Source organism: Salmo salar, chromosome ssa20 (genome assembly GCF_905237065.1).
Source record: "Salmo salar chromosome ssa20, Ssal_v3.1, whole genome shotgun sequence".
Classification (NCBI taxonomy): Eukaryota; Metazoa; Chordata; class Actinopteri; order Salmoniformes; family Salmonidae; genus Salmo; species Salmo salar.
Window position 1 is genome coordinate 8591786 of NC_059461.1, and position 124882 is coordinate 8716667.

The window sequence follows — 124882 nt, forward strand, 5'->3', positions numbered from 1 at the left end:
GGTGTAGCAGTTTTAAGAGGTGCATTTAAAGGGAAGGTCATCAGTAGTAAGAATCACCACTCTGGATGTTGGTTAATTTTAACAGTGAATTTCAACAGTGAAATGTTTTTATTAGGGAATATTTATGCATCCAACAACAAACAAAACAACAGGATAGTATTTCAAGAATTTGGTGGATTTCAGCATATCAAAATGATCTTAAGTGGAGATTTTAATTCTGTATCTAATGTGATGATTGACAGATATCCCCCTCCTAACAGATCCATCATTATTAATCCTGAGTTTAATAATCTATGTCTTGGTCTTGGATTAGGCGATATTTGGAGATCTAAATATCCTGATAAAAAGGACTTCACTTGGAGTAACAAGGACATGTCCTGACAGTCAAGAATTGACTTCTGGTTGATTTCTAATTCATTAGATAACATTGTAATCAAGGTATCCAATGAAACATCAATTCTTATGGATCATAAAGTTATATTCTTATCTTTAAATATTAAGGGGTCTGAAGTTAATAAACCCGAATCAGAGTTATTGGAAACTCAATAGTAGACTGTTGGAAGATGATAATTTCAAGATGGATGCCAAAGATATTATACAAGAAATTTGGAGGAAAGCCCAACTATTTAAGTCTAGATGGGAAATATTGGGAATTAAGGATTTATGAAATAAGACAAACAGCCATGAAGAGAGGTAAAGAAATTGCCGAACTTAAAATACTGAGGGAAGATAAACTTGTTAAGGAAATACTTTCTCTAATCTCTATGGAGGACCTTGATGAAGAAGGAAACGGTCAGTTATTTTCTTTACAACTAGAAATGGACCGAATGTATGAAGAGAGAGCAAAAGGGGCAAAAGAACGAGATGGTTGGAGGAAGGTGAAGAAAACACAAAAAACGTTTACAATTTTAGGGGGGGGAAAAGAATAATCGGGATTTAGCTCTATTCATAGGCCTAATTTATTTATATTAATGAAATAAATAAATAAATATAAATATATATATATTTAAAGAGAACACATTTTCAGGGAATGTAACAAGGAATAAGGAATGCCTTACTAGTGAATTCTATAAATATTTTCAGGAGGATATTGTTTAATTTATATTTAATATGTTTTTAAGTAGGGGTCCTGCTTGTTTCTATGACACAAGGCCTCATCATGTAATCCGCAAACCAAGCAAAGATCCTATGATTTTAGAAAATTGGAGACCAATCACATTAATGAACAATGATGGAAAGCTCCTTGCATACATTTTTGCAGAAAGACTTAAAAAAGGTCAAAACCAAATCATTGATGATACCCAGTCTGGTTTTACGAAGGGCAGATATATATGTAATAATATTTTACTGGTATTGGACGCGATAGTTTTATTTTTTTGTAGACTTTTACAAGGCTTTTGATACAGTTGAACATTATTTTCTTTTTGAGACTTCGATTTTTTGGTTTTGGTCAATATTTTCAAAGTGTAATTAAGACGCTTTACAAAAATAGTAACAGCTCTGTTAAATTATCCCATGGGACTTCAGAGATTTGACATTAGACGTGGAATTAAACAAGGATGCCCAATTTCTCCTTTCTTATTTTTATTGGTCACACAAGTTATGGCACTTCATATCAATAAGGACAGTTTTAGGGGTATTCAGGTACAAGATAAAGAGATAAAATGTTCACAATTGGCTGACGACACCACCATTTTTTTAAAGATCCCAATGAAGTCAGGAAAGCTATTGAGTGCATTAATGCCTTCTCACATGTACCTGAATATTAGGAAATTAGAATTATTTGTGTTGGAAAGATGTGACTTAAACTCAGTATGTAATATCCTGATGTGATCAAAAGATGTGATCACATATCTTGGAATTAAAGATCAGAAAGAAAGGGCCAACTTAAATGTCTCTCCTATTGTAGAGAAAATTGGAAAGAGATTTAACTCCTGATTATTAAGAGATCTTTCTTTATCTGGACATGTACTTTTGTCAAAATCTGAAGGTCTATCCAGATTAGATTATACCTCCAATTGCCTTGGAAATTCCTCTGTCAAGTAACTAAAATGGTTGATACTGAATTATTTAACTTCATATGGAGGAATAAACCTCATTATTTAAGAAAAACGGTAATATGTAGCACCCAAGTGAGGGAGGGTTGAATGCTCTGGATTTTAAAACCTCTAATATAATCTTTAAGATCAAATATATACAAAACTATTTCAAAAATAAGGATTGCATTTTGAATATAATCCATCATTTAATATTCCAACAGATTGGTGGTCTAGAATTCTTACTCAAATGCAACTTTGATGTGGGTAAGATCCCTATTAATCTTGCTAACTTTCATAAACAAATACTTCTAAGTGGGAACCTTATGTCCAAACATAATTTTTCCCCACATAGATATACAATCTGGAATAATAAAAGACATAAAATACAAAAACAAGTCTTTGTTTTTCCAGAACTGGTTTGACAACAGCATTATCTGGGTTAAACAATTATTGAATAATGATGGACAATTATATGATTGTTTATTTTTCATGGAAGATTCTTTATCTATAAAATGAAGTGGGCGGAGAAAAAACCCCTCTTCACATTATTTAAGACAGAATTTAAATATTATTTAGAAATTAATAAAAACAAAAAAGCAATACGCACCATAAAACTTTTTTACAAATTGAAAATGTATCTCGATATGTACTCTTGTTTGTATATTTCTGTTTTGTATTTGTTTTGTTGATAATAATAATAATAAATACATTGAAGCTTGTTCCAGTGTTCTAGTCATGAATGAAGCAGGTAGAGTAGGTACCTTGTGGTTATGTGAAATTACAATATTTCTTGCAATATCGACACAATTTTGATTCATGATTAATACGATGACAGTTTGGAGTGGACCACAAACCAACACTACCATCACATTGGGTCTGGACTGCGAGGGACCGCCGCCTCTGACAAACCAATCTGCCCCTATCACATCCATCGTCCATAACAAACAGGGCTGGCAGGGGTATTCAGGGTGTGCAACTTTTATTTTATTTTAAATAAATAAAATACAATTTAAGCAAAGATTGGATCTTTACAGAAAACGTGTTGTGATTGGAGCTCTGGATTTGCTATGCTGCATTTTTTTAACAGAAATTGCAGAGATGTGCTTCAGATTAAATATGTTTTCTTTTCCATGCCTTGTAGCCTACTACTGAATATGGTGCAAATGTATGCTCAGATATGTCACCATGTGAAGAAGCACAATGATTTTCGATGCCTGAACAGGTAAAATAATTTGGGCACTGGACATTGATCATGAGTTAGATTTAGTACATTTTTGATCAGACATATGATGATGAATATTACATATCATGTAAGGATATCTATTGAAATTGGAGAAATACGGATCCATAAATGATCAGTTTCATGAAGTGCCCTGGGGGGAGGATCATATCCCCCCTTCTCTCTCCCTCCACAGTTTATGGCAGTCGTAGAACTCTGCTTCTGGGTCTGGGTCACATAACTGTATCTCCTAAAGTGTACATTTCCCAGCTGTCAGGTTGACATCTGAATATTGCGAAACATATGTGATTAAACATGAAAGTATTTGTGAAAAGATGTAATGTGATGTTAACCTTCTAAATGGGAGTATGGATTTTCATATAAAGATTAACTAGTCAGTGGCCACACCCCCGTAAGCCCAGACATCACATTGGGCATCATAGAACTGCCCCTTTTTCCACAGAGTATAAAACCCACTTCATACAAAATGTACATTAAGTCAGAGAACGCCGGGACAGAGTCCCCACATTGGAACGGCTACAATTCTATAGGCCACGGAGACCATACAGCTGTAGTTTTGGCTACATGGCTAGAAATGGTTAAACTCTTGAGACTATCGATTCACTACAGAATAAGAGCAAATCTTAGACGTTTAATTACTAGTCTGCAGCTAGAAATTACATAAATCTAGAATGAGTATACCGACAACCGCCGAAGCATATATTCTATGAGAACATTTCTGAATGGTACTCTGAAGAATCCATTCTAACCACCTACAACCATGAAGGACATTGTGACTTCTGGGGAAGTTAACCAGAGACTCTCTGATGAACTGACTCTCCAGCAGACGGACAGGCGATTCCAACAAAGACGACAACAATGACATACGGGCGTAAATATATACATTGCAAGTATTCTCTAATGAGCGGTCATTCATGTGCAAAGGATTAGCATTTCAATGAATATAATTATACTATGTGTAGTGAATCCATTTTGTCTTTCTCGCTCTTTCTCAGTCCCCACCCCATTCCTTTGTCTACCAAGCCGTCATATTGGCTTCGTCCGCTAGGGACTTTCCTATCATTGTTAGCAACCAATATCTACTGTTTGTTTGTTATGTATTTCTGTAATTATTTAGTTAGTTAGTAAATAAATAATTAAGCCAATTTGTATATTGCTGATTCGTTATGGAAACTAGGATTCGTGCAGATAACCAATAATTTTACAACATTTAGAATGAGACTAACGAAGGCAACAATTAATAATCATTATAGAAGACTAATTGATTTGTATTCGGGAAATTATAAATCTAACTCTAAACATTTTCCCGTGGTGCCCCAACTTCCTAGTTAATTAATGTTAACATGATTAGTTTAATCACGTTATTATTAAACCTAGAGAATTGATTTGATCATATACAGTCTTCACATTTAATGATAGTCCAGACACGACATCAGGTAATGACTACAGATATGATACATTTCTGAAAGTATATGGATTCGTTCATGCCCAAGTATAAACACTTAGATATGTCAGCATGTTGACACATACCCTTTCTGAAAATATTCAACAAATATGTAAGCGGGTGCACTTGCATCAGGGGCATATCTTGAAGGCATCTCACCCCAGATATCTCCCTGGACTCATACAGTAGCATGTAGATTTCTGCGGTCCGGGTTGCATGTATGAATCTGTCCAATTACGAGGAATATACTAGCTCCGTATATTAAATTAAGAACGTGTGTCTGGAGCATGTCTACTCCTTATATCGAATAAAATGTCAGATATCCGCATATACTGTAGATAAAGATATCCCCTGATATTTACCCTTTTCGCCCAGTGCTTTGTTTCAGAGAGAGACTGAGAGGGGGGGCAAAACTCCTCCTGGCATCTCTAATGTACCCCTGTCACTGCTGACACATGCATTATGCCACGGAAAACTAAGTGGGATCCTTTGGCCCTCTGGACCCCCTTAAGGCCCTTAAGGCCCTAAGCCTGGCATTTTCTATCCAGACAAGAGTCTTGTTTTGGGCCTGAGCACTCAGTGATAGATAACCCATTGTTCTCCAGGCCCTGGGCTGCCTTGAGAAGAGCACAGGGGAAGTTTTTGTATTCCTTGATACGACTCCCCCTGTGTTCATGACTCAAGGTGCTTCCTCTCCGTGGGCAACAGTGCCAGCGTTGCCCTAGCAACAACCTCACATGGGTCGCAGAGGTAAGCAAGCCCAGCATTGGTATGAATCTGAGTTGGCCGAGTAAGTTAGTGAGTGAGTGAGTGAGTGAGTGAGTGAGTGAGTGAGTGAGTGAGTGAGTGAGTGACAAAGAGAGAGAGACAGTGAGAGACAGACAGAGAGAGAGACAGAGAAAGAGAGAGAACGATAAGACAGTGAACCATGTAGGATATAGGGCCTAAATTTATCTGCTTTTGCACAGGCAGGCTAAGATAAATAATCTGGAAAAAAATATTTTGTAGTTTACAGTCATGTAATCTCTGCCAAACCACATTAAACGTTTTAACAGTGCTTCCATGCTGGGAATAGTGCAGGTCTGGGAACAGTGAAAGTCTACGCAAGGTCTCAACAAAACATCTGGAGCAGAATTGAAGTGAACTTTGCAAAATGTAGAGCGAAACAACTTTGTGATGAAAATGAACAGGAAAGTAGTTTATTGTGGTGTAGAGCCTGGAAGAACCACTTCCACAGCACCACAGGCCCAGCCAGACCAAACTGGCACATTTCAAAAAGAGAGACATCCTTCCTTCCTTGACATTCCCACTGATTAGAGATGGTAGGATTGGTGAATGCAATAGGATTGTACTAACCTTACTCTCACTCATCCATTCACTTATAGATCATTTATAACTTTCAGGAAGGAAGGAATGAAGGATGCATTTTTATATTGGAACGGGGCCCATGGCTCTCTATGCTCCGTAGCAGCAGCACGATCCAGGCTCAGACCCAAGCCCTGCCACATCCTCCGGGTGGCTGCCTGGCACTGTGATAGAGTGGGTGGATGGCTGGGTCTGGGTGTGCCCATCACACAACATCACATGATCCAACCACTTCCTGAACCAAAGCATAGCTGCTGGTGGTCATGGTGGTCAGGTGGGCAGTCTCTGAAATGAAACCGTAGGACTGAGTTTTTACTCTTAGCATTCCATTTCTCTCCCTCTATGCACATTGTCTTTCGCTGCCGCAGCAAAACAACATAGGCTGAATAGCATGCAGTTAGGATGGAGTTTTGTGCGGGGTGATTGAAAAGGCAGATGTCAACTCCCACAGAGAGAGGAGCTGAACTAAAGGGAATATAACATGTGTGGCGCACACAGACACACGCATATGGAAAACCAGATAGGCTGCCATCCGTGCTGATTCAGCAGTAGACCCCCATACTGTCAGGTAGGGTCAGGACAATACCAGTATCACGATACTCGTTAGTATCGTGGCAAGGAAACAAAACACAAAGCAGATTTAAACAAACATCATTATGTTGTCATCCAGAGTAACATATTTATTTTCCAAGCTATAGCAAACAATATTTTACACACAGCAAGTTTTAAAGGACCAAAGAGTTTGGTCTGCTTCATGTTTTTATTTTTTCTATGGAAAAAAATAGTGATGCTGGTATCGTCACAGCCCTACTCTCAGGGCATGGTAGCAGTCAGACTTACTGTAGATCCATCCATCAATAACCCGAGAGAGATAGCAACCAGGAAGACCCACAGGAATACTGCTATACTGGATTTAGCAGATGTGCAAATACCCATTCAGGAACGCTCACAGCAGGTCATACCATCCAATAAAAGGACAACGACCCTAAGCACACAGCCAATTGAACCCATGAGTGGCTTCGGGACAAGTCTCTGAATGTCATTGAGTGGACCAGCCAGAGCCCGGACATGAACCCGATCGAACATCTCTGGAGAGACCTGAAAATAGCTGTGCAGCAACGCTCCCCATCCAACCTGACAGAGTATGAGAGGATCTGCAGAGATGAGAGAAACTCCCCAAATAAATGTGTGCCAAGCATGTAGCGTCATGCCCAAGAAGAGTCAAGGCTGTAATCGCTACCAAAGGTGCTTCAACAAAGTCATGTGTAAAGGGTCTAAATACTTATGTAAATGTAATTTCAGTTTTATATTTTCAATACATTTGTAAACATTTCTAAAAAACAGTTTTTGCTCTGTCATTATGGCATATTGTGTGTAGATTGATGAGGTAAAAAATCAATATAATACATTTTAGAATAAGACTGTAGCGTAACAAAATGTGGAAAAAGTCAAGGGGTCTGAATACTTTACAAATGCGCTGTATATACAGTACCAGTCAAAGTTTGGCCACACCTACTCATTCAAGGGTTTCTCTTTATTTTCACTATTTTCTGAGAAATGAAGGCTATTCCATGCGAGAAATTGCCAAGACACTGAAGATCTCGTACAACGCTGTGTACTACTCCCTTCACAGAACATCGCAAACTGGCTCTAACCAGAATAGAAAGAGGATTGGGAGAGCCCGGTGCACAACTGAGCAACCATAATAGTGAAGACATCAAAACTATGAAATAACACATATGGAATCATGTAGTAACCAAAAAAGTGTTAAACAAATCAAAATATACTTTAGATTCTTCAAAGTAGCGACCCTTTGCCTTGATGACAACTTTGCACACTCTTGGAATTCTCTCAACCAGCTGCACCTGGAATGCTTTTCCAACAGTCTTGAAGGAGTTCCACATATGCTGAGCACTTGTTGGCTGCTTTTCCTTCCCTCTACTGTCAAACTCATCCCAAGCCATCTCAATTGGGTTGAGGTCGGGTGATTGTGGAGGCCAGGTCATCTGATGCAGCACTCCATCACTCTCCTTCTTGGTCAAATAGCCCTTACACAGCCTGGAGGTGTATTGGGTCATTGTCCTGTTGAAAAACTAATTATGTTCCCACTAAGCGCAATCCAGAAGCAGAATGCTGTGGTAGCCATGCTGGTAAAGTGTGCCTTGAATTCTAAATAAATCACTGTGTCACCAGCAAAGCACCCCATACCATAACACCTCCTCCATGCTTCATGGTGGGTACCACACTTGCGGAGATCATCCGTTCACCTTCTCTGCATCTCACAAAGACACGGCGGTTGGAACCAAAAATCTCAAATTTGGACTTATCAGACCAAAGGATAGATTTACACCGGTCTAATATCCCTTGCTCATGTTTCTTGGCCCAAGCAAGTCTCTTGTTATTATTGGTGTCTTTTAGTAGTGGTTTCTTTGCAGCAATTTGCCCATGAAGGCCTGATTCACATAGTCTCCTCTGAACAGTTGATGTTGAGATGTGTCTGTTACTTGAACTCTGTGAAGCATTTATTTGGGCTGCAATTTCTGAGGCTGGTAACTCGAATGAACTTATCCTCTGCAGCGGATATAACTCTGGGTCTTCCTTTCCTGTGGAGGTCCTCATGAGAGCCAGTTTCATCATAGCGCTTGATGGTTTTTGTGACTGCTCTTGAAGAAACTTTCAAAGTTCTTGAAATTTTCCCAGATTGACTGACCTTCATGTCTTAAACTAATGATAGACTGTTGTTTCTCTTTGCTTATTTGAGCTGTTCTTGCCATTATATAGATTTGATCTTTTACCAAATAGGGCTATCTTCTGTAGACCACCCCTACCTTGTCGCAACATAACTGATTGGCTCAAACGCATTAAGAAGGAAAGAAATTCCACACATTAACTTTTAGCAAGGCACACCTGTTAATTGAAATGCATTCCAGGTGACTACCTCATGAAGCTGGTTGAGAGAATGCCAAGAGTGTGCAAAGCTTAACACTTTTTTGGTTACTACATGATTCCATATGTGTTATTTCATAGTTTTGATGTCTTCACTATTATTCTACAATGTTGAAAATACTAAAAAGTAAGAAAAACCCTGGAATAAGTAGGTGTCCAAACTTTTTACTGGTAGTGTATATGAAAATATATGTGGGTTTTTGGTTTCGGAATTACAAGGCACAAAGCAATAATTCTTAAAAACTTACCTAAATAATTTCTCCAAAACCAAATATAATTGTTGATATTAGTTGGCAGGGGTCTTTACTTCAACAATAGTGTTTTGATTTTAAGTTCCTCGGCGTACACATCACAGACAGCGTGGTGAAGAAGGCGCAACAGCGCCTCTTCAACCTCAGGATGCTGAAGAAATTTGGCTTGTCACCTAAAACACTCACAAACTTTTACAGATGCACAATCGAGAGCATCCTGTCAGGCTGTATCACCGCCTGGTACGGCAACTGCACCGCCCACAACCGCAAGGCTCTCCAGAGGGTAGTGAGGTCTGCACAACGCATCATCGGGGGCAAACTACCTGCCCTTCAGGACACCTACACCACCCGATGTCACAGGAAGGCCAAAAAGATAATCAAGGACATCAACCACCCGAGCCACTGCCTGTTCACCCTGCTATCATCCAGAAGGCGAGGTCAGTACAGGTGCATCAAAGCTGGGACCGAGAGACTGAAAAACAGCTTCTATCTCAAGGCCATCAGACTGTTAAACAGCCATCACTAACATAGAGAGGCTGCTGCCAACATACAGACTCAAATCTCTGGCCACTTTAATAAATGGACTTAATAAATGTATCACTAGTCACTTTAAATAACGGCACTTTAATAATGTTTACATATCCTACATTACTCATCTCATATGTATATACTGTATTCTATTCCATCTACTGCATCTTGCCTATGCCGCACGGCCATCGCTCATCCATATATTTATATGTACATATTCTTATTCACCCCTTTACATTTGTGTGTATAAGGTAGTTGTTGTGAATTTGTTAGATTACTTGTTCGATATTACTGCATTGTCAGAACTAGAAGCACAAGCATTTCGCTACACTCACATTAACATCTGCTAACCATTTGATGTATTTCTAATACCCTTTAAGACTTTTTCTGGTGGATGTTTTCTAAGACCCCTTTTCCATCTTTTTGACCAGAAATCAAATTGATTACTTATGCCTTATTTGTAAGATGGAAAATGGTTGAAAAATGTATCTCTGCCTTCATTTCCACAAAATACAGACTCTTAGCTTTCATTTGACATCCAATTTGATATGTTCCTATGGACTTCATGTTGGTGCTCATGGGTCCTTATCAAGGAAATGACCCAGGGCAAGTAACAAATCAATACAATCATCGTGTGCCGCTCGTGCCATTTATTAGACTTCCTGTGATATGAACTATAAACAACCACACCAGAGAGAGAAAGAGAGAGAGAGATATCAATTCTCTGAACTATAGCATCATTAAGATTCCCTCAAGTATCCTTTTTACATGTCAGAGTCTGCACTGCTACACCCACATTGTCTGGTATGACTACACATGGCATGGCATTTTAACTTCATTGACCTTATTTTCAACATTTCAGCACCAAGCCTGACAAAGATTTGATGTGACACATTCAAACACCCGTGAAACCAGAGCAAGTTACTGGTAGCCCATGCCAAGAGTCCAAAAATAAATCACATATGATGGAACTGCTTAGCTCACCCACAAACAGTATGTGTGTGAGAGATACTTTCCATCAAAACACTGGTAATAACGTAGACTGTGTGTAAACATAATGAAGAGGTCAGAATGAAACCCTTTTAAGCCTGTCTGCTCCCCAAATAACATTGGATAATTGAGTACAGATGTTGTAATGGACTGAACAGTTAGAGCCTTTTTAAATTGTTTACATTTTAGTCATTTAGCAGACAGTCTTATCCAGAGGAATTTACAGTAGTGAGTGCATACATTTTCAATATTTTCTTCCCATACTGGTCCCTCCGTGGGAATCAAACCCACAACCCTGGTGTTGCAAGCAACATTCTCTACCAACTGAGCCACACGGGACCACTTAATGCGAGCCTCTACAGCTGACCATAATGGATTGTAAAAAACCTATAATGCAGATTAATAAATGCTTGCATTGTAGTCAGAAGCTAGATTTCCACACAAGTGGCGACAGATTTTCATGCGAATACTCTAAAAACCGAAAATCTGAATTTCCCATCAGTGGTGTTTACACCAAATGGACTGGCGGATAAAAATCTGGTCTTGGCACATCCGCTCTAGCCAACAGCTCATGGATACAGTGCTAGTAGGCTGGGCAGGGTAGGCTAGTCTAAATTACGAGATCATTATGGATAAGAGCGAGAATATCTGTATTTGTCAAACGGCAGTCAAGCATCGATGATCATGTCACTGGAAAAAGACCCTCCATATTTATTGGAAAGGCGCATCAAGATCACCATGCACTAGTGGGAGTCGTAGTGGGAGGACCACACGAACCATCTCATAGCGTGACTACAAGTTTAGGCCTACTTCGATATGATGGTTATTATATCAATATTTACGCACAAAGGCTTTTCCACCACAATTTCGAGAATAATACATCTTACCACACAAAAATATCCCACCATGTCAAACGAACAAATTATCTGTTGGCATTTATAAAATTGTACAGAAACTTCCTGCTCCCATCACAGCTGTCATTTATTTTTATACAGTATGACTTTGGGATGGAAATGTGGTTAGTGGGTATGATTGACAAAAACCTCTACTTGAAAAACTCAGTGAAAGTTTGACAATAGCCAGGTTTTCAGCCAATTGGCAACAGATTTTATTGCGTATATTTAAAAAAAAATTGCATAAAGAAAATTTGCGCATTTCCCCACCAGTGTTGTGTTTCCACCAAACGGACTTGTTGTGTATAAAAAAATCACTAAGATATAATGTAGTGCACACAAAAATATATTTTTTCGCTTAAGTTTTCATGTACCAAATAAAAACCTAAAGTTCAATGTGTTTCCATCGCATTTTCACCTCTACTGGTAGTTTTTGCCCCAAAACTAGCCAACAGCTGGCAGATACAATGCAGGAAGGCTGTTGGCTAGTCTACATGATGACATTATTATGGATAGACTAAGAGAGTGAGAATATTTGTATTTGTCCAATGGCAGTCAAGCATTTATTGGAAAGGAGCATCAAGATCATTGTGCACTTTCATCACCCTGTGAAGTTCAAAAGTTATTTCATCTGTAGCCTTATAAACAGCATGGTTTCCGAGTCTTAGTGGGAGGACCACACACCATACCATCACGTGACTCCAAGTTTACTTCGATACGATGGTTATTATATCAAAAAAATTCTGATAAAGGGCAAGCGTTTCAACCGCCACCTTTTGCATAATTAATTTTACAGACAAAAAAATCCCACCATTTTTTATACGATAATACTTGACACCAGAGAAGACAATTTTGTTTTTCATGATTATTGCCTTATTTCTCTTACAGCATATTGGATGACTCTCATTCATATTCCATTCACCCAGTTCAATGCAACAGCGATAGGTTTAGGCATGATACTCAAATTTTCCCCATACCTATCATGAGGTTGCTACCACGAAGCCTATGTCTGAAAGTTTACAACGTAGGTGCACAAATGTCGAGAAACAAATTTGATGCGACAGACAGTGACACATGGAAAGACGTGACATTCAATACCGCCTTGCACACTCTTGCCTGCATCTAGCTGATATAGCATGTAATCATTAGCACAACAGTTGCAAACAAGAGTTTCTATTGGACAAATTCAGGTATGTTTATCCCCGTTTTGTTCTGTTTGCTTCCGTTTAAGAAATGTTTATCAACAGAATCGTCGGAATGACTACACCCCTGATCACGCAGGCTGAATTGGTGCAAAGAAACCACTACTAAAGAACACCAATTAGAAGAAGAGACTTACTTGGGCCAAGAAACCTGGTGGAAATCTGTCCTTTGGTCTGATGAGTCCAAATTTGAGATTTTTGGTTCCAACCGCCGTGTCTTTGTGAGACGCAGAGTAGGTGAATGGATGATCGCATGTGTGGTTCCCACCATGAAGCATAGAGGAGGTGATGTGATGGTATGGGGGTACTTTGCTGGTGACACTGTCTGTGATTTATTTAGAATTCAAGGCACACTTAACCAGCCTGGCTACCACAGCATTCTGCAGCGATACGCCATCCCATCTGGTTCGAGCTTAGTGGGACAATCTTTTTTTTTTTTTCAACAGGACAATGCCCCAAAACACACTTCCAGGCTGTGTAAGGGCTATTTGACCAAGAAGGAGAGGGATGGAGTGCTGCATCAGATAACCTGGCCTCCACAATCACCCAACCTCAACCCAATTGAGATGGTTTGGGATGAGTTGGACCGCAGAGTGAGGAGAAAGCAGCCAACGAGCACTCAGCATATGTGGGAACTCCTTCAAGACTGTTGGAAAAGGATTCCAGGTGAAGCTGGTTGAGAGAATGTCAAGAGTGTGCAAAGCGGTCATCAAGGCAAAGGGTGGCTATTTTTAAGAATTTCAAATATATTTTTATTTGTTTAACCTGTTAGGGCTAGGGGGCAGTATTGACACGGCTGGATAAAAAAACGTACCGATTTAATCTGGTTACTACTCCTGCCCAGTAACTAGAATATGCATATAATTATTGGCTTTGGATAGAAAACACCCTAAAGTTTCTAAAACTGTTTGAATGGTGTCTGTGAGTATAACAGAACTCCTATGGCAGGCCAAAACCTAAGAAGATTTCAAGCAGGAAGTGGCCTGTCTGAGAAGTAGTGTTTCATCTTGGCTCTTTTTATTGAAGACTCAGGATCTGTGCAATAACGTGACACTTCCTACGTCTTCCATAGGGTCTCAGAGCCCGGGAAAAAGTTGAACGATATCGAGGCAGGCTCTGGCTGAAACACTTTATCGCTTTTGGCAAGTGGCCACTCAGAGTACTATGGGCTTAGGCGCATGCCCGCTTCGACCGAATGCTTTCTTTTCCTTTGTCTGTTTATCTAAACGCAGATTCCCGGTCGGAATATTATCGCTTTTTTATGAGAAAAATGGCATAAAAATTGATTTTAAACAGCGGGTTGACATGCTTCGAAGTACGGTAATGGAATATTTAGAATTCTTTTGTCACGAATTGCGCCATGCTCGTCACCCTTATTTAGCCTTTAGGATAGTGTCTAGAACGCACGAACAAAACGCCGCTGTTTGGATATAACGATGGATTATTTTGGACCAAACCAACATTTGTTATTGAAGTAGAAGTCCTGGGAGTGCATTCTGACGAAGACAACAAAGGTAATAACATTTTTCTTATAGTAAATCTGACTTTGATGAGTGCTAAACCTGCTGGGTGTCTAAATAGCTAGCCCTGTGATGCCGGGCTATCTACTGAGAATATTGCAAAATGTGCTTTCACCGAAAAGCTATTTTAAAATCGGACATATCGAGTGCATAGAGGAGTTCTGTATCTATAATTCTTAAAATAATTGTTATGCTTTTTGTGAACGTTTATCGTGAGTAATTTAGTAAATTCACCGGCAGTGTTCGGTGGGAATGCTAGTCACATGCTAGTCACATGCTAATGTAAAAAGCTGGTTTTTGATATAAATATGAACTTGATTGAACAAAACATGCATGCATTGTATAACATAATGTCCTAGGGTTGTCATCTGATGAAGATCATCAAAGGTTAGTGCTACATTTAGCTGTGGTTTGGGTTTATGTGACATTATATGCTAGCTTGAAAAATGGGTGTCTGATTATTTCTGGCTGGGTATTCTGCTGACATAATCTAATGTTTTGCTTTCGTTGTAAAGCCTTTTTGAAATCGGACAGTGTGGTTAGATTAACGAGAGTCTTATCTTTAAAATGGTGTAAAATAGTCATATTTTTTAAAAATTGAAGTAATAGCATATCTAAGGATTTGAATAACGCGCCACAGGATTCAACAGGCTGTTGAGTAGGTGGGACAGCCCAGAGAGGTTAACACTTTTTTGGTTACTACATGATTCCATATGTGTTATTTCATAGTTTTGATGTCTTCACTATTATGGTTGCTCAGTTGTGCACCGGGCTCTCTCAATCCTCTTTCTATTCTGGTTAGAGCCAGTTTGCGCTGTTCTGTGATGGGAGTAGTACACAGCATTGTACGAGATCTTCAGTTTCTTGGCAATTTCTCGCATGGAATAGCCTTCATTTCTCAGAACAAGAATAGACTGACAAGTTTCAATAGAACGGTCTTTGTTTATGGCCATTTTGAGCCTGTAATCGAACCCACATTTACATTTTACATTTAAGTCATTTAGCAGACGCTCTTATCCAGAGCGACTTACAAATTGGTGCATTCACCTTATGATATCCAGTGGAACAACCACTTTACAATAGTGCATCTAAATCTTTTAGGGGGGGGGGGGATTAGAAGGATTACTTTATCCTATCCTAGGTATTCCTTAAAGAGGTGGGGTTTCAGGTGTCTCCGGAAGGTGGTGATTGACTCCGCTGTCCTGGCGTCGTGAGGGAGCTTGTTCCACCATAGGGGTGCCAGAGCAGCGAACAGTTTTGACTGGGCTGAGCGGGAACTGTGCTTCTTTAGACTCATCTAGTCTAAAGAAGGCTAGTTTTATTGCTTCTTTAATCATAACTACAGTTTTCCGCTGTGCTAACATAATTGCAAAAGGGTTTCTAATAATCAATTAGCCTTTTAAAATTATAAATATGGATTAGCTAACAACGTGCCTTTGGATCACAGCAGTGATGGTTGCTGATAATGGGCCTCTGTACGCCTATGTAGATATTCCATTAAAAAAAAAATATATATTAAATCAGGCGTTTCCAGCTACAATAGTCATTTACAACATTAACAATGTCTACACTGTACTTCTGATCAATTTGATGTTATTTAATAGACAAAAAATGTTGCTTTTCTTTAAAAAACAAGGACATTTCTAAGTGACCCCAAACTTTTGAACGGTGGTGTACCTGTACACAGTGTTCCCTCAAATATTTTGGGGAACTGAGCAAATTGTAGGTCTTGTGAGCAAAAACTTGAACGTTGTGAGAATTTTGTACAACTTCCAGCGCGTGTTTACAGTGAACACAGGCTGTACCCTTACAGTTTTAGACAGTAGCCAACAGGTTATTGTTGCTATTTGTGACCAACTGCCTCGATTTGGTCTTATGTAGCAACATTTGAAATTGTTTTTTTACATTGGATAAAAGTAGAGACTCTGAGATAGAAAATGGGATATCACACACAGCAGTTGAGGATCAATGGTAAAGTAAATATGCTTTGAAAGCTGATAAACTTGTAACCCCACTTTTGAGAAAATGGCCCTTGAATGTTTTAGTACCTCGACTGGAGAGCTCTTCTTTGTCTACACCCATTCAGCATCGTGCACACCCTCTTAAGCCTTAGCCCCACCCAACTCTTTAAGGATTTACATGTGAGGCCATGCGCTAAACAAAGTGAGTAGTTTAGTAAACAACCAAAGATTTCAAGACTAAAAGTGGTAAAAGTATTAGTCTACAATAAGGAAAAACTCCAGGTAAAAATACACTTTGTCTTTGGCCTAGTTCCTAATCTGACTTTGGCGCAGGTCATGTTGTTCTTCACATTACCTTTGCTGGTAAACACACAGTATATCAAATAAAATCTGTTTATTTGTCACATGCACAGGATACAGAAGGTGTAAACGGTACAGTGAAATGGTTACTTGCATAGTAGCAATATCAAAAACAAATATTTTATCATTATTAGATTACTCTTACCCAACACACTTGTCTAAATTGATGGGTCATGTGAAGGAAATGCTATAAGCACCCACTAGCCACATCTAGCTAAGTGGATGGGTCACTATTGTCTAGACATGTACACATGTTTATGAAATACAATAGATGACTGTAATCACCCCTAAACACCTGGCTAACTTGATGGGTCTCTGATGAAGTGACCCAGATGGGTAATCTGATGAAGTGGAGTCTTTTGTTTAGACATGTAGCTAGCTAGCTAAACAATGAACCGGAATAATCCCAACTCATACTACTACCAATACAAACATTGCCATAGTTGTATTATGAATCTGCAGGTAGCTAAAGCTAACCAACTAGGTTCAATGTTAGCTAGCTAACATTAGGCTATAACTAGCAATGCAAGTGAATTTCTGATTTGAATAATATTACTACACAGGTCATACACTTAACGTTAGCTAGCGAGCCAGCAAGCTAACGTACGCCAGCTATCTAACAGTACGCTTTAACTTGCAATGACAACGACTTTCTGACAAAATTATAAATGTATTATATCTGAAAATGTAACCAGACTCTTACCCGTATACATGGATGAACGCATCACGGCCGAATGAAACCAATCCAAACTCATCTCCCGGCATATCCAGCCCATCCATTATCTCAGCCAATCATGGCTAGCGGCAAGATTCATGTCTTTTTCCATGGTTTGTAATTTAACAATTTTATTTGTATTTATGGATGGAATACAAGTCTGTTATTAACCTCTCTAGGGTAGGTGGCACCAAATCGTCCCACCTACGTAACAGCCAGTGTAATCCCGTGGCGCGTTATTCAAAAACCTCAAAAATGCAAAAACGTCAATTTTTTTTAACATATGACTATTTTACACCATTTTAAAGACAAGACTCTCGTTAATCTAACCACACTGTCCGATTTCAAAAAGGCTTTACAACGAAAGCAAAACATTAGATTATGTCAGCAGAGTACCCAGCCAGAAATAATCAGACACCCATTTTTCAAGCTAGCATATAATGTCACATAAACCCAAACCACAGCTAAATGCAGGACTAACCTTTGATGATCTTCATCAGATGACAACCCTAGGACATTATGTTATACAATACATGCATGTTTGGTTCAATCAAGTTCATATTTATATCAAAAACCAGCTTTTTACATTAGCATGTGACTAGCATGTGACTAGCATTCCCACCGAACACTGCCGGTGAATTTACTAAATTACTCACGATAAACGTTCACAAAAAGCATAACAATTATTTTAAGAATTATTGATACAGAACTCCTCTATGCACTCGATATGTCCGATTTTAAAATAGCTTTTCGGTGAAAGCACATTTTGCAATATTCTCAGTAGATAGCCCGGCATCACAGGGCTAGCTATTTAGACACCCAGCAAGTTTAGCACTCATCAAAGTCAGATTTACTATAAGAAAAATGTTATTACCTTTGCTGTCTTCGTCAGAATGCACTCCCAGGACTTCTACTTCAATAACAAATGTTGGTTTGGTTCAAAATAATCCATAGTTATATCCAAACAGCGGCGTTTTGTTCGTGCGTTCAAGACACTATCCAAAAGGGTAAATAAGGGTGACGAGCATGGCGCAATTCGTGACAAAAAAATTCTAAATATTCCATTACCGTACTTCGAAGCATGTCAACCGCTGTTTAAAATCAATTTTTATGCCATTTTTCTCATAAAAAAAACGATAATATTCCGACCGGGAATCTGCGTTTAGGTAAACAGACGAAAGAAAATAAAGCATGGGGTCGACTCGGGCACGCGCCTAAGCCCATAGTACTCTGATCGGCCACTTGCCAAAAGCGATAAAGTGTTTCAGCCAGAGGCTGCCTCGATATCGTTCAGCTTTTTCCCGGGCTCTGAGAGCCTATGGGAGCCGTAGGAAGTGTCACGTTAGAGCAAAGATCCTCAGTCTTCAATAAAAAAGAGCCAAGATGAAACACAACTTGTCAGACAGGCCACTTCCTGCATGGAATCTTCTCAGGTTTTGGCCTGCCATTTGAGTTCTGTTATACTCACAGACACCATTCAAACAGTTTTAGAAACTTTAGGGTGTTTTCTATCCAAAGCCAGTAATTATATGCATATTCTAGTTACTGGGCAGGAGTAGTAACCAGATTCAATCGGGTACGTTTTTTATCCGGCCGTGTCAATACTGCCCCCTAGCCCTAACAGTTTAAGGCACATGAAAGTCTACGTTCCAGAAGGCATTTCTGCAAAAAAACACATTTAGTAAAAATGTACGTTCAAATGCCTCCTCACCTGTGACGTAGTGACATGCGATGTACACCTAGTTTCCTGATACAAGTAACATTTGAGCATAATGTAAGCCTACCAACAAACCAATGAAGCAAATCACATAACATTTTCAAGTGGAAATAGCTTTTGATTTCTATGATATAGCCTACAGTAGCCTATATTTGGTGTTCAAAGTAGGCATACATTGCATGAGACTTTTAAAATGTTTTTACATGATGAAGGGCTTGACATTAATTATTTTTTACTTGGTCTGTAACACCATGGGCCAAATAGGTGACTGTAAATTGCATTGTACTTTACAAAATAAAATGAATTATTATTACCAAATAGAGAATTAGACAATGTAGGCTACCCCTCAACCTATTAGCTTATTTGCATATTCAAGTCTGTCTCAAAATACAACACTGTCCCTTTAACTTTTTCACGTGTGAGTTCCAAATATCTCTGTCACCCCAGCATGAGTTGTTTTATGCACATGATGTCAGAAGGCACTCACTTTTCAAAATGTGATTGTTATGCAATAGTACAGTTAACACGCGCTGCCTGCTAATTATCTATAAGCAGGTTCAACTTGTCAATTTCAAATGATTTTTTAACAAGTTTTATTTTCTATCAACAGTTTGAATTGAGGTGTGTTCCACCTCATTAATTCACATTGAAGTATCTCATTTCACTGTTGTGGACAATTTATGTTTAGGCTTCACTGAGCCAGACAAACTTCTCTTTTTGAGAAGAGCCAAATCACTTTCCCAGTGTTTCTGCAGAACTGGCACATTTTCTGGCTGGCGCTCGCATTGCCTTCATTGTTGTTTACCTTACAAATAATAACTTGGGACATGTGTGAATTCCTATTAAAGTAAGTGCCTTATTTTCTGTATATCGTGTTGTCGTTTCCACTGTAGCATACAGTATACATGTATGATAATGTATTTACAGTTTTATTCAAATGTTTTCAAGTTTTGGTGACAAATAATGCATTCCGATTATAGCTTAGTGGACACCTATGATGTGTGTAAAATACTTTTTGGAAGGTTGTACTGATTATGATGAGCTAATGCTAAGCTATTTGCCAGCTATGTGTGGCGCCATGTTTGTTGACATTGTACAATGCATTCTGGGTGTCACATTTACATTACATTTAAGTCATTTAGCAGACGCTCTTATCCAGAGCGACTTACAAATTGGTGCATTCACCTTATGATATCCAGTGGAACAACCACTTTACAATAGTGCATCTAAATCTTTTAAGGGGGGGGGGTTAGAAGGATTACTTTATCCTATCCTAGGTATTCCTTAAAGAGGTGGGGTTTCAGGTGTCTCCGGAAGGTGGTGATTGACTCCGCTGTCCTGGCGTCGTGAGGGAGCTTGTTCCACCATTGGGGTGCCAGAGCAGCGAACAGTTTTGACGTAAACATCTGTCAGACCAAAGATGTTATAATGAGGTGAAGGAATGGTTCTCTCATCTTTCAAGTAAACTTCTGGAAGTGAATGATCATAGACGTCACACCCCCTTCAACATGCAAACTGTAAACAGACCAAACTCATATTGTCATCTTTGGTTGACGTGAAAAAACAAACATGGTGGTGCGCACAAACTACCCATTGGCAGATTACTTTCGATATTTAGAAAGTGTTTTACTCAATTATTTAGATCACTGGTGAGGTCACCTGTGATGTGATGCATTGTAAATAGTAGCTAATCATATTATGGTTTCTGTCAGCCAAGAGTTAGCTAAATATTACCGCTTGTGTTAGGTCACTCTTTCCTCAGTTAGCACTAGGACTAATGTAGCCTACATTTTCCAGTTTGGATGATTGTGTTATGCTGTCGCTATTTCTGTGAATGTCTGAACATACAGCTTGAAATGTAGCCTACATGTTTTGTGCTCTTGTAGAATGCAAAAACTCCCCATTGCTGACCTATACTTATCTATAACTGGGCTAATAACACATTAACTAGAAAAGAATATCAACAAATGTTCACACGCGCTGCTCTGATCTGAAAAGCGCATTCCCTACGGATGATTGAAAGACCGCTCATGGGCTACCCCTGCCAATAGAATTCTACTCCATTGCCCTCTGCCTACAACAAAATCACAGACTCAATCTTGCAACATCTGAGTTGTTTTGTTTAGTAGCATTGGAAAGGGGCTGATTAAATGTTGATCCTATCACAGAAAAAACATTGATCTATACAGTGCAAACTAATGAGGTGAACTCAGTGAAGTTCAATTTCTTGCATCTCTACGCAATCTGGAATTTCTTCTGTGCAGCAGTCCTGGTGGAGGGGCATTCACTTTTAAGTGAAGGAAGGGAGGTAGGGGGAGAGGGAGTTTCTTCAACCAAACCAATCTACACCCATCTATCCTCTCTCTCCCCCCACATCTCTCCATACAAGTGCCATCTGTCAACTTTCACAAAAAACAACTATTTAAACATTTAATTAAAATGATTTAATCAAATGAGCAGTTGAACAAAAGTGAGAAAATGTAGGATGCCAACAACAAAGCAATTTCCCCTAATGTATCCTGGAGAGAAGGAGAGAGAGAGCATGGGGCAGTTCAAATTGAAGGATGGTCTCAGCTGACGTCCAAGCATTCTGATATGTTCTGTAAAGTTGTACCTCAAACAGACATGCAGGTGCCATCAACCAGCCTACATACCATCTGTGAGAGAACTGTGAGGATGGTCAAGACAGAGAGAGAATAATTACTATTGAGCATTCCATTTAAAAATAGTGTAAAACTGTTCTAGAGTCATATTGTTTCAGCACTGTAGGGTACAGCAGGGTTAGAGAGACATGTTGACTTATAGTCATGGAGACAGGCTTATTGCTTCTCATCATGGTGTTGTAGGAGGCAGTAGTGCAGGACCTTGAGAGCATGATGTCCACTGGATAGGGAATGACAACTGTGTGAATGGTCCTCTGAGTGAGTGAGTGAGTGAGTGAGTGAGTGAGTGAGTGAGTGAAAGAGAGGAATGAGTATCAGACTGGCTCCGTATCACTGCTCATCAGCCCCACATACATCCTGAGAAGTAAGCCAATTGTCATACATTTCAGTGAGCAGGAAAGGATGTTTGAAGTATACCCATACCAATAAAAACATACTGTATTGGCGTACTGTACATGAAATTCATGATGATCTGCTCAGATACCATACTGTGCCCTTCCCCTGTGGGAAAATTCCACACACACACACACACACACACACACACACACACACACACACACACACACACACACACACACACTAAAGCTTAACTGGATATTGTTGCATGTGTTAGCAATAGCTAAGTTAGCTATGCAAAGTGACAGATAGTAACTGCAGGTCATTATTAATCAGTCAATAAGCACCATCAGCCAGCCAGAAGGTCTAGCTAAGTTAGCTACAGAAAGTAATGGAGAAATCTCACCTTTCTTCAGCTGGTAGCTCTGACCAGGCAGCTTCATCTTGTAGCATGTTGCGGGACTAACTTACTTCCACTAGCTAACATGACTATAGCCAGTAGCCAGGTAGGGCAAGCTAACCAGCCAGCCTGCTAGCTAATCAGCAGCCAGCTTGCTAGCTAGCCAGTAGCAGCCAGCCAGCTAGCTAGTGCAAGCGAACTTCGTTCAGTTGTTGAGTTTATTCTATTAGCATGCTAATTTCATGATAAGGTCTACAATCTACATCTAAGCTAACATGAGTATTTTTTTATCTTCCTGTCACACTCACAGTCTAATCCATTGTTTGTGCTGCCAACCTAGGCTGTAAACATCTCCCTCCTAAGCCCTGTGAATATTCTATGAGCTTCCAGGTATGAACAAAACAAAAAACGAAAATGGAAAATTTGAATAAAATGTGTTATTTGTTTGTTATTCCATGTCCAATTTTAACACAATAAATGAGAAAACAAGTTGATGTCCGATTATCGTTTTTTCAAATTCAGAAACCCAAAACGAAAATCTAGCCATTTTCCATTTTGTCTTCTGAATCAAATAACCAATGACAGGAAGATACACGGACCCCCTACCATTAAATTGTTGCACATTTCAATGAAAGAGAAATACACTAGCCATTAGCGGATAGAATGTATTACGGATTTGGGGACAACTTTGTACCTGCCATTGCCCAGCACAACACGTTTCTCATTGTGATTGCAGCGCAATCATAGTGCGGATACAGAGCGCAACGACCAATGAAAGTAAACAAAACCCTGTGTTCGTCCTCGATAAGAATAACCTCAATTTACCTGTAACGTGTCCAAGAAAATACTCCGTCTGAACTTCCCTCGCCGTATCTCCATTTCAAGGGCTGAACCACGGGCAATCGTGGCTCTTGTTGTTTGAGTTCGGCAAAACATTGCAAGCTTGCGGGTTATAATCAAAAGACCTCTTGCTGTTTGAAACGTCCTATTGGTAGGTATGCGCTGGTGTGAAGATCCTTTTGAAAGTAGCTTATCCAGGTGCGCAACTACATCAACATTTCTCGAAAGGACACAATTATGTTTAGGCTACTCTCAACTATTTTTCAACTGCAAATAACAAACTTTTCATAGAGGAATACTTACAGACTCCCTGCATCATTTACAGAAAGCTCTAAATTCCCTGGTGTGCCCACTCACTGTGTGTGACTCTGTCGTGCCCGACATAATTTTTCGACTATCCCAGTTGAGACCTCTACCGGTGATGTCTTGTTTAGCACTGCATGTAGGCAGGGATTCTGCCTTGTGCTGCTGGACACGGTTTCCCGATAGAGATGGAACTAATGCTTACGAGTGTTTTAAAAATCTATAGGGTCGACATTAAACAATAAAACAATCCACATCAAAATCCTTCTGTTTAAGTTAGAGATAGCCTATACAAAAAACAAAGACCCGAGTCTCAATCCACCACATCCACCTATGTAACATCTGCTGTGGAAAGTGGCAGAGATACAGTCCTGGGCCCCACAGGACTGTATCTCTGCCACTTTCCAAAAGGGGAGACATTCTCCATTTTGCTTTATAAGGTAGCCGGTACCGGTATTCAAAATAAAAAAAAAAATATATATCGATTTCTTGAGCTTTCTTAAATCTTCTAGATATGGGACAGACACTTCAAAACATTATACTGTCTGATTTGCTATTTATGAATGCGCTATTAAATGCTTTTCTATGAGCTATAGCAGTAAAGGCCAAATTAAATATATATATATATATATATTCTTTGGCGGATACCTACATGGGGTCCTAAACTTCAAAATCAAATAGGAAAATGATCCATGGTATGACCAACTTAAAACAATTCCATATGTTAGCTTAGTTAGTAGACCCCCCCACACCCCAATGGCTGAAGATGTAATATGCGTTTTCCAAAACACAACGCAGAGACAACGTACACTAAGTGCGTCGTTGAGGCACGTGTCAATGATGACGTGTCAATGCTCTCAGATCAGCTTTCTCCATTAAAATCTTACCTTAACATTATAATTATTCCACAATACTGATGACGGATCAGCTCCTAGAAAGATATTAGCACCTATGGCTGCAAATATTGAGGGGGGCTTATTCTATTGATAACCCAATAATAATGTACTAAATCAAGATTTGGCACCGGGGTGTATTTATTACCGAAAATGTTTACCGTTTTAGAACCAAACAGAAGAAAATAGAGCAAACGGAACGAAACTGTGAGGGACCTACCTACATTTATCCAAGAGAAACTCTCTTTTGCAACATAATTGGCATCATGATTACACCCCTTTTCTGGCTAAGTTCTGGTTAAGTTACAAAGCAGACCAACACAGACACTAAGCATTGCAAAGACAATGTAGGCTACTGTAGGCTACTGTAGCCTGCCCAAGTTTACTGTACAGCCTAGTCTACTGTGGAAAAATTACGTCAGTCTACTGTTGGTGCTTCTGCTGATTCTGGTGACAAACTATTCATAGGCAAAAGAGAAGAGGACAAGTAGTATGAGGAGGAGATTCAGGGGGTAAATTCAGGTAAGTAGGTGTCATGGACCAGATGGGGCAAATAAGATGCTGTCTGGATAAGTGTATATCTCATATCACATCAGACAGAGAGGAAAGCACAGGAACGAAGGGGGGGGGTTTTGGGAATCAAAGAACTGAAAAAGAGTGTGAACCTCTACCTTCACTCTTTTCCCCTCACCAGAATTGGTTGTGCCGAATTGAGGCTGATGGTTGTTTAGCAACCGTTGTTGCTGTGTAAGTAGGGTAGGGATGGCAGGGATCATGACCGTAGGGGCACCAGCCTGGGTTCCATGGTTGAGAGGCCATAGGGGGGCTGGTGGCAAGGAGCTAAGTGTAATTTACAACCACCTGTAATGGCCAATAAAGCTCAAGGAATGTGTATCAGAAACCCTTAATGCCCCCTGGTCATATGGACTGTACTAAGACCTGCTGTGAATGGAATCTGAAAGGTCAAAGGACGTCTTGGTCTCGCTTAAAAATACTGTTATCGCTGGTATTAGGTCCTCAGTCCTCATTCTTCGAATGATGGCTTTTAGTTCTTAACAATACATAAGCAAAATATGCCTTACTGTTGATGTGTTTTGATGTCTTTTTTCTGTTAATTCACAAACAGATTGTCTGAACCATAAAGAGCCTTGTTAACTGAAGTCTGCCTGCCTGCCAGTCATAAAAGCTAAATTAGGCCTCTGATTAAAATACAGTTGAAGTTTCGGAAGTTTCATCACATTCACAGTGGGTCAGAAGTTTACATACACTCAATTAATATTTGGTAGCATTGCCTTTAAATTGTTTAACTTGGGTCAAACGTTTTGGGTAGCCTCCCACAAGCTTCCCACAATAAGTTGGGTGAATATTAGCCCATTCCTCCTGACAGAGCTGGTGTAAGTGAGTCCGGTTTGTAGGCCTGCCTGCTCGCACACACACTTTTTCAGTTCTGCCCACAAATTTTCTATAGGATTGAGGTCAGGGCTTTGTGATGGCCACTCCAATACCTTGACTTTGTTGTCCTTAAGCTATTTTGCCATAACTTTGGAAGTATGATTGGGGTCATTGTCCATTTGGAAGACCCATTTGCAACCAAGCTTTAACTTCCTGACTGATGTCTTGAGATGTTGCTTCAGTATATCCACATCATATCCACATCATATCCACATCATCCTCATGATGCCATCTATTTTGTGAAGTACACCAGTCCCTCCTGCAGCAAAGCACCCCCACAACATGATGCTGCCACCCCCGTGCTTCACGGTTGGAATGGTGCTCTTCGGCTTGCAAGCCTCCCCCTTTTTCCTCCAAACATAACGATGGTCATTATGGCCAAACAGTTCTATTTTTCTTTCATCAGACCAGAGGACATTTCACCCAAAACTATGATCTTTGTCCCCATGTGCAGTTGCAAACCGTCTGGCTTTTTTATGGCGGTTTTGGAGCAGTGGTTTCTTCCTTGCTGAGCAGCATTTCAGGTTATGTCGATATAGGACACGTTTTACTGTGGATATAGATACCTTTGTACCTGTTTCCTCCAGCATCTTCACAAGGTCCTTTGCTGTTGTTCTGGGATTGATTTTCACTTTTCGCACCAAAGTACGTTCATCTCTAGGAGACAGAACGCGTCTCCTTCCTGAGCGGTATGACGGCGGCGTGGTCCCATGGTGTTTATACGTGCATACTATTGTTTGTACAGATGAACGCGATACCTTCAGGCGTATGGAAATTGCTCCCAAGGATGAACCAGACTTGTGGAGGTCTACAATTATTTTCTGAGGTCTTGGCTGATTTCTTTTGATTTTCCCATGATGTCAAGCAAAGAGGCACTGAGTTTGAAGGTAGGCCTTGAAATACATCCACAGGTACACCTCCTATTGACTCAAATGATGTCAATTAGCCTATCAGAAGCTTCTAAAGGCATGACATCATTTTCTGGAATTTTCCAAGCTGTTTAAAGGCACAGTCAACTTAGTGTATGTAAACTTCTGACCCACTGGAATTGTGATACAGTGAATTATAAGTGAAATAATCTGTCTGTAAACAATTGTTGGAAAAATGACTTGTCATGCACAAAGTAGATATCCTAACCGACTTGCCAAAACTAGAGTTTGTTGACAAGAAATTTGTGGAGTGGTTGAAAAACAAGTTTCAATGACTCCAACCTAAGTGTATGTAAACTTCCAACTTCAACTGTACATTTACTTTGGGAGGAACATTTGTCTAGATCTTTCATGAGTGTCTATGTCTGGCTTTCTAATGATGATGAATGTATTATGCCATGGTCTTCATGTACCCCCTGCCACCCAGTCTCTCTCAATTCAGAGCAGGATGTAGCCTCAACAGCACTGGTGAATAGATGACTCAAAGAGAGAGAAAGACAATAATTGAACAGTTTTGAACAACTGTATTTCTTTCAAAATGAAGGAGAAGCAAGAGAGAAATAAATATAGAGAGTGATTGTCTTTTTTTCCACTTTCACTTACTTAGCTATCAATTGCAGCTAGCTAGTTTAGCCTACTCAAACACCCTGCTCAAACAGAGGGATGATATGTTAGCTGGCTGGCTATAACTATCCAACACAACACTGGAACTCTTCCAAGTTAAGGTAGGCTTTTGGTTTGACTATTAGATATGCTGACTATGACGTTACTTTAGGTAATTTGGTGACAATGATGCGGTTTGGCTTGGAAAGTTTTTTTTTCGCATGGTCACATACAGCTGGTGTGTTGTGCATTGAAGTCCACAAGCGAAGGGGAGAGGTGAGATGAGGAGAATGCATGGATGCGAGAAGGAATACAATGTGGCTGTTTGTTTACGCGTGATCAGGGGTGTATTCATTCTGCCAATTCTGTTGAAAAACTTTTCTTAAAATGGAAGCAAACAGAACAAAACGGGGATAAACATACTTAAATTTGTCCAATAGAAACTCTAATTTGCAACTGTTGACAAGAGTGTCACTGTCTGTCACCTCGAATTTGTGCAAGGCGGCATTGAATGTCACTGTCTGTCCATGTGTCACTGTCTCTCGACCTTTGTGCACCTACATCGTAAACTTTCATTCATAGGCTAGGTTGTAGCAACCTCATGATGGGTGTAGGGAAAATTTGAGTATCATGTAGTAGCCTAAATCTATCGATGTTACATTGAACTGGGTGAATGGAATATAAATGACAGTAATCCAATATGCTGTAAAAGAAATAAGGCCATGCTCATGAAAAAAAATAGTCCTTCCTCATCTTAAACAGCACTGACCGCTACTGATCGACAAAACATTAAAGGGAAATATATACCTAGTCAGTTGCACATCTGAATGCATTCAACCGAAATGTGTCTTCCATATTTAACCCACTCCTCCAAATCAGCATTAACTCAGCACCTGGATTAAAAACTATTATTTAATACGTACAGAGGGATCTGTTAGTAGAAATATAAATATAATTATTGTTTGGATAACCTTATTTACAATTATGTATTGATTTTTATCTTACATTTTTTTCATTCTTTATGCGATGTGCACTGCAGAGAATACCGGAGAAGAATTATCACAATATTTGTTCATGTGTCAATTAATCCCTTAAGGGATGGTTTACCAACTGGTGATTTGACACGAAAATAAAATGTAATTCATTCATTCATATTTACCTCCGCCTTCCTAGTCAGCTAGCTAGACACCAGACTGTTTTCTTTTCCTAAAGTTAACTGGCTAGCTACTGTAACTTATTGAAGCTTTCTATTTGTGTGTAGCTTGCGCTTCAATGGCATCCCTCAAGATTTAATTTTATCTTTCCAAGCAGGCGAAGTACTATGAAGGCACTAGAGGTCAACCGATTAATCGGCATTAATTAGGGCCGATTTCAAGTTTTCATAACAATCAGTAATCAGCATTTTTGGACGCCGATTATGGCCGATTACATTGCATTCCACGAGGAAACTGCGTGGCAGGCTGACCACCTGTTACGCAAGTGCAGCAACGAGCCAAGGTAAGTTGCTAGCTAGCAATAAACTTATCATATAAACAACAATCAATCTTCACATAATCACTAGTTAACTACACATGGTTGATGATATTACTAGGTTAACTAGGTTTTCCTGCGTTGCATATAATCAATGTGGTGCCTGTTAATTTATCATCGAATCACAGCCTACTTCGCCAAACGGGGGATGATTTAACAAAAGCGCATTCGCGAAAAAAAGCACAATCGTTGTACAAATGTACCGAACCATAAACATCAATGCCTTTCTTAAAATCAATACACAGAAGTATTTTTTTTAAACCTGCATATTTAGTTAAACGAAATTCATGTTAGCAGGCAATATTAACTAGGGAAATTGTGTCACTTCTCTTGCGTTCATTGCACGCAGAGTCAGGGTATATGCAACAGTTTGGGCCGCCTGGCTCGTTGCAAACTAATTTGCCAGAATTGTAGATAATTATGACATAACATTGAAGGTTGTGCAATGTAACAGCAATATTTAGACTTAGGGTTGCCACCCGTTCGATAAAATACGGAACGGTTCCGTATTTCACTGAAAGAATACATTTTTTCTTTTTTCGAAATGATAGTTTACAAAATGTCAGTGATAGAACACCTACAAAAAGACAATCACATAGCTGTGAGCAAAGCCTAGAGAACAGCTGGGGCATGATGGCATAGTCTAAAATAGGAGACAATAGTCCTCTCTCATCTTAACCACAGAATCTCTCCCTCTCACACACACACACAAGTGAGTAGAAAAAACATCCACATGGCCTCCAGAGGGGAAATATTAGAGCTAGCATATTGCACTTACTATAATGACATGGCTTTTTATGTACTACTACAGTATGTAGTACTATATGCGTATACTGTACATGCCCTTTATATTTTGACTTCAATTTATTGTGGATCAGTCCTTTGGGACATAACTAGAGAAGTAATTACCCTTTAATGATGTGAAAAGATTTATGAATATCAAGGTATAAAGAGGATAAAGCAAAATAGAAATTAAACGTTTGCGTTACGTCTAAGCCCAGCAGACGTTACAGTACCATTACATTAAAAAAATATATTGTTCTCTTGATATGAACCAAAAATCCAACAATGTACAACCTCCAACCGAAGTGTATACCCTGCAAAGGGATATCAAAATGAACTTAGCCTAGACATCAGTAGATCTGAAATGAATGGATACTGGGAATTTGGTGAAAACGCCATCAAAGGGCTAGGTGGAACTGTGGCCATATTGCTTATACAATCCTTTCATTTTTACACAAGTGTCTTGGAGATAGGGCTGGCGCAATGGGTTGTTGATTTGGGATATGTCTTATGGTATAACGTATTGTGGTCGAATATTTCAGGCCTAAACCTCTTCCCCTCGTGGTAGAGATAGTGCCAGGGCAGAGGGACTACGTTTGGCCTCCCCCCAGCCCAAGGTCTTTGTAATCCTATTTTGGCATTGATGTTCTACTAGGGGTGCATTCATTAGTGCACACCGTAGCAGTTTTGCAACAGAAGATGTTTCCAATGAAAACTGCTTTCTTATTGGGCAGATTCAGGTAGGTCCCTCCCAGTTTCATCCCGTTTGCTGCCTAGTGAGTACACCGCAGCTTTGGAAGCTTCTCTCATCAGGGAGCAAAGAGGACAGTTGTGAAACAAAGAGATGGATATGAGTGTCTTATTAGATTATGGTCGGTATATGTTTGTGAGATGTTGCTGGCCAACATTGAAAACAGGTTGCAAAACATCACTCATAAATTGACCTTTAGTTGATCAATTGACATGATAGAATGAGGTCATGCTTTAATGTAAGCAGGAACTTTGAAACAATTGTTGTAACATTACTTCTTCAGTGTGTACCGGACTACCCTGCCATCTACTGGGGAAGAACTGTTACTGTGGCAGGTAACCTAGTGGTTAGAGCGTTGAACTAGTAATCAAAAGGTTGCAAGATCAAATCCCCGAGCTGACAAGGTATAAATCTGTCGTTCTCCCTCTGAACAAGGCAGTTAACCCACTGTTCCTATGCAGTCATTGAAAATAAGAATTTGTTCTTAACTGACTTGCCTAGTTAAATATAGGTCAAATAAAACTACATCAAGGTGATTGTACCAAAGCTGATCTATCATATTGACAAGATAGTCGAGCGCCAACTCTAACAATGGAAAAACATGTCCTCAAAGATGGAAGCAGGAGGGAGGAGGCGAGATCAAGGCCATTCTAGCCAATGAGAGGAAATACAGGCACAACTAAGTTGATTTTCTCAAAGTTAACAGAATGCCACGTACATCTGCTTATATCAGTACATTTGTAACAGCCTTAGGATAACAAAACTTATATTCGATCAAATACGCCTCACGTAATTTGATACTCTCTCATAAACCTCCATATAAAAAGGGCGTGATCTCACGTGGACAATTTTTTAGGTCAATTCAGCTCGCTTTGCCTCTTCCTCTCTGATTGTACGATCTCGCAAGCCCTGTATATCAATGCCCTCAATAAATATAAAGTATGAAACGTCGTAACTTTCCATGTGCGAGATCAACTAATTGAATATTCACATGTATTAAAGAAAATAAACGTAACATAACAGCAAATTGTGAGCTAAGAGCCTTTATTTGGGTTTATTTACAAAGAATACAAAACTTAACCCTGAAACACATGGAGGCTTTGAAACAAGAGTTCATTCACACATGTTACAATTCATTCACAGCACTCCAGTCCTCTGCATCTGGGATGGAGACAAACACCTAGGACCCGCAGCAGAACACAAAGGTAATTATTTTTGTGTTTTTTTTTGGTGGCGGGATGAACACAAACGTTTTGAAGATATTAGTTGGCGGTTTGTCTGAAATGGCAAGATAATTATAATTATATTCTTTCCACAAAGTGGCAATCGAAACATCGGAGGCTCATGCAAGTCAGTCAAGAAAGAATTCAATGGAATCCTTCCCGAGCAGGTAATGGCTACAACATAATAATAAAAAAAAACCCCACTAAAGTAAGTCAGTTTAGTAAACTACTAAAAACTGCTATTTATAATTTATTTACCAGGTAAGGACGAAGTCCCCTTTTTCACTTGTGGTGAGCCTTCTTTCCAGCAGCTTCTTTGCGGCCTTGCTTTAACCCCTGTAACGGAAAAGAAAAGAAGCAACTTAGACACAGACTTCCTTTTGCATCGAAAAACCCGTTTACGCCTGGTATTGAACTAAAAATATATGACCGATCAATCTTAACGTGATGCAGATTCGTCAAGTTTTAATGTCACATGCACGTACAATGAAATGCTTTTCTTGCAAGCTTTAACCCCAACAATGCAGTAATGAACAACAATGCAATACTAAAAATAACAAAAAAAGGTAGAACAGAAACAAACCAGAGATTTAAAATAAGAACAGAACGTTTATCCATGTAGATGCCGCTATGCGTATTAGATAGTGAATTATTCAACTTAACCATCAGTAATAAGCAATTCCCTGTCTCATCTACAGCGTGCAAGACATGACGCGCATGGCGTGTAACTGTACCAGGTAGTATCCGGTGTGGTATCCACTCATGTACCAGGCGATCAGCATACTTCCCAAGGCCTCGTCGTCCTCTCCGTCTGGACTCATGGGGGGAGGGGGAGGGATCATCTGACAAAGAGACAAAACAACCATGTTCAGACTGGTGCATCTTTCAGACCGCTGCATGACGAAATGTACCAGCGACACTGCTCAATAGAATAGAGTCTGATCTCTACGGGCAACATTTCAAATGCCAGAGAATATTTCTGTGCTCTAGAATCTACCTTACCGGTGGCCCAGAGGGCATCATGGGAGGCCATCCCGGAGGGGCAGGCCCGGAGGCCCCAGGTCGTCTAGAGTCTCCCTGTAGACAGAACAACACTCTTCAACATGCACACTCCATTGTCAAATAAAGGATTTATTCCATCCACACATACAAGATGTCATGTTTCAAATGCCACCTCTGCCTGTTAAGCAACTTCCAAATGAAAGTTAAAGCAAAAGTTCACCAAAATGTGTTGGTGCTTTTCGTATGTTGAGAAGTAACGCACGGATGAATAGTGACTGACAACCTACAATTAGGGTCTACTTACCATTCTGAAGCCAGGCATGGGAGGGGGACCTAGGGGAAAGCCAGGGAAACCTGGACCCCACATCGGAGGTACTTTGGGGGATTTGGATTTGGGTTTAGAGCGTGGCGCGTGACTGTGAGGGTGTGGGACGGACGACCTGTCGCTCTCCTTTGTAGAAGACTCTGCTTCTTTAACCTGCATTACAGAAAGAGAAATAAGAACCCTCCAAAAAATGTCCCCATTCAAAAGTAATTGAAGTCTGACTTCTATGCCTAAATCACTTCTCTCCAATCTGTGAATGGAAACTGAGTGTCCCGTGTCCACCAGCCTGACTGCTGAGTTCACCATTCTATTTCACTTCACGTGCAGTAAAACAGAATGGTGAATGCAGCGATCAGGCTAGTTCCACCAGGCTAACCGTCCATTCTCATCAGTGGTTAGAAAACCAATCATACACTTAGGATCATCTTCACAAACATCCTTAACGTACCTTGTTGGGGGCTTCCTCCTCTACCTCGGAGCTCTCAGTCAGAAGGTCTCGGAGGTTCTGCTCCTCCTCGTTCCCATAGTCTGTGAACACAACTACACAGGTGCCCCTTTTCTCGTCTATGGAGGCGATGGTGGCAGCGTAAAGCTTGCCGTCTTCAGACCAGTAGGCACAGCAGGGCTCGCCGACTCTCCACTGCAACACAATAATTGTTGTACACCTGTTAGGTTAGACCCCTTTCATTTAACAGTATTTGTATTATTGCGCAGTACCTACCTCTTTATCGGAAGGAGCACTACTTCTCTTTCTGCTGCGGTTCTTTTTGTGGTTTTTCCGTTTCTTTCCAGGGTTGTCTTTCTTTGAGATTGTCGTGTCCTCCTCACCCTTCAGGGCAGTCTGACAGTCAGGACCAATGGTTAAAAACGTAGAAAAAAATGTGAGCATGACGTCAGAGGGATAACAGAACATTTTCAAGGATACTTTTCTGAGATGCTACTTCTAGGAGACATGTTTGCCTACTATAATGCACAAACTGTAGCTGTAATGGCACGATACTGATGTTTCTCAACCTAATCATCAATCCATATGGAGGAAAATAAGAACACAGTCAACAGAATGCTATAATAACACTGTAGAGGCACCTTAAATGATGCAACTGCTTTGTCGTAGGCCTTTATTAGCGCAGTGTCATCCCAAATGTCAGAATCATCACTCTAGGAGAAAAATACAATTAGACCAATCAATCAAATCATCTGAGAAACTTAAAGAGTAAGAGCGTTATTTATAATAAGGGTTACATGGAGAAAACTGTTGTGGGTTCGCAGACTACCGTGGACAACAGTAGGGGTGGAAAGATCTCCTTTATAGTAAAAGCATTGCATGAATCTATCATTGTATTTTCCATCGTATTTGCAGGTCCGAGAAAAATGTGCCTTTTATAAACAGTTCATGCAATTATTCTCCATCATTTTACATATTCGCAGAATCGTTTTTAATACCACACCAATGACTGAAATTACAGGCTAAGAATGGACAGAGATATAGGCTTGCGTGTTCATCTTATATTTCTCCAATGCCAAATCAGTGTGTTTCGTTTACAATGAAACTGTCCCTGTTTGCAAATAATTAAATTTGGGGTGGCATTAAGAATCTGAGTATGGTATTTTCAAAAGTTAGGCCTACCAACACAGAGTAGGCCTATCAACACAGAACAATGTCAACTTTAACTGCTGGCTACTCCTTTTCCATGACTTAACCCAACGAGAGAAGGTGTCAAGTGTTTCCCTAAAAGCTGTCTTTAATCAATTGATAGCGAACGAATGAAATGTCTTCCCAAGCAAAGCCTATTTTTAGTTTCCTCGGCTAGAAAAGGTTGCATCTCAGCCTCTGAATGTCAAAAAAACAAAACAATGATATTCCCATATGCATCAGAGTCACGTCTTTCCCCGGCTGGTCTCATACACTAGATGTAACACAGTTCATGTAAATCAGGGATACTCAAACTAGAGTGATATGTTACGGTTGGTGTGGTTACATAAGTTACAAGTTTCCTTCATGTAAAATACACCCAAACCCACTCATTCCTTTAATTTAGGGTGTTGAATAACACTAATATGTGAGAACAATATTTTTGTCTGAACAAACGTTTCAATTTGACATTATAATATGGTTGGTAGCGAAACCGAAAATCGTTGTGGAAATCTGTTGCATCTCAAGTCGACTACAAAATCTACAATGCAATGCTCTCTCTATGGGCATGTAACGTAGCTAATTACACTACCTATTTCTTAAATAGGAAGAAATAGGCTCCAACACAAAGCCCTCTTGTTGTTAGTAAAGTCTAATTAAAATGAAGACGGTTGAAATAAATTTAGCCTACTCGAATTTGCTTACTTTCAGCACCATAAACTGTCCATTTCAGATTGATTGTGCCGCAATGCTGTTTGAAGTTTCAGCACCACAACGTAAGTTACTTACACCTGGCTTATTGTGAGGTCATTAACTCAGAAAAATACATCATGGGTAATAAACATATTGGTTTTAATACAAATCTATTATAGTAGTAGCAAGCTATCAAAGTTGACCTCCGGTCCTCCATCTCAAACTGAACAGAACATAGATAGTGCATAGGCCTAATGAATTTTTTTTGGGGGGGAAGAAACCTTTGACTCTCCTCCTGAATTGCCACCATATAGGACTATACTGCACAGTCATGAGTTAGGCAGCACACAAAAAGTTTCTGATCAGCAAGAGCAGATTGGAATATCAGGATTGGAATATCCATAGCAGTGTAATGCAGCCCAGTTGTCTTTACACCATCCCAGCAGCTATTTTATAAATATAATTTGGCGCTGTGCTTCATCCGAGCATGCACTTCGTAGCCTATAGATAATTTAATTGAGACCACACTAAATAGCCTACTTGATATCGCGCCCCGCGGAGAATCAGAGATGAGGGGCAGCATCTGGCATACATCGATACTCATTCTAAAACACTGAGAAATATTGAAATTTAATAAATTATAAATTACATGACCCTCCCCTTGACTGAAACTGAAAAAGCATGACCCTACCCCATTTTCCTCCAGGTAACCATTCTGTACATTTCGATCCATCCCTTACATTATGCTTTCTAATTGCTAGCCAATATTCCATCTAGTTTGCTCAATATCCATAGCTGTATAATAAATGTGTCATAACTAGATGGTCAAGCTAACTAGCAGGTAATTGCTAGATAGTAAAACATACCAATGCTATGTGACCTTCCTGGTTCCCGGTAACTACATTTGGAATTGGCCATCAGTCTTTTTAGTGCCTGACGCTGGCATATCAACTGGCAATCTGACTTGTTACCACTAACACCAAAGATTATGAAGATTAACCCTACATCTGTGCTGCTAACACTAAAACTCCGGTGCTATACCGAGTAGCTCGCTATCTATCTAGCTAGGTGGCTAACTTCGTTGGTATCTAGCGAATCTGCAACCATTAGCTTAAATTCAACAATAGCTACTAGTTAGCAAGCCAATCAAGCAGCTATCTAATTACTGAGTAACTATATAAATGATAACTTACTTGTCCAGCTCCACGAGCAAAAAGCATATCTTTACACCCATTTGCCATGAATACGCAGAAAAGTGGCTGCTCTCACAGCTTTGATTGTTGGGTTTTTACTGAAGCGAAGCAACGTGCGTCGCTGACGTTCCTAAATAATGATGACGTTGAAAAGCTGCGACAAAATTGTTGGCACGTTGGCTTGGCAACGAACTGAAGTCCCTCTGTCTACGAACACTTCTGTTTACATTTGCTGGCAAGTCGTGATTTGTCGGCTAAAAAAAATGATAGATCCAGCGGTGCTCAGGTTGTCTTGGCTGCGCCCAGCTATGCGTCTATACTAAAAAAATGACATTCTTAAACCTTCCCTGTATCTATGTTTGTCCTCTGTTGATGCGCGCCTTTGTTTTCTGAAATCCATACTTTTTAATAAAACGTTAATCAATTACAACCGCTGACAGTTTCCCTGTTGATATTAAACTACTGTAAGTCGCTCTGGATAAGAGCGTCTGCTAAATGACTAAGATGTAAGATGTAAGATGTAAACAGGGATATGTGCGTTCACGCTGCGTTGCCATCTTAGAGCAACAGCAATTAGGAAATAGTCGATGGTTGTATTTGATTAACGTTTTATATATATATATATATATATATATAGTGTATTTCAGCATTTAAGAAAGGCACACAACAACAGAGGAAAAAACATGTTTTAAGTATTGACGCATAGCGAGTCAGAAGTTCATTTAAAAAACTAGTCGAGGTACTTGGCTTGGTGTATGCTTACTATAGTTTGATCATGTTGCTTGAAATGTATATGTTATTTTGTTCTTGTTGTGTTCCAATTAAGACTCTTAAAATTGAGAAGAGCATCTCAGACGGTGCTACTGACTTTGAGGCTATTTCAGAAAAGGGCAAGCAAAGCCACTCTGGATCCACAGTGCCTGAAAGCTGTTACACAGCAGTGTTGTAATCTTCATTGCATTTTCTTTCAGAATTTAAACACACAGAGGGGTATCTTCAAACAAATCATACTCCAGTGAGTTGACTAACTATTCTAATCTAATGTGTATAATTGTACTACAAACATACATGGCTATGGGTGATTACAACAGCCTTGTTTTTTTCTCTTTACTGCTGATTGGAATGACTGCAACACACTTCAACACATAACGCGCTTCATCTTAACCTCAGATATTACCATTTTGTCTCATTGTACAGGGTCAGTGTGGAGGGATGAAATCTATAGTGCCTTTTCGTAATGTAGAACTTATGTCTGAATACCTAATATGTTATTTATCGCATAGCCTTGTTTATTTAGCAGTGACCATGCAAGTGGCATATTGTAAAAAGTTAGTTTATGTAGATGTTCACACAAATATGTTACTTGATCCAACATGTACTCAAACATAAAGTATAAAACCTGATTTTTTGCAAATTTGACTACTACTATCTGAAAAACATTATGCACTTGACCCAAAACATGGTGACAGTTGATGTGAAGTGAACAGAAGCTGTATTTAAAGGTTCTCCACCTGTCATTTGTGTGTCCACCTTAGTAATGCCAGATTACTATTTGGTTAGGTGCACTATGGTAGTTATTAGTTATCAGGGTAATTTGTGTGCTGCAGAGTTAGTCTGGCCAAAGATGGATTTTTCATAAGACAATTTCAGCTTACTAAACAGTGTTTTATCAGGGAATGATCTCACAATTCCTGTATAGTGAAACGGTCTTCAAACAGCATGCTAAGATAGCGCCCAATCACACTTTATTGCATCCGTTAAAACATTTCTTATGTGCGATGATTCATAGTCACACTTTAATCAAATTAGGCTATAACTTTTAGGCCTAATGAAGGGCTTCAAAACACCTTTATAGGTTTAGCAAATCATTATAGGCAAACATCATGTGGCATAAAGTCTGACAAGTCCTTGTTGGTTTTATGTAGAGTCACATGTTAAAATTGTTTTCACAGACTAGGGATAACTCTCCTTGTTTTTACAAAGCCTTGTATAGGTACTGAAGTTAGGGCCATTGTACAGTAGGGGGCAATATTATAGATACAAATCACTGATTTGAGAAAGCTAGAAATGTATAGGGAAACATTACCTACAGTTGAAGTCGGAAGTTTACATACACATAGGTTGGAGTCATTAAATCTCGTTTTTCAACCACTCCACAAATTTCTTGTTAACAAACTATAGTTTTGGCAAGTCGGTTAGGACATCTACTTTGTGCGTGATACAAGTAATTTGTACAACAATTGTTTACAGACAGATTATTTCACTTAAAATTCACTGTATCACAATTCCAGTGGGTCAGAAGTTTACATACACTAAGTTGACTGTGCCTTTAAACAGCTTGGAAAGTTCCAGAAAAGATGTCATGGTTTTAGAAGCCTCTGATAGGCTAATTGGCATCATTTGAGTCAATTGGAGGTGTACCTGTGGATGTATTTCAAGGCCTACCTTCAAACTCAGTGCCTCATTGCTTGACATCATGGGAAAATCAAAAGAAATCAGCCAAGACCTCAGAAAAAATTATTGTAGACCTCCACAAGTCTGGTTCATCCTTGGGAGCAATTTCCAAACGCCTGAAGGTACCACGTTCATCTGTACAAACAATAGTAAGTATAAACACCATGGGACCACTCAGCCGTCATACCGCTCAGGAAGGAGACACATTCTGTCTCCTAGAGATGAACGTACTTTGGTGCGAAAAGTGCAAATCAATCCCGGAACAACAGCAAAGGACCTTGTGAAGATGCTAGAGGAAACAGGTGCAAAAGTATCTATATCCACAATAAAACGAGTCCTATATCGACATAACCTGAAAGGCCGCTCAGCAAGGAAGAAGCCACTGCTCCAAAACCGTCACAAAAAAGCCAGACTACGGTTTGCAACTGCACATGGGGACAAAGATTGTACTTTTTGGAGAAATGTCCTCTGGTCTGATGAAACAAAAATAGAATTGTTTAGCCATAATGACATCACTATGTTTGGAGGAAGAAGGGGGACGCTTGCAAGCCAAAGAACACCATTCAAACCATGAAGCACGGAGGTGGCAGCATCATGTTGTGGGGTGCTTTGCTGCAGGATGTACTGGTGCATTTCACAAAATGGATGGCATCAGGAGGAAAGGAAAATTATGTGGATATATTGAAGCAACATCTCAAGACATTAGTCAGGAAGTTAAAGCTTGGTCGCAAATGGGTCTTCCAAATGGACAATGACCCCAAGCATACTTCAAAAGTTGTGGGAAAATGGCTTAAGGACAACAAAGTCAAGGTATTGGAGTGGCCATCACAAAGCCCTGACCTCAATCCTATAGAAAATGTGTGGGCAGAACTGAAAAAGTGTGTGCGAGCAAGGAAGCCTACAAACCTGACTCAGTTACACCAGCTCTGTCAGGAGGAATGGGCTAAAATTCACCGAACTTATTGTGGGAAGCTTGTGGAAGGCTATCCGAAACGTTTGACCCAAGGTAAACAATTTAAAGGCAATGCTACCAAATACTAATTGAGTGTATGTAAACTTCTGACCCACTGGGAATGTGATGAAAGAAATAAAAGCTGAAATAAATCATTCTCTCTACTATTATTCTGACATTTCACATTCTTAAAAAAAGTGGTGATCCTAACTGACCTAAGACAGGGAATTTTTACTAGGATTAATGTCAGGAATTGTGAAATGTATTTGGCTAAGTTGTATGTAAACTTACAACTTCAACTGTACATATATGCAATCACACAACAAAACCTCCTTCAGGAGGAGGCTTCTGATCGGAACCAGAAATCCATGAGTTCAACGTTTTATAGCCTTGTTATTCAAGTTGCTGATGTGAACTGGTAACCGGTACTCTGGTAACCGGGACTGTCCCGGGACCACTCTTCACGTTTCCCAGAAAAATAAAATGACAAGACCTGGGAAATTACAACATTTCCCTCCAATGTCGCACGAATGCAAATCCACAACATGTTCAGCACTGCCGGACTGCACACGAGACCTGAATGCAGTTTAGAGTTCTCATCAGAACTGAAAGTTCTATCTCGGTCCAAGCCTGGTCCTGATCTGACATAACAGACATTGAATGAGCCTGAATCCTAAAAAAGGACAGATTTCTAGATCACTAGGCTATATTGATTTAAACTGGTGTTGAGAACATGGCAGCGGAGGCGGGCAGCATAGGCGAGAAGGTAAACTCACCTTAGTTATGATCAACTAAATTATGAAAATATTGGAATAAAGTAGGCTGATGCAATTGAAGTCATGTGTCAAATTCTTGCTTATACTGAAACACCCAAAGTCATAGGCTATCCAACTGTTATACTAATTTAAAGCAATAGTCTTGTGTGGTCACCTAGGTTATCATTTCTGGGACAGTGCCATCGCGTCGTGCTCCTTTGAGACAAGCATGGTGGACTCCTATAGATAAATCAATCAATGTCAGATTTATGTTTTCACTCGATCTTTGTTTGTATTGTTGCTAACAATTAGGCTGGAAAATGTTAGCTAAATTGAGGTGAATGCTAATGATCTTTATTCTAGTTTGCTCATACACTTCATGGCCAAATTTATGTGGACACCCATTGAAATGAATGGATTCAGCTATTTTTGCCACACACCTGTTGCTGACAGGTGTATAAAAGCGAGCACATAGCCACGCAATCTCCATAGACACACATTGGCAGTACAATGGCCTGTACTGAAGAACTCAGTGACTTTCAACGTGGCACCGTCATTGGATGCCACCTTTCCAACAAGTCAGTTTATTACATTTCTGGCCTGCTAGAGCTTCCCCGGTTAACTGTAAGTGCTATATTTGTGAAGTGGAAATGTCTAGGAGCAACAACGGCTTAGCTGAGACAAGCTCACAGAACGGGACTGCTGAGTGATGAAGCGCATAGCGCGTAAAAATCGTCTGTCCTCGATTGCATTACTCACTACCGAGTGAGCACAATAACTGTTTGTCGGGAGCTTCATGAAATAGGTTTCCATGGCCAAGCAGCCTCACACAAGCCTAAGATCACCATGCGCAATGTCAAACGTCGGCTGGAGTGGTGTAAAGCTCCCCGCCATTGGAATCTGGAGCAGTGGAAACAAGTTTTCTGGAGTGATGAATCACACGTCACCATCTGGTAGTCCGATGGATGAATCTAGGTTTGGCTGATGCCAGGAGAATGCTACCTGCACGAATGCATAGTGCCAACTGTAAAGTTTGGTGGAGGATGAATAAAGGTTTGGGGCTGTTTTTCATGGTTCGGGCTAGGCCCCTTACTTCCAGTGAAGGGAAATTTAACGCTACAGCATACAATGACATTCAAGACGATTCTGTGCTTCCAACTTTGTGGCAACAGTTTGGGGAAGGCCCTTTCCTGTTTCAGCATGACAATGCCCCCATGCACAAAGCGAGGTCCATACAGAAATGTTTTTTTGAGATCGGTGTGGAAGAACTTGACTGGCTGCACAGAGGCCTGACCTCAACCCCATCGAACACCTTTGAGATTAATTGGAATGCCGCATGTGAGCTAGGCCTAATCGCCCAACATCAGTGCCCAACCTCACTAATGCTCTTGTGGCTGAATTGAATTAAATCCCAGCAGCAAAGTTCCAACATCTAGTGGAAAGCCTTCCCAGAAGAGTGGATGCTGTTATAGCAGCAGAGCAGGGACCAACTACATATTAATGCCCATGATTTTGGAATGAGATGTTCGACAAGCAGGTGTCCACATACTTTTGGACATGTAGTATATATTAGCTGATCAAAACATTTTGCTATTATGTTATACAAGTCTCTTTGCACTTCACTTGTATAGTAGCCTGTCCCACTCCCGACCGAAAGCCTGTGACTTGTCTGATAATCAGTCAATGTGATTTTGTTACACTGAATCTGTCTATATATTTGGTTAATTGATTTCTGTCTGGACAAGTGGAAGTGGTTGCTCACTTATTCTTTTGCTCATCTATCACTGATTAGAAACATTTACCATGCAATTATGTAGCCTAAATCAACTGTAGCCTATTATTTATCTATTGACTCACGTAGTAGCTTTATAGCCTTATATACAGTAGAGCCTAGGATATTTTCCTTTTGTTCCTAGCCCACTCAAATCCAGAAAATTCCTAACTTTATTCTGTAATCCATAGGTTGCATTATCAAAGCACGTCTCATCTACGCATGTGATAATACGGTTATAACATTTCCCCCGCTTCTCTGCGCTGTCTCGTATTGCTGCCCATATGAGAGCTTCGGTAGAGAATTCAATATTTTTTTTAAAGAGTTCGTCCCCGTTAAGATACCTTGATATTTAAACAATTTCCTCTCTTCATCTCATCGTTATTCATGAGCTGATCTGCTATCTGTATAATCATTAACTAGATTTTGCCAAATAGGAGATAATCTGTCATTCGTTGGAGGTTATCTAGCAAGCTTAGCAATTTTGGTCATTTGACTTTTGTTTGACTGCCATTACAAAGTTTATATGGAGACAGTAAAATGCCACTCTTAAATGTGCAGTTTTGTCACACAACCAATGCCAGACGTCTCAAATTTTGACAGAGTGCTCAATTGGCATGCTGACTGCAGGAATGTCCAACAGAGCTGTTGCCAGAGAATTTAATGTTAATTTCTCTACCATAAGCCACCTCCAACATTGGTTTAGAGAATTTGGCAGTACATCCAACCAGCACCACAACCGCAGACCACGAGTTACCATGCCAGCCCAGGACCTCTACATCCGGCTTCTTCCCCTGCGGGATCGCCTGAGACCAGTCACCTGGACAACTGATGAAACTGAGGCGTATTTCTGTAATAAAGCCCTTTTGTGGGCAAAAGCTCATTCTGATTGGCTGGGCCTGGCTCCGAAGTGGGTGGCCCTATGCCCTCTCAGGCCCACCCATGGCTGATGTAAAATCCATAGATTAGGGCCTAATTATTTTATTTAAATTGACTGATTTCCTTAAATGACCTGTAACTCAGTAAAATCGTTGAAATTGTTGCATGTTGCGTTTATATTTTGGTTCAGTATAAATATCAGTTTCCGAGCTGTAAAATCTTTACATAGTGGTGCAGCCATGTCGCAAATGAGACGCAGCAACAATTTTATTTGGGGAGAATCCTGGAATTTTAGTGACCATATCTTGGATATCTTGGAATCCTGGAATTTTAGTGACCATATCTTGGTATTAAATGCTTCAAATGAGCACAACTGATTTTTTTGCGGTATTTCCAGGGACTTTCGGGATAAATATGAATTATTCCCGGTATTGAAAATATGAATCCCTAATGTGAACCACAAAGGTTTAGAATTCAGCCCAACAAGATGAAATTGTTAGTATGAGGTTGCTGTCCATGACGCCAAGTTACGTGAACGAAAGCATTAAAAAGTGCTCTTTTTTATTTATTAAAGTGTTGATTTCCACCCATCATCCATATGTTCAACCCGTGACATTTAACACTTCTGTGACCTTCCTAACAATTTCTCGCTCTCAACGATTCAGAGAAAAAGAGATGAGTAGATATAGTTGAATATTAAGGTCGCCATCCCTGCATCATTTACGACAAAGATTAGTGAGGGAGAGTACATATGAAGCCATTTACAGTCTTACACAGAGGCAGAGACAGCATGTGTACAAGCAGTGCACAGAATCTTGGAACATAACGGCTTCAAACGTAAAGCTCAGCATTCTACTACTTGCTTTCCTGAAGAAAACCATCCATGCAGACCAAGAATTCAATGAGATTGTGGCGGAATTCAATGAGATTATTCCCGTTTCACTGGCGACTTATTTCCACTGATTGATTTTCAAGTACAAAACTAAAGAAAGCATGTGGCTGTGGAACATTTCTAAAGCTTCATCTGAGAATTTCGTGCTGGCTGCTGGTTTAAAGGGTCGACTAAAATGATCTACCAGGAGAATACAGATCCATAATCTCACTCGATCAGACTCTGGGTGGTACAAGCTTGAGTGCAGGGGACCTAGTTGATCGTTGCAGCACACAATACCGCTCACCGTTTGCAGAGCTTTAAACTATAAACCACTACTGCATGTTCATACAGGAGAGACATTAAACCTGCAGTGTAAGGGTGCAAGGGGTGGGGACAACATGACAGTTTGATAGTACCAGGTAGGTTTTTGGCAAATGGGCAGATCCCGGCAAACCTTAAGGAGGACGTAGGTAGCCGGGTGCAGCTGGCTAAGAAAAGCACCTCTCTCCACATCCCTAACCTTACCATAGACGACTTTGCGTTTACAGTTGCCTGGTATGGGAGGGACAGATTTGTGTTTACAGATGTGTTAGGGAACTCCTCCCTATTTATTTCCTCATTGATGCTCAACCACACAGGGCATTATGAGTGTCGTGTGAATAGAGTCATTTATGACAGTAACAGAGGTGAGTTCAACCAAGGTTCGCAAACATTTGGGAACCTTTTCCCTCTGTTGAACCCACCACAGTTCAAAGGTTAGATTATGTTCTGTTGGTCTGCCCCAAGTCTGAGCCCATCACAAATTTATTATCAGACTGAGAAAAAGCTCGCTCCCATCTGGAACTCTAATCCTACTGAGTCTGACAGGGTTGTGTGGTACAGACTGACTGCTCAGGTGGATGGCGTCATTTTGGATACAGAATATGGACTAATAATGCCTAAGGATTTGGATGGCCGAATGAGTGTGTCTCACCCTCACTTCTCTGGTCCTGTGAGGAAAGTTTAAAGGTGTAAATTGATCAATAATCAAGTAAATGTCCACTGTGTGGACTGTACATTAACCTCACTCAAACATGTGAGGCTAATGTACAGTATGTTACCTGGTAAAAGACAACTCTGCAAAATGATTTATATGTACATAGCCATTATATTTCTCAGAATATAAAAAAACACAATTTATCATGAAGATGTGCAAGTGTTTTACGTTTAAAAATGGTACAAAGCTGATTATTATGGGGAGAAAAAACATGGATGTTTTTGTTCAGCTCTATTAAATGAAATTAGAATTCTTGTTCCAACATCACTTCTAGGTTTCTGTGATTACAAAGTAACTTGTAGTAGTGTTTTCCTGTTGGTTGTTTAAAAAAAACAAAAAACAATATGATATGCATTATGTAAAGTTACTTTCTGCTTCACGTTTCATGCTTTGTATGCTGTTTTCATGAATAAAGATATATACCTTGAAAATAGTATTTGTATTTTAATGTAGGAACAAAAACTAATGAGACCTGTAATATATATGAGCTTTAGTTTAAAAGTATTATGACTTTGTAAATGGCATAGGCTACTATTTGTAAATGTGGAGTAAATGCAAGGAACACAAACACTTGTAGAATGACAAAGCAAAATAAACCAAATGCATGTCACTATACATTCTTATGTACAAGAGAAGTGCATTAAGACTTAATGACTTTAAAAAGCTCTCACTTCAAAGAGACAGTTTGATTTACAAGTAGCGGTTTTTCATTTATGTGAAATTAGCACAATGCTATCAATTAGTATCAGATATAGGAATAACATGCTGCTTGGATAAAAAAAAATAGGCGTAAATAAAACAGATTATGCACACGTAAAATAACACCAATACAGAAACAAGAAAGACAGTCCCTTACTTTTCAGTTCAAGATCATGGAAAACGCTGTTAAATGTACCAAGGGAATGACACATCCACACAGACAGTATGCTAATAGTAACAACAATCATCAGAATATTAGGTTGTAATAAGAGGGACTCATTGAGCCTGCAGACATCCCATCTGGTGGTCCCTCTCTTTCCCAGTCCTCCTTCTTGTGGAGTGAAGGAAGGGGGGGGGGGGATCTTGCTAGTCCACAACTGTGTGTTTCTGCCAGTGGTTAGAACAGGAGACACTGGCTTCCCCCACAAAACAGCCGAGTCGGAAGGGGATAAAAATTATCGCATGGAATCCAATGGAAGTTGTCCAATGTGTCTATTGAAGTTAAGGCATCTATGTATGCAGCATGTATACTATGGTGGTTTCACTGTAGGGGAATGAGTGTTCAGTCCCTGAGTGTGTGTTCGTGTGTGTGTGTGTCTGTGTAGTGTGTGTGTGTGTGTGTGTGTGTGTCTAGATGGTCTCCACGTAATTGGCTGGGAAGAGTCCCAGGCGTCCATCTTTACTGAAGCCCCGCCACCAGGCCTTGTCCACCGTTTCCACAGCACTTATGATGTCCCCTGGCTCAAAGGAGATCTCTGATTCATCCTCTGAAAAAAAGAGAAAGCAAGGTTTAACACACTCAGAGAGCATCATAGAGCGGATAGGTGTGCATGTGGTCCATGGTATGAGTTACACCGGGAACTGACCTGCTTGGTAGTCATAGAGAGCTCGAACACACATCTGTCTGTCTGGTGAAATCTGAAAGAAACAGAAAAAAGGCTACAAATGGCCCCTGTCTGAGGAAAATGTCATTTTTCCTATTGTAGAGCCCTCTCTTGGTTCTCATCGACATGGCATTCATATTAAATGAGTCATTCTTCAATCCCGTTCCTGGACTAGATTTGAAGCACAGTAGTAAATATGATGGCATAGCAGGGGACAGAGGCCATATTACTTTGTTGGTTGTGTTACATTCCGTACCTCTTTTCCATTCTCTGAAATCTCCTGGTCCTCATTCTCTTCAACAAAGTCCTCCTCAATTTCATCATCGAAACAAACAGCCAACTCTGGAGTATCTCGGTCCCTTTCAGGTGGACTCGTGGATCGTTCTGGAAAAGAGGAATCATGAGAGGGGTTGGATTCTCATTCCCTACTAAACAAGCAAGTGTGTAGTAGGGAATAAGCATTAAAAGTCGTGCTATAAATTCTCAGACAACCCAAAGATTCCTTGATGCCCTTCCAGACTCCCTCTGCCTACCCAAGGACGTCAGAGGACAAAAATCAGTTAACCACCTAACCGAGGAACTCACTTTAACCTTGCGCAATACCCTAGACGCAGTTGCACCCCTAAAAACTAAAAACATTTGTCATAAGAAACTAGCTCCCTGGTATACAGAAAATACACGAGCTCTGAAGCAAGCTTCCAGAAAATTGGAACGGAAATGGTGCCACACCAAACTGGAAGTCTTCCGACTAGCTTGGAAAGACAGTACCGTGCAGTATCAAAGAGCCCTCACTGTTGCTCGATCATCCTATTTTTCCAACTTAATTGAGGAAAATAAGAACAATCTGAAATTGATTTGATACTGTCGCAAAGTTAACTAAAAAGCAGCATTCCCCAGGAGAGGATGGCTCTCACTTCAGCAGTGATGAATTCATGAACTTCTTTGAGGAAAAGATCATGATCATTAGAAAGCAAATTACGGACTCCTCTTTAAATCTACGTATTCCTCCAAAGCTCCGTTGTCCTGAGTCTGCACAACCCTGCCAGGACCTAGTATCAAGGGAGACACTAAAGTGTTTTAGTACTATATCTCTTGACACAATGATGAAAATAATCATGGCCTCTAAACCTTCAAGCTGCATACTGGACCCTATTCCAACTAAACTACTGAAAGAGCTGCTTTCTGTGCTTGGCCCTCCTATGTTGAACATAATAAAGGGCTCTCTATCCACCGGATGTGTACCAAACTCACTTAAAGTGGCAGTAATAAAGCCTCTCTTGAAAAAGCCAAATCTTGACCCAGAAATTATAAAAAACTATCTGCCTATATCGAATCTTCCATTCCTCTCAAAAATGTTAGAAAAAGCTGTTGCGCAGCAACTCACTGCCTTCCTGAAGACAAACAATGTACACGAAACGCTTCAGTCAGGTTTTAGACACCCATCATAGCACTGAGACTGCACTTGTGAAGGTGGTAAATGACCTTTTAATGACGTCAGACCGAGGCTCTGCATCTGTCCTCGTGCTCCTAGATCTTAGTGCCGCTTTTGATACCATCGATCACCACATTCTTTTGGAGAGATTGGAAACCCAAATTGGTCTACATGGACAAGTTCTGGCCTGGTTTAGGTCTTATCTGTCGGAAATATATCAGTTTGTCTCTGTGAATGGTTTGTCCTCTGACAAATCAACTGTAAATTTCGGTGTTCCTTAAGGTTCCGTTTTAGGACCACTATTGTTTTCACTATATATTTTACCTCTTGGGGATGTCATTCGAAAACATAATGTTCAATTTCACTGCTATGCGGATGACACACAGCTGTACATTTCAATGACACATGGTGAAGCCCCAAAATTGCCCTCGCTAGAAGCCTGTGTCTCAGACATAAGGAAGTGGATGGCTGCAAACTTTCTACTCTTAAACTCGGACAAAACAGAGATGCTTGTTCTAGGTCCCAAGAAACAAAGAGATCTTCTGTTGAATCTGACAATTAATCTGGATGGTTGTACAGTCGTCTCAAATAAAACTGAAGGACCTCGGCGTTACTCTGGACCCTGATCTCTCTTTTGAAGAACATATCAAGACTGTTTCAAGGACAGCTTTTTTCCATCTACGTAACATTGCAAAAATCAGAAACTTTCTGTCCAAAAATGACAGAAAAATTAATCCATGCCTTTGTTACTTCTAGGTTGGACTACAGCAATGCTTTACTTTCCGGCTACGCGGATAAAGCACTAAATAACCTTCAGTTAGTGCTAAATACGGCTGCTAGAATCCTGACTAGAACCCAAAAATTTGATCATATTACTCCAGTGCTAGCCTCCCTACACTGGCTTCCTGTTAAGGCAAGGGCTGATTTCAAGGTTTTACTGCTAAACCTACAAAGCATTACATGGGCTTGCTCCTACCTATCTTTCCGATTTGGTCCTGCCGTACATACCTACAAGTACGCTACGGTCACAAGACGCGGGCCTCCTAATTGTTCCTAGAATTTCTAAGCAAACAGCTGGAGGCAGGGCTTTCTCCTATAGAGCTCCATTTTTATGGAATAGTCTGCCTACCCATGTGAGAGACGCAGACTCAGTCTCAACCTTTAAGTCTTTACTGAAGACATATCTCTTCAGTAGGTCCTATGATTAAGTGTAGTCTGGCCCAGGGGTGTGAAGGTGAACGGAAAGGCTGGAGCAACGAACCGCCCTTGCTGTCTCTGCCTGGCCGGTTTCCCCTCTTTCCACTGGGATTCTCTGCCTCTACCCCTTTTACGGGGGCTGAGTCACTGGCTTACTGGTGTTCTTCCATGCCGTCCCTGGGAGGGGTGCGTCACTTGAGTGTGTTGAGTCACTGACGTGGTCTTCCTGTCTGGGTTGGCGCCCCCCCTTGGGCTGTGCCGTGACGGAGATCTTTGTGGGCTATACTCGGCCTTGTCCCGGGATGGTATGTTGGTGGTTGGAGATATCCCTCCAGTGGTGTGGAGGCTGTGCTTTGGCAAAGTGGGTGGGATTATATCCTACCTGTTTGGCCCTGTCCGGGGGTTTCTTCGGATGGGGCCACAGTGTCTCCTGACCCCTCCTGTCTCAGCCTCCAGTATTTATGCTGCAGTAGTTTATGTGTCGGGGGGCTAGGGTCAGTCTGTCACATCTGGAGTATTTATCTTGTCTTTTCCGGTGTCCTGTGTGAATTTAAATATGCTCTCTCTAATTCTCTCTTTCTCTTTCTTTCTCTCTCTCGGAGGACCTGAGCCCTAGGACCATGCCTCAGGACTACCTGGCTTGATGACTCCTTGCTGTCCCCAGTTCACCTGGCCATGCTGCTGCTCCAGTTCCAACTGTTCTGCCTGTATCTATGGAACCCTGACCTGTTCACCGGACGTGCTACCTGTCCCAGACCTGTTGTCCCAGACCTATTCACCGGACGTGCTACCTGTCCCAGACCTGCTGTTTTCAACTCTCTAGAGACAGCAGGAGCGGTAGAGATAATCTCAAAGATCGGCTATGAAAAAGCCAACTGACACTTACTCTTGTGTTATTGACTTGTTGCACCCTCGACAACTACTATGATTATTATTATTTGACAATACTGGTCATTTATGAACATTTGAACATCTAGGCCATGTGCTGTTATAATCTCCACCCGGCACAGCCAGAAGAGGACTGGCCACCCCTCATAGCCTGGTTCCTCTCTAGGTTTCTTCCTAGGTTTTGGCCTTTCTAGGGAGTTTTTCCTAGCCACCGTGCTTCTACACCTGCATTGCTTGCTGTTTGGGGTTTTAGGCTGGGTTTCTGTACAGCACTTTGTGATATCAGCTGATGTAAGAAGGGCTATATAAATACATTTGATTTGTAGTATTTCAAACCCCTTCATGATCTTAAAAATCCATGAGGAAGAGGATTTCTGAAAAAGGATAGGAAATCGTAACATAGCATACCGGTATGTCTATTGTACCTTATCTCATCAATATAAAGGTTCATTCAGTTTGAGAGCAACTTGGGCAATGTAGGCTAGCGTAGAGTAGAGATAACTAAATGGGTGAGCGGGGTTACATACCTGTACCATTGTGTTCCACCAACTCCCCCTCATCTCTCACCCCATTGGTGGATGGGACCACAACCTCTTGTGTGATTGGCTGAAGAATAACCTCTGCATCTGAACATAACAAGACATTGGTTAGATTGTGTTAGTTGTGTCAGACAACCTTTGCACCACCTTCTTATACATACAACTCCTCACTCTTCTTCTCGTTTAATTGCTGTATTTTACCTTTTTTGAATTTGTATAAATCGGACAGGCCTGTACAAGATACAAAACAAAGTACTTCACCTGTGACAGCTGGCTCCTCATCCTCTTCTGAAAGCTCCACCAGAACTGGCTTAGCAGAGGCCTGGCTGTCATCTGATTGGTCCTCCTTCTCTTGTTCCTCTGCCACAGGCTCCTGCACTGATAAAGAGTCTGAATCTGATGCTGAGCCCTCCTCTCCCTCCTCCATGTTTAGGCTTGGCTCTGTATTCTCAACACTGGGCTCAGGGTCTGCCTGTTCTTCCTCATCTTCCTCTTCCTCCACCAGTACGGCTTGTACGGCTGTGTACTGCTCTGGATTGGAGATAATGAACCATTGTGGTTTTAAGTACAGTCATGCCAAACTGAGAACACAATCTATAACGGCTTGACAGACACCATTGGTCATTCTACAGTAGGCTGTGTGTATGATGAGGACCTACCTGTTGGCTGCAGTGGACTCTCTGGCAGGGGGACAGTGGGAGGCTGTGGTGCTGGGGCAGGCTCCAGGGAGACTAGTGGAGAGGGGGAGCACTTAGACTGGGACTGGGGAGGGGTATCTGGGGGAGATGGTGGCAGGACCTGGGCCAGGTGCTGGTTCTCTGGAATGGTGGGGGTCAGGGTGGCTAGGAGGCCTGGAGAGGCTGGGGGGGCAGAGGGCTGGGTTGGGGGCTGAGACTGGGGGCTGGTTGATGGGAGGGTAGGCCGGGCTGAGACAGCAGGGGCGGAGTGGAGGGGTGATGTGGAAGGGGACACCAGGGAGGCACGGGGGCTCTGGGGAGAGGTGATTGGGCGGAAGCTGGTGCTGGGTGGAGACATAGTGCGGTGGAAGGGGGAGGAGGGGACACGGGAGAAGGGTGAAACCAATGTTGGACTGCGGGGGGAGGTCGGAGTGGGGCCATCCCATTTCCCAAAGATGAATGCTGTGTCGGTCAGGCTGCGCTGGTATCGCCTTAATGGAGGTTTGCCTTTGTGGAGAGAGAGAGGGAGGGAAGAAAGACCAAAATTAAGAAATGCACTGCAACAAGACAGATAATGGTTGTTTAGGTTCATGCACGATTGACTGGGACTGGCTTCATAATCACACACTGCGTAGACGAGCCACACCTTGGTTTGCCAATGCTTATGAACAAACAGACACACAGACACAGATACAGACACACTGTGAATTTACCTGTACGGGGGGAGCCGGGGCTGGATGGGCTTTGGGACGATGATGATGACAGCTGTCTGAAGAACTCTCTGGGGTTCATGGAGCGCTGTGACACCAGCACCGCTGCCTCCTAAAGGTAGGAAGAGGAATCATACCACACTATGTTCTACTGAATGATGTAAAGGAAACTACAGCCAGGTCTCAATAGTCTAAAGATATCTCCTCTCCTCCTTCTCCTCCTTTCCTTCATCTGCACTGGTGTGAAAGAAGTGGACAGGATCCCATGATAGGCCATATTCCTTTTGACCTATCCTGTGTTTTCAGATCAGTGCAGATGAAGGGCAGGAGACAAGGAGAGGAAGCCACTTCAGAGCGTTGGGATACACCATGTGACATGAACAAGAGGTGAGGTGTTTAGGGAAGAGTAGGAAGGGAGTTTATTTGGATTAGAGAGTTCAGTAAGAGAGACACTCACTGCTGCTTTCTCGATGGACTCGCTGCGTTTCAAGCGAGCTCTCATGTCCTCCTCATGCTCTCTCTGCTGCAGCTCCTGTCACACACCAACAGAGAGGTCAGAGGTCAGACACACACAGACACAGAGTTCAGAGTAAAGAAACACGCAAAAACACAGAGTTCAGAAGTCAGAAACACCTAGAGTTCGAGCCGCCCAATAACTTTCTCACTCATTCTTTCTCTCACCCATCTTGATTTCTCCTGCTTCCTCACTTCTGCCTCCAGCTGGGCCTGCATTCTCCTGGGAGATACAGAGATGTCAGAAACCTCATGGGATATTAGCCTTAAGTAGCCTTTACTTTGACAACCCATTAAAATACCTGATAGTGACACAAGAGAATACCCTTGAGTCAGAGATTGTGTTAGTAAGTCTTGAGTCAGTGTGTGTGTGTGTGTGTGTGCGCGCCCAACGTCCTGACCTCTGCTCTTCGATCATCTGTAGTTTCTCGTTCATTTTCCTCTCCCTCTCGTCAGCCTCTTTCCGTTCCTTCAACACTCTCTCTTTCTCCCAACGGCGTCTGTCCTCCACTGCCCGCTTCCTCTCTTCCTCCTTCCTCTCTTCCTCCTCACGCTGAGAGAGAGAGAGAGAGAGAGAGAGAGAGAGAGAGAGAGAGAGAACACAATAGATGAAGACTTATTACAGTTGACAATACGAACATTAAAGATGTGAAGTGATGTGAACATTAAACTACTTTTCTCCTGTTGCATTGACGAATTACTAGAAAACTGTCTAAAGCTATGAGGGTAACTGTGACTATGTTTCTGTGTAGGCTACCTCTGCACGTGCCCAGAAGGAGTCTCTGTTGGCCCGTCTCATCTCCATGGCAGCGTTAGTCTTCCTGTAGTTAGTGCCCTATCAACAGAGATAGGAAGACACAGTTTGTAACTTATGCTATTGGTTGTTTTAACTCATAATTGATAAAGTATGAAACAAATTCAAAACATACAGTAAGTATATATTAAGTACAATGCATGATAGAGATTAAATCTGAGAGAATCTAAACGCGTGGGACCCTCCTCCATGTAAAAGCACAGTTCCGGGTTTTGTCCAGGTGTTAGCACCCCCTCCTATGGACAGAGATGGTATTGCAGGAGGAGCACTCACCACTGTCTCCTCCTTGTCCTTGGACCGACAGCTTCTTCTGACTTGCTCTGTCTGGGGGCGGACTTTACTGAGCTCAGCGCCTATCTTCTCCTCTGTGACATCCTCAGTACTCTCAGCACTGATAAACACATGAGCCTCCTGAGAGAGAGAGAGAGAGAGAGAGAGAGAGAGAGAGAGAGAGAGAGAGAGAGAGAGAGAGAGAGAGAGAGAGAGAGAGAGAGAGAGAGAGAGAGAGAGAGAGAGAGAGAGAGAGAGAGAAGAGGAGTAAGAGAGGTGAACTACAATAGGGACCTGCTGCAGACAGCTGATGTCAGGTATATAAGGCTGTGACAGGTTGGTTGCTGTTAATCTTTGTCACACAGTGCCCTGACACTTGCTCCAAAGCGTGTACGCGTTACAGATTAATGAAGGGACCCAAGCTGAGGTCCTGAACATCCTTTCAGTTTTTTAGGTTAACATTCCAAGGAAGGACTTCAGATGTTCACTAAATTGGTGCATTTTTGGCCTGCACACCACAACTTTGCCACAGACACTTTCCAGAACTTTTGGGAACAAGAATGTCATTTTTATTGGCTGCTATGATCTACGGTATCATAACGGGTGAAACTTCAAACTCCAATATAATTCTGCTACAGCATTCCAAACTAGGGAAAGAGAAGGGGATATTGTCCCTCCTTTTTCATGTACCCACTGACAATGTGAATACATATGTGCACAGACGCACAAACACCCAAACTCGTGCGCACACACAGGCACACACTCTCTCTCTCTCTCTGAAAGTAGTTCTTTGAAAGCTTTTCCCCTCAGTGGTTCCTCTTGGCTGTGGCCTTTGGGCTGTAGCTAAACTATACAGTTATGTAACAGCTTGTATCTAGTATCTGGCTTACGATAGAGAAGACAGGAAGGAATCTATCGGTTTGGAAGAGATAGATGGGGGGGGGTAGAAACAGGAAAGAGTGTGTAGGGGGGAGGAACGGAGAATTCACAGAGAGCACAAGGAAAGTGAAATGAGGTGAGGGGAGAGTGGAGAGAGCAGATAGGATGTAGAGATTAACAACGACAAACGACCACAGAACAGTACACTGTGTTCCACTGCTAAACTGTCACTGTACTGATACGCCTGTGTGTGTGTACGTGGGTACGTGTGTGTGTGTGTTGCAGCCGATTCTGTGTGTGTGTGTGTGTGTGTGTTGAGAAATATTAAACACCCTCACAGGCCCAGCCCCAACTCTAAATCACACACACACGCGCACACAGTGCGAGGTGCCCCTGAGGGAGGATGGAGGGAGTTGTGGATGGTGAAGAGGGTGTAAATGATCTCCTCCGTTTCTCCTAACTGTCTGTTATTATGCCTCAGACGATAGGCCTCTCCCTAATACTGTCTAACAGGGCTAAGAGCATGCTCATTAACCTTACACACACACAGCTGCTACTCCTCTTTTCCGTCCTCTCCCACCCACCCCCGTCCTTTCCTCTTTCATAGACGTCTCCTATCCTTCCATTCTTACTCCTCCCCTCTATCCTCACCTGTACTTTCCTCCTCCTGTCTTGTTCCCTTCATTCTCGTCTTCTCCTGAATCCCCCCGGAACTCCTTCCACTGACGCGTCATTTAGCTGACGCTCTTATCCAGAGCGACTTACAGGAGCAATTATAGTGAAGTGTCTTGCTCAAGGGCACATCGGCAGATTTTTCAACTAGTCGGCTTGGGGATTTTAACCAGCGACCTTTCGGTTACTGGCACAAGGCCTACTGGTGTGTACGACATGATAGAATGTACACAGTCCACAATGCAGACTTCCTGCTCAATACTAATCAATTACTGTCGTCGAGCAACAATGAGCCCATTTGCAAAAGACTCCCGCGCTTAGCTTCGGCATCACCAACTGATACAATAATATTGTTTCACATTAGGATACACATCCAGACACCGCTGGTGATTCGCCGTCTCTCACACAGCCCTCTGTTGCTAGTTGAGACTTGCAGAGGTAGATGGAGAGAAAGAGAAAAAGAGAGAAAGACCAGAGAATAGAAGAAGTGCCACGGGGCATTCTGACTCTGTCGAAGCACGTCCTAATCCTGACTATTAATTCTGAGGTTTTTGGACAACAAACAATAACCGAGTTCTCATTGCTCACTCGATCATTAATCCTTCATCGACACAAGGATTATTACTAAGCTTCAACACAGAGCAGGATCAGGCTTGCTGGAGGTCCTGCAGTGTCTATGCATATTGACTGCACTCGTGCCATTTCCACCACACCACACATGGGAAATAAGACAGAACGAGGCCTAAACTCACCAAAGCAGGAGGTTACGTGAGTTTTGTACTTATCAAGTGCCGCAGTACCACTATGTGACACAGGTCTCATGTGGTTTTAGAGACCCTACAAAGGCGATAAGAGAGAATAGGTTGACAAATATGTAGCATAAATGAGAGGTGGAAAGCCTATGTCTCCCAGAACGGAGTCATCAAATATAGAGGACAGCAGGACTGCAATGTGAAGGGCTGTAAAATGCCACACAGATGCTTTCGTATTTTCTTATCGCTTTGGTGCAATTTTCACAAGTATGTGGTCAATTTTCACAACTTAGTACAAAACTCAAAAGATGATCGTCAAAAAGGCAGTTGGCACATTTTCAATTGACTAAGAGCAACACAAAATGGCACAGTCACTTTTTCACCAAACCTAATCAGCGTTTCATCTATTTGTATGGCAGATAGCCTAGCGTTTAGAACATTGGGCCAGTAACTAGAAGGTTACTGGATTGAATACCCGAGCCGACAAGGTGCGTAATCTGTTAATGTGCCCTTGAGCAAGACACTTAACCCTAATTTGCTCCAGGGGTGCCGTACTACTATGGCGGACCCTGTAAAACAACACATTTCACTGCACCCATCGGGTGCATGTGGCGGTCATAACATTTTGTTGGCTGGTTATTGTCATGCAAAAGTCTGCAAGTCTCCTAGAAATTGACCGCCAATTAATAAAAAAAACATATCTCCAATCCTCCACATATACAAGACACTGATGCGCGCCTTTGGAACATCTGCATTTTAAAAAGTATAATACATTAATTTAAAATATCATCACAATAAATGAATTATGTATTTTAGTCAGGTCTAAAGAAACATTATGATATGAAGAAAATATGAGTTGGCCTTTTTTAGGCCTGTTATCTGGCTATGCTCCATGACATAGGCTGTAGGCTTCTTCATTTAGCTTACAAGATATGCTTATAAATCCCATGCCATTATTTTACTTTATATGATTTTATAGTAAGAAGAATATGTACTGGACAAAAATATAAACGCAACATGTAATGTGAAATAAAAGATCCCAGAAATGTTCCATATGTACTAAAAGCTTAAATCTCTAAAATGTTGTGCACAAATGTGTTTACATCACTGTTAGTGAGCATTTCTCCTTTACCAAGATAATCCATCCACCTGACAGGTGTGGCATATCAAGAAGCTGATTAAACAGCATGATCATTACACAGGTGCACCTTGTGCTGGGACAATAAAAGGCCACTCTAAAATGTGCAGTTTCGTCACACAACACAATGCCATATATGTCTCAAGTTTTTGGGGAGCGTGCAATTGGCATGCTGACTGCAGAAATGTCCACCAGAGCTGTTGCCAGAGAATTGAATATTAATTTCTCCACCAACATCATTTTAGAGAATTTGGCAGTTTGTCCAACCAGCCTCACAATTGTAACCATGCCAGCCCAAGACCTCCACATCCAGCTTCTTCACCTGTGGGATTGTCTAAAACCAGCCACCCAGAAAGCTGATGAAACTGAGGAGTATTTCTGTCTGTAATAAAACCCTTTTGTGGGGAAAACTCATTCTGATTGGCTGGGCCTGGCTCCCCAGTGGGTGGGCCTACCTCCCAGTGGGTGTGCATGTTGCATTTATATTTTTGTTCAGTATAATTTAACTTAGCTGAAAAAAATTACAATTATATTTTTCCCATTATGGAGCGAGTGCGCATATGAAGTGTCTATGTTGAGCGTACAAGTGATCAATTGAAACAGGTCCTATATGCTAGATGTAGAGTTATTTGGCAACTTTAATTGTGAATAATACAAACCTTAGAATGTCTTCGAAAACCAAACATATATCGGCTGCATGGTGCGACTATAGGCTATTGATGATTTGAGAAAGTAGCCTTGGGCTCCACAGTTATTCTCTCATTAAGTGAACATATATTCACCCATAAGAACAGTGGCAGGGGAAAAAAATACATGTAATCTGTATGCACTGGAATAGTGAATGGAGGCGTGCTTTCCCACCCGTTTTGTAGGCTACTTCGCTTTTATAGCTGAGCTGTGCTTAACATGAGCAGCTGAGAAATACATATAAGAACACGTATTTCACCCCAAGCATGAACCACTGTTTAAGGAGCATGCTCTCGCTGCCGCCAGGTGATATCCCGCCCAAACTGTTTGCCATGGGCTCTCCAACCTTGTTCATGCAGCTACCCAGTGCTTAATTTGGGAAGCTAAGTGAAATCTGTTCGGGAACATCGATAGTAACACGTTTTTTCGACGAAATATATTTCACTAAACTGTTGCCAGCCCGTCTGCACGCACGAGAAAGGAATAAAGTAGAGAGGAGGAGATGGAAACGCATGATGGTGACATATTCTGTATAGCTAAAGGTAATGTGTCAACTAATTAAATATGAAAATATAAAACATGACCTATTGCTAGGCTATTCAAAATAAAATGCACACATTTTTGGCTAACTAAACCAATCAATTAAACAACAGCATCGCCTAGGGCTATATGTTCTCCCCGGGACTCATGGATATACATTTCGAAGGGTACAGTAGCATAAGGTAACCAGTCCATCCAGTATGCATAATAATACAGTCCACACTCAAAGGCGATTATTAAAATGTGTTTAATTTTGGAGTATAGGCTAGACCTATTAAGTACCAAAGACAATCTTAAATCAGTTTTATGTGTAATATGCAGTAGGCTGTGTATTGTATAACAGCACAATCATAATTTTAATTCCGTTTTATTATAAACCTATGCATAAACTCTAATATTCATGTGGGTGTTTTGAATTAATCATCACCCTCGAAAGCTATTGTGTTACGCTTTGAAACAACATCCACAACAACCATGTTTTACACTGTTTATCTTCTTTCTTGGTTACAACATTACCTTTTGACTGGTACTGTATATATACACAGGGGTGGAAATCCCGGGGGGGACACGACCCCCCCATCCTGGGAAAAATATGATTTGTCCCCCCCAATATATCACTGAAACATAACTATGTAATTTAAATAATATTAAGAATACGCAATGAAAGCAATTGTGCTGATTATAGACACTTAATAGCGCGTTTTTAAGTTTCAAAAGATTGCGACCCCCCCCACCCTTTGCCTCACAATGGTTTGATCCACTGCCAGTTCCTTAGCTTGCTAGGTAACAGAGGGGTGGTATCCACTGTCTGAAAGGCACTCAATGAACATAACTGACGTGAGGTTAATCCAGTCAATCGCGCACACACACTAGCTGAATATGCAGAGCTAGCGGGCAAATATTAACTATTAAGCTAGCTAGTACCTATTCCATTTATGTGGCCTCGTCAAAGATGGAATCTTTTCTATCGTCAATTTATTCCAAGATCAGCATGCAGATGATGTAAGTTAGTGCTTCAAAGACCTTGTGATAAGGTTAGCGATAAACTGAAGTCCAAACTGAACAGAACTACACTCTCTTCTACCATTGTCTTAAATATATTTAATGGTCTCGTTGCAAAAGCTAAATTGTCGCAAGGGAACTTTCATTTATTTATTTTATTTCACCTTTATTTAACCCGGGTAGCAAAGATTATAGCAAACACCACTGAAACGGAATTGGTGCTCGCTAGCTTTGCAAATTCAGCTATTGTTGGAAGCCAGCCAATATGAAACAAACTATTAAAATTACAAAAGGTTGCAGCATATGTTGTGTAAATGGTGAACTCATACAGCTGTCAACTCTTGTCATTTTAATCCATTTCACATTTGCTAGCTACCTTTTAGATCGAAGCCCAAATAGAATGATAAAAGATAAGATGATAGAAGCCCATCTCCTACTGTAAATAACCTACACACTGTGTGTGTGTGTAGCCAGCCAGCCAGGTAGAAAAATGGCAGAAAAATAAAAGACGGACATCAGAGTATTTTTCAGTACACCAAAACGCAAAGTAAGAACCCTAGTAGCCTAATATCTCAAAGACTAGTTGATAAAATGTTCATAAGAAAGAAATTAAATTCTAATGGAAATGTTTCACAATGATGTCATTAGGCAGAGCAGGCAACAGATGGCACACAGACAGCAGCGTTGGGGACAGATATGCAGGGACAGACTGGCAGAGACAGGGAGTCTCAGGTAAGTTTGTTGAGTCTTTGTTTGGCAACATGAAAGGTTCTCAATTTTTTTGACTTGTAAAATAGGAACATAATTGGAAAATGCCATGGATACCCCCACTCTCAACTTAAACTGGTGACTGAACTAAGATTTGTTAACCTCTCTAGGGTCGGCGGGACGAAATCGTCCCACCTACTCAACAGCCAGTTGAATCCCGTGGCGCGTTATTCAAATACCTTAGAAATGCTATTACTTCAATTTCTCAAACATATGACTATTTTACACCATTTTAAAGACAAGACTCTCGTTAATCTAACCACACTGTCCAATTTCAAAAAGGCTTTACAACGAAAGCAAAACATTAGATTATGTCAGCAGAGTACCCAGCCAGAAATAATCAGACACCCATTTTTCAAGCTAGCATATAATGTCACATAAACCCAAACCACAGCTAAATGCAACCTTTGATGATCTTCATCAGATGACAACCCTAGGACATTATGTTATACAATACATGCATGTTTTGTTCAATCAAGTTCATATTTATATAAAAAACCAGCTTTTTACATTAGCATGTAACGTTCAGAACTAGCATACCCCCCGCAAACTTCCGGTGAATTTACTAAATTACTCACGATAAACTTTCACAAAAAACATAACCATTATTTTAAGAATTATAGATACAGAACTCCTCTATGCACTCGCTATGTCCGATTTTAAAATAGCTTTTCGGTGAAAGCACATTTTGCAATATTCTCAGTAGATAGCCCGGCATCACAGGGCTAGCTATTTAGACACCCACCAAGTTTAGCACTCACCAAAATCAGATTTACTATAAGAAAAATGTTATTACCTTTGCTGTCTTCGTCAGAATGCACTCCCAGGACTTCTACTTCAATAACAAATGTTGGTTTGGTTCAAAATAATCCATAGTTATGTTCAAATATCCTCTGTTTTGTTCGTGCGCTAAAGACACTATCCGAATGGTAAAGAAGGGTGACGCGCACGACGCATTTCGTGACCAAAAAATTCTAAATATTCCATTACCGTACTTCGAAGCATGTCAACCGCTGTTTAAAATCAATTTTTATGCAATTTTTCTCGTAAAAAAGCGATAATATTCCGCCAGGGAATCTGTGTTTACGTTCAAAGACGATAGAAAATAAAAACATGGGGTCGACTCGTGCACGCGCCTCAGCCCATTGTCCTCTGATAGAGCACTTGCCAAAAGCGCTAATGTGTTTCAGCCTGGGGCTGGAATTACATCATTCAGCTTTTTCCCGCCTTCTGAGAGCCTATGGGAGCCGTAGGAAGTGTCACGTTACAGCAAAGATCCTCAGTCTTCAATAAACAGAGTCAAGAAGCTCAAGGAATGGTCAGACAGGCCACTTCCTGTAAGGAATCTTCTCAGGTTTTTGCCTGCCATATGAGTTCTGTTATACTCACAGACACCATTCAAACAGTTTTAGAAACTTTAGGGTGTTTTCTATCCAAAGCCAATAATTATATGCATATTCTAGTTACTGGGCAGGAGTAGTAACCAGATTAAATCGGGTACGTTTTTTATCCGGCCGTGCAAATACTGCCCCCTATCCCCAACAGGTTAAAGGCAATGGTATTGCTGTTGTGATTAGTTGTGTAGTTTTGGGTACCGGTAGTTAGGAGTACGGCAAACACCTTATTTCTTTGGTTCCTCAATATACATTTACCATATTACAATGTAGGCTATGTGTTACAGCACTACCTTTGGTGTCCCCCTCAGGAATTGCTCGAGAAAATTTCATGTAATTGTCCCCTCCAAAGTTGATATCAGATTTCCGCCCCTGTATATACACATGTTTCACATTGCAATACATGTTTCACATTGCAATACATGTTCATATGAAGTGATTGCCTTTCACAATGCTCACAGTACTTTTAAAAGACATTTTACTATTACTTAATCCGACTGCTCTTAAACCTTTTACGGCTAGGGGTTCCGCAAGTGGAACGTTTCGACAACATCCGGTGAAATGGCAGAGCGCGAAATTCAAAATAAATTATTCTAAATATTTAACTTTCATACATTCACAAGTGCAATACACCAAATTAAAGTTTAACTTCTTGTTAATCTAGCCACCGTGTCAGATTTCAAAAAGGCTTTACGGCGAAGGCAAACCATGCTATTATCTGAGTACAGCACCCCATCAAACAAACACATGACAATCATAATTCAACCCGCCAGGCGCGACACAAAACTCAGAAATAACGATATAATTCATGCCTTACCTTTGAAGATCTTCTTCTGTTGGCACTCCAATATGTCCCATAAACATCATAAATGGTCCTTTTGTTCGATAAATTCCGTCATTATATCTCCAAAATGTCAATTTATTTGGCGCGTTTGAATCAGAAAAACACTGGTTCCAACTCGCGCAATATGACTACAAAATATCTAATAAGTTACCTGTAATCTTGATCCAAACATTTCAAACAACTTTCCTAATACAACTTTAGGTCTTTTTTAACGTAAATAATCGATAAAATTTAAGACGGGATAAACTGTGTTCAATACCAGACGAAAACAAAGTTGAGCGAGTTTTCAGGTCGCACGCCCCAACCACAACAGTACACTAGACTCGATCCTCGTTCTGAACAGCCATACTTCTTCATTACTCAAAAGATAAACATCAACCAATTTCTAAAGACTGTTGATATCCAGTGGAAGCGATAGGAACTGCAAGCAAGTGCCTTAGAAATCTAGATCCACATAGAAAAGCCATTGAAAACACTGTCACCTCAACAACAACAAAACATTCCTGGATGGTTTGTCCTCGGGGTTTCGCCTGCCAAATAAGTTCTGTTATACTCACAGACATTATTGTAACAGTTTTAGAAACTTTAGAGTGTTTTCTATCCAAATCTAACAATTATATGCATATCCTAGCTTCTGGGCCTGAGTAGCAGGCAGTTTACTTTGGGCACGCTTTTCATCCAAAATTCTGAATGCTGCCCCCTATCCTAAAAAAGTTAATTGGCGATCACTAAAACGTTTGGTAAACCTATAGATTAGACATGTAAACCGGTTTGTCTAGTACAGATTTGGAGAACTACATTTTGAAAATGTATGTCTGTAATGTAAAAACATAAAGTATATATCCTTGAATGTACTACTATGATGATGACTAATATGATTTAAAAAAATCTGACATTGACAATGTTAGAGCTGTACTGTATGTAACAAATCAAATCTCAATGTATTGGTCGTGTACAACGATTAGCAGATGGTACAGCAGGTGTAGCGAAATGCTTGTGTTTCTAGCTCCTTACAGTGCAGTAATACAATACCAATACAATACCAATAAGCAAATATTCCAGAAGGTCCAAACCAATAAATAAATACACTCCTATTAAACATGGATCCAAAATGAAGTTTCTGGGGTCACACTGCTTTACTTAAATGTCATTGGCCAATACAGCACTGTAATACCGTAATATATGCCATTTATGTAACAGTCCACACATTTTGTATGTGTTTCCAATGAGGATAGAACCCACAACTCTGGTGTTACTAGTGCCATGTTCTTATGAACTCAGCCACGTACAGGACCACTACAATACATAAGTACAATGCAATACTATTGTCAAGCCCTGACCTTAGAGAGCCTTTTATATTCTCTATTTTGTTAGGTCAGGGTGTGACTTGGGTGGGCAAATCTATGTTTATATTTCTTTGTTGGCCTAGTATGGTTCCCAATCAGAGGCAGCTGTTTATCGTTGTCTCTGATTGGAGATCATACTTAGGCAGCCCTTTTTCTCACCTGAGATTGTGGGATCTTGTTTTTGTATAGCTGCTCTGAAGCCTGCATAATGTTACGTTCGGTTATGTATTTTGTTGGTGTTCATCTAATAAAAGAAAGATGTACGCTTACCACGCTGCACCTTGGTCTCATTCTTCCCTCAACAAACGTAACAACTATAAAATACAATACACAATTAATTCACCACATACTTGTGAAAATAGCACCAAAGCAATAATAAAAAATTGTAATATGACATTTATGCAGTCAAAATGCCATTTCTGACTGTAAGTGAGTGTGTGTGTGTGCATGGGTGCGTGTAGCATACATGTGTGTATGTGTGTGTTTGGTTAGGGATCCTTCTCCTCCCACACTTCAGAGGGGTATTCCTACACAAATATGTGGGTTCAGACCGTCGACTACAGTGTCTCACCATCAGTATTTTATCAAGGAATAACCCACAGTGCAACTCAGGGGCCAAGAACACATATAGAAACACACACATTCATATTACGTAATAAACACACACAAACACACAGTCTTGTATATCTGAGACTGGGGGTCAGAGGTTCCTGGCCAAATACCTAATTGAGTGTAAAAAAAAAAAAGACTAACATCAAACAATCCAGGGATGCTTCTGGAGTTGACCGGGTGATGCCTTAATATGGAAACTAGTTAAAATGGGGTCTGACTATAGGCTGAATGGACGACCCATAAACTTCTCTGCAGTTAGATGGAAATGTTAAATAAACACTGTTTTAGGGGCACACATGGAGGGACACAGCAGACAGAGCTGCCAGCATCTGGCCACTTAACACACACTGTGCACACGCACACACGCAGACACCACACACGCATACACATGCGCTCACACACACACACACCCACACAGCCACACACACACACTCTCCTTCTTCACCCTGTATTCCCCCATTCCTTTCTCTGTTTCCTGCGAGGCTCTGTCACCACTTAGTAAATGGTTGTTTGTGTCGTGCCTGTCGGTGGCCCATCTCCCCATCTTAGTGGCACCAGGAACAATAGGGTTAGGAAGAGTGGACCCCAGCCTGGGTATGGGCCCAGCCCACAACTGGACCAGACCAACCTATGCAGTAGGAAGTGCTCTGAGGACAGGAAGACGTACAACAATGGAAGGTAAACTACTGTGTGTAAATATAGAGCATGTGTGTGTGTGTATCTATGTTTGTATGTGTGAGAGACTGAGAGAAGTTGTGTGTGTGGGGGAGGGTTTTGTGTGTGTGCCTGCTGGTGCGTATTTACTGATGTATGCGTTTGCACATAATGCACGTGCTGGTGTGGGTTTGATGCGTGTGTGTGTGTGTGTGTTTCTAAGTGTGTGTGACAATACGACTATTCATTCCCTCGGGCCTGGTCAGGCGAGTTCCACCCTTCCCACACTAGCATCACCAACTCTCTGTATGGTCTTGACAGTTACTACTGGAGCCCGTTTGTCCATTATTCATCGTTAGAGAAACAGAGTGAAGAGACAAAACAGCCACCCGCGGAGAGCAACATTCCACAACGGTACCGACACGGGATTGTAGGAGATGGATCGAGAAAGTGAGTGAAAAAGAGAAATATTTATCATGCCTCTCCTGAGCGCTATCAAATGCTGCAGCTGCAATCAGGTCACTCAAACTGGCTGCACGACCAACAGACAAACTGGTAGCGCATGGCAGGGGTAGGAGTGGTGTGGTACCGTACCTTGAAGAAGGCCTTGATAGCGGGCACATGGCTGGCACATTCCGTCCTGCGGTATTCATCCACGTTTGGCCCGACCTGGAGACAAACGCAGGAAACACACAGGGGGTGTTAAGCTCTTTTTAACACAAGCCTCTGTTCACTATAAGAAAGTCTAGTTTCAGTCTTTTGTCATTAGGTACTGCATGTACACCAGCTGACAATGTTAGAGAGTTAGCCTAAAGTTATTAGCACGTTACATATCTTATAATTAAGGTACACTGACATTTTTTTGAGGTACAGTATGTTTCACAATTTTCAGATTTGTGTGCGTGTGTTTGTGTGTGTTTTGCTGCCTGACTGGTTACAGATGTACCCCTGACCCCCACCACAACATTCCACAAGGTCGCCATAGAGACGGGACCAGCGAAGCACATTGTGAACATTCTAAGCGTATGCTCCCCTGCTCGTGTGTGTGTGTGTGTGTGTGTGTGTGTGTGCTCATCGGTCAAAATATTTGGTATCAGTCAGAAGGTAGGCCTGGCGTCCCGAGTCCGCAAGTTCACTGACATCACACACATTGACCCCTAACCAACGGACCAATCAAAACACATCCAACAGTAGCTAGAACCAGTGGGAGACGACAGCTTGAAACAGCTTGCCTATAATCTCTGATACAGGGTCAGATATTTTTCCATCCTCCTAATGGTTAAGCTTAGGTTTGAGGGTAGAGAATCTGATCCTAGATCTGTGGTTATGGGCAACTTCTACCTCAAGCATCATGTCATTGGAGTTCATCAGGTAACATATTGTATGGCATATCCATACGACTGTATGAGAGGGCCATGCTGTAATGGATGACACTCACCCAGCAGATCATGGCGACCCGAGGGCCTCCTGTCTCGGCTGAGCCAGCCCTGCAGAGCCCATACAAAGGCTTGGCTATGTGGAACTTCCCTGACAACTCCACCACTCCACCCGCTGTAGGACAGGGAGGAGAGAGAGAGAAAGACAGAGAGGAGAGAGAGAGCTTAAGAAACACCACCAACTTTCCGTCTTTATCATTTAAAGGGGAAAAAGTCACAAAAAACAATGAAGTGGAAAGTTAGAACTGTCCAGTTAGATTTAGAGTCGTTTTATGTCATTTCATGACACCTAACATCTCACATTGTTCTGAAATGGATTCTGTAGTGAGAAACAGGTAAGATTGGCATTCCTGAAACATTATTTATTGAAATGTAATTTGATCTCAGATAAATTAAGCTAATTGATTGCACCCAAATTGGCGATTTTAATTTATAGGATTCAAATAATAATCAATAAATATATTACCCAGCATCCAATTTGGACCAAAATTCTTGATGAGTAAGCCACCCACGGACTCCCCACACCCCATGCCAATCCCACCCCAACAACATATACATTACATTTACGTCATTTAGCAGAGGATCTTATCCAGAGCGAATTACAATATACAGTATCAGTTATCTATGTTTGAAGCTGTGGCTTGGAGTATTGCTTCTCCATACTATGTCATGTATTCCCTGTGAATCTGGTGATGTTTTTCCCCCCTTGTTCAGAGAAACGTGTAATTGATGTCCCTTGCATTATCTACCATAAAGTAATGTGAAACTACCAGGTTCTGACAACTAGACACCGCTGTTCCTGCTATACCGCCACACTCTTTTATAAATGTTGCCCGGTGTCATGAGTTTATTAAATAGATCACAACATTTCCTTTGCAACTTTGGATAGAAAATCAATAGATTTGGCTCACAATTAAAAAATAAATTGTGTGGTCATCCTCACAATTCAAGCCAACCAGTTGTTAGGGTGGGATTGGCATGGGGTGTGGGGGGTCTGTTGGTGGCTATTGACACATTCTTGGGTATTCCTTGTCTTACTCATTGTAAGGAAGAAGTTTGGTCCAAATCGCATTTTGGGTACTATATTTATTGTCTGAATCCTAAAAATGTAAATGGCCAATTTGGATGCAATCAATTAGCTTAATTTCTCAGATATCAAATTATATTTCACCAAAATAATGTTTCAGGAATGCTAATCGTATCTGTTACTAACTATAGGTGGAACTACCCTTTACCTCCAGAGTCAGCCAGTTTGAGGTTGTTGGTGACCCCATCGTAGGTAAATAGAGCCCTGTGGAGAGATAGAGAAAGACAGCTTAGGGACAGGAGCACAAACACACTACATCATCACAACCATGGATCCAGCGATTCAGTGAGCCAGCATTTGGTTTGTTACAGCTTAGCACTAGTAACGTGTGGCAGGTAGCCTAGCGGTTAAGAGCATTGTGCCAGTAACAGAACGGTCGCTGGTTTAAATCCCTGAGCCGACTACGTGAAAAATATGTTGATGTGCCCTTGAGCAAGGCACTTAACCCTAGCTGCCGAGTTGCGCAGGTTTCTAAGGCACTGCATCCAGTGGTGTAAAGTACTTAAGAAAAAATACTTTAAAGTACTACTTAAGTCGTTTTTTTTGGAGTATCTGTACTTTACTTTACTATTTATATTTTTGACTACTTGTACTTATACTACACTACATTCTTTAATAAAATACTGGTGCCACCTGGTTTGCTTAATATAAGGAATTTGAAATGATTTATACTTTTACTTTTGATTCTTAAATATATTTTAAACCAAATACTTTTAGACTTTTACTCAAGTAGATTTTTACTAGGTGACTTTTACTTTAACTTGAGTCATTTTCTATTAAGGTATCTTGACTTTTACTCAAGTATGACATTTGGGTACTTCTTCCACCACTGACTGCATCTCAGTGCTAGAGGTGTCATTACAGACCCTGGTTCGATTCCAGGCTGTATCACAACCGGCCGTGATTGGGAGTCCAATAGGGCGGCACACAATTGGCCCAGCGTTGTCCGGTTTAGGGTTGGGCCGGGGTAGGCCGTCATTGTAAACAAGAATTTGTTCATAACTGACTTGCCTAGTTAAATAAAAGTAAATAAAAACAAAACAAGCAGTTTGAAAAAAGTTGCTAAATATATCTAGTGCAATTGCTAACCAGTGTTAGCGCAATGACTGGAAGTCTATGGGTATCTGCTAGCACCCAGATACCCATAGACTTCCAGTCATTGTGCTAGATACCCATAAACTTCCAGTCATTGCGCTAACGCTAGTTAGCATTGGCTCATGAAAATACCCCTAACATAATGGACATAGAGACATACAAATGGTATCCACAAGTTCATCTGACTCTGGGGAGGTAGATAAAGGGCCTCATTGCCAAAATTCCAAAGTCTCCTTTTAAGTCGACAGTACACGCACACACGCTCATACGCACTCTCATATGCGTGCACGTACAAATGCACACACACACACACACACACACACACACACACACTGTTGGCATTGGTTGCGCATACTTTTGCCTAAATCCTAACAAGCATTCCCAGAGAGTGATGCCTATCCAAAATGTGCCAGCAGATGAGCTCTGTTCAAGCATGACTCTCTCTCTCCTCTCTCCTTTTCTCTCATTCTATCCCTCTCTCTTTCTTCCTCTCCATTATGCCTGTTCATTTATTTTTGACCCTTATTTTACCTTGTTGGCGAGGGGCCCTGCGTAAGACAGTGAGGCACTTATTACACAACATCTGAACAATAGCACACAGTGACATTGTTCCCTCAGTCTCACCTGAAACCCATGTAAACTATGCACGGTGCGCTGCAAGGTTTCTGTTCCACACAAGAAAACCTGGCCTACTGCTCTCTGCTCACTCAATCTCAGCTCAAGTCACACACTCTCTCACAGATGACATTCATACTGTATGAGATCCCTGAAAATACACACACACACACACACACACACACACACACACACACGAGATGGCTAAAGATGGTAGGTTCATTCATATGACCGAGGCAGGTAGCATAACCAAACATCTAAGTCCTATCAAACACTTCACCAGTATCATCATAATATAGAATATGTTTTACTGTCCCACACACCGGATAGGTGCAGTGAAATGTGTCGTTTTACAGGGTCAGCATAGTAGTACAGCACACCTGGAGCAAATTAGGGTTAAGTGCCTTCCTCAAGGCCACAACACCAGCAACTGTTTGAACCAGCAACTTTTTGGGGACTGACCCATTGCTCTAACCGCTAGGCTACCTGCAGCCCGACCTACCACAATGTCATCTACATGCATGTTAGCATCCATACACATACAGAGCAGCAGCACCACCACCCATAGCACTCACTACACACTAGGGGCGAGTTTCCCAGACTAAGACTAAGCCTAAAGATTCTACATTGAAAATGCTTCGTAGTCCAAGTCTAGGCTTAATGAAGGTCTGGGAAACTGGCCCTAGATGGCCTAATTCAGTGGACACAAGAGGTAGGGAGAGAGAGAAAGAGACAGACAGACAGAGAGTGATAGTATGTTGGTGTGAATATCTGTTTTGGGGGGGGGTTTACGACCAGGAAAGGAGGGTGTAAATCTGTCCCTGCTGGAGCTCCTAGGCCTGCTGAGGGTGTGTCCCTGAGATCAGGACCAGCAGAGGAGGGCACAGGGGGAAAAGATCACCAGGCCACAGCTACTCATTAGTCTGGGCCAGAACTGAGAGGCCTACCTCTGTGAGCTGTGTGTGATATATAAATAAAGAGACAGAGAGACAGAGAGAATATGTGATCTCTATGCCCTATGAGCAAAACAACATGAACCATGAAAAAACACTGTTGAGATAGTGCCTGCCAATTTCTCCCCGACTTGGATTACTTTATGGAGTCACATTGGGTGTATAGTGTAGAGCATGACAGGACAGGTAACATTGAATATCACATCATTTGTTCAAGTTTGTCCCATTGAGTCTCTGATATATGTTTTTAAAAAGAGCCCTTTCAAATATCATCAGTATCAGCACATTCACCAATTAGATTACATCACACATTTACCTTGTGTCTATGAGCTAAAGACAAAGGCAATGACGTTTTTCTATATGAATCTCCTGTACAAGGCAGATACTGTAAAGTACAGTAAAGTAGGACCTCTACAAAGACAGAATAGAAGACGTTATAATGAAGAGGTCACTGTGGCTAGTGCTGGCCAGAGGCAGGCCAACCTAAAAGACCTATACAGTAGCCCGGAAACACCGAGGACATTGATTGACCCTCACACCTCACCTCTATAAAGACCTCAGCAGACAGGCTAACTGGGTAACCATGTCTGAATGAGTGAATTATTGTGAAATCATTGTGCAAAATGAATAAGTCAGTGTGTGTGTGTGTGTGTGTGTGTGTGATGAGTGATGAGGACCAGTGTTGGGGTAATGAGTTACAAAAGTAACATGTCACAAAAATAACGATCTACAGTAATATATGACTTTTAGGAGTAACAGAGTAATTCAACGAGTTACTGTCTTCAAATATTATTGTATTACATAGTTGAAGTCGGAAGTTTACATACACTTAGGTTGGAGTCATTAAATCTCGTTTTTCAACCACTCCACAAATTTCTTGTTAACAAACTATAGTTTTGGCAAGTTGGTTAGGACATCTACTTTGTGCATGACACAAGTAATTTTTCCAACAATTGTTTACAGATTATTTGACTTATAATTCACTGTATCACAATTCCAGTGTGTCAGAAGTTTACATACACTAAATTGACTGTGCCTTTAATAAACAGCTTGGAAAATTCCAGAAAATGATGTCATGGCTTTAGAAGCTTCTGATAGGCTAATTGACATCATTTGAGTCAATTGGAGGTGTACCAGTGGATGTATTTCAAGGCCTACCTTCAAACTCAGTGCCTCTTTGCTTGGCATCATGGGAAAATCAAAAGAAATCAGCCAAGACCTCAGAAAAAAGATTGTAGACCTCCACAAGTCTGGTTCATCCTTGGGAGCAATTTCCAAACGCCTGAAGGTACCACGTTCATCTGTACAAACAATAGTACGCAAGTATAAACACCATGGGACCACGCAGCCGTCATACCGCTCAGGAAGGAGGCACGTTCTGTCTCCTAGAGATGAACGTACTTTGGTGTGAAAAGTGCAAATCAATCCCAGAACAACAGCAAAGGACCTTGTGAAGATGCTGGAGGAAACAGTTACAAAAGTATCTATATCCACAGTAAAACGAGTCCTATATTGACATAACCAGAAAGGCCGCTCAGCAAGGAAGAAGCCACTGATCCAAAACCGCCATAAAAAAAAGACTGGGTCCTGAAAAAGGGACGTTTCTTTTTTTGCTGAGTTTATATATACACTACTGTTCAAAAGTTTGGGGTCACTTAGAAATGTCCATGATTTTGAAAGAAAAGCACATTTTTGGGCTATTAAAATAACATCAAATTGATTAGAAATACAGTGTAGACATTGTTAATGTTGTAAATGACTATTGTAGCTGGAAACGGCAGATTTTTTTTATGGAATATCTACATAGGCGTACAGAGGCCCATTATCAGCAACCATCACTCCTGTGTTCCAATGGCATGTTGTGTTAGCCTTTTAAAATGATAAACTTGAATTAGCTAATTGATCATTGGAAAATATTTACCAAGTAGGCTAAAATAAAAAGTAATAATGATTCTCCAGATACTCAACTAGTCTAAAGAAGTCCAGTTTTATTGCTTCTTTAATCAGAACAACAGTTTTCAGCTGTGCTCACATAATTGCAAAAGGGTTTTCTAATGATCAATTAGCCTTTTAAAATGATAAACTTCGATTAGCTAACACAACATGCCATTGGAACACAGCAGTGATGGTTGCTGATAATGGGCCTCTGTACGCCTATGTAGATATTCCATAAAAAAATCTGAAATATCACATTTATATAAGTATTCAGACCCTTTACTCAGTACTTTGTTGAAGCCCTTTTGGCAGCGATTACAGCCTTGAGTCTTCTTGGGTATGAAACTACAAACTTGGCACACCTGTATTTGGGGAGTTTATCCCATTCTTCTCTGCAGATCCTCTCAAGCTTTATCAAGTTGGATGGGGAGCGTCGCCAGAGAATGTAATGTTAAGTTCTCTACCAAAAGTCCCCTCCAACGTCGTTTTAGAGAATTTGTCCTTACGTCCAACCGGCCTCACAACCGCAGGCCACGTGTAACCATGCCAGCTCAGGACCATCTTCACCTGCGGTATCGTCTGAGACCAGCCACCTGGACAGCTGATGAAACTGAGGAGTATTTCTTTCTGTGATAAAGGCCGTTTGTGGGGGAAAATGTATTCTGATTGGCTGGGCCAGCTCCCCAGTGGGTGGGCCTATGCCCTCCCAGGCCCGCCCATATCTGCACCCCTGCCTAGTCATGTGAAATCTTTAGATTAGGGCCTCATTTATTTACTTCCAGTTGACAGATTTCCTTATATGAACTGTAACCCAGTAAAGTCTTTGAAATTGTTGCATGTTGAGTTCACATTTTTGTTCAGAATTGATAAAGATATCCCATGATATTGACCCTAACAGCCGCTGGATGCACGGACCGTAACAGCTTTTGGTTTGTCAGCATTTTGAACTGGCAAACTCTGAGATGTTTGTTCAGGGCACAGATGTCTAGAATGAGGCGTAAACCCCTGTCTCATTCCGGAACCAGGAAATATCGACTGTACCAGCCGTATAGGGCATCCGGGAAAGGAAAGTCGCCATTGGTAACCCCAAGCTTGCTCAAGAATGCTACACGTCTTTCCAGGGAGTTTGCATGCAGCATATGGCAATGCGCACATGGACTGGTTTGTTGCGAGGGCCGCCTGAACGTGTGAATATCTTTCAGAGAAATAGTATAACCACACGACTGGGGGCATGATCTCGACCCCGAACCCGGCTTAGCCATTGTCGTCTCGGTCGCTTTCTTAGCTAATCTTACTCATTGCTCCAGCAAATTGAAGAATAACTAAGTGTTTGTGATTAGGAAACTTGTGAGAACAAATACAAACTTCAGCACATAATGTCAAAGGGGGTGAGCACGCTCTACCACTATGGGATAGTTTAGTTGGCACAACGTCCAGAGGGTGAGCACGCTCTACCACTATGGGATAGTTTAGTTGGCACAACGTCCAGAGGGTGAGCACGCTCTACCACTATGGGATAGTTTAGTTGGCGCAACACAAGACAGTCTTGTTTTCCAATTGTTTGTTTTTGTACCATGAATCGTTCCTGTTCAAACCGAGGTGAAGAGCGGAATAACTGAAGGAGTGAATCCAAGCCTCACGCTTATCCCCTGTGGGGCTTCCAGGGAGCCGCAGATTTCATTGGCCTTGTCAGGCGTGATTGTAGATCATTCAACCAAAGTCGCGAGAGTGCGACTCCCAATAGTATGTTGTACCGAAGTTGACTGACTGAAAGGGAACCCCTGTTAGTGTTTGCAGTGTGCTGGCTCAGCGTGTGACAAGGCAGACTGACACAGCTCTCTGGGGGTGTGGGGGGTTGTGGTGGGAACATGACCATACACAACACATTTAGTAGTGTGGCTTAGAGTCAGCTCATCTCTACCAAGCACAACCACCATAAAAGCCATGCGCCTATCCATTGTGTCTGACTGAGCCTTGTCTCAGTCTGTCTAGCTTCATCATATGAGTGACCTAAGTCTCTGTTTCCCACTTGAGATCAATGGGAATAACGTTGGTGGAAATCATGTCCTTGGCTGCTCCACTCTGATTAGTGCTAGAGGCATTCCCAAAGGTCAGAAGTCACCGTCTGCAACAGGGGCCGGTTCAAAGGTCACAGAGGCACGGAAGGAATCATGATTGCATGCACAAATTCTCAACCCACAGGGAGTTGGCTGGCTGTGAGGGTCCACAGTGTTTAACAGGCTTGCTTTGTTAAAGTCTGTGGGAGTCAGGCTCTCACATATAGAGATGCAAATACAGGCCACAGACATGCTTCCCAGATCAAAACGCCACAAGTGAATAAACAGATTTAAAGATACAAACGATGTATAATAACTCATGTTGTACTTCACATCGATAGGGTGTGACTAAATAATACAGGGGTAGGCAACTTTTTGTCGGCGTGGATTCAACACATTTTGCCATGGTGCAGAGAGAAAATGTTGCAGTTTTAAAGCTAATATCCTGCATTTCTAAACTTTTTGCCATGGGGCAGGGGAAAAAATATGGGATAGCTAATAGGATCCAGAGCAAGTTAGAGCTCTCTGTCCCTCTCTCGCTCGTTCTCTCCCTCTCTCTGGATTTACATTAGTAAAATATGTCTAGTGGGATCTATCTCACAACATCAGATTTGCAAATTCTCTATTTACACTAGCCTTGGATGTGGTGTGGCCAAAGCCACAGTCCCACTTCATTTGTGGGTGCAGCTGTTAGCATACTGTAAATACCATCGTATATAGAGAAACAATATAACGATAGCAATTCAATACAGGAGCTTCTCATCTAAACCATATTGTACATAGTGTTGCACACTTGATTAATGCAATGATTCACAAAATGTGTGGGGATTTTAAAAGCCTTTCATTTAAAACTTCGCTAACTGATAAAAAAAATACTGTCTACTAGTATTAAGGTGTTTCTCACAGGGACATGTGGTGTGGGAAAGCCGTTGTCTTTACACTGTACTAAAGGTGGATCAATTAAGCTTGTTCACCATAAAAAAAAAAAAGTGTTAATTTAAGTCTACTTAACCATAGACACCAATTCAATGCAATATCAGCTGGGTCTGGTCTACTTAGTTCATTTCATTTAATTGAACCAGAAACAAAATGGGGGGGGGGGGGGGGAACAGCGAGTGGGGTGTCTCACTTCCTTTTCCATGTCTCACTGTTCCACTCAGGGTTTGTGGTGTAGATGTCTCCCACACTACATCCGAAGGTAGGGTGAGAGACATCTCTTAAAGAGAGATTTGATTATAGATGCGCCTCTTTACAGTGAGGGAAAAAAGTATTTGATCCCCTGCTGATTTTGTACGTTTGCCCACTTACAAAGAAATGATCAGTCTATAATTTTAATGGTAGGTTTATTTGAACAGTGAGAGACAGAATAACAACAAAAAAATCCAGAAAAACGCATGTCAAAAATGTTATAAATTTGCATTTTAATGAGGGAAATAAGTATTTGACCCCTCTGCAAAACATGACTTAGTACTTGGTGGTAAAACCCTTGTTGGCAATCACAGAGGTCAGATGTTTCTTGTAGTTGGCCACCAGGTTTGCACACATCTCAGGAGGGATTTTGTCCCACTCCTCTTTGCAGATCTTCTCCAAGTCATTAAGGTTTCGAGGCTGACATTTGGCAACTTGAACCTTCAGCTCCCTCCACAGATTTTCTATGGGATTAAGGTCTGGAGACTGGCTAGGCCACTCCAGGACCTTAATGTGCTTCTTCTTGAGTCACTCCTTTGTTGCCTTGGCCGTGTGTTTTGGGTCATTGTCATGCTGGAATACCCATCCACGACCCATTTTCAATGCCCTGGCGGAGGGAAGGAGGTTCTCACCCAAGATTTGACGGTACATGGCCCGTCCATCGTCCCTTTGATGCGGTGAACTTGTCCTGTCCCCTTAGCAGAAAAACACCCCCAAACCATAATGTTTCCACCTCCATGTTTGACGTGGGTATGGTGTTATTGGGGTCATGGGCAGCATTCCTCCTCCTCCAAACACGGCGAGTTGAGTTAATGCCAAAGAGCTCCATTTTGGTCTCATCTGGCCACAACACTTTCACCCAGTTGTCCTCTGAATCATTCAGATGTTCATTGGCAAACTTCAGACGGGCATGTATATGTGCTTTCTTGAGCAGGGGGACCTTGCGGGCGCTGCAGGATTTCAGTCCTTCACGGCGTAGTGTGTTACCAATTGTTTTCTTGGTGACTATGGTCCCAGCTGCCTTGAGATCATTGACAAGATCCTCCCGTGTAGTTCTGGGCTGATTCCTCACCATTCTCATTAGCATTGCAACTCCACGAGGTGAGCTCTTGCATGGAGCCCCAGGCCGAGGGAGATTGACAGTTCTTTTGTGTTTCTTCCATTTGCGAATAATCGCACCAACTGTTGTCACCTTCTCACCAAGCTGCTTGGCGATGGTCTAGTAGCCCATTCTAGCCTTGTGTAGGTCTACAGTCTTGTCCCTGACATCCTTGGAGAGCTCTTTGGTCTTGGCCATGGTGGAGAGTTTGAAATCTGATTGATTGCTTCTGTGGACAGGTGTCTTTTATACAGGTTACAAACTGAGATTAGGAGCACTCCCTTTAAGAGTGTGCTCCTAATCTCAGCTCGTTACTTGTATAAAAGACACCTGGGAGCCAGAAATCTTTTTGATTGAGAGGGGGTCAAATACTTATTTCCCTCATTAAAATGCAAATCAATTTATAACATTTTTGACATATGTTTTTCTGGATTCTTTTGTTGTTATTCTGTCTCTCACTGTTCAAATAAACCTACCATTAAAATTATAGACTGATAATTTCTTTGTCAGTGTGCAAACGTACAAAATCAGCAGGGGATCAAATACTTTTTTCCCCCTCACTGTACACTACGTACTGCATCTCTCATGGACATAGTTTGTGTCGTCTAGGTTGTGTAATGTAAAGATGTCATGTCTTTCTCTTCACACATGTGGGTTTCCTGCGTGTACAGGCTGATTGGAATAACAGACCAAGCTCTGTACAGCAGCCCACTTCTACGCCAGCCAGCTACGAGCTCAGACAGAGAGGGAGGGATAGAAGAAAAAAAAGAGAAGGGAGGTGGTCAGCGAAAAGGGGGATGTTGGTAAGGAGAAAGAAGGAGTGGTGTTGAGTGGGGGGGACGGACGGACCATTACCAAGGTGGCAGTGGAGACAAAGTGAGGATAGGGAGAACAAAAGAGAAGGATTTGAAAGGAAGAGAGAAGAGACCAAGAAAGATGCTGTCATAGCTAGGAACTTTGGCAAATATTTTTGTGGAAGCAATTAGCAATGATAATTACATTACTGGAGCCAACAAAGCAAACCTCAATGCAGTCATAAACAAACAAGGCGAAGATTGAGCATGCACGTTGTCTTTTAGCGCACACACACACACACACACACACACACACTAAGTGATTTCAATGGGTCTTTCTCTATTCTGATTATAAAACAAATGTTCAATTCAACTTCAACCAAAAAATCATTTATCAATTTCTGCATTTCCTGCACTCATTGGAGATAATTTCCACACTACCACGGCTACATTGAATGTTTTCTCTTAGCTACTTGATGTAGGCCTGATTACCAACAATGATGAGACAGCCTACAGGCAGGAGGTGAGGGCCCTGACGGAGTGGTGCCAGGAAAATAACCTCTCGCTCAACGTCAACAAAATGAAGGAGCTGATCGTGGACTTCAGGTCACAGCAGAGGGAGCACGCCCCTCTCCACATCCACATGAAGGTGAAAAGCTTAAAGTTCCTCGGAGTACATGGTCCACCCACACAGACAGGAGCCTCTTCAACCTCAGGAGGCTGAATAAATTCGACTTGGCCCCTAAGACCCTCACAAACTTTTACAGATGCACAATTGAAAGCATCCTGTCAGGCTGTATCACCGCCTTGAATGGCAACTGCACCTCCTGCAACCGCAGGGCTCTCCAGAGGGTGGTGCGGTCTGCCTACCCTCCAGGACACCTACAGCACCCGATGTCACAGGATGGCCAAAAAGATCATCAAGGACATCAACCACCCGAGCCGAGGCCTGTACACTCCGCTATCATCCAGAAGGCGAGGTCAGTGCATCAAAGCTGGGACCGAGAGACTAAAAAACAGCTTCTATCTCAAGGCCATCAGACTGTTAAATAGCCATCACTAGCCGGCTACCACCCGGTTAGTCAACACTGCACCTTAAGAGGCTGCTGCCCTACACTATGTACATAGACATGGCATCACTAGTCACTTTAATAATGTTTACATACTGCTTTACTCATTTCATACAGTTGAAATCAGAAGTTTACATACACTTAGGTTGGAGTCATTAAAACTTGTTTTTCCACTCCACAAATTCCTTGTTAACAAACTCTAGTTTTGGCAAGTCGGTTAGGACATCTACTTTGTGCATGACACAAGTAATTTGTGCAAAGAGGCACTGAGTTCGAAGGTAGGCCTTGAAATACATCCACACCTCCTATTGACTCAAATCATGTCAATTAGCCTATCAGAAGCTTCTAAAGCCATGATATCGTTTTCTGGAATTGTCCAAGCTGTTTAAAGGAACAGTCAACTTAGTGTATGTAATCTTCTGACCCACTGGAATTGTGATACAGTGAAATATAAGTGAAATAATCTGTCTGTAAACAATTGTTGGGAAAATTACTTGTGTCATGCACAAAGTAGATGTCTTAACCGACTTGCCAAAACTAGAGTTTGTTAACAAGGAATTTGTGGAGTGGAAAAACGAGTTTTAATGACTCCAACCTAAGTGTATGTAAACTTCCAACTTCAACTGTATTTACTGTTTTTTTACTGTATTTTAGTCAATGCCACTCCGACATTGCTCGTCCTAATATTTATGTATTTCTTAATTCCATTCTTTCACTTTTAGATTTGTGTGTCTTGTTGTGAATTGTTAGATACTACTGCACTGTTGGAGCTAAATATGTGTATGTGACCGATAAAATGTGATTTGATTGACCATGCAGACTGAATGCAAGTGTCTCTTGGTCGAAGAACAACAAATGTGCTCCTTAAGTGACAGGGTGAGGTGTTAGGTTTGTGTGGAAAGTGGCATGGAGAGAGAGCTGAGAGAGATGACTTTAGTAGGGAAGTAAACTATAAAAATGGACGTTACACACAGCGTATCACATTTAACAAACCAAACATTCAAATACCGTTATAGAAGGTAAAGTGAAAACCCAAACTGGTCCGTGCATCAATTCCGGTATATCGTAAAATACGGTATACCGCCCAGCCCTAACACAGACACACACACACACAAGCACACACAGAGGGAGAGAAAGAGAAAGCCAATAACTACACCAATGGTTTATTTTGGACAGCAGCGGAGCCTGTAGTACCCCCAAACACGCTCTGCTCTGCTCTGCTCGACGATTTCAAAGATGAACATGACAAAAGCAGATGGTGCAGTACAGAGGAGAGGGATAAGATTTACCTTAAAGACACTCTCCAGGGATTTTTGAACTTTTCCTGTTGAAAAGTGATATCCCAAGTATAAATACAATAAAAGTACACACACTAAAGGGTCATTTTAAAACATTTTGAGCAGAATAGTTGGTTTTTTTTTACACTGTCGCAACCTTCAAGGAGTAGGGCATTCAAGGAGTGAGTCTGATGGGAATTCGTGATGTCATCGGCCTCCCCTCTTGCTTGAGGAACAATGGAGGAAAAGCCGCCCCCCTTTTCATCACCCCTTTTTTTTGTGTCTCACTCTCTACCCATCCTACACAAAAGGGCATATCATTCCACTCTTCCTCCCTTGTTTCCACGCTTTCCAGCCTACACCTCTCCTACAAACAATAGTAACATCCCTAGGCACAGACAACCCCTCCATTGAAGACAGTGGAGAGTTGAGAGATTTGTAGGGTGCATACTCGTTGCATGATACAACTTCCTGTAAATACAGATAGTGGGGACCAGATGCTTTGGTTTCATGCTAAGATATACTACTTAGATCAAACTCTTAATGGGATATCTAGGGGAAGCCATCTTGTTTTTATGGTATATCTGTGTTCTGGGTATGAGAGAACATCACTCGAGCGCTCCCTCTCTTTGGTGATAACTATGGAGAGAGAATGAGAGGTTGTGTTGTGTCCTCCCCAATCTCTTCAACCCCTACTTTTCCTCTGTTCTTCTTTTCGTTGCCATCTATTGGTCTCTCTTTTTTTTTTCGTTATTCATTTTTCCTCCTACATCTTCCTTTTCACTTTCCTCCCCCATTCTTCCCCTCCCTCCCTCCCTCCCTCCCTCCCTCCCTCCCTCCCTCTCGGCTCTGTGTCTGAGTTGTGACCTGGGCTCAGGCTACTATTTATAGCCATTAGCCAGTCAGTCAGTCTGTGTGTCTGACTGTGTGTTGGAGTGGAGACAAGACCGGAGCTGTGTGGAGAACACGGAGACGTCGCTCAGCTCAGTAGTCATTTCCTCTCTCCAAACATGGACAAAACAGCCAGACCAGACCAGGCTTGGTGCCAGCACAGTGAACCTGTCGGTCAATACATTCCTCCATCTGTGTGGAATGGCTGTACAGTATACAGTGGGCTGCTTCTGTTTCTCCTCAGTGTGAGGTGATGGGGTATCAGAATAAACATCCTGACTGACTTACCTGATGCGGTGGAAAGCCATAGGCGAACACATTCCTCTAACCGTGGGTCGGGCGCAGACAAAAATAAGTCTTGAAGACTTCAGAAATGCACTGTGAGCAGTGTAAAAAGGTGAACATAATCAAATACCGAAGTAAAAAAGTTATATTCACTTGGACAATATTGCACTGAATGTGTCCATGTGGACACCACAACAACCAAGCCCTTGTCCGATGGGGCTTCCACATTGACCGAAGACCATCACAATAAGAAAGGCCTTTCGCTTCAGTAAGCGCTGACAGGTGGGAGTCAGGTCAGGAGATTTAGACTGTGGCTGAGCCATGGTGTTTATGAAAACCTCTCTGTGCTCATCGAAACCCAATAGGGGAAATGGCCTGTGCATAGAGAGATGGAGGAAGAAAGAGGGTGAAAGATGGAGAGATGAAGGGGGAGAGATAAAAGAGGTAGAGAGCCCCGCTCCAGCCATAGTGAGTACAGTCGTTCAGGTACACCGCAGACAGGGACGGATGGACGGACGGGGGACAGACAGACACACACAGACAGATACACAGACAGAAATCCCCTTCACAGAGCCAGCAGCCGTCCAGTATAATAAGAGCTGGTCAGTGGGGGAACGCATGAGGAGGTACATACAGGGACAGGCACACAGGAACGGACGGGGGCTAAAGGAACACATGTACAGCAGTCAAGAGAGGAGCAAGCCAAACTGCCTCAGGCCAACACATTGTAATATCCCCTTTACTGCCATCTCAGCTGCTGGTTAGCATTTAGCATGCTAGTCTAACCCCTACAGAGTGGAGATGGACGACCAGGGGGGCCCACAGGAGATGTCGCTGTACTTATTGGGAAGATAATAAAACGCAGCTGAGGTGCCATTTCCAGTGCCCGCCGTGTCATACAATGCGTTTTTCCATTAGTATTATACTCTAGTCTCATTCTGCTTCAGACAATGAACATGTTTTAATTGACTGCATTTTAACTGACTGTGAACTCCAATCGGAGGAATGTTGGTTTGCCCAAACTATATACATATACCCAAATTGTATGTGTATAACATGAATTGCATACTGGTTGTTCTTTAGTAAAGTCCCTTGTCCTTCCCTTGTCCTGGAGGAATTGTGCGTAGTCATAGAGGTTTCACTATGGAGACACCTTGGCACAGATATGCCCTAGACTGTAGGCATGCTACTGCCTGGCACAGTACAATGCCAAGTCCTAATCAGCACAGTTTATAGTGGCGAAATACTCTGGGAGACTCTGAGACTGGTCTACTGGTCTGCTGCACACAAGCCATTTACTCTCAACACTATACATATAAATATCTGGTGTTGTATTTATAATTTGTATCATTGGGATATTATGTGCTTCATGTTAGGATTGAATATGAACTTTTGACCTTTGAACACATTTCTTAATTCGTTGGAAAAACGAAATTTCCAATATAATAATCTTAACTCCACAGTTGAAATGGTGTGTTTCCTGCATATTTCCCACTGGTTGTAAATCCTTACAGAGAGAACAGAAGGGGACCTTGTGCCGCCCAATACGTGAGAGAGCAGTGGCTGCTGGGATCTGGCTGGGTGAAGAAGGACTCCCCTGAGTAGCCATTACAGGCCAGTAGAGCTATTTGCAGAGAAGGAAAAGGAATGATAGAAATAAAGAGGCTCCGTCGGGGTAGAGAAGGAGGGAATGGAAAAGCAGGAGAGAGGCAATTGAGGAGAAAAGAAAGAAAACAGACCAAAATGGAGAGAGGCAAGAGTGCGTCAAAAAGACATGCACAAGAAGAAAGAGACATGGCATGGGAAGGGAAAAGAGAGAAAGAGTTTCAAATAAAGAGAAAGAAATGGCTAGGGAGTGGGAGAGAGGGAAAGGGGGAGAGGGTTAGAGGGAGAGCGGATGGAATGTTGAGGGGAGGAATAGAAACGTCTGCTCTCAGCAAAACCTAGAGCCAGAGAGCTTTAAAAAATGACAAACCAAATAAACAAATAAATAAATCTCTCTGCCAAGGATCTGCGAGACGTAACTGTACTGAACAAGATTAGAAAAGAGGCTGGGGGGAAAAAGGAGGAGGGGGGCCCCCTAACAAAAACATCCCTCTGTTTTTTTAATTGTCAGATGATCTAAATCTGGCCCAAAATAGAATCTCTAATCACAACTGAAACCAAGATTACCAGGAAGAGTTGAGCTCTAGTTCAACCTGGATCAAACCGGTGAGTGGAGCATTCATTGTAAGGGGATGGACCTGGTGCTCTGTCTGAAGGGAGAGGAGTCTAGCGTTGAGAGGACAACAGCAAGTCTGCTGTTACAGGTAGTACCTACTAATCCCAAGACAACCTTAGCTTTTAATTGTGTAAGTGTGTCACAGAACAGCCATTACTTAGTTACCACAGTCCTCACTCTGTAACCTAAGAAGAAGTGGTCATGTGGAGGGCATGTAGTTTATCATTATATTCCAGTCCGCCTAGAAAGCACCACCAGAAATGTATTTCCTAGAAAGCATATAGGGCTTTTTCATGTTAAGGGGAAGTCGTCTAGGTGTCTTTATCAGTGTGTTAACTGGAGGTGATGACAGAGAGGGACCAGACCAGCTCCCATTTACACACACATGGCATGGCTATATGGAATCAATCAACACTACATGACCACTATAGAGGGAATTCACTATGCTGAATAATGAGCTATCATTTGGCAATTAGAATGTCTCTATTTTTTTGTGAAAAGCCTATGGATGTTGATATGAATTCACAGTCTACAGCATTCAATGGATCTAGAGTAAGATCACTGAGTTCTACTGTTGAGTGTACAAATGATCACACTAAATTCAATGGAGTATGTTTCCTGTGTGTACAGTACACCGCTGCAGCCAAACTTATCAGAGGAGAAGCCCTATTCTCCAGGCATTGATGATGATAAGAGTGTACTGTTGTGGGCCCATACAGGGGTGTGTTGCTAAGAAGGAGGTGTGAAGGGGTGCCTTGAGAGAGGGGTGCGTTAAGGGAAAGGGGGGCTAGACTACACACTGGGAGGGCTTAATGCTAAGGAGCTCTGGGAATTCAAACAAGCACGAAAGGCATAGGTTGAGAGGGGTACATAGTGCATACAGGGGTTGCATGCTGCTGTTTGCACACAGGGAAGGCTATATGGGGGGGTCGCGGGATAGGGTGTGTGTGTGTTCAGAGGGGGGGCAATAGTCCCTCTCTCTACAGATGATGATGGGACAGCTGAGGGGGACAGGTGAGGGAGGAGGAGGGGGTGACTGATGGCTCAACCTGGTCTCAGAGCATTTCGTATTATTCTGTACGTAAATCAGAGTCATTCCATTTAGTATGATATGTTACGTTTCGTATGGTACATATTTATTTGTGTAAGTCCATCACCCATTTCGTATAATACGTATGAATTACAATTATTATTATTTGTTACGAATTTCCAAAACGTACAATATGTTACAAATTTGCAAAATGTATGACATGTTTACGAATTCTAGCTATGTGGCTAACGTTAGGTAGCTGGCTAGCATTAGCTGGGCTAGGAGTTATGGTTAAGGTTAGGGTTAAGTTAACTTCTCTAGGGTAGGGGGCAGTATTTTGACGTCCGGATGAAAGGCGTGCCCAAATTAAACCGCCTGCTACTCAGGCTCAGAAGGTAGGATATGCATATTATTAGTATGAAGTTTCTAAAACTGTTTGAATGATGTTTGTGAGTATAACAGAACTCATATGGCAGGCAAAAACCTGAGAAAAATCCAACCAGGAAGTGGGAAATCTGAGGGTTGTAGTTTTTTCAAGTGATTGCCTACACTGTGACTTAGGGTTCATTTTGCACTTCCTAAGGCTTCCACTAGATGTCAACAGTCTTTAGAACATTGTTTCAGGCTTCTACTGTGAATTTGAAGCGAACAAGAGGGCCTGGAGTCAGATGAGTGAAGAAATGACATGAGCTCAGGGGCGCGCACTCACGTGAGTGTGAGCTGTGTTCCTTTTATTTTCTGAAGACATTGGAATTGTCCGGTTGGAATATTACTGAAGATTTATGTTAAAAACATCCTAAAGATTGATGCTATACATTGTTTGACATATTTCTACGAACGTAAATATAACTTTTTTTGACTTTTCGTTGTGACATTTTTGCGCGCTTCCTGCATTTGGAGTAGTGGACTGAACGCGCGAACAAAAAGCAGGTATTTGGACATAAATGATGGACTTTATTGAACAAAACAAACATTTGTGGACCTGGGATTCCTGGGAGTGCATTCTGATGAAGATCAAAGGTAAGTGAATATTTATAATATTATTTCTGAGTTTTATTGACTCCACAAAATGGCGGGTTTGGTTTCGTGTCTGAACGCTGTACTCAGATTATTGCAAAGTGTGCTTTCGCTGTAAAGTTTTTTTGAAATCTGACACAGCAGTTGCATTAAGGAGAGGTGTATCTATAATTCTTTGAATTGCAGTTTAATATTTTATCAACGTTTATGATGAGTATTTCTGTAAATTGATGTGCTCATTCACTGGAAGTTTTGGGAGGCAAAACATTTCTGAACATTACACGCCAATGTAAAATGGGGTTTTTGGATTCATATAAATATGAACTTTATCGAGCAAAACATACATGTATTGTGTAACATGAAGTCCTATGAGTGCCATGATGAAGATCATCAAAGGTTAGTGATTCATTTTAGCTGTATTTCTGGTTTTGTGACACCTCTCCTTGCTTGGAAAATGGCTGTGTGGTTTTTCTTGTCAAGGTGATGTGCTAACAATCTAATGCTATGCTTTCGCCGTAAAGCCTTTTTGATATCGGACAATGTGGTTGGATTAAGGAGAAGTGTATCTTTAAAATGGGATATTGTGGCAAAGAAGGGGGTCGAGTGATAAATGGCAGATATGTGAGGGCAGAACTAATAAACGGGCTCCGCCCGATCACTAAAATGGCCACCCCGATCAGAACTACAGATCACAAAATGGCCGATTGCCAAAACTACAATTCCCAGAAGCAAGGGGAACCCTCAGAAGGTGGAGCCGCCCCACAGATAAAGGGTCAAGAAAAACCAGGAAGAGAGAGAGAGGGCGGGAAGGATCTATGAACCATAGAGAAAGAGACAATCTACATTGGCTGGATTTACCGTGTACGAGCTGGACTATTTTGGACTTACCTGTTGGCGTTTAGACCTGGACCTACCGAGAACCAGATTTGTGTACCGAACCCTGCTATCCTTGACCTTACCTGCGGCCTGGGTGGACCAGGACAGAGAAACAAACATACAGGCACTGTCATGTTCGAAATAACTTTCATTCTGGGCTGACTTGGGTGACAGTTTCCCACTTAATTTATGACAAACGCTCCTAGCTTTGAAGAGGTTTGCCACAATATAATAGTTGTATGTTTGAGAAATATGAATTATGAGATTTTTGTTGTTTTGAATTTGGCGCCCTGCTATTTCACTGGCTGTTGAATAGTGTGTCCCGCAGGTGGGACGGTCACGTCCCACATACCCAAGAGAGGTTAATGGGTTAAAGTTAGGGGAAGGGTTAGCTAACATGCTAAGTAGTTGCAAAGTAGCTAAAAAGTAGTAAGTAGTTTAAAAATTGCTAACTAGCATAACATGCTAAACTTATCCGTGATGAGATTCGAACTCACAACCTTTGGGTTGCTAAACGTTCACGTTGTACCCATCCACCCTGACTAACCACCCTACTTTTGTTTTTGCCTTAAGTAACCATCTGTCTTATGTAACCATTCCAAACTTAACATATCATATTCATTTGAATGTCCCGGATTTACATTTACTATGTTACGTCTAGTCTATCTGACCAGGCTGGATGGCCAGATGGGCCCCTCTAAATTAGCACTCCTCTGGGACAGCTCTGGCATTTCCTGCCCAGGCAGTCACACACACACACACACACACACACACACACACACACTTCCCTATTACGCACAACGTTAAGAGCGAAATATACAGAAGCAAGAATCATTCCCTCACCCACACACAATGTAGCCCCTCTACTTCTCTCTTTTACAAAACTTCTCCTGCTCTCTTTTTGCTGCTCTTCTCTGCCGTGTACGGTTTCATCTCTTTGCTCCTTTACTCTCCTCTTACTTACTCCTCTTCACTCCTCATTCTTTCCTCTACTACTCTATCACTCAGCTCATCTCCAACCTCTCACATTCTCCTACTTTCTCCCCTCTACCTCTTCTGCTTCTTTTCTTAACACTGTCCTCTGCATTTCTTCCCACAATGCCTCTTCTTCTCTTGCTCTCTGTGTTCCTCATCTCTCCACTTCATCTCCCACTCTCCATGTCCCTCACTCCCCCTCTTCCCTTCTACTCACACAATCAACTTAACAAACAACAACCGCGGGGCCCTCCCAGCAGGGTGAGCATGACAACGGTGCCCTGGAACTATTGTTCCAGTGTGAAGCCATGGCTCCCACAGAAGCACACAGCTAGCTCGCTAGCCTTCAAACTGTTATGGAATCACTGTCTGTTTTGTTACCGCTCCAGCGCTAAATTAGTATGTTAGCATACTTAGCTTTGACGCTACATAACACTTTCAGACTGCTCGGAGCTGAGTGAGAGAGAGATGTGCCTGATGATTTTATAACACTATAATTATTGAACATTATAACCCCGTTGAACATTGTGGAGAGATTCATTGCTGTCAAACGGTGCTAGAACACTCCAGTCAAGCCAAACCAACACAAAACAAGACGGAGACCCTCCAAGTTTCAGCATGCCTCGCCTCGGTTAGAACCCCTCGCGTCACTCCTGTCACCCTGGCTCATCGTTTATCAAACAATGTTATGTAATGTGGTCTACCTCATTGACACTATCAAGAGATGTGTGTCGTGTCTCATGCAGCAACTGGCTAACAAAGGAAGAATTTGAGTTGAGCAGTGATCAACTTTTCGGGTCATATCTGGACTGGAATCATATTTGCTTAGAGTCAGAGCAATTGAAATGTCTCCAGAAGATGACCCTCTTCCAGAGCTCTGGCGAAGACTGTAAGAGCATCATTTCCATAACCTCTTAGTTCCTCTGACATGAGCCATCTGTGTGGGAGCAGAACTGGAGAGCACAGTTGAGACGCTACAACAGAGTACATTGTGTTTCTGTCGCCTGGCCTCCACACTCAGCCTCAGCCCAGGCAGCAGCAGAGTGGAATGGCACAGTCTGCTTTATGGCAGCGTACAGTGTTTCCAGTCCCACAAGAGAAGTGGATTGAGGCCCAATAGGGGGTATGGGAATGAATACAATGTGTGTGTGAGGCTGTGTGTGTGTGTGTGTGCGCGCGCATGTTGACTATATCATATGGACAGTGATGTCATGCTCGGTCTAGTTCAGACATCCCAGAGCAATGTCTCAGTAGGGCCGAGGGCTGACACACATCTTATACTGACTCTAGGTCAGTGCCAGAGCAGTGTGTCAGTATGGGTCAAGCCCTGACACACATCTTACACTGGCTCCAGATCAGCCTGTGTTTGGCGAGACACACTCACACACCGCTGCCTTTTTGGCCGAAATGCCTTCTATATAAATGTATGGATGAGCAATGACAGAGAGGCATAGGCAAGACGCAATAGAAGGTATGAAATACATTATGTACATATGAGATGAGTGATGCAAGATATGTAAACATTATGATGTAAAAAAATGACAGTGGCATTAATAAAGTGACTAGTGATCCATTTATTTAAGTGGCCAATGATTTCAAGTCTGTATGTAGGCAGCAACCTCTCTGTGTTAGTGATGGCTGTTTAACTTCACTAGGGTAGGGGGCAGCATTCGGAATTTTGGATGAAAAGCATGCCCAAATTAAACTGGCTGCTACTCAGGCCCGGAAGCTAGGATATGCATATAATTGGTAGATTTGGATAGAGAACACTCTAAAGTTTCCAAAACTGTTAAAATAATGTCTGTGAGTATAACACAACTGATATGGCTGGTGAAAACCTGAGGAAAATCCATCCAGGAAGTACTATTATTTTGAAAGGCTGTTTTTCCATTGAAAGCCTATCCACCATACAAAGACTTAGGACCCAGTTCACGATCTCTATGGCTTCTTCTACATGTGGCCAGTCTTTAGGCATTGTTTCAGGCTTTTACTCTGAAAAATGAGGGAGATACAGCACTTTCAATGAGTGGACAGTGGAAATTTCCAGACATGGGTCCAGCGCGTGATCGGGAGCGCGCCTTTCTTGTTTCTTATTTTCTATTGACAAAGCTTTTGTCTGGTTGAAATATTATTGATTATTTATGACAAAAACAACCTGAGGATTGATTTTAAACATCGTTTGACATGTTACTACGAATTTATATTGTACTTTTTTGACTTTTCGTCTGGATGTTGAGAGCGCGCTTTGTGCCTTTGGATTACTGAACTAAACGCACCAACAAAACTGAGGTTTTTGGACATAAAAAAGGGACATTAGCGAACAAAACAAACATTTATTGTGTAACATGGAGTCCTGGGAGCGCCACCAGATGAAGATCAAAGGTAAGTGATTCATTTAATCGCCATTTCTCACTTTTGTGAGTCCTCTCCTTGGCTGGAAAATGTCTGTATGGTGTTTTGTGGCTAGGCGCTGTCCTAACATAATCGCATGGTGTGCTTTCGCTGTAAAGCCTTTTTGAAATCTGACACAGCGGCTGGATTAACAAAACGTTTATCTTTAATCCTATGTATAACACTTGTATCTTTCATCAATGTTTATGATGAGTATTTCTGTAATTTGATTTGGCTCTCTGCAATTTCTCTGCAAAAGCCCCGGGCCGTTGACCGTCACTGAAAGCCCCGGGCCGTTGACCGTCACTGAAAGCCCCGGGCCGTTGACACACACTTCAGGGCGAGTGCGAGGAGCTGGCACAGGACATACCGGACTGGGGAGGTGCACTGGAGGCCTGGTGTGTGGAGCCGGCACCGGACTGGTGACACGCACTTCAGGGCGAGTGCGGGGAGCTGGCACAGGATGTACCAGACTGTGGAGGCGCACTGGAGGCCTGGTGCGTGTAGCCGGCACAGGTGGCACCGGACTGGTGACACGCACTCCAGGGTGAGTGCGGGGAGCTGGCACAGGACTGGGGAGGCGCACTGGAGGCCTGGTGCGTGGAGCCGGCACAAGTGGCACCGGACTGATGAATGCTCTTCAGCACGCCTGCGCTGCAGCCTATTCCTTGCCAACATCATTCTCCGATATCCCTCCTCACATTGCTCCATCGACTCCCAGGCGGGCTCTGGCTCTCTCCTTGGGTCGACCGACCACTTCTCTATCGCCTCCCTGACGGTCTCTGGCTCTTCCCTCTGCTCAGCCGCCAGCTCCATGTGCCCCCCCCCCAAAAAAATCTTGGGGTTTCTGTGGCCGCGGTTCCCGGCATCGTTGCTGTCCTTCCTGAGTCCCCTGCAACTCCCGCCAAGGAAGGGTCTCGCATCCACTCATGACTTCCTCCCATGTCCAAAACTCCTTTACCTCGAACACGCTGCTTGGTCCTCTTTTGGTGGGATATTCTGTCACGGTTGTTGTAAGAGACGGACCAAGGCACAGCATTTGTTGAGTTCCACATATTTATTTAAAGTGAAACTTCTTTAACCAAAACAAATAACAAGAAACAAAACGTGACTACGTGGTGACACAAGCACCAACACAAACAATATCCCACAAACACAAGTGGGAGAAATGGCTACCTAAATATGATCCCCAATTAGAGGCAACGATTACCAGCTGCCTCTAATTGGGAACCATACAAAACACCAACATAGAAATATTGAACTAGAACACCCCCTAGTCATGCCCTGACCTACTACACCATAGAGAACCAAGGGCTCTCTATGGTCAGGGCATGACACAAAGTAGTTTTCTAGTGTTTTGTCTTCATTATTTCTTGATGTGCATCAGTTCTAGCGTATTAATATGTTTTACGGAAAAGGGTTGGAAATATGTGACTCCATAATGACAATCTAAATAACCTTTTACCAGTTGTAGGTAGGCTATCACAAAGTGCACACGTGCTGCTCTCTCTCCTCTCACTCACGTGCCATAAGCCAATAACTGTACAGTCGTGGCCAAAAGTTTTGAGAATGACACAAATATAACTTTTCACAGTCTGCTGCCTCAGTTGTATGATGGCAATTTGCATATACTCCAGAATGTTATGAAGAGTGATCAGATGAAATGCAATTAATTGCAAAGTCCCTCTTTGCCATGCAAATGAACTGAATCCCCAAAAAACATTTCCACTGCATTTCAGCCCTGCCACAAAAGGACCAGATGACATCAGGTCAGTGATTCTCTCATTAACACAGGTGTGAATGTTGACAAGGACAAGGCTGGAGATCACTCTGTCATGCTGATTGAGTTCGAATAAGACTGAAAGTTTCAAAAGGAGGGTGGTGCTTGGAATCATTGTTCTTCCTCTGTCAAACATGGTTACCTGCAAGGAAACACGTGCCGTCATCATTGCTTTGCACAAAAAGGGCTTCACAGGCAAGGATATTGCTGCTAGTAAGATTGCACCTAAATCAACCATTTATCGGATCATCAAGAACTTCAAGGAGAGCAGTTCAATTGTTGTGAAGAAGGCTTCAGGGCGCCCAAGAAAGTCCAGCAAGGGCCAGGACCGTCTCCTAAAGTTGATTCAGCTGCGGGATCGGGGCACCACCAGTACAGAGCTTGCTCAGGAATGGCAGCAGGCAGGTGTGAGTGCATCTGCACGCACAGTGAGGCGAAGACTTTTGGAGGATGGCCTGGTGTCAAGAAGGGCAGCAAAGAAGCCACTTCTCTCCAGGAAAAACATCAGGCACAGACTGATTTTCTGCAAAAGGTACAGGGATTGGACTGTTGACGACTGGGGTAAAGTCATTTTGTTTGGGGCATCCAGAAAAAAGCTTGTCCGGAGAAGAAAAGGTGAGCACTACCATCAGTCCTGTGTCATGCCAACAGTAAAGCATCCTGAGACCATTCATGTGTGGGGTTGCTTCTCAGCCAAGGGAGTGGGCTCACTCACAATTTTGCCTAAGAACACAGCCATGAATAAAGAATGGTACCAACACATCCTCTGAGAGCATCTTCTCCCAACCATCCAGGAACAGTTTGGTGACGAACAATGCCTTCTCCAGCATGATGGACCACCTTGCCATAAGGCAAAAGTGATAACTAAGTGGCTCGGGGAACAAAACATCTATATTTTGGGTCCATGGCCAGGAAATTCCCCAGACCTTAATCCCATTGAGAACTTGTGGTCAACCCTCAAGAGGCGGGTAGAGAAACAAAAACTCACAAATTTTGACAAACTCCAAGCATTGATTATGTAAGAATGGGCTGCCATCAGTCAGGATGTGGCCCTGAAGTTAATTGACAGTGTGCCAGGGTGGATTGCAAAGGTCTTGAAAAAGAAGGGTCAACACTGCAAATATTGACTCTTTGCATCAACTTCATGTAATTGTCAATAAAAGCCCTTGATACTTATGAAATGCTTTAATTATACTTCAGTATTCCATAGTAACATCTGACAAAAATATCTAAAGACACTGAAGCAGCAAACCTTGTGGAATTTAATATTTGTGTCATTCTCAAAACTTTTGGCCACGACTGTAGTGCTCCCCACCCCCACACTCAGTCACTCAGCAGCAGGTCACAGTGAAATATATATTTTTTAAGAGAAATGCCATGACGGCCGCAGTGCAACAAACCCTGCAACCCGCGACCAATACATTTTCACCCGCAACATCGTCTTCAAAGTAGCCCAATTTTACTGGAAAACCGCAAACATGGCAACACTGGCTGCATGAGCTCTGATAGGTTGGAGGACGTCCTCCGGGAAGTTGTCATAATAACAAATTACTGTGCAAGGAAGTGAGAACCATGAGCCTCCTAGGTTTCGTATTGAAGTCAATGTACCCAGAGGAGGACAGAATCTAGCTGTCCTCCGGTTACACCATGGTGCTACTCTACAGAGTGCTGTTGAGGCTACTGTAGACCATTGCAAAACAGTATGCTTTAATCAATTATTTGGTGACAAAAAGGCAAACTTTTTTTAATGTTTCACCATTTTTATTTTTATGAAATTCACTGAGGAGGATGGTCCTCCCCCTCCTCCACTGAGGAGCCTCTACTTGTGTAAATTGTTAAAAGTAGTCATTGTGCATAGAGTTGTATGGTTTGTTAAACTTTGAAATCAATGGTCTTTGTTTAGCATATATTTTAAGCATATATTTTAAGTGAATAATCTGAGTCCCAGCGCAATATCATTACCGTGGAATTGCCCATATATACTGTAGTTTGAAACACACACACACACACACACACACACACACACACACACACACACACACACACACACACACACACACACACACACACACACACACACACACACACACATCTCTCTCTCTCACACAAACACTGTTTGTATAAGAGTCATGTCTCATCATGCCAGACCTGAGATTACCTGACAGCCTCCACAACAGCCCTACACACATAAACAGTGTTTAAGAGAGCAGTAGGCAGTTGTTTAAAGATTAACATCACTTCAGTTTCAAAGCTGACTTAACCATGCCCTCTAAAGCAATATCTGGATGCCACCCTGCTAGGCCATCACCTGGGAAAGTGATGCCTAGAGAAAGAAAATAGAGAAATAATAAAAAAGGTTATCACAAATACACAATAAATAACAATAATTTGGCTATATACACAGGGTACCAGTACCAAATCGATGTGCAGGGGTACAAGGTAATTGAAATAGATATGTACATATAACTAGGAATAAAGTGACTAGGCAACAGCATAGACAATAAACAGTAGCAGCAGTGATTGTGATTGTGATGTGATTGTGCAAGGGCAGAGCTGTGCACCTAACCTGCATACGCCTGTATGGGATCCCTATCTCTTCCTGAATGTGTATTGATCAAGCCCCCATTCTCTTTAACCTCTCTCCCACACTCCACCCAACCGTAAACACATCCGGTACTGCCCCCCCCCCACTTATGATGATTAGAATGATAACTAACTACACAGGGAGTGAGGTCTGGGCACCTGCCCATAAGGACTTGAGTTGTCACGATACAATAATTTGACTTTGATACCGATACCCGGTTTAGTATCACGATGCTCGATACAAAAACGATACCACTGCAAAAGAAAATACAAGCGTAGTCACAGAATAACCTTTGGGTATCTTTTGAGTTTTTGTTGTACTTTGTGTGAAGTTCTAGCATGAATATAATGGTAGGCTGACTCACGTTAGTTGATGGAGTGGTGAGACTTGACGTCTGTGTTTAAAATAAGAGAAACCAATAATGTATAAGGACAGACGCCAGGGACAAGAAGCAGGTACAGGGAGTGAACATTTAATGAATAACAGACTTGAAACAGAACAGTAACAGAATACAGACAGTCTGGACAGGGGAAATGGAAACGACAACAACGCTGATACAGGGAACACACGGGGAAGCAGACAGAAATAGGGAAGGCTATCAACAAATTAAAGGAATCCAGGTGAGTCCAACGGTGCGCTGCTGCGCATGATGGTGACCAGTGATGAAGCGCAGGTGGGCGTAACGATGGTGACAGGTGTGCGTAATGAAGGCAGTCTGGCGCCCTCGAGTGCCAGACAGGGAGAGCGGGAGCAGGTGTGACAGTACCCCCCCCCCCAGGGGCGCCACCCGGCATCCCACCTGGGTGAGCCTGACGGACCGGCCGAAGCATGGGTGCTGGACAACCTGGCTGGGGCGTAGAAGCCCGATGAACCGGCAGAGGGGTGGGAGCCTGACGATCTGGCTGAGGCATGACAAGCCGACGATCCCACTGAGGCGTGGGAGCCCGACGAACCGGCTGAGGCGTGGGATCCTGATGGCCGGCTGAAGCATGACTTGGGGTGGGCGCCTGCCGAGTCCACCGATCAAGCCAGCTAAAGGCGTGGAAGCCCGACTAGCTGACTGAGGCACCCCGGTTCCCTTGGCGACGGCACCCGGACCCGACGTCACCAACCAAAACAAAAAAACAAAACTCCCCGATGCTTCCTTAGTGGCATCAGCATTCTGTAAGGACAGACGCCAGGGACAAGAAGCAGGTACAGGGAGTGAACATTTAATGAATAACAGACTTGAAACAGAACAGTAACAGAATACAGACAGTCTGGACAGGGGAAATGGAAACGACAACAACGCTGATACAGGGAACACACGGGGAAGCAGACAGAAATAGGGAAGACAATCAACAAATTAAAGGAACAAAGTCCAAGTGAGTCCAATGATGCGCTGCTGCGCGTGATGGTGACCAGTGATGAAGTGCAGGTGTGCGTAACAATGGTGACAGTTGTGCATAATGAAGGCAGTCTGGCACCCTCGAGCTCCAGAGAGGGAGAGTGGGAGCAGGCGTGACAAATGAGATTTAGAAATGTAGCCTAAAATCCTTCTACAAAACTATACATGAGACTCAAGAGCAAACAAAACAATTGTGCAATTGAATCTAAAGTGTTTTAAAATGTAATTTGATACATATCAATATATATTTCAAAGTTAATTTTAAGATCTCTCACGTTTCGAAATAAGACGTTGCCCCTTTAAGAAAGATCGAATCTGATCTCCAGGATCCATTTCACCGTGGGAATCTGGTGTGTAACTGTGAATAAGCATAGCTAGAGATAAACTCCCTGGATTTGTGTGTGTGTGTGTGTGTGTGCGTGCATGAGTGTGTGTCTGCAACTGTGATAAGCAGCAACGACACTAGAAGATCTATGTGGCTCAGACATTGGGATAACTCTAAATAGCAGCCAGAACGATAATGGTTGTTTAGGTTCACGCATGTTTGACTGTGACCAGTGTCATAATCTCACACTGCATAAGAACACACCTTGGTTTCTCAGTGTCACACACACACACACTGCATTCACTCGCACACACACACACACACACACACACACACACACACACACACACCCCCCCCACACACAGGTGTGTCCTCCACCAGGTAACCTTAGACACCGGCACCCTAAAGGTCTCCCTTTATCATGCACCGATGGAAGGCCTCCCAAACACAAACACCTGGGATAAAATCACCAAAACCATTTCAAATCAACAGGTGATTCCTTTCACACAACATCAAAGGCCTTAATGTGACAGATGGGGGGGCTCAGTGGGTTGTTTGACTTAAATTGCATTATAGGTTTACATTCCCAAAGGCTAATCCACCGGATGGGGATACACAGAATAATAAAGTATTATAATTCAAACAGGTTAAGCAACATCATAGGGAAATAATATGGCAGAAAAAAGGAGGAAAAGTAGTGAGAATTGGAGGGTTGAGGACTTGTTCATTCAGGCCTTTCATGAAACTATAAGAAGTCGTACATAATATGCACTACTCGTTATATAAAGACTGCATTTTGAGGTTTCTCCCTACTATGTACATGGCATGGCATGTGTGCCATCCTCTGGAAATTCCTACACTGTTAGATCATTGAGGAGTTGTCCTTGCCTGTTTTCTAGCAAGATGTCATTTAAGCAACATCTTCCTTGGAACAGGGAATGAGTGAGTGTGTCACGCCGGATTCAAACCAAAGAGTGTGTGAAAACTATGGCTGGCACAATTACCGTTTAACTGTGTAACCGATGGTTATGGTTGAAGACCGTCATGAAAATAACCGTCATAACCATAAAAAAAAAAATCTCTCTCCGGGCATTCGTGCGGTTGAGTCCGTTTTTTGCGCTAACATGGACTCTTAACAACATGATTAAACTTTGTTGCTCCTTGCTGAAACAACCAAGGTGTTGTAGAACCTCTAACCCTGGCAATTTGACTGGTAAACCCATGGATACACTAGCAATGGCTGCCTGGTATTGTGATGCAATAATTTCCATGGTTATGTTCATCCAAATGATGTTGACTGATATGGCTCATGCAATGGAATGTATTCTTTGTAATGTCAGTTGAGTCACAGCACATACTGATGGGTACACTTTAACTTCCTACTTTGTTCCTATGGGTACATTCAGAATTGCCACCAGTCCACCTATTATGCCATAATTGACTTGAATGGCGATTCCCGTTCTATTCATTCTATTTCTATGGCAGCACATGCAGTCAGGAGCGGAGAAGAGAAAATATGCTATTTGACGGTTATTACTGAGACCACAGTCATTTGGCTGGCCAATTACCATCATCCAAAATTCCCAAGACCGTCACAGCCTTAGTGAGAACACCAAAGCCAAGAAATTATAGAATACACTAAAACACAGATTGCACCATTTTCTTTGGATAGCCTGTAACCCTTTTAACACAATATAATAACACATTCAACTAAATCATTGTCATGACTGTCCACGAGAATCCAAATAGGTCAGATCAGGTTTGCAATGAATAACTTCAACCAGACCCCCTCTCCCCCTAGGGGGAAGGAAATAACTAGTCGGGGTTAACAACTCACACCCTGTTGTAAATCAAGGGAGAAGATTCAGCCCTGCGCTCTCAAGATTGACCAAAGGAATGTGCTTGTTTCAACAGACTTTTTTCCGCTGAAACTAACACATTCAAAAGCGAATACTGGGACAATATTTCTAACATAGAATGTGGGGAATGGTCAGAGATGATCTATAGACCACTAATGTCATTTTGTTTGTTATTTTGTGATGTCATTAAAACAAATTATCAACTAAATACTTTAACTTGGAAAGTATACCCACTACATATATGAAGTTTCCATACTCTGCGTTGTGCATGTAATATGAAAAATTCTGAAAGTGTTCTTGTTAAGAGAGGGAAGCTATAAGAGATAATTGTTTTACCTAACTTTGCACAGTGAGTAGTTACCGCCTTGGGTGAGGTCAGGGAGCGTGCCAGCCTGCCACCCCTTTCCAGCAAACTGTATAAATGGTGGGTTAAGAAAAACACATTTAACCTCTCTAGGGTATGTGGGACGAAATCGTCCCACCTACTCAACAGCCAGTGGAATCCCGTGGCGCGTTATTCAAATACCTTAGAAATGCTATTACTTCCATTTCTCAAACATATGACTATTTTACACCATTTTAAAGACAAGACTCTCGTTAATCTAACCACACTGTCCATAAACATTAGATTATGTCAGCAGAGTACCCAGCCAGAAATAATCAGACACCCATTTTTCAAGCTAGCATATGTCACATAAACCCAAACCACAGCTAAATGCAGCACTAACCTTTGATCTTCATCAGATGACACTCCTAGGACATTATGTTATACAATACATGCATGTTTTGTTCAATCAAGTTCATATTTATATCAAAAAACAGCTTTTTACATTAGCATGTGACGTTCAGAACTAGCATACCCCCCGCAAACTTCCGGTGAATTTACTAAATTACTCACGATAAACGTTCACAAAAAACTTAACAATTATTTTAAGAATTATAGATAGGGAACTCCTTTATGCAATCGCTATGTCCGATTTTAAAATAGCTTTTCGGCAAAAGCACATTTTGCAATATTCTGAGTAGATAGCCCAGCCATCACGGGCTAGCTATTTTGACACCCACCAAGTTTGGCCCTCACCAAACTCCGATTTACTATTAGAAAAATGTGATTACCTTTGCTGTTCTTCGTCAGAATGCACTCCCAGGACTTCTACTTCAATAACAAATGTTGATTTGGTTCAAAATAATCCATAGTTATGTTCAAATATCCTCTGTTTTGTTCGTGCGTTCAAGACACTATCCGAAGGGTGACGAAGGGTGACGCGCCCGACGCGTTTCGTGACAAAAAATTTGAAATATTCCATTACCGTACTTCGAAGCATGTCAAACGCTGTTTAAAATCAATTTTTATGCGATTTTTCTCGTAAAAAAAGCGATAATATTCCGACCGGGAAACGAACGAAAAAATAAAAACATGGTGTCGCCTCGTGCACGCGCCCCAGTCTCATTGTTCTCTGATCGACCACTATCCAAATGCGCTACTGTTTTTCAGCCAGGGGCTCCAAAGGCATCATTCCCCGTTTTGCCGCCTTCTGAGAGCCTATGGGAGCCGTAGGAAGTGTCACGTTACAGCAGAGATCCTCAGTTTTCAATAAAGAGAGTGTAGAAGCCCAAGAAATGGTCAGAGAGGGCACTTCCTGTAAGGAATCTTCTCAGGTTTTTGCCTGCCATATGAGTTCTGTTATACTCACAGACACCATTCAAACAGTTTTAGAAACTTTAGGGTGTTTTCTATCCAAAGCCAATAATTATATGCATATTCTAGTTTCTGGGCAGTAGTAATAACCAGATTAAATCGGGTACGTTTTTTATCCGGCCGTGCAAATACTGCCCCCTACCCTAGAGAGGTTAAAAAAAGTGGTTTGACCTTTGAATCTCAACACGAGTTGGAGACGATAAACTCACCTCCCGGACAATCACTGGTACTGCTGATTAGCTGTCCTAAGTAAAGTATCTTCGAAAACGAATTTAGGTAGGACCATCCTGTTACTCTGCTCAAACCATCGATACAGCTGGCTAGCCTATCTTCAAAGAACCATCTTCAAGAGCGAATGGAAGGAATATAAATGATGTTGTTCTGTTCAGGACTACACGACAAGTCACCGGATACCGGAACCCTACAAAGGAGGACAACAGTAGAGTACTTTTTGGAACCATTTTGAACAATCAGAGCCTTACAAGCATGCTGCGAACAGGCCCAACCCCCTTTCCAAGGCTGCCCTGTCCACCGAGAGATCCCCGGCGAACCCAGGCATTTCACATAAATACAATCATGATTTCTTATTCAAAGCAGGCGGTGGTTCGTATGCAAAGTATATGGTTACTGTAGGTGAGAGTAGTTTCTGAATGTACCAATGTTAAGTGTCACTGTCCCTCTCTCCCTCTCTTCTTTAACAGATTTTTTAAAATATATTTTCCCACACCTTTATTTAACTAGGCAAGTCAGTTAAGAACAAATTCTTATTTTCAATGATGGCCTAGGAACAGCGGGTTAACCGCCTTGTTCAGGGGCAGAACGACAGATTTTTACCTTGTCAGCTCAGGGATTTGATCTTGCAACCTTTCGGTTACTAGTCCAACGCTCTAACCACTAGGCTACCTGCCGCCCCAAATTATAAGTAAGGCCCAGGTTTTTGCAGATGCAAGGACATTATGACTGTTCAGAATAATTATATGATACGAGGTTATGATTAATACGTTGACTGTTTATAGATGTGAAAGGTAAAGACCTTTCAGAGTTTCATTCTGGAGATGGTAACTCTTTAAAGAACTGCTCTCGGGGTGCCCCAGATCCTAATGAGATAATTGTTACATGATTAATTTAATTGGGTAACAATTAAACACAGTTAGTTAATTAGATAAATAACAGTTTTCAGATTAATGTTTAAATCAAGTCATGACAATTGCAACTTCTCACAAACTTATCTCAGCTTAGCTTTGGAATCGAACACATCTCACTTCTCTTTTGAAAACACTATCATATTTCCACACACTTTCACAAAAAAAAGGTTGAAATGTTACTTTGGGCCGTTTGGGAAGTTATCAAATGTGTACCGTATCGCCATCCAAATCAGCAGTGGTTAGATCTTTGCAACTAGTCAAAACCAACTAATTGTGAAAATACTCCCCCACCCACACCCATCCACAGTCAACACATAGTCCGCCAAGAGCAGTGGGGAGAACAAGGTGTGTTTGACAGTGTTCAAAGTCACCAGGGCCCACAGATGGTTAGATACAGCCCACACCCAAAGGTGATGAATAGGGGTCATGCTCCCATTGAGCTCGAAATGAATTCCATGTGATAATGTGCAAACCAAGAGCTGTACACTTTTAGTCTGATGAAACATTTGTAGACCATCACTCTCAGAAGTGAAATGCTTATGTTCATATCTGTTTTCATGTGGTCTACTTAGGGTTGAAAAGAAGGGTATATTACTGGAAACCTAAGTTTACCAGTAAACTACCAGAATGTTGGTATCTTTCAAGGATTTTATGTAACCTATCACAAGACATCTAGTGGCCCTTTTGGGTACTTCAGAGTATCACAGGCGTCAAAAATAATCTCTGGCCCTCTGCGTGGCCTTATCACATATAATTTAATGAGACTATAAAAAAAATTATAGAATGACAAAGCTGTAAAACATTATCTTGACTATAAACCAGCTATTTAGTGAATACCATTGGTGATTAATATGAGGGTTTCAGCATGAAATATCCTTTATATATATTTTTTGGACAAAGATGTCTTTATTTTACTATGTCAATATGTACAGTGCCTTCAGAAAGTATTCACACCCCTTGATTTTTTCCCACATTTTGTTGTGTTACAGCCTGAATTTAAAATGTATTAAATTAAGATTTTGTGTCACTGACCTAGACAATACCCCATAATGTCAAAGTGGAATTTTCATTTTATAATGTTGTTTACAAATTAATGAAAAAAAATCAAAGCTGACATGTCTTGAGCACAATAAGTATTCAACCCCTTTGTTATGGCAAGCGTAAATAAGGGCAGGAGTAACAAAAAAACCTCTGTGTGATATAACATGATTTTTTTTATGACTAACCCATCTCTGCACCAAACACAATTATCGGTAAGGTCCCTCAGTCGAGAAGTGAATTTCAAGCACAGATTCAACCACAAAGACCAGGGAGGTTTTCCAATGCATCGCAAAGAAAGGCACCTATTGGTAGATGGGTGAAAATAAAAAAAGCAGACACTGAATATCCCTTTGAGCATGGTGAAGTTATCAATTACGATTTGGATGATGTATCAATACACCCAGTCACTATAAAGATACAGGCGTCCTTCCTAACTCAGTTGCCGGAGGGGAAGGAAACCGCTCATGGATTTCCCCATGAGGCCAATGATGATTTTAAAACAGCTACAGAGTTTAATGGCTGTGATAGGAAAAACGTAGGATGGATCAACAATAGGGCTTTCCCCAACTAAAAAAAATCTTGCTTGACTGTGAGTCATCTGTTCTTTCAACAAATACATTTCTCCATATACAATGCCTTCGCAAAGTATTCCACATTTTGTTACGTTACAGACATATTCTAAAATTGATTAAATTGTATTTTTCCTGATCAATCTACACACATTACCCAATAATGAAAAAGCAAAAACAGTTTTTTTAGAACATTTTGCACATTTATTAAAAAAAATCTAAAACTGAAATATCAAATTTACATAAGTATTCAGGCCCTTTAATCAGTACTTTGCTGAAGCACCTTTGGCAATGATTACAGTATTGAGTCTTCTTGGGTATTACGCTACAAGCTTGGCACACCTGTATTTGGGGAGTTTCTCCCATTCTTCTCAGCAGTTCCTCTCAAGATCTGTCAGGTTGGGTTGGGGAGCGTTGCTGCACAGCTATTTTCGGGTCTCTCCAGAGATGTATGATCGGGTTCAAGACCGGGCGCTGGCTGGGCCACTCAAGGACATTCAAGATGGCGCCGACATACATGGCAGCTCTGCTTCTAGCTCCTAAGCAACTTTTTTTTTGGGGGGGGGGCGTTATTTCTTAGATTATCAGCCCAGAACGTTTTTTTTTTGTGTTATTACATACAGCCACAAATAACTTTTGGATATTAGAGCGGCGGTAACTCACCATCATTACAACCAGGAATACAACTTTCCCGAATTTGATCCTTTGGTCGTACCCCAGAGGCTGCTCTAAGACGCCATCAGCGGAGAAGAGGTATTCGAGTGGACTTCTAGTCTGACACAGGAGGCGTGCACACCATCCACTGCTTCTGAGTATATTACTTGCTAATGTTCAATCTCTGGACAATAAAGTAGACAAGCTCAGGGCGAGGATCTCCTTGCAGAGAGACCTCAGGGACTGTAACATACTCTGTTTCACGGAATCATGTCTCTCTCCGGATATACTGGATAGACAGGAATAAAGAACTCTCCGGAAAGAAGAAAGGTGGTGGTGTGTGTTTCATGATTAACTACTCATGGTGTGATTGTGATAATGTACAGAAACTCAAGTCCTTTTGTTCACCCAACCTAGAATGCCTCACAATCAAATGCCGAAGAATTCTCTTTGGTTATAGTCACAGCCGTGCATATTCCCACTCTAGCCGATACCACAACGGCCTTCAAGGAACTACACTGGACTTTGTGCAAACTGGAAACCACATATCCTGAGGCCACATATTATATCTGGGGATTTTAACTAAGCAAATTTGAGGAAAACGTTACCGAAATTCTATCAACGCATTGACTGTAGTAATCGTGCTGCTAAAATACTCGACCACTGCTACTTCCCCATCCGGGATGCCTACAAGGCTCTCCCCCGCTGTCCCTTCGGCAAATCAGATCACGACTCCATCCTGCTCCTCCCTTCCTATAGGCAGAAACTCAAATAGGAAGCACCTGTGCTAAGGTCTATTCAACGCTGGTCTGACCAATCATAATCCATGCTTCAAGCTTCTTTTGATCACACGGACTGGGATATATTCCAGGTAGCCTCTGACAATACCATTACAAAGGGAAAACAAGCCACGTCGCGGTCACCGTCTTGCTCCCAAACAAGCCAAATACCTTCTTCGCCCGCTTTGAGGATAACACAGTGCCACCGACGCGTCCCACTCCCAAGGACTGTGGGCTCTCGTTGTCCATGACCGACGTGAGTAAGACATTTAAGCGTGTTAACCCCCGGCCAAGATGGCATCCCTAGCTGTGTCCTCAGAGCATGTGCAGAACAGCTGGCTGGAACTGTTTACGGACATATTCAATCTCTCCCTATCCCAGTCTGCTGTCCCCACTTGCTTCAAGATGTCCACCATTGTTCCTGTACCCAAGAAAGCAAAGCTAACTGAACTAAATGACTGTCGCCCCATAGCACTCCCTTCTGTCATCATGAAGTGCTTTGAGAGGCTAGTTAACCTCTCTAGGGCCAGTGGGACGATTTCGTCCCACCTACGTAACAGCCAGTGGAATCCCGTGGCGCGTTATTCAAATACCTTAGAAATGCTATTACTTCAATTTCTCAAACATATGACTATTTTACACCATTTTAAAGACAAGACTCTTGTTAATCTAACCACACTGTCCGATTTCAAAAACGCTTTACAACGAAAGCAAAACATTAGATTATGTCAGCAGAGTACCCAGCCAGAAATAATCACACACCCATTTTTCAAGCTAGCATATAATGTCACATAAATCCAAACCACAGCTAAATGCAGCACTAACCTTTGATGATCTTCATCAGATGACAATCCTAGGACATTATGTTATACAATACATGCATGTTTTGTTCAATCAAGTTCATATTTATATCAAAAACCAGCTTTTTACATTAGTATGTGACGTTCAGAACTAGCATACCCCCCGCAAACTTCCGGTGAATTTACTAAATTACTCACGATAAACGTTCACAAAAAACATAACAATTATTTTAAGAATTATAGATACAGAACTCCTCTATGCACTCGCTATGTCCGATTTTAAAATAGCTTTTCGGTGAAAGCCCATTTTGCAATATTCTGAGTAGATAGCCCGGCATCACAGGGCTAGCTATTTAGACACCCACCAAGTTTAGCCCTCACCAAAGTCAGATTTACTATAAGAAAAATGTTATTACCTTTGCTGTTCTTCGTCAGAATGCACTCTCAGGACTTCTACTTCAATAACAAATGTTGGTTTGGTTCAAAATAATCCAGTTATATCCAAATAGCGGCGTTTTGTTCGTGCGTTCAAGACACTATCCGAAAGGGTAAAGAAGGGTGACACGCCCAACGCGTTTCGTGACAAAAAAAATCGAAATATTCCATTACCATACTTCGAAGCATGTCAACCTCTGTTTAAAAAAAATTTTTATGCCATTTTTCTCGTAAAAAAGCGATAATATTCCGACCGGGAAACCGTGTTTTAGTACAAAGAGAGAGAAAATAAAAACATGGGGTCGCCTCGTGCACGCGCCTCAGTCTCATTGTCCTCTGATAGACCACTTACCAAAGGCGCTAATGTTTTTCAGCCAGGGGCTGCAAAGACGTCATTCAGCTTTTTCCCTGGTTCTGAGAGCCTATGGGAGCCGTAGGAAGTGTCACGTTACAGCAAAGATCCTAAGTTTTCAATAAAAAGAGTCAAGAAGCCCAAGGAATGGTCAGAGAGGGCACTTCCTATACAGAATCTTCTCAGGTTTTTGCCTGCCATATGAGTTCTGTTATACTCACAAACACCATTCAAACAGTTTTAGAAACTTTAGGGTGTTTTCTATCCAAAGCCAATAATTATATGCATATTCTAGTTTCTGGGCAGTAGTAATAACCAGATTAAATCGGGTACATTTTTTATCCGGCCGTGCAAATACTGCCCCCTACCCTCAACAGGTTAAGGATAGTTTCACCTGACACCCTAGACCCACTTCAATTTGCATACCTCCAGAATAGATCCACAGACGATGTAATCGGCATCGCACTGCACACTGCCCTATTTCATCTGGACGAGAATACCCATGTAAGAATACTGTTCATTGACTATAGCTCAGCCTTCAACACCATAGTACCCTCCAAGCTCATCATTAAGCTTGTGGCCTTAGGTCTGAACACCACCCTGTGCAACTGGGTCCTGGACTTCCTGACGGGCCGCCCCCCAGGTGGTGATGGTAGGAAATAACACCTCCACTTCACTGATCCTCAACACAGGGGTCCCACAAGGGTGCATGCTCAGCCCCCTCCTGTACTCCTTGTTCACCCATGACTGCGTGGCCACGCATGCCTCCAACACGCCTCCACAACAGTAGTAGGCCTGATTACCAACAATGACGAAACAGCCTACAGGGAGGAGGCGAGGGCCATGGCGGAGTGGTGCCAGGAAAATAACCTCTCCCTTAACGTCAACAAAACGAAGGAGCTGATCATGGACTTCAGGAAACAGCAGAGGGAGCACCCCCTATCCACATTGACGGGAATCCACAGTAGAGAAGGTGAAACGCTTCAAGTTCCTCGGCGTACACATCACTGAGATTCTGAAATGGTACACCCACACAGACAGTGTGGTGAAGAAGACGCAACAGTGCCTCTTCATCCTCAGGAAGCTGAAGAAATTCGGCTTGGCCCCTAAGACAATCAGAAACTTTTACAGATGCACAATTGAGAGCATCCTGTCGGGCTGCATCACCGCCTGGTACGGCAACCGCACTACCCGCAACCGCAGGGCTCTCCAGAGGGTGGTGTGATCTGCACAATGCATCACCAGGGGCACACTGCCTACCCTCCAGGACACCTACAGCACCCGATATCACAGGAAGGTCAAAAAGATCATTAAGGAAATCAACCACCCAAGCCATGGCCTTTTCAACCCGCTACCATCCAGAAGGTGAGGTCAGTACAGGTGCATCAAAGCTGGACCGAGAAACAGTTCCAGCCAGCTGTTCTGCACATGCTCTGAGGACGTGGCTAGGGATGCCACCTGGGCCGGGGGTTAACACGCTTAAATGTCTTACGTCGGCCATGGACAACGAGAGCCCACAGTCCTTGGGAGTGGGCCACGTCGGTGGCACAGCTTCTATCTCAAAGCCATCAGACTGTTAAATAGCCATCACTAGCCGGCTACCACCCGGTTACTCAACCCTGCACCTTAAAGGCTGCTGCCCTATATACATAGACACGGGATCATTGGTCACTTTCATAATGGAACGCTAGTCACTTTAATAATGTTTACATACCGCTTTACTCATTTCATATGTATATAATATTCTATTCTACTGTATATAAGTCAATGCCACTCCGACATTGCTCGTCCTAATATTTATATATTTCTTAATTCCATTCTTTTCCTTTTAGATTTGTGTCTATTGTTGTGAATTGTTAGATACTACTGCATTGTTGGAGCTAGGAACATAAACATTTCACTACACCCTCAATAACATCTGCTAAATATGTGCATATTACCAATAAAATTTGATTTGATTTGAGACTTGTCCCAAAGCCACTCCTGCGTTGTCTTGGCTCAGTACCTTGCACAGCGAGAGTTGATGTCTCTGATGATCTGGTGAAATTTGCTCCACCCTCAACTTCCGGACTTGTCTCCGTCTTGTTGTGCTGTTTGTTGCTCCTTGGCTATCTGACAAACCTTTTGGTTCTTACTTTGAATACATTTACCTACGTCTTAGTTTTTTCCTCACTCTACTTTTTTACCCCGGAAGCTTTATCTGGACATGGTTCTACAGGACCTCCACCTGTCGGAAAAGCTAAGTAGTAATATTAACACTATGCCATCCAATTGCAGTCGCTGTACTCATAATATACAGGAGAACTATCACCTTATGGTGAGGATAGCTGTGTCGCAAGCATAGCTTCAGATGCAATCGTGAGGCAAGGGCAATTTCAGTGTAGTAGGAAAGGATGAAACAGCGTCTGTGCCACCAGTAAGTCCAGATAGTAGTATAAATCCCCTCGCACAGTCCCCGCAGCCAGACAATTTTCTCAAGGCTTCTGGAAAGAAATGCTGTTGGCATGCTCAACCGGTCTCGCTCATTCAGCTGACAGAAACTTTCAACTGGTTCTCCCCATTAAGCAACGAGTCAGTCAGAGGCAGAGCCTTCTCAGGTCTCTCCTCCACCTGTTACGGGGTCTGAGCTCCCGAAGCCTCCCACCATTAGCTCTGACAAATTGAAAACCCTAGTCATTGGCGACACCTTTACCCACAATATTAGACTTAAAAAGAATCATCCAGCAAACATACACTGTTTACCAGGTGGAAGGGCTACCAACGTAAAGGCTAATCAAAAGATGGTGCTGGCTAAGGCTAAAACTGGTGAGTGTAGAGAGTATAGGGATATTGTTATGCACATCGGCATCAACAATGTTAGGATGAAACAGTCAGGTCACCAAGCGCAACATAGCTTCAGCGTGTAAATCAGCTAGAAAGATGTGTCGGCATCGAGTAATTGTCTCTGGCCCCCTCCCAGTTAGGGGGAGTGATGAGTTCTACAGCAGTCTCACAACTCAATCGCTGGTTGAAAACTGTTTTCTGCCCCTCCAAAAGAGAGAATTTGTAGATAATTGGCCCTCTTTCTGGGATACCCCCACAATCAGGACCAAACCTGGCCTACTGAGGCGTGACAGACTCCATCCTAGCTGGAAGGGTGCTCTCATGTTATCTATGAACATAGACATGGCTCTAACTCCTCTAGCTCCACAATGAGATAGGGTGCAAGCCAGGTAGCAGGCTATTAGCCAGCCTTCCAGCTTAGTGGAGTCTGCCACTAGCAACGTCAGTGTAGTCAGCTCAGCTATCCCCATTGAGACCGTGTCTGTGCCTTGATCTAGGTTGAGAAAAACAAAACATGGCGTGGTTTGCCTTAGCACTCTCAATGGAAAAGACCTCCACCATTCCTGTCATTATTGAAAGAGATTGTGACATCTCACGTCTCAAAATAGGGTTACTTAATGTTAGATCCCTCACTTCCAAGGCAGTCATAGTCAATGAACTAATCACTGATCATGATCTTGATGTGATTGGCTTGACTGAGACATGGCTCAAGCCTGATGAATTTACTGTGTTAAATGAGGCCTCTCCTCCTGGTTACACTAGTGACCATATACCCCGCGCATCCCGCAAAGGCGGAGGTGTTGCTAACATTTATGATAGCAAATTTCAATTGACAATACTTTTTTTTTTACTGTGTTTTGGTCTTTTGAACTTCTAGTCATGAAATCTATGCAGCCTACTCAATCACTTTTTATAGCTACTGTTTACAGGCCTCCTGATCCATATACAGCATTCCTCATGGAGTTCCCTGAATTCCTATTGGACCTTGTAGTTATGGCAGATAATATTCACATTTTTGGTGACTTTAATATTCACATGGAAAAGTCCACAGACCTTCTCCAAAAGGCTTTCGGAGCCATCATTGACTCAGTGGGTTTTGTCCAACATGTCTCCGGACCTACTCAATGCCACAGTCATACCCTGGATCTAGTTTTGTCCCATGGAATAAATATTGTGGATCTAAATATTTTTCCTCATAGTCCTGGACTATGGGACCCCCATTTTATTAAGTTTGAAATTGCAACAAATACTCTGCTCAGACCCCAACCAAGGATCATCAAAAGCTGTGCTATAAATTCTCAGACAACCCAAAGATTCCTGGATGCCCTTATAGACTCCCTCCACCTACCCAGGGACATCGGAGTACAAAAATCGGTTAACCACCTAACCGAGGATCTTAATTTAACCTTGCGTAATACCCCAGATGCAGTCGCACCCCTAAAAACAAAATAAATGTGAAATTTGCTCCCTGGTACACAGATAATATCCGACCCCTGAAGTAAGCTTCCAGAAAATTGGAACGGAAATGGCGCTCCATCAAACTGGAAGTCTTCTGACTAGCTTGGAAAGACAGTAACGTGCAATATCAAAGAGCCCTCACTGCTGCCCGATGGTCTTATTTTTCCAACCAAATTAAGGAGAATAAGAACAATCCGAAGTGTATTTTTGATACTGTCGCAAAGCTAACTAAAAAGCAGTATTCAACAAGAGAGGATAGCTTTCACTTCAGCAGTGATAAATTCATGAACTTCTTCAATGAAAAGATCATGATCATTAGAAAGCAAATTACGGATTGTACTTTGAATCTGCATATTTCTCCAAAGCTCAGTTGTCCCGAGTCTGCACAGAACCGCCAGGACATAGGATCAATGGAGACACTAATGTTTGTTTAATCCTGTATCTCTTCACACATTCATGAAAATAGTTATGGCCTCTAAACCGTAAAGCTGCATACTGGACCCTATTCCAACTAAACTACTGAAAGAGCTACTTCCTGTGCTTGGCCCTCCTATGTTGAACATAATAAATGACTCCCTATCCACCGGATGAGTACCAAACTCGCTAAAAGAGTCAGTAATAAAGCCTCTCTTGAAAAAGCCAAACCTTGGCCTATATCGAATCTCCCATTTAAAAAAGAAAAAGTTGTTATGCAAAAACTCACTGCCTTCCTGAAGACAAATAATGTATATGAAATGCTCCAGTCTGGCTTTAGACCCCATCATAGCACTGAGACAGCACTCATGAAGGTGGTAAATTACCTTTTAATGGCATCAGACCAAGGCTCTCTATCTGTCCTAGTGCTCCTAGACCTTAGTGCTACTTTTGACACCATCGAGCACCACATTCTTTGGAGAGATTAGAAACCCTAATTGGTCTACACCAGGGGTGGGAAATTCCAGTCCTCGAGGGCCTGATTGGTATCCCAGTTTTGCCCCAGCCCCAGCTAGCACACCTGACTCCAATAATCACCTAATCATGGTCTTCAGTTTAGAATGCAATTTGATTAATCAGCTGTGTTTGCTAGGGATGGAGAAAAGTGTGACACCAATCAGGCCCTCGAGGACTGGAGTTGCCCACCCGTGGTCTACACGGAGAAGTTCTTGCCTGGTTTAGATCTTATCTGTCGGAACGATATCAGTTGGTCTCTGTGGATGGTTTGTCCGCTGACAAATCAATTGTACGTTTTGGCGTTCCTCAAGGTTCCATTTTAGGACCACTATTGTTTTCACTATATATATATATATATATTCTACCTCTTGGTGATGTCATTTGGAAACACAATGCAACTTTCACTTCTATGCGGACGACACACAGCTGTACATTTCGATGAAACATGGTGAAGCCTCAAAATTGCCTAACCTGGAAGCCTGTGTTTCAGACAAAAGGAAGTGGAATAGCCGGCAAATGTTTTACTTTTAAACTTGGACAAAACAGAGATGCTAGATCTAGGTCCCAAGAAACAAAGAGATCTGAAGTTAGATCTGACTATTAATCTTGATGGTTGTACAGTCGTCTCAAATAAAACTGTGAAGGACCTCGGCGTTACTCTGGACCCTGATCTCTCTTTTGATATCAAGAATATTTCAAGGACAGCTTATTTCCATATTCGTAACTATTTCTCAAAATTATGCCGAAAAGCTAATCCATGCTTTAGACAGTTCTAGATTACACTACTGCAATGCTCTACTCTGTCCGGGGGTATCATCGGATGGGGCCACAGTGTCTTCTGATCCCTCCTGTCTCAGCCTCCAGTATTTATGCTGCAGTAGTTTATGTGTCGGGGGGCTAGGGTCAGTCTGTTACATCTGGAGTATTTCTCTTGTCTTATCCGGTGTCCTGTGCGAATTTAAATATGCTCTCTCTAATTCTCTCTTTCTCTCTTTCTTTCTTTCTCTCGGAGGACCTGAGCCCTAGGACCATGCCTCAGGACTACCTGGCATGATGACTCCTTGCTGTCCCCAGTCCACCTGGCCATGCTGCTGCTCCAGTTTCAACTGTTCTGCCTGCGGCTATGGAACCCTGACCTGTTCACCGGACGTGCTTGTTGCACCCTCGACAACTACTATGATTATTATTATTTGACCATGCTGGTCATTTATGAACATTTTAACATCTTGACCATGTTCTGTTATAATATCCACCCGGCACAGCCAGAAGAGGACTGGCCACCCCTCATAGCCTGGTTCCTCTCTAGGTTTCTTCCTAGGTTTTTGGCCTTTCTAGGGAGTTTTTCCTAGGGAGTTTTTCCTAGCCACCGTGCTTCTTTCACATGCATTGCTTGCTGTTTGGGGTTTTAGGCTGGGTTTCTGTACAGCACTTTGAGATATCAGCTGATGTACGAAGGGCTATATAAATACATTTGATTTTGATTTACTCTGACTACCCCGATAAAGCACTAAATAAACTTCAGCTTGTGCTAAACACGGTTGCTAGAATCCTGACTAGAACCAAAACATTTGATCATATTACTTCTCTCTACATTGGCTTCCTGTTAAGGCTAGGGCTGATTTCAAGGTTTTACTGCTAACCTACAAAGTATGACATGGGCTTGCTCCTACCTATCTCTCCCATTTGGTCCTGCCGTACATTCCTAAACGTACGCTACAGTCACAAGACGCAGGCCTCCTTATTGTCCTTTGAATTTCAGGTAGGGCTTTCTCCTATAGAGGCACATTTTTATGGAATGGTCTGCCTATCGATGTGAGAGACGCAGACTCGGTCTCTACCTTTGTCTTTACTGAAGACTCATCTCTTCAGTAGGTCCTATGATTGAGTGTAGTCTGGCCCAGGGGTGCAAACGTGAACGGCAAGGCACTTGAGCGACAAACTGCCCTTGCGGTCTTTACATGGCCGGTTCCCCTCTCTCCACTGGGATTCTCTGCCTCTGACCCTATCACTGTGGCTGAGTCACTGGCTGACTAGTGCCGTTCCATGCCGTCCCTAGGAGGGGTGCGTAACTTGAGTGGGTTGAGTCACAGACGTGATCTTCCTGTCTGGTTTTGTGCCCGTTTGGGCTCGTGCGGTGGAGGAGATCTTCGTGGGCTATACTCAGCCTTGTCTCAGTGTAGTAAGTTGGTGGTCTGTTGATATCCCTCTAGTGGTGTAGGGACTGTGCTTTGGCAAAGTGGGTGGGGTTATATCCTGCCTGGTTGGCCCTGTCCTGGGGTATCGTCAGATGGGGCAACAGTGTCCCCTGACCCACCCCTGTCTCAGTCTCCAGTATCTATGCTGCAATATTCTATGTGCTGGGGGGCTAGGGTCTGTCTGTTTATATCTGGTGTGAATCTCCTGTCTTATCTGGTGTCCTGTGTGAATTTAAGTGTGCTCCCTCTAATTATCTCTCTCCCTTCCCTCCCTGAGGACCTGAGCCCTAGGATCATGCCTCAGGAATACCTGGCCTGATGACTCCTGGCTTTCCCTAGTCCACCTGATTGTGCTGCTGCTCCAGTTTCAACTGTTCTGCCTGCGGCTAGGGAACTCAGACCTATTCACCGGACATGCCACCTTGTCCCGGACCTGCTGTTTTCGACTTTCTCTCTCTCTCTCTCTCTCTCTCTACCACACCTGCTATCTCGACCTCTGAATGCTCGGCAATGAAAAACCAACTGACATTTACTCCTGCGGTACTGACCTGTTGCACCCTCTACAACCACTGTGATTATTATTTGACCCTGATGGTAATCTATGAATGTTTGAACATCTCAAAGACCAATCTGGCCTTAAATGGTAATGTACTCTTATAATCTCCACCCGGCACAGCAAGAAGAGGACTGGCCACCCCTCAGAGCCTAGGTATTCTAAGTTTATTCCTAGGTTCCTGCCTTTCTAGGGAGTTTTTCCTAGCCACCGTGCTTCTACATCTGCATTGCTGGCTGTTTGGGGTTTTAGGCTGGGTTTCTGTTTAGCACTTTATGACATCTGGGGGATTTATAAATACATGTGATTGATTGATGATGCTGCCACCACCATGCTTCACCGTAAGGACGATGCCAGGTTTCCTCCAGACGTGACGCTTGGCATTCAGGCCAAAGAGTTCAATCTTGGTTTCAGCAGACCAGAGAATCTTGTTCCTCATGGTCAGAGAGTCCTTAGGTGCCCTTTGGCAAACTCATAGCGGGCTGTTATGTGCCTTTAACTGAGGAGAGGCTTCCGTCTGGCCACTCTACCATAAAGGCCTAATTGGTGGAGCGCTGCAGAGATGGTTGTACTTCTGGAAGGTTCTCCCATCTCCCCAGAGGATCTCTAGAGCTCTGTCAGAATAACCATCGGGTTCTTGGTCACCTCCCTGACCAAAGCCCTTCTCCCCCAATTGCTCAGTTTTGCCAGGCAGCCAGCTCCAGGAAAAGTCTTGGTGGTTCCAAACTTCTTCCATTTAAGAATAATCGAGGCCACTGGGACCTTCAATGCTGCAGAAATGTTTTGGTACCCTTCCCCAGATCTGTGCCTCGGCACAATCCTGTCTTGGAGCTCTACGGACAATTCCTTCGACCTCATGGCTTGGTTTTTGCTTTGACATGCACTGTCAACTGTGGAACCTTATATAGACAGGTGTGTGCCTTTCCAAATCATGTCCAATCAATTGGATTTACCACAGATAGACTCCAATGAAGTTGTAGAAACATCTCAAGGATGTTCAGTGGAAACAGGATGCACCTGAGCTCCATTTTGAGTCTAAATACTTACGTAAATAAGGTATCTCTGTTTTTTGCTAAATGTTTCTAAAACCTGTTTTTGCTTTGTCATTATGGGGTATTGTGTGTAGATTGCTGAGGAAATTGTTTTATTTAATCCATTTTACAATAAGGCTGTAACGTAACAAAATCAGGAAAAAGTCAAGGGGTCTGAATATTTTCCGAAGGCACAGTATTACTAGAGGGAGTCTGATCGCAATTGATTGGATTGCTGCGCTGTGTTAAAAATCCCTCATTTGTTTAGGAAAAACATTCCCTATTCCCTCAACCCTTGCTCTCTTCACACTACACATGTATGCATCGCATGCACGTGACCAATAGGGCCTGACCTATAGCATATTATAATCACAAACAAACTCTGAACATGTGACAGCAAAATGGATGCAGAGAACATGACAAATAAACTTGAAACGTGGGAATGTTTACTTGTTGCTCAGGAGGTAAAGGAGAAGTCGGATGTGTGGAATCAATTTGACTAGTTGTGGAAAATCCTGGAGATCAAGAAAAAGAAGGTAAAGCGCAAGTGTTGCGTGAGACACCCCTGCTCCCGCTCTCCCTCCCTGGCGCTCGAGGGCGCCAGGCTGCCCTGCATTACGCACTCCTGCCACCATCATTACGCACACCTGCTTCCCTCGTCACGCACATCAGCGATTCATTGCACACACCTGGACTCAATCACTGTGTTATTACCTCCCCTATATCTGTCTGTTCCCCAGCTCTATTCCCCGCTTCTGCATTGTTTGTTTGTATGTCTTGTACACCAGGTTCTGATGCTGTTCCTGTCTTGTTCATGTCTGTGCTAAATTAAATGTTCAACTCTCCGTACCTGCTTCTCATCTCCAGTGTCGGTTCTTACAGCGTGCATATTATGTGTGCCAAACAGGTGCTGTTAGATTACAATATCATTTTTCTGACCATCTGGAACAATGTACACAACACTAAATAAATGATAAGCGTACCAGAGAGCCTGTTGCAATGTTTACTTCATTTTTTTGTAAAGCCTTTATTACAGCAAAGACTAAAAACACGAATGAATGCAATTTCCAACATGGAACAGTTCATTTATTGTTTACGCTAATTATTCATGGGTCGCTTTATTTTATTTTCAAACAAATGCTTGATTGAATTTCAAATCATAAATGACTCATATGCTGTGTGATGACATGAATGAATGATTGATTGATTGATACAGTAGCCTATATACGTTTTGAAATATAGGCCTAAGTAAGTTACGGTAGGTATCAAAACTAAACAGTGTGTACTCTTTGGCCTAGAGCACGATAGTGCCACGACTTCTGCCGAAGTCGGTCCCTCTCCTTGTTCGGGCGGCGTTCGGCGGACGACGGCACCGGTCTTCTAGCCATCGCCGATCCACCTTTCATTTTCCATTTGTTTTGTCTTTGTTTTCTACACACCTGGTTTCATTCACTAATTACATGTTTATGTATTTAACCCTCTGTTTCCCCCATGTTTTTGTGCGTGATTGTTTCTATGTTCATTCGGTACGTTATGGCTGGTTTTCGACGGGTGCCGTTTTCACCCGTGCGTAATTGATTACCGTTTATTGTTGGTCAAGTGTATTTGTTACCTTGTGCCTTTATTTGGAGTAAAGTACATTGCTCACTCATTCTGCTCTCCTGCGCCTGACTTCATGCACCAGCTACACCCACCTTCTGACAGTGGTTCTACAAGGCTGCTATAATAAGCCTACTAATGATAACGATTACTTATTATAATGATGATCATAATAAATAACAATAGTAATAATAACAAGGAGATCAAGAAAAAGTTGAGTTATTATACATTAGATTTTTCTGACAATTTGGACGAGAGTAAACAACACTAAATAACTTAAGTAATACCAGTGAGGCTGTTCTAATAAATAAAGAAAGTGTAAAGCCTTTATTACAGCATTGCAAAGATTAAAAACAGCTGAATTTGTTAAATTGTTTATCCCACATGTTGTGGTTGCGTGAGGCTTGGTGCTCACAGAATCAGTAGGCTATTGATCAAGCACTCAAACAGAAGCAGGATCTGTCTTATTTCTCTAGATATACAGTATATGGATGATTTACAGTATAAAGCCAGGCACATTTAACAATTAGGCTATTGATTATAGACCTAATTAAGTTGCCGTTTCCGCTCTCCTCACTTTTCTTAGAAAATTAAGGCAAGTGCGCTTTTCTTGTCTCCTAACTCGGCTGCTGCCTCCGCCGCATTGTTCTCAACACCAATATGCTGGTTAACTTTGCTATTATGCACATAGCAACATGGTCTAAGAAAAGACGACAATTCAACAGTGCACTGATATTTAAGAACCACGGTCAGCAACCACTATCCAATGCGAGAGAAAGCAACATTAATAAAAATTATATTTTTATTCGTGCTGCACCATTGTTCTTATGTAATATAACCATGTACAATTTTAGTAGCACGTCTTAGTGGACTGTGCCATCCCCACGGCCTCCACAATGGATTAGTCTACTCAGACAGGCGCGAATCAGAGAAGTGTCTTGTACACCATGAAATTCTATATACATTTTGCAACTGCTCGACTAAAGAAATCTCGGCCGACCAACAGCATATCGACTAAATGGGGTCAGCCCTTATCAACAACATTGTAAATACTCTACAATACTAACCTAAATGACAGGGTGAAAAAAAGGAAGCCTGTACAGAATAAAATATTCCAAAACATGCATCCTGTTTGTAATAAGGCACTAAAATAACACTTCAAAAAAATTGGAAAATAAATGTACTTTTTGTCCTGAATACAACGAGTTATGTTTGGGGCAAATCCAACAAAACACATCACTGAGTACCACTCTTTACACTCTTTATATTTACAAGCATGGTGGTGGCTGCATCGTGTTATGGATATGCTTGTCATCGGCAAGGACTGGGGAGTTTATTAGGATAAAAATAAAAGTAATAGAGCTAAGCACAGGCAAAATCTTAAAGGAAAAACTGGTTCAGTCTGCTTTCCAACACACTGGGAGACAAACTGCACCTTTCAGCAGGACAATAACCTACAAAACAAGGACAAATATACACTGGAGTTGCTTATAAAGACGACATTGAATGTTCCTGAGTGGCCTAGTTACAGTTTTGAAAATCTATGGTAAGACTTGAAAATGGCTATCTAGCAATGATCAACAACCAACGTGACAGAGCTTGAAGAACTTTTTAAAGAATAATGGGCAAATATTGTACAATCCAGGTATGCAAAGCTCTTAGAGACTTACCCAAAAACACTCAGCTGTAAAACACTCAGCTGTAATCGCTGCCAAATGTGATTCTAACATGTATCGACTCAGGGGGTTGAATATCTAAGCAAGATATTAGTATTTTATTTTTCATATTTTTTGAAATCGTAAAATTCTTCATCCACTTTGACATTGTTGTGCATCCTTGACAAAAAAATGACAATTAAATACATTTGAATCCCACTTTGTAACATAAAAAGTCAAGGATTGTGAATACTTTCTGAAGGCACTGTATTTGTTGTCAATGTTTTGAATACATTTTTAAAAAGTTATTCAAGTATAAATCACCAAAGTTACGATAGATTGGCATAGATTTTCTCTTAATTACCTAAATTATTGAAGATTCTGGTAACTTTTGTAAATTACTGGTAGCTTTGCAACCCTAGTTCCACTGGATTGGTACAACAATACTGTCTATTTGGTAGGCCAACAACACTGCTGCCCATATACACAGTCTGCCTGACAAGAGTACACCCAAAAACATCGGCAGAGAAATTACATTTCGATCGTGAAATTCTGGCATAAACATTCCTCAAGTCTACACAGTGCCCAGTCCTTTTTGGATGGAAAGTAAATTAAAGTGTGTCTGCCTTTGATCAGCTTTAGGAGCATGGCTACTGCCTGAGGTATTTTATGGAGTCATGAAAAGTGAGAAAGGGGAATTTTTCAGCCCTTAGTGTACTGTTGCTAAAATAAGCTATAGCTGTACTTTTATGAGGGTTACAATCAGAATGCAGAAGTATGTGAGTTAATAGTGTACGTGAGACAGCTTACAACAATTTCCATTTGAGGCCTTGTACATCGCCATATATGTCTCCTTGGACTTACAATAAAGTGTCTGGTTTACAAAGTTACAGTAGGTCATGTAATTTTGACTACTGCTTCAGACACTGACACACACACACACAAATAACACACACCAGTTTGGAGGTTGTGTGTGAAACCGTCTAGAGTCTGCAGTCATTAAAGGGAACAAGGAGAGACCTCCGGAGCTGTGTTGTTGAATAGGCAGCCCCTCTATTCTTAGGTACCTTCCCATACAGAGGCTGTTTCCCATTCACAACACAAGGTCATTAGATAATACACAGTGGGACCTCAAGACCAACACGGTGGGGGGGGTAGGAGGATCACGCTACAAAACAACCCTTTCCCCAACTCAAACACCCCCTTCTCGGTCTCTCCACACACAGGAATTATGTCATTATTACACCCCCTTCTCAATTCAGTCCAGTGTTATTCAGCCTTTCAGTGTGGGTTTCCTCTCTCTCTGTGTCTGTACATAGAGACAGAACATCAATATATGCTTTGACACCTGCATTGCTTGCTGTTTGGGGTTTTAGGCTGGGTTTCTGTACAGCACTTTGAGATATCAGCTGATGTAAAAAGGGCTTTATAAATAAATTAGATTTGATATGTGACCTACTGTCACAAGAAAAGGGCAACCAGTGAAGAACAAACACCATTGTAAATACAACCCACATTTATTTTCCCTTTTGTACTTTAACTATTTGCACATCGCTACAACACTGTATATAGACATAATATGACATTTGAAATGTCTTTATTCTTTAGGAACTTCTGTGAGTGGAATATTTACTGTTGATTCTTATTGTTTATTTCAGTTTTGTTTATTATCTATTTCACTTGCTTTGGCAATGTTAACATATGTTTCCCATGCCAATAAAGCCCTTGAATTGAATTGAGAGCGAGATATTTACTGAGCGTTTGGTAAGACTCACACACAGGACTTCCTCAGGCCTCACTGGTCTCTCTCAGCTCCCAGCATGCTCTATTTTGGTGATCACAAGAACTAATGCTGAGGGAGCACTATGGCCAATTGATTTACACTGATGCTCAACTCAGGAATGAGTGAGAGACAGAGACACAGAGACAAAGAGACAGACCAGGTTGGAGAAACAGAAACAGAGAGAAGTGTGAAATACAGCGAGACACAAAGATGTGTAGTAATTGAGCTTTCATCCACATAGGCAAACAATTAGGCTTGTGCCCTGCTACAATCCACTAACGCTGAAGCCAGTATGTGTCATCAGTAGGGACAAGTATGTGGACACAGCATAGTGATGGTAACAGCCCAGTTCCTGTAGGGATAGCTTGGCAGCCAATGACGGTATGTCTGCCCCTCCTAGCCCAAACGCTGTTTGGCTAAGTCACCATGACGACGGAGCTGCCAAGCCTCATTTCAAAAACTCTAGTCTGTGCTCAACTCTGTGGATGAAATCATTGTGGAGTTGAGGTACTTGGCAATGACAGAATGTACTCCTGCACGCGTACATTTCTCTGTCAACCTACTCTTTGTCGGAGGGAGACTTTCTTAGTTCACTGTTTGAGAAAGCATACTTACTCTGGTTGAGACTGTCAAGGGGTTTTTGAATCAATAGAGCAGTTATTATGCATTCATGAATCATCAACGTATTTTCTACGATGTTCAACACAGTTAGTCGAAAAACACAGCCACACAACCCGGGTGGGTGATAGACGGGTGGTAAACCACAAAGCGGAGTCCACAAGTCATTATGACATCACCATGGCAACACATCTCTATTATCTATAATTGTGTGGGATCACATCAACATAACAGAGAGATCACTCACATTCAGAAGTTCATCAAAGGAACAGGGCACTAATTGGGCATAATTGAAGGTGTCCTAAATGTGTCTCTGAGCTATCCGCCACAGGGTTCAAACATAGGGGATGCAGATTATTTTTTGTTTGCCTGCACTACAGAGGCTATATCAGTCGCTAATACAGGACTAGTAAAGGCCCAGTGCACTACTTTTTAGTTTATTTATTTATTTATTTTATTCAGATTTTTCAGGGGGTGCTGCCCTCGAACTTCTCGGACTTTTGAGTTCAAAGAGGAAAATCGGTCCATTAAAGTGTACTTGCAAATGTTAGCCCACCAATAGAATTCAGGAGGGGAAATAAATAGGCTATTTATTCTCCATTACAATGCATGTTATTCTATGCATCGATGCTGTTCGTGTGTGTCTGTATGTCTGCGGGTGCGTGTACTGTTCAGTACCTCTCCGTGTTGAATTACAGTCCATCTCAAAGATCGCCATGTAGACAGACACCCGAGCTGTGCGCTGAGCACAAAGAATAAAGTCAAAGAGCTCTGGGGAGAATAGCCGAGTCACTACACGCGAGGCCGGAAAAAGCGCAGGCCAGGTGCTAGACGCAAGACGTGCACGCCACACGGGTAGCCAACAGTTTGGCACGCGCACTAACCTCCATCGTTGGTTGTATGGTACGCAGCATCATCTGGATGTGTGCAACAAAAGTTCAACATTCACCTTCCGTTAATATTTCTGGCAAGCTGTCAACGCATACAATGTAATGCATAGCCTACGTTCGATAAATCCAAAGTATGCACCACACAGAACGCGCTGCAATGTTGCACGGCAAACGCAGCGTTCCGTTCCATTGGAAATGTATGTTCCTCTGGTGTACCAGGATGAAAAAACACGATCGGTGTGATCGAGGCGTAACTGTGCCACCTGAGTTACCCTGACTATCACTGATACTATCACTTCCTCTAGACCTAGACCTAGAGCACTGTTTTATGTTATCCCTTGACTACATCCATAATCTTTCCACTCCTGGAACCAATTAAATCAAGTTCGAATTACACAACACCCTTTCTTCTTGTAAACGAGCAAACAAGATCCAAATGCTGGGACCGTTTTACGTAGCTCTGAATGAAACCGGATATTTATGTAACGAACGATCAAATAAGTATTTAGAAACTTCCTTGCGAGAGTTAAAAATGCGATTAAAACCTAAAAAAATAGCTATGCTTGGTATACTCAATAACTTGAGCTTGCAACTATATTCAGGCACGTAAGAGCAAATAAGGATGTTTAGGCCTACCAGTTGGTTGATGAGCGGGTGTTGAGAATGTCCTCTTTGGCCGTGAGCAGTGACAGGCTATAGGTATCGAGGTTAATCGCTCGCATCGTGATAGTGAAGTTTTCTACAAATCACTCCCGTAGATTTCTCCACTTCGCAAGTCGCACTAGAAACGTACTAGAAACTTAACACGGCCACACCGACGCGCTTTCACGGCCGGGAGAGCGATTAGTAAGTAGGCTTATCTCATGCAAAGTAGTGGAAGTTTCAAGTGGAGAAGAAGGTGACAGTCCGCCAGCAAGCGATGCAGGCTGCAAACACACACACTGGGTGGTTAAGGCTGTTGCAGACTTTCTGCAGTGAGATGGAAATACGTTTCCACTCCATGCCCCACCTCCTCCTGACGAGCTGGTCCTGGTCCAAACTTCAACTACACACACCGTTCTCTTCACCTCCATTCCGCACTTTCATAATAAGGTGGAATTGTGGAAAATATATATATTTTTTTATAATTAAAGCTAGAATCCTTCATTGAAACCACAACAAAGCTGACACCACACCTCTGTTTTGGTATAAAGCAAAGGGATAGGCTTGGAGAAATGTAATCACTCTCAAATTCATAGACAGAGCAATGGATGCAAGGACTGACCGTCCACGTTTTGAAGCTATACAGTGTTTGTTTGCGTTTACATTGTTTACGAACATTGGAGTAAAACAAGCTTATATTTCTGATGGGGTACAACAGTTGAACTAAAGTTCATGAGGCATTTCTAAGTTCTATTCTTCAAGAATCAATCGGTATATACTGTATCATTCATTTATAAGTCCAAAAATGGAAGTAACTAAGGGTTCTAGCATTAACTTGCCTTAAAGAGACATTCTGGAACTTTGCTGACTAGGGGTAAGTCATTTTTTTACCTCCTGCTTTGTGTCAATGTGTAGTTCATACTTGTATTTTATATGAGCAGAATTACTGTCTTACCTCAATTAGCCACGAAACCTTTAGTTTGCAAGTGACTGTTTTCTGGAAGTTTTGTAGCGCAATTTTGAGTACTGTAAACTTGACCTGCTGGGCCAGCCCCTAGCAATTTGAGTTCCAGCCAATGAGCTTCAGCCCCTTGCCATTTGAGTGACAAGATGCACATGCACATTGGACGAGTTACACAGTGAAAGAAGAAGGCTGGGCCAGGCCTGCCCAGCCTTATCCATTGAGGTTGCATAGCGGGCCCAATGGCTCAGTGACACAGCAGAAAAAGCGAGAGAGAGCAATGATGTACTGCACATATCTGCACATATACGATGTAGTAGGCAATTTTTGGGGACCGGTTTTGCTTCTTGAGCTTTACTTTCAGAACTACTGGCTAAAATGTATGAAAATCTTCCATAAAGTATCTTCAAATGATGTGCGTACAACCACAATGAACTATTTTGAGAGCCATTCATGTACATCATCTCTCACTTTCTGTGAGCTAATATCATCCAGTAAACAACGGCTACACAAGACAGCTGATGATGTGTATCTGTCTGGCATGGTTTATGTCAGGTTCATGAAAAGCCGCAGGAAAACACACCACTTTATATTGGCATTCGGAGGGATGGGGAAAACGTCAGTGTGAGGAGCGCCAGTGACGGAGAGGTGGTGCTGCTGCTGAGGTTTAGAGGGGGCATGGGGGTGGGAGGGGGGGCAGGTATGGAGCTGTCACTCTCTCTTTGTCCCCCCAGCCCTTTGAGTAGGCCCCAAGCAGCCCTTGGCAGCTGCCAGAAGTCATTTACAGTGAGGGCCATCTCCATCAAGACCCTTGAAGAAACAGAGGGACCAATTTCATGGGAACTGCGTCTGAGGTAGCCAGCATGTACAGGGGTACAGGGGCCTTTTTCTGTGTTCGAGAACAGCTGGGGGTCTGGACAATACATGCCCAGTGCCATACACACTTTACACGCGCACACACGCACACACACACACACACACTTTAAACACATTTTCAGACTCAGTTCTCTGTTATTTGAGTGCCGGTCAGGGGAGGGGGTATGCATAGACCTTACGTTTAGGAAAGTTTCTCTGCATTTTCTTCATTGTAATTTTGTGATAATTCAGTGCAGATGTGTCATTTGATAGATGGTATTTTTGTTTCTGGTGTGTCAATCCAGAGTTTCCCCTTAGATCTTCAGAGATTCAGTGGACAGACAGAGAGTGACTAAGCCCCAGTGAATATCTGCTCATCAGACTCTGGAATATCAAACCATAACCATAACTACCTTAAAATAAAAAATACGGAACCATGCTTTCTCCATCTTCCTCTTTTTTTTGTCCAATCACCAGGCTTTTGGGGACTCTAAGCGCAATTTGGTTGGGGGGCCCCCCACCTCACGGCAAAACATTTCAATGGCCCCCCTCTTGACGGTGAAGAGAAGAATTTAAGTTTTAATGTTCAATTTCCTGCAATTCTATAAATTTGCCATGGGGAGTAGATAAAATGTTCCAGTTTTGAAGGCCCAGTCAAAAACTTCCTTTTCCTGTGTTTTATATACACTGCTCAAAAAAATAAGGGGAACACTTAAACAACACAATGTAACTCCAAGTCAGTCACACTTCTGTGAAATCAAACTGTCCACTTAGGAAGCAACACTGATTGACAATACATTTCACATGCTGTTGTGCAAATGGAATAGACAACAGGTGGAAATTATAGGCAATTAGCAGACACCCCCAATAAAGGAGTGGTTCTGCAGGTGGGGACCACAGACCACTTCTCAGTTCCTATGCTTCCTGGCTGATGTTTTGGTCACTTTTGAATGCTGGCGGTGCTTTCACTCCACTAGTGGTAGCATGAGACGGAGTCTACAACCCACACAAGTGGCTCAGGTAGTGCAGCTCATCCAGGATGGCACATCAATGCGAGCTGTGGTAAGAAGGTTTGCTGTGTCTGTCAGCGTAGTGTCCAGAGCATGGAGGCGCTACCAGGAGACAGGCCAGTACATCAGGAGACGTGAAGGAGGCCGTAGGAGGGCAACAACCCAGCAGCAGGACCGCTACCTCCGCCTTTGTGCAAGGAGGAGCAGGAGAAGCACTGCCAGAGCCCTGCAAAATGACCTCCAGCAGGCCACAAATGTGCATGTGTCTGCTCAAACAGTCAGGTACAGACTCCATGAGGGTGGTATGAGGGCCCGACGTCCACAGGTGGGGGTTGTGCTTACAGCCCAACACCGTGCAGAACGTTTGGCATTTGCCAGAGATCAACAAGATTGGCAAATTCGCCACTGGCGCCCTGTGCTCTTCACAGATGAAAGCAGGTTCACACTGAGCACGTGACAGACGTGACAGAGTCTGGAGATGCCGTGGAGAATGTTCTGCTGCCTGCAACATCCTCCAGCATGACCGGTTTGGCGGTGGGTCAGTCATGGTGTGGGGTGGCATTTCTTTGGGGGGCCGCACAGCTCTCCATGTGCTCGCCAGAGGTAGCCTGACTGCCATTAGGTACCGAGATGAGATCCTCAGACCCCTTGTGAGACCATATGCTGGTGCGGTTGGCCCTGGGTTCCTCCTAATGCAAGACAATGCTAGACCTCATGTGGCTGGAGTGTGTCAGCAGTTCCTGCAAGAGGAAGGCATTGATGCTATGGACTGTTCCGCCCGTTCCCCAGACCTGAATCCAATTGAGCACATCTGGGACATCAT

The 124882-nt window shown here is 42.1% G+C and overlaps 2 protein-coding genes across 3 annotated transcripts; both read right to left on the reverse strand.

Annotated features, from left to right (window-relative positions):
• Window positions 1-31681: 31681 nt before the first annotated feature.
• LOC106580157 (survival motor neuron protein 1) lies at window positions 31682-36878 on the reverse strand. 2 transcript variants are annotated; one of them, XM_014160901.2, is made up of 9 exons: window positions 36724-36878; window positions 34291-34362; window positions 33926-34045; window positions 33653-33844; window positions 33184-33357; window positions 32880-32954; window positions 32612-32719; window positions 32136-32213; window positions 31682-31834 (listed from the first exon to the last, which is right to left on the reverse strand). In XM_014160901.2, exons 1-8 carry the CDS (start codon window positions 36769-36771, stop codon window positions 32160-32162), a joined length of 843 nt encoding a protein of 280 aa, XP_014016376.1. In that variant the 5' UTR covers window positions 36772-36878; the 3' UTR covers window positions 31682-31834; window positions 32136-32159. The 2 variants fall into 2 exon arrangements, with proteins under 2 accessions (XP_014016376.1, XP_014016375.1); XM_014160900.2 differs by having other exon boundaries at window positions 31682-31932.
• An 8657-nt stretch (window positions 36879-45535) lies between these two features.
• On the reverse strand, window positions 45536-121581 carry LOC106580156 (drebrin-like protein B). Its single transcript, XM_014160899.2, has 16 exons — window positions 121228-121581; window positions 68027-68082; window positions 66794-66906; window positions 65950-66024; window positions 54071-54208; window positions 53741-53818; window positions 53385-53536; window positions 53152-53206; window positions 52928-53002; window positions 52474-52582; window positions 51743-52267; window positions 51345-51614; window positions 51072-51170; window positions 47284-47411; window positions 47010-47061; window positions 45536-46910 (listed from the first exon to the last, which is right to left on the reverse strand). Exons 1-16 carry the CDS (start codon window positions 121311-121313, stop codon window positions 46774-46776), a joined length of 2148 nt encoding a protein of 715 aa, XP_014016374.1. The 5' UTR covers window positions 121314-121581; the 3' UTR covers window positions 45536-46773.
• Window positions 121582-124882: the final 3301 nt, after the last annotated feature.

What these genes read in the sequence shown, in the direction of transcription:
- LOC106580157 (XM_014160901.2), bottom strand. Translation starts at nt 36,771, where the DNA reads ATGGCAAATGGGTGTAAAGATATGCTTTTTGCTCGTGGAGCTGGACAA. An exon ending in AAGCAGTTGCATCATTTAAG is followed by an intron (nt 34,046 to 34,290) that starts GTGCCTCTACAG and finishes CCTGACTGTCAG; the next exon opens with ACTGCCCTGAAGGGTGAGGA. An exon ending in TGATGCCCTCTGGGCCACCG is followed by an intron (nt 32,720 to 32,879) that starts GTAAGGTAGATT and finishes TCTCTTTGTCAG; the next exon opens with ATGATCCCTCCCCCTCCCCC.
- LOC106580156 (XM_014160899.2), bottom strand. Translation starts at nt 121,313, where the DNA reads ATGCGAGCGATTAACCTCGATACCTATAGCCTGTCACTGCTCACGGCC. An exon ending in GGTGGAACACAATGGTACAG is followed by an intron (nt 47,412 to 51,071) that starts GTATGTAACCCC and finishes CCTCTTTTCCAG; the next exon opens with AACGATCCACGAGTCCACCT. An exon ending in TCTCTATGACTACCAAGCAG is followed by an intron (nt 46,911 to 47,009) that starts GTCAGTTCCCGG and finishes TCTTTTTTTCAG; the next exon opens with AGGATGAATCAGAGATCTCC.